The sequence below is a fragment of the Parambassis ranga genome, chromosome 7 (genome assembly GCF_900634625.1).
Source record: "Parambassis ranga chromosome 7, fParRan2.1, whole genome shotgun sequence".
NCBI classification, from domain to species: domain Eukaryota; kingdom Metazoa; phylum Chordata; class Actinopteri; family Ambassidae; genus Parambassis; species Parambassis ranga.
Window position 1 is genome coordinate 15663546 of NC_041028.1, and position 144179 is coordinate 15807724.

At 41.1% G+C, this 144179-nt stretch overlaps 3 protein-coding genes across 3 annotated transcripts; 2 read left to right on the forward strand and 1 right to left on the reverse strand.

Annotated features, from left to right (window-relative positions):
* Window positions 1-2465: 2465 nt before the first annotated feature.
* cfap74 (cilia and flagella associated protein 74) lies at window positions 2466-38511 on the reverse strand. Its single transcript, XM_028409492.1, has 39 exons — window positions 38425-38511; window positions 38060-38125; window positions 37901-37970; window positions 37523-37675; window positions 36742-36840; window positions 36556-36660; window positions 35577-35750; window positions 35283-35393; window positions 34635-34737; window positions 34021-34178; window positions 33528-33741; window positions 33289-33447; window positions 31615-31773; window positions 31377-31495; window positions 26611-26677; window positions 26340-26433; window positions 25703-25884; window positions 25378-25501; window positions 24496-24605; window positions 23540-23662; window positions 23295-23416; window positions 18347-18475; window positions 12669-12756; window positions 9938-10111; window positions 9421-9554; window positions 9036-9312; window positions 7384-7518; window positions 7148-7272; window positions 6792-6926; window positions 6337-6446; window positions 6195-6250; window positions 5706-5825; window positions 5400-5555; window positions 5188-5320; window positions 4341-4495; window positions 4049-4172; window positions 3291-3427; window positions 2840-2974; window positions 2466-2570 (listed from the first exon to the last, which is right to left on the reverse strand). The coding sequence occupies exons 2-39, from the start codon at window positions 38118-38120 to the stop codon at window positions 2466-2468; spliced, it is 4935 nt and encodes a 1644-aa protein (XP_028265293.1). The 5' UTR covers window positions 38121-38125; window positions 38425-38511.
* Window positions 38512-39916: 1405 nt separating this feature from the next.
* Window positions 39917-53898, forward strand: gabrd (gamma-aminobutyric acid type A receptor subunit delta). Its single transcript, XM_028409935.1, has 9 exons — window positions 39917-39984; window positions 48117-48232; window positions 50574-50641; window positions 50962-51182; window positions 51481-51563; window positions 51641-51778; window positions 52152-52307; window positions 52416-52627; window positions 53575-53898. The coding sequence occupies exons 1-9, from the start codon at window positions 39917-39919 to the stop codon at window positions 53896-53898; spliced, it is 1386 nt and encodes a 461-aa protein (XP_028265736.1).
* A 4373-nt stretch (window positions 53899-58271) lies between these two features.
* LOC114439180 (transmembrane protein 26) lies at window positions 58272-61728 on the forward strand. The gene is given in 4 exon segments (XM_075353412.1): window positions 58272-58465; window positions 60187-60331; window positions 61001-61693; window positions 61696-61728. Coding segments are annotated over 4 exon segments (1065 nt in total).
* The last annotated feature ends 82451 nt before the right edge of the window (window positions 61729-144179 follow it).

The window sequence follows — 144179 nt, forward strand, 5'->3', positions numbered from 1 at the left end:
AAAAAATCTTAAAAGAAAATCTAAGGCAGTCGGCAGCAACTCTGGGTTTTGGTTGTCATTTTCTCTTCCAACACGACATCGACCTAAAGCATGCATCTGACTGGCCTGCACAAAGTCCTGACTTAGATCCTGTTGCAAATCTGTGGAGCGTACTAAAGACCACAGTCCATGCCAGGAGACCATCAAATCTGGAGGAGCTTGAAAGATCTCACCAAAGAAGAACGAGCTAGGACTCCTCAGGAGACATGATTTACAATTGTTGAAAACCACACCAAGTGACTCCTGGCTGTTATCAGACAAAAAATAGAAAAAATTACAAATACATTTTAAAAAAAGAATTATTCGTATATATTATATTAATATTATGATATTTTCATATGTATTTTAAAGGCAGACTAACACAGCACAGTTTGTCAGGCAGTGTTCTGGGTGTGGATTTCCACCGGGACTCATCTGCCCAGGTTAATGCTGCTGAGATTTAGTTGCCCCTGGATACACCCTGCCTGTCTGCATACATGTGTTGTGAAGCTTCTTTAACAGAGCTCCAGAGCACCCGGGGGAGACAGCTTATTGTCTGCATTCAGCCTTGTGATGAGGTGAGTGAGAGAACAGTCTACACCTCCATGAGTCAAAGGAAAGTTGGTGATGATAAATGAGATAAACATGATTAATGCACAGGCCAGTCAAACATATTATATTGTTCACTAACTGTATAAAATGTGCTAATTATCCTCTGATGCAGGGCAACCTGAATTTCTGGACATACAACTTCAGGATACTTCACTAACATTATCATACTTATGCAGTGATTAAGTCACTCGTGAACTGTTCTGACACACAGCCATCACCCGGCAGCAGAGCAGGGAGCGTAAGTAGCACTATCTCAGAGTATTAGTGAGAGATCAGGGGAAAAATCAGATTATAAAAAGAGGCAAAATAGGAACACAAATATTGCCTAATATGATCTCATATATTTCATAAAACGAGTGACATTACATGAGGCTAAGCTCATAATGACCTTGCGTTTTATAGGCAGGTTGGGGTGCATAATCTGATTTAACATAATCTCCTACAATCTCTGATAAATGCTTACGGCATGTATCTCTCAGAGAGGTCAGATCCGATTGGTCCACTGTGAGGCATTACTGACATCTGCTGTTCACAAGTGCAGAGCCCAATTTTCACAGGGCAGTCTGTCAAAAGAGAGATTTTTGCATGACAGTGCAATATTGGAGAAAAATACAGAAAAGAACAATTAAATAATTATTAATTTGGAAAGAGCACACTTGTACCATTGTATTTTAGATACACATGTTTTGTAGAGGGTTAATCTGGAATCTACTAGGCACTGCTCAAAAGTAGAAATCTATGATCTATTTTTAGTATGTACAAATTGACCCACACACAAACAGCTTTAAGACGAGGAAAAGGAAGACATAATGTACTATGCGCCGAAAAAAATCCATCCTATTGTTGATTTTGTATAGTGTTTATTTTTTAATTTTTGTATTTTATCATTTTGTTTTTTCCATTACATAGACTTTTGTCATGTCCATATAAAATAAAGCTTACACATGTAGATAACTCAGTTTCACAATTTTAACTATCTACATACAAACACACTCTTTTCCATCCTAAGTATTAAGGAATCCCTTAACCACTGAGAGCACCAGTACGGATAGTGTGGGAGGATTTTTTTACTAAACAGCATCAATGTCTTCACTTCAGAGAGGCTGCTGAAACTATTAATAGACATTTAGAGACTTTCACTGCTGTTTTTTTATCATAACAAAATCTGAATTCTGGGGAAACATGCTACATTTTTACATTTTCTTCTGGGCACATGGAAACTACTATTTGGAAAGTAACAATAATGTCAATGTCTTTATTTTTGATCCATTAATACCACACCCTTAGGTCCTACAAACAGACCATCATGTCTTATTAACCAGTTTTTACCCACAAAGCTCTCCTTGTGTGACCCCAACATGAACTCTACCTCCTTTTACTGCATGCATACAGTACCAGCAGTGCTACAGTACATCAGCTGGCTTACATCAGCTGACACACCCTTCAACATGTTGGTTATGACACAGCTGTTCACTTGACATTACACACACACACCCCCTGGTGGTGGAATTATGTTTTACAGTCAGCAGCTTCACTAAATCACAACGTGAGAGAACAAGAGTTGTTTTGATAGGTTACTTCAGTTTTACACAAAAGAAACATGTTGGAGGAAATAGTGAAAATCCTTTTAGAGCTACTTAAGCTACTTAAACTATGTCAATCTGCTGCAATGGAAGTCTGCTCTGGAAATAAAATCATGTAGATCTGTAATTTAATGCTAGTGATAGTGATGCATGTGAAGGCATGTGTTTTTATAAACTTCATATGTACAGTATGTCATGTCTGTTTTTTTGTGAGCAGAATACACACTGGCCTGCAACCAGGTACTGTAGAGGTTAGCCAGCAGTCATGGAGACCAGAGCCATCAGGGTGACTTTGTAAACATGCATCTCATCACCCTTTACTGTAAGTGGCACGCACATCTGCACCACTTCATGGGGCTGAAACACACACAAACATATGAACCATCAGTCAGTGCACTGTGCTCCTCAATCCTAGAGCTAAAGTTCAAAAAATGACAGAGATTTACAGGATTGATGGCTGATATTTACACTGTTGTATATTTGATATATTTTTCATCACATTTATATGAGGAACTACATTCTGCAGTCAATAATGTTTTGATGACACTTAAATACATCAAACACACCTCTGGTAGTGTTTTACTGTATAAACACACTTATTTCCTCGCAAACCATCTCACCCTCACCTTGTATCCTTGATGGGGAACCCATGTGATCGTGATGGTGTGTCTGGTGCCAGCTTCAACACTGCCTTTGGTAGGCTCCACACTGAAGCCCAGCTGCTGCAGTGATGCCACGTTGTCCCAAGAAAACTCGCCATTCTGGAAAAAGTGAAATTCCGTCTATATGTAAGATTTTGCTAATGCTAATTGTATGTCACTAAGAATGAATTCCCTGACAATACTGTGGACTGATTCCTATGTAAAGGGAGGGATTTCCGTCAAAAAGTGAGGAGAAGGTTTGCATATGTTCGCTTAGGCTAAGCAGATAACGTTAGCTGGGTAGGTAAACACTATTGATTTCTTACATTTAGAGACTTTAATGCTAATACTCTAGTTCTGGATAGTGAAAGGTTTTCAGCCAATAAATGGAGTCAACCTGCTGCTTCTGTTGTTCAGGAAGTTTAAATGTCAGTACCTTCTTACTGGTCTGTGCAGAGCGGATGCAGCCCACCTGCAGCTCTCTGACTGCAGGTGTGAGAACCCCTGCGCTGTAGCTGGCCCGCAGGGTCAGCAGTAAAGGGATGCTAGGCCCCTCCATCTCTTCTGACTCTACTGGGTGGTGAGAAAGTGGAAGGTTTTAGCCCTATGACGACAGATTTTATTTACATCCAGGTTACCATCTGTAGGCCCAGCACAGATAGAAGTATTTTTACAACTATTGATTTCATAAAAAATGTTATATATCGATATTGTTATGTTCCATTTAGGATACGTTTATGTATTCAGATCAAAGCAAGAGTAAAGAAATTGGAATCCAGACCTTTTACACCTTCTTTTTCAGGCCTTCAGATCCAAATATCTTCACAGGAAAGCACTATTTTTTTCTGATTGTATTTTAAAACAGCATCACCACCTTGTTTGGAAGGTGTGTCTGTTTTCATAGATGGATTCAGTGTTGGAAAAATATGATCTGACTGCGGGTGACAGGCACATGCACTGTCACCTATGATTAGCATAAATTACCTCATCACACACGCTTCCCTTGCTATCATAAATCATCATATGCGTCTGTAAGATATTAGTCATCCTTATGCTGATGGGCTGAGAATTTCACATAGCCTAGGGATTTTGCTTCAACAGCAGTGAAGCATAGATGGTTTCCACACTGATTATATTCCATGAAATTACACAGTTAGACCCTGAAAAAAGAGACAAAGATGGAGACTTTGGTACCTGTGAGTGGAGGATGACTGGTTATAAGAAGGGATTCAATGGGCACTGTGAGTGGGTCTCCACCCAATAGATACGTGTTGTGTGAAGAGGCTGCACCTTTCAGATCCATCGCACACAATGTAGTCTGGGAGACAGACACAGAACAGGGTTTAGGTTGTTAATAAACAGGAGCAAAGTAAAGAGAAAACAACTGAAAGTTTATTTGTATGTATCTGCATGTGATCACTTTTACAGCCAGAAATAAAGGGCAGAGTGAGTAAATATAGGTGTGTGTGTCTTTTGTTCTGCTGACCTTATTTGTCAGCTCTATGGTGAGTTTGTCAGAATAGTATGCAGATGGGTGGTCAGGAAGAAAAGTGACAGTGATGTTTTGGCTCTGTCCTGGTGCAATGCTGCCATCTGCTGGGACCACACTGAACACACTCTGCCCATTGTAGTTCTGCGTTCCTGTAGAGGAAAGAATTATACTATTATACCAGCAGGCAGTCTGCTGCTAATACAACTACAACAACATCATAACTAGGCTTTTGTTATTGTTTTCATTTTTGCATTACTAGGAAAGATATTGAGCATTCAATAGTAAAATCATAAAGTCATTGTGCATGGCAACACAAACAGGGTGTTATGTGTGTGACACAGATTCAGGAAGTACAGTACAAACTATTATTTACATGCATTTACAGTGTAGCTAAAGGCAGTTTACTTAAAAAGAATGATTATTAGTAAATGAAACCATATGATAAATTATTATTAGTATGTACAAGAGTAATGACGGTTTCAGAGCAAGTCTCTCCAATTTAACTGAACGGAAACACCATGCTCGAGTATCATTCAAATCACTTCTAAACCCTCATTTTGTGCAGACATTTCTATTGGTTGTTCTTCCACTCATTCCCTGATATCAAACAGAATTCATGTGTCAATGTTTTTCTACTTCAACTCAACTCTGTGGAATAGACTGATTTAAAGGGTCCTCATTTCATTGGTTTGTCCACCTGCTTGAATGTCATATATTACATTCTGGTTTTAAGCCATGTCTTTATGGTCAAAAACAATGTTGGATTCTCTTACTTTCTGATCTCTTCTAGTTCAAGTTGTCACTTCTTTGGTGAATGATTAATGTAAATATTACATCTTACCCACGGTAGGCTGAGAGTCGGTGTATCTGTCCAGCAGGACAGCCACCTTATCAACTCCACCCTGAAGTTTGGAAGGAGAGACACTGGCCAGCAGCACACTGAATCCCACTGCCACCAGCGAGCTGTTCTGTAACTGCACGTAGAACAGGATTTAATGCCTCAAAAGCATCAACACACAGACAGATGTCTAATAATCATGACTGGTGACTGACCGTAACGACTTGTGAGGTGCTCTCCTTCTCTAACACCCAGCCAAAGTCAAGCAGACCTCCGGAGTGGGATGAGGTGACAGCAGGCTCGATGCCCTCCCCGCACAGAGTCACTTCCAGGGTCATTATCTGGCTGTGCAGCTGCAGCTTGTCACAGTACTACAGAACAGTAACATGAGTATGGGATTTATCAGTGTACTAACATGGATTACTGACTTACTACTGACTCACATACTTGTACAATGTGTGTAAAAGTATGCTCACTATGCCACAATAAAAACCACTATGATACATTCTGGGTCAACGCACCTTTTTGCCCTGAGTTGGACTGAAGGCCAAGAGCAGAGTGTGTGTTCCTCCAGGTCTTATGCTTCTGAGAGCATTCACAAGGGAAAAATGTCCCTGTATGTCCAACGCTGATGACCTCAGCTTTAAAACAGTCAAAGAAAAGCAGCAGCGAGCAGTCAGTATTATTATGCTACATCATCTGTAGCGGTCATGGATGTGAGGAGACACAATGAACAAGGTGTAGATTGTATGAACATTAAATCTGCAAGGAACCCTCACAGTGTAATGTTTCTAAGTACCGGTAAATAGGATGTTGGGATTAATTCATTTTAAACTGGCAAAAGCAAAACCTGTTAAGGAGGAAAGTGTCTCCGAAGTACACAGTAGTAGGTATAGTAGAAGAAAACAAATTGTGTAAAAATGACTGTGTTGTGTGGCAGTATCATACATTATTGTGAAATTATATTTTGAATAAAACAAGCAGGTCAATACATTCTGGTAAAAGGATACCTTCAAATATTCTTTTGAAATGTTCTGAACTGTCAGTTCTTTAATCACTTTGTTTCCTGCATAGAAAGACAAAAATACAACACAACATTATTTTAAAAAATGTGCATCTGATGAATAAACAATAAAAATAAATATGACTTACCCACTGCCACCTGGTGGAAGTCCATGACATTTTGTCTATTGTTGGATATAACCATTAGAGGGGGCTGGACAGCAGGACACCGCAGCTTCAGGTAGACTGTATTAAAGTGACTGAGGACATATAACAATTGTGTGTTACAACTCTTTTACAAGCTTTCTTCTGTTTTGAATATATACTGTATATATATTAAACAGTGCTGTACAGTGCTATCAGCAGCATTTTTTTGTGTGTGCCATTACAGAGGCATCATGAAAAGCAGTGCATCCGGGCAAATGTATTATTAACAGCTACATAGATGCTGCCTCTGAAGTCAAAGGAGATGCTGTGAGTTAATCTGGATTTATATTAGACATGCTGTCTGTAACAGATATCATTTGTAGTTATAAATAAATGCAATTGCTTCCATTTTAAGTGCTATAAAATTAATAAAACATCAATGTTGCAGAGGGAATTACCTCCATGCTGGCTGCAGATGCTTGTCTTCCTTTGTAAGGTCTCCATCTGACACAATGCAAGGAACGGTGTACTCTCTGTAGCACTGGCTGAAAGAGGACAGCAGAAAAGCTTTGGCCTCCTCATACTGCTCTGACCTTGAAATAAAAAAAAGGACAAGTCATTATCAGAGAAGTCACAATGATAATAAAATGAATCCATCACTGGAATGAAAGCATTAAATTTATATTTCATATTATATCTATTTTTGGAGTAGTACTCCGACTGTATAATGTGGCTACAGAACTTTTAAGTGAATATTTATTTCGCTGGCATTTCAGTGGTTGTGTGTTATTATATTTGAAGAAAGGAGGCCTACCCTGGCTGTATGTCAGCGGCATCTGGTGATTCAGGAAGTTTGTCTGTGTTTGGGTCATCTGGTTTTTTGTTGTCTTTTGAACTCGCCGATGTCCTTTTCCCTTTGCTGGACTCCACTCGGATAGCCTTTTTGAAAAGACAAATGAAATGTTCAGACACTGAGATCGGCCATGTCCTCTATACACATTGGTACAGCTAGTGAGAAGGAAGAGTATGGAGGTGGGCGTGCGGTCGTACCTCCTGTTTAGCCTGTATGTTCCTCTTCAGCTCCGCCTCCTGGAGTAACTTGGCCCTCTGGAGGCGACGCATCGCCTCTTCTTTGATGTCCTGATCACGCAGTCTGGGTCTGAACGTCACCTGCACTACACATCTCTATGACGAGAGAAGATCAGATCAGGACAATGTGTGGAGGAAACAGCAGCAACATTTGCTGCTCTTGTGTGTTTCTTTCAGATTACAGTGTTCTTACACTCAGGCAGGTTTTATTTTAAACTGGTTTTGGACAGCATCCTATTTTTTTGAGTTTCAATGGTGTGAAACATCTCAAGTGGTCTGAAGATGATAATAAGATAATGGATTTTTTTCCCCACTGGGCCTTTGTTTATGGATTAATTGTTTCTGTACACAGTGTGTGTATACCAGCCGGGCCATTATAATAAGCTGCTTTGATTTTAAAAATAACAATGCATGCAGTTGCTATGAAAATATAAATTAGAATCACATTTTTTATTTATTATGCGCTAAAATATATAATATAATATATAATATATAAATATAAATTGTTTGTTACTTCTATCATGTGTCCAGTAGAGGGCGTCAGTACACTGTAAAGATATCAATGGGTGGGGGGCAGCAGCAGACATGAAAGCTGCTCGTGTAACTGTAGAGCATAACTCACTGTATTTCTCCTCAGATCATGAGCTCTATGATGATTATGTTGTAAATGAGCATATTCGCTTTAAATGTACCTGCTTTGATTCTTACACTGCAAAATAGAAAGCTTGCGTTATGCAGGTTTTAGAGTTGGATTCGTTTTTTGCAGTGGTTGCTATGGTAATATTTTAGCTGTGAGTAAAATATTTAACACTAAATTATAATATATAGAATATAGAAAATTCTGAATTTACAGTCCATATTAAAGTGGCACTCCAGCAATTTAATATTGTACTTTTATGAAGAGAATAATGATGGACACATTCAAGAAGGTTGGTCAAAAATGATGATGATGCAAATTCTGACGTTTAGCCCCATATGTGGGCCATTTTCCCAGAATTTCAGCCTGCAAATCACAATCTCTTATCAACTCATCAACTGACAGTGCAGTTAGTCAGCATGATGCACAAAGACTGTGTCTCAATCCAGAGGCTGCAAGGTTACATTTCAAGATGATTGCATCACAGCAGCACAACACGACTGTCCCATTTTTAAGACTGCAGATGTTTTTTTCCCCTTCATGAATGTATCAGGACTTGCTGTTAACTAATTTTTTTATTTTTCTAAAAATAAAACTAGGTAGACACATTTGAGTATACTTTTAAATTAAGTATTTTAAATGTAATATAATTGTTTCCATCCACATTAGTTCTGTCCCATTTGCCTTGCTAGGCAACAAGAGCAGTGCTTCGTGTTGCAAGGGTAACAGTGGACACAGGAAATTCTGCATAGAGCAGACCATCTCCTTTAACAATGTTTGATTTTCTCTGTCTCCTTAGACGGATGAAAGCCTCCGAAAAGAGACACAGCCAGTCGTACATAAATATGTAGTCTCTAAGCTTCTTCAGAGTAAAAGAAGAAGATGTTTTCACACTTCCTCACTAGTAATCTGCTCTGAATGTGTAAAACCAGTGGAGCACCACTTTAACATAAACATAAGAGATTTTCTACTCCACCTCTCCAGGCAGAAGGTGCCCTGCAGAAGGACAAATGCTGATGTCTGCATCCTCTGGTGGGGCAAAGGAGAACCACCTGGGCACCACAGACACTGCAGGGTCTTTGACCGCTGGAGCAGCTGGTTGTTTGGACTGGTTACGGTCAGTCTTATGGTGGCTCAGGTAGAGTAGAGCAGTGGAGCAGTCACCCACTGCTGTGGCCCCAAACTGGACCACAGAATGAGAGAGCTTCAGTGGCGGGCAGACACCCACAGCTCGACAGGACAGCAGGAAATCTCTGATTACAACAGAAAATACACCAGACACAATGACACTGCCATTAATCTCAATCCTACCATTGAAATCAACAAATGTACCATGAATATATTTAATTTGCACAACACACCTGTTAATTCCAGACTTGCAAGTGAGTTGGAATTGGTACTCTTTAGTCACTTTGGCACTGAAAATCAGATCTATTTCCAGAGTTTCTTGAGGGAGCAGAGTACCGAAGCCATCATTAGGCTGGACCTCAACAAACTGTGGTTTAAAATAAAGACATTTTTTTTCTCAATATATACCAACATCTGGAATTTACAACAAAAAAACTCTGAAGATGTTCATGACACATAGCACACAGACTTTGATTATGATCAGTATTCAATGTGTGTCTGCCTTGTAGCTTCAATAGTTATTTATTTTCAGTAATGAAAGACTGATTACAGCCTCATTGTTCAATCTACTATTAATACACAGGACAGACCCTGTGTTAGAAACCAACAGTATAAGTTATTACTCAGTGATTTAAAATGAGCCCTCATACACCTGACACGTCTATCATAACTACTAACCTAATGGGTTACTCTTATCTGGACATAGGCAATACAATAACATTTAACACATTGGCAGCACTCATGCAGTACCTCTGGGACATTCATGAATCCAAATTCTTGAGGCAACATGGACAGATTGGTCAGACGAACGGTGCTCCTGACAGACTCGTGGATGGAACAGAAGCCAAAGTCCACCTTGGTCTGGTCAAACTGCAGGTCGGAGGAGGTGATGACTGCATGAACTGTGAAATGTACAGGCTGCACCTGCACAAACATGAAGTCACACAAGTGCATATTTATTTCCACATACAGTACAGCATTGCTTCCGATCTTCCATCGATATTTACTACCATAATAATGCTACCCCATCTCAGCATTGTACAATACATATTCAGTGGCTGTCCTGGAAACACATTTAAATCTTAATAATAGATCTTCAACTTCTGATTTAAGTGGGGAAATGAAAAAGAACATTTAAAACATAAGACTTCAACTCTTCAAATGTTCAACTGAAGTATTGATTGTATCTAATTCATGTTTAACTTGAGTCTTCCAAGCTGAAATGGAGCAACGCTTTTATGCATATAATCATGCTTCATCACTCTGTGTGTGCAATCCAAAACAGAGGCTCAAAAGAAGTTTTAGAAATAGAAATCTCAGCACCAGCCAAAGTAACCTTTCATCAGTGACACCCTCTTTTCTTCCTCTGCCTGGCATTATTCTGTTTTCCTTATTTCCACAAGAAAAGACCAAAACCAACAATATGTCCATCTGTCCCTGTTTTCCGAATCTTTATTTATATATAAAACCAGCTCTCATAGAATTTAGAGTAAATATTTTTAAGGCAGAAGTAAAAAAAAAAGGACATTTGTTTGGACTATTTTAAGCGGCGGATTAAAACAAGTTTCATGCTCCAGTTAATATATTTGTTGTGGAAGGATGATGTGTTCAAAATAAACGACTGTTAGTATGTTTGTGGTAATGAATCAGCACCATCTCAGCAGGTGCAACAGTGGGGTCCATCTGCATGATTCGGCCATCAATGGGGCTTTTGCAGGTTGAGCTATGGTGGGGGTCTTGTTGATAGCAGCCTATTTTTGTGAGCTGTGTTGTTTTTCTCTCAAGATGACATCCTCTTGAGTCACGTCCATGACCTTGTTTACTGGATCTCTGTGCCATAGCTTTCCAGGCTGCTGTGGTGTCTGGTGACCAAAAGGTGTGTGTGTGTGTTATTATGGTTTAATGCCAGGAGCAGGTCCTGGGGCTGGGGGGCAACAGCTTTGGTGCTTCACAGGAACATCCTGGCCAGCTTTTTGGCACCTCTTCAGAACCCCCCCCCCAAACCTCTCCTGTCCTTGTCTTGGTGGAGAAGAGAAAGAGGGACTGGTCAGGAAGGGGAGAGGAAGGTGACGGTTTGGCAAGAAGAGTGGCCAGATTTAGTCTTACTGAAAAAGCAATCTGGCAACATGAATGCATGAGCAGCTGCTGTGTTTTTTAATAAAGGCTGACGAGTTGAAGGACTTCAAGTTTTTCCACTTCAAGGACTTTCTTATCGACTGTTTGCATATTACCAAATTTAAGTTGAAACTAGAGAAAAGGACATTTACTGAGAGTCCTTGTAAGCAACTGCAGCACTGAAGACGAAACAACACATGTGTTAGCCCCAGACACCATGTACCTGTTTTTACTTCTAAAGGTGGGAAATCATAATGCTGTCAACCAATCAACTAATAGGCAAACAAATCAATCGATGTGTTCTGTAATACTGTAATACTGTCATATTTTGGACAAACCAGCAGAAAAATCCCCTGAAAATGTTCCTGTTTCCAGACTATCAGCTCTAACCTTACATTCATTGGCTAGTTGTTGCTGCTTTTATGTTATGTTCAACAGGAAGTAAAAGCTCACTTCCCAAATTGGTGTGGAAGAACTAGCCCGTCGTTACCTCAGTGCCATCTGATGCCGGCCCTTTTACCATTTATCAGACTTGACAAATGCTTAATGTGCTGGACAAGGACACTTGTACAGACCAATAGCTACAGGACATGTTTTAGGTGTGATGACATTGAAAAGGAATATAAATGTTTGATCAGACCATGACAGACAAATGGTCATACTGTTGCAGGAAAAATAAAGAACGCTCTTTGTCTGGCTTTAACTAAAGCACATATCAAGTTTCTACAAAAACTGAGGAACTATGAGATTATTCACACGGTCTCACTTGAATTATTCTGTTTAGTTAAAGTAATTGGTGGTAGAGGAGTCATCAGTAATAGTGACACTACATGTATTTCACCACAATATCAGTGAGTAGAAAGTTAAACAGGCGAGAAAAAAAACTGTCAATGGCATCGCTGTGACAATTACCTGTTTACACAAAAGCGTATCTGACATTTGGAAGCGTGAAGAAATGGAATGTCACTTATATGCTCCATACATGATGAGGGCAGTGTGACACTGCTTCTTTGACATTGTAAGGCATGAATATATAAAAATAAAAAATAATGAGTATATAAATAAAAATTTAGCTTATGATACAGAGTATGCAGTACAGCTGCTTCCTGCCTTCCCTTTCTGAGCTACTGCAGACATTTTCAGTAAAACAATACGGGATAACCTTTATGCTTGGCTTATTAGCGCCCATAGAGTAACTAGGCCTTGGGGCTGGGAGATAATTTTAGCTTTTTTTTTTTTTTTTTACCAGCAAAATAGGTTACAACCTTCAGTGGCTCTGCTTCTGTTTGGTACTAAGTAGGACACAAGTGCTGCGCTGCATGATAAGAACACATACACACAGCATATGATACTGTATAATACAAACCTGGCCTGCTACTTGCACTGTCATCGGAACCTCTAGGACTCCTGTATCACTGTCAAAAAGCTCCTTGGCATCATTGGAAAGGGAATGTCTATAAGAGAGCAAACATTGAGGTGCAGTGTGAGAACAAGACATTTATTAGAGGTTGAAAGCAAGTTATGATTTCATTTCTTTTTCAGCCAAAAAAACACAAGCTACTGTTAAAGATTCAGACCCTGAAGACCCATTACTTTACTTTAACCCAGCATTGTATGATCAGCTCACAAGGGAAAGCAGGAGAGAGATGTAGAGCGCGCCTCCACACTACTGTAGGTTGTAGCCATGGTGATGGGAGACGTAAGTATGATTCAAAGAGGACCAGTAGTCATGCACAGGCTTATGTAAAACTCCTGTCCTTCAATACCCCCCCCCCACCCAGTGTCAAGAGCTGCTCTAGTGATAAAAAACATATATGCTGCATATATTTATAATTCATTATAATTTACACAGTGGTCAAATATCAGATGCAGTTTGTGCCGTAGTTCCACCCACCATCACCCCCCCCCCCCTTCTCCCAACTCCCTCCTGTTTTCTTCCCTGCTCATGCACGCCTTGCCTTCCTCCTCTTCCTCTCACATCAACTGTCTTCTCTGTCTTTACGCTCTTAATTCTGGTTGAAGGCTTCAGAGCTAATGCTGCAAATATTAGTGGTTTTAAGACACTCCAGATGTCAGTGTGTTTTTTTTTCTTCTTCTCCAAAGCGCTACGATAAAGCCTCGCCTTCGACAAATCTGTCAGGTTCGAGGACAGGTTTGTGTTTCATGTGTCTCACACTGCTCAACTATACATCTTTCATGACTCAAAAGCAGAAAGGTCACTTCCTCACCCGTCAAAATTAAATCTCTGCATATACAAAGTACTTTTTTTTTTACCCTCTCCCCTCCTCCTCCTCCATATGCTGACCAATAAGAACAGAGGGTGTATTTAAGGAAGCACTCTTGTTCTGCCTGCTAATAGAATCACTGCTGGAGAGTCACTCTTGAATTAGCTTGGCAGGGCAGAGTGGAAAAGCCTGGTGGGGCGTCGCCAGGCCCATATGCTCGGGAGAGTTTTTTGTGGTTGGATGGGGTTTTCAGATATGTCAGAGTCCTACACAGATTTACTTGTGTACTCTTCCCCTTTGTAGCCAGATTATCCACAGTCCAAAAGAAATTCTCCTGCATAGTCTTCAATGGCACCTCTGAGATTCCGTAAAACTCTAGTGCTGTACACTGCCGAAATAACTGTACTGAACTTAATCTATTTATTCTTTAGAGAGTGTCCCTTCCTAAAAAGTACACAAGAGATGGTCATTGTGATAATCCATAATGACTTTCCGGTCTTACAATTTTATCAGAGCAAAAAATAAAACATTCAATATATATTCCTCTGTGGACTCTTGCTTGGATTTCACTTCACCATTAAAAAAGTGATTATGAAAAGGATTACAAAACGGATTAAGAGGCTTAAGGATTTTTCACTATTTGAAAATGGATGGGCAAAAACATTACAGTAAATCATCATAGATGAGATCTTAAAAAATTCATATCCTAACCAAGCAGGTTATTTAGTTTGTTTCTTCTTCCTTGCAACTCATTGCATCATTAAGGTTTATGATGCTGATAACTACTAGTAGAGCTGTGTAATCTGTAGTAAATCATCCTTTTAATCTCCCTTTTATCAGCCAGGACTGCCGCCGTTGTACCCGCTGCCAGAGATTACACCTAAAACCACTCAAGCTATCCTATCCTAAAGATCCTGTCATCAGGTTTACGCAGCAAAAAACAAGACCACAATTTTATTCCAGGTGTCTGAAATTCTATGAATATTCCATTAAATGAATGGTTTTAATAACCAAAAAGTGTTGTTTGTTGTTTTATATGCAGTTCCTCAAATGGCCACTTGAGGCTGGTGCAAAAAGTGAGTCAAAGCCTAAAGATGTACAGGTGAAAATGTCCAACAGAAAAGCAGAAACTTACATGTTTGCAGCATCATATAGTCTCTGTAATGACATAACAATTGTACAAGGGTGGACATATTGCTGTAAGTCCAGCTTATTTAGGGACTTTTTATGCAACACAAAACTGCAACAACGAATCCCAGATCATGAATCACACTAACTAAAGCATTCCTTTGAGGAGAGCAGACTCATTACGCATGTGTACCATTGCTTTTGATATTGTAGAGAGGGGCTATCCAGTAAGCAGCGTGTGGAACAATGCTGTGAATATGTGAGGGAAACGTGTGGGCTGGATGGTGACAAATAAAGGTGGAGGAAGACAGGCAGAGAGGGATGAAGCAAGGGAAAGACGCTGAATGATGTGGGCAGGTTGAGCGCAATCCTTCAGAGCAGGAAGCAAGAATGTGATCACCCTCTCCCAAAAAGCCTGGGGAGGGAAGGCAAGGAGCAGACACCTGTGCAAAGAATGAAAGCTATGAGTCATTTCAGAATCCAGATTTAACTGTGTGTGAGTGTTTGCGTGGATGAGACAGTGAGTGAAAGCGGTGCTGCTAATGAGGATATGAAAATCCAATCATAAGCTCCAGCTGGAAGAATTGGCAGTGCCATTTTAAATGACACACCACTGCTGCATAAAACAAAAGCAAAACCTACCAAAAATCAACAGACTGCAAGGCACGATCCAACCGTGGCACAGAGATGACACATGCAGGGACACAGCTCGCTGACAAGCTAGAAACACACTTATTTTTCATCCCCAGTCTGAATTGTATAGATTTCTGTGGTGGGTGAGGGCCTGAGGGCATCCTAAAAGGATAATTCTGTCCAGAGTTTCATAATTTAAGTTGTTTTGATAGCACTGTACTCAACCTACCACAGTTTGGCCTTGTTGGCAGCATTATCATTACACAAAAATATGGTAGCAACATGAGATTCAATTTATTGATTTCAAGGATTTAGAATTTGTGAACCAGACAATAGTTATATCCTATCTGTAACAGTAATTTATCGGGTCTGTTATTATAAAAGCAATATTGTTTGTCATCTCAAATTCCGTACTATTCCACTGAGAAAAACAGGACAGAGTGAAGTTTGTAAAGGAGAAAAGGGAGCAGGAGGAGGAGGAGGGGGAAGAGGAGGAAGAAGAAGAAGAAGCTGTGGTCAATCAGCTAACACTTCTGCTGTCACAGCAGTGGGTTTAGAGATATCAAGAGTTTGAGCAGATTATCAAAATGCAAATGGTGACAGACTGAAGAAATCACTTCAAACTTAGCTGAGCAGCTCAAAGATCCAGACAGAAGAAGAAGATGTTTGTCTATTGTTCCAACTTTACTTTAAAAACATTACTAAATGTTTTACAAGGTTACTGTCCGTGTAGTGAATGTATCTATAATATAATATAATGTATCTATATCTATAACACAGTGCTAACGGGGCAAACGTTAAGTCATTGTTGCAGTCTTGGCTTCTGCAGCAATGGCAGGCCACTGACCACTCAGCCTGTTAAGAGACTGCAGTATATGCTGTGTGCATGTGGTTTTCTTCATCAAGCACAAGTCTTTTTCCACATCTGCAGTTTTTTCTGGAAAAAAGACAAACATTCACATGATAAGACTGGAGAGCATTATCTAAATGTATAGGCTTGGGTCAAGTTCTTATTTACACTGTGGAAAAGTGTGGATTCTGGCAATTGCTTTATAAAGTTTATTTTTTGCCATGGCATCTAAATTGGTATGTAGAATGGTAGAATTTGTGCAAATGGTATCAAGTTCCAAATTTCTGGTGTTGTAACATCTCTCATTAGATATTGCCTTAAGTCTGAAATCTCTAATAACTAGAATGTCATGAAAGTCTGGTCTGTGGGACAGATCCAAAACTCCTACAAAAATCCTACTAATTGAATGCAAGACAAAAAAAAGCATATTTAGGTCAACAAGTTATTGCCAGACTTAGTTTTAATGATGTCACTGTGTTCTCTTATCTCTTGATAAGTTCAGTGTAATCCACAGAATTGATGGCCTAACTGTACAAAGTAAGATCCGGTGTATAATAAACGGAAATGGTCATAGAGTGACAACAGTTAACGTTATGTAAGCAGAATCAGGGCCAAGCATATAAGCAGCGGTAGATGGTGGATGCACAGAGGGATGAGTGGAGTTTGATAATAACAGAGAGAGGCAGAATGAATGTAGAGTTAGAGGGGATGTGAAGGAGCACAGAGAGAGAGGCACCCTAAGAGAAAGAAATATAGTTAAGCACAGAGGTCAGAGGCCAAGAAAAAGAAAAGTATGTGTGTGTGAGAGAGTGGGAGAGGAAAAGAGAAAAAGTGTGATACAGAGGGAGTAGGGAGGGGGTGGATGCTGTAGTTGTGTTAGTGCTTGTGAACGATGCACCATCTCAGCAGCAGCACAAGTAAAGCTGTACTCTAATCCTCGCATTAAAACCTCTGCTGATTCACTAAGGCAGATTACTGACATTTCCCACTCTCTTTCCTGTCCCCCTGCTGTATGATGACCAGTGCATGTCCCCAGCTTTCAACGTGCACTGAAACTGCCCTCTTGTAATTAATATTTCTCTCCAGCATACTTCTCAGCTATCAATACACAAAGTTCCTGAACTGTACAAAAAAAAGGAGGGGTGGGCAGAGGAATACCAGCGCCCACGCTGAGTTTTTTTACATACTGCACATTTCTCATATCTGCCCTGGGGGTCCCCGCTTTCCTGGATTTCAAACCACAGTTCAACTCCTGCCTCTCCATCTAAATATAGAGCCTGGATCATCACTCTTGAAAGAATTACCATGTCCTTCAAAGTCATTAGAAACCATTATCAGAAGCCTTCATGCCCTTGTGAGTGCAGGTGTGTTGGAGCGACTCTTTTACACCAGCTAGCTCTAAACTGACTGTAGATATTTGCGGGATTCATATGTAGTCATCAATTTAAACAAAGACAAGCAGCCACTCAACACTGACACATTTAAGTAGTGAGCAAGCCACTTCTGTCTTTAGCTAAAGTTATGATTGATACACCTACATTGCATTTTAATATTTGGAAGGTTAAATTTACATTTGTATTGTGTTGTGGTATGTGTTGCTCAAGTCATCCTTTTCTCTCTTCGGCCATTACATTTTAAGTTGTCTATAGTATTACCATGCATTTGAAAGACTCTTGGGAAACTGGTCAGCTATGTGGCACCACTGTCACATAATCAGTCTTTAAATGCATCCTTAAAAACACACAAATCCTGAATCAGAAATGAGAAGAATTGATGTCTGCAGCTGACCTTTGACCTCTTCAACATAATATCACATCATCACTTCATTAGATATCTTCAGTGTGTTGAGGAGAATGGCATAATAATGCCTCAGTGTCAGTAACAGTGACTGGATATAAAACCATCATTGACAGACACAATGGTCATAACAGTTACAATCGTCCTGACCAAGTTGCCCATAAACCAGAACTATCCCACGTGTAGTGTGACAGTCTACAGTAGATTTTACTCTATAGGAATTTCCTGGGTTTGTTGGCCAAGCACAGTCGCTATAGACCAGAATAAATACGTATGAGTCTCTTTTAAAAAGTGAAACAGTTTGCACTTTTACAGAGGGTGGATAGAGTCTCAACAAGCTTAGTGTGAAATAAGATTATCGCTGCTTCAGTGATTTCATTATCAGTGCATCCTCTGCGTGTCCTTCCTTACCTCGGAATGAACTTCAGTTGGGCATTAAAGCTTGACTGAGCCTGGATGAAGCCGGACTTTGGTAGGATCTCTATGTGCTTCCTCATTTCTGGGCACACCTTGAAGGTCAGTTTTAAAGCTGTGCTGGCTCTGTCAAGCGAGAGAAATGGCTTCATTAGCAAAAAGCTAACCAAATAAGTAAAGTTGTGTGGAATAAACCAATGAAACAAAAAGCACCAGAGAAAAAACCTATCATCCTTTTAGGCCTCAGTAAGGACAGATGAAAGACTTTTGCTTGTTCGGGTGACACTTTGAGAAATTTACTTGTATGGAGTAAAGTCCATATCATTCAAACAAGCCATTTTCCAGGGGCTTCAACAGATGTTTGTGCCTGTGGCATCAGTTTTAGCTGAGGCTTGCTATATAAATGGCTCTTTGCCTTGGGAATTCTCCATCACATCAAGCCACAGCCCAAACCTACCAAAAAACGATGACGGTACAAACAAGCTGTTTGCTGGAGGTGACATGCGTACGTAAGTGCTAACTAATTTATGTTGTTTCGGCTTTCATCTTCAAAGACACAAAGGTAAGCCATGAGCGAGCTGTGGCCAAAGAGACCGAGGGACCACTGGTTTTTTTTTTATTCTCCTCTCAAATAAAATGACCCACTTTGAAGAGTGAGGTCAAACAGATGGCTGTTTCCCCGAGGCAAGGACTCACAGGGACACTTGGGGTATATTAAGTCGCTATCTTTATTTCCAGCAAAATGATAACCTTCAAATCACTCTCGCAGGAATATTCATGGATACATAATCATTTAGGGTAATTAGGAATTTTAATTAACAGGGGCATTTAGCTGATCCTGTGATTTTTTTTACTGGCATACTATGAGGAGCTTCTGAGGCGGTGTTTAATGATTCAAAGGTGAGTTTACAGCAGTTAACACCATTTTCTTTTTTGAGTTAAAGGTCACTGTAAGTCCTGTCCCACTGCTCTCATATTTATGTCTCCTGGTGGTTTCTTATACATAAAGATGTGATGTTATGGCCGACAAACTTTTTTTTTTTTGCCTGGGGCCGGTTTTCATGCTTTAGGCTGTAGTTCAGTGTGAGGGATCTCAGAACCCCGACCACCAACCTATCAAATAATACCCTTCAGCAAGAATTGCTAAAGGTGAGCCAGACCGTCAAGTACATTAGTGGCTGGCCACACTATATGTTCAGGAGCAAAGCCCCTGCAGCCAGGCTGTAACATCTAATGGAAAGAACACCCAGAGGAGTGGAGGCTCTTTGTAGCGATGGTTTACTGCTTTTGGCTGTGAAATGGAGTATTCATTAAGTGTATTCTGATTGTGTTTAGCAGCCTTGTGGATGTGCATTAATACCTGTTACATTTTCCCAAAGATATTGTCTTGCAGCTGGATGTTAATCAATCAATCAAGTAAGAGAGAGATTCAGCTCTCAAGCAACATAGTTTTTTCATGTTCGTCCCCTGCAGATTTGACCACAGTCCTAAACCTTTGTAAGCATATTCACATGTGCTTGGTGGCCTATTATTTGGTTCCCTGTCTTACCCATTCAGCATCTGTAAAGTCTGATGAAGGCAGACTTGATGTCAGGTTCTTCCATGCTATATTGGGGGGAAGATCATTTCTTTCTCTTGTGAGTTTTTTTGTGCCATGACGAAACGGGAACACTCCAGGGACAATTTCTACTAGTTTGTCCTTAATATGTCAGTATACACTGATTAATCTCGGTCAATCAATGAAAAATGCACACAATATGCAGATTAGCTGGAGTTTTACAAAATTACATGCATGCACATAGTTTGCTGAGGAATGAAGCCAACACAGAAGGTCACTTGAGGCTGCTTCCAAGTTGTCAGACAATACCAGTAAAAACACTCATGTCAAGCTACATCATCAAGCTGAAAAGTAGTGCTCCGACACAGCACACAAACACCAGCCTTTCTACTACATCAACCAAATGGCTATTTATATTGTTTAGGAAGTGACCTCTACTGTTGTATATATGAGGATGCAAAGTTGCTGAAGCTTAGTCTGAGTGCTTGGGCTCTGCCTACAGCTACAGCAGTTCCTCTGCCCTTTCTTAAAAGGACCAGGTGGCTGCGCTTGCGTACTCCACATGTACACTAAAACCCCATGGGATACAAAGCCTTCATGGCAAGCGCTCTAGGCAACTGTCCCCATAATGCAGCACTGTCTGCTTTATACCACATAATATATTTCAAAATAACCAGCTGGAAGAACAGATTTTTCATTAACATCTACGATTTCTCTACTTTCTTTCGAAAAGTAAGGAGAATCGACTCCAACATCTACCAAACACAACTGTGGCTGCACAAAGACGAGGCACATAGGAAACACAGTAAACACAGAAAAATCAAGCACAGAAGGCTTTGGATGAGAAGAAAAAAAACAAACTGTGCCTGTGTTTTTGTGGCCTGAGTTTGGGCAGGAATACTCAACTCCCCAGCTGGTGACAGTGGAGGAGGGTTTGAAAGTCCACACTGAGTGTTTGAAATATATATATAAAAAAGGGAAAACAAAGTCTGCCAACTGTGTTTTGAACATTCCAATCACTGGCTCACAAGCAAAAGTCAAACGCTGCATTTTTTTAAAAGGACTCTAAACATTCTTTCAATTAGTAGGAACGATATTCACATCACTGGCTCACAGACAAGAAAGACATATTCAATTATGTTTTCTTAAAAATCTGTCACAAACTAAGGGAAGACTTGTGGGATATTTACAATCGACTCAAAGAAAGTGACAAAAACTGCGTGATAAAAGCAGCGGCTCTCTTATTGTTTACCCCCCACAAGCCTGCCAAGCTATTTTGTATTGAAATCATTGTCTCGAAAGCAGAGTGACACACTATATGGTTTGCTGGTGCAATCATTAGTTTTTTTTTTTCTTTAAAAGCTGCAGTTTACACTGATGCTGTCATCGTCATGTTGTCACATGTGCTGGTGTGCCAGCGCACCAGATGGCAGTTGTCACAAATCCTCCACCCCCACACATGCACTCCCTCCCCCCACATGATGTGACACAATGACTGGCTAGGTGATGGACCACACTCCTGCAAATGTTGCAGCCCCCGGTGTATTTTTAACCTCGTCTGTGCATCACAATGTATCACATCTATAATCAAAAAAGGATTTACTCCTGTTATGCTCTACTATATAGGCCGAAGAGGATTGTGAGCTTACTGTGTGATGCCTTGCATCATCTCCGTTTAAGGAAGTTTATCAGCTAATACATCTCTTATTTTATTATATCCCCGCATTTGTTGAATGTTTCAATGCGCTGCTCGGCTGCTGAGCGTAGTTAGGGCGGAGAGTTTTATGTTGGGCTGAAAAAGTAAGCAGGCCCTGTCAATTTTAAGGGATTTCCATGAGCCGTTTTTCTGTGAAAATGCCTGTTTTGGCAGAGACTGAGTATGTGAGGGAGTTTTAGTATTGCATTCAGCAGATAAGCCAGCATGCTACATCAGCAGTCCGTAGCACTTTCCAAACTCTATTTCAAGGATGTTTCCGAGCATGACAACAAATAAAATGGAAATACAACATGCGGCACTCTTTTCTGCAGTCATCTCATTGGGTTTAAAGTTTTTACACAGCCTGTTAAATAATAAAACTTTCAGATGTTATTTCATTAATTTCAAATAACACAGGCAACAGGCAACGCAATTGTCAAAGTAATGTTGTTCTCATAAACATGCTTTAATATACCATCCACTGCATCATGTTGACAAATTATTTACAAAACTTACCAAATTCTATAGTTGTCGGTGTCATTTTGTTTGTTTTGTGGTATACATACATTATATGTACCATCTGCTGACTACATAGTCTACAACATAGTGTGATCAGCACTTTGTAGCACTGTCCAAATGTATAATTACAATATACTGCAGTCAATACAGTCAATGTATCCTGCAATACATCATAAAAGTAGTATACAGCTGATGTCACTACATTAGCATTATGTACTCTCATCAATGTATTTTATTTAGCCGGCAGTGGTGAGGCATGTTTTAATCATACAACAGCAATGATGCAATTGTCGGTCTTTAGTGTCCAAAGACACCTGAAAATGTCATTATATATTATTTTTATATTGTCTTTATTCGTATATTGTTTTTATTTGACTATACATATGCCTTTCCTGTTACACATCTGTTGTGATGAACCATGTTGTGTCAGGCTTGTGTAAACAGAATGAGATGTTTAAGGTTAACTGTGTTAAGTATCAGGTACTGTCTCCTGTGTTTAGACAGAGGAAGGCCCATACAAGAGGCCAAGCTGTGCAGAGGACAGTTATACATTTCTTTTGAGTTTTGTCTGTAAAACTGCTCCTTCTCCTGTACAACTCCAGAGCATGCAGTGGTGCCTGGTTTATATGCTATATGCTATATAATATTTGTTATCCTCATTGGTATTATTTTTGTGTGAATTTCTTTTGTTCAATTTTTTTCCCACGTTCCTTCAAAACTATACAATAAACATTTTTTTTTGGTTACTCCCTCCCTACGTTTGCTACAGCCTACTGTAAGAACCAGGCCATACCGTTTAGACAGTATATGGTACATTTATTGTACCAAACCCATTCTATATTAGAAGCGTGGAAATTACCCCCATGAGGAGGACACCTGCCAGCACACATGAAATAAAGTGTCTGCCAAGCTTGCCCTCTCTAATAAACATCATAGATGGCCTACCTTTGCTTTCTTACTTCGTAATGTGAGATTGTAAAGCTTGCTGACTACAATATTGAGCCCAGTTACTGAGTTATTTGTGACTGAACACAACACCTATAATGGACTAATATTACTACAGTTAATTATTTATTTGCTTGCATTTAAAGCATTTAATTTATATATTTACTTAATTTACTACAGTCTTTAAAGACCAAACAATGAAAGCCCTGTCAGATTCTGGGACCTACCTGCTCTGGATGGTGACGGTATCTTGATAAAGGCGGTCAAACATGCAGATCTTCAGGTCAATGTTGGGCTGGACTACCCATACAGGTATGCTGACAGCCACGCCCTTTACCTGGATAGGTATCTGTTTGAAACAATGAAACAATATCAACACAAAATCTGACTCAATTATCAATATTAGCTCTGAAAATTATTGCCATTGGCTCTGGTTTGGCTCTAATAAGACTGTGAGTATGTTATAACTTACTGGTTTGCATCTTGTGTCAGAAAATTTGATGCAGAAGTCCAGTTTGCTCTCTCCTGGAATGGTTGGAGTAAATATAATCTCCAGTTTGATGCTTTCAAAAGGTCCGATCTCTCCGTCTCTCACCTGACAGAGAATAAGGGAGCGGCAGATTTGATTTTTTTTTAAATTTTATAGCTTTATATATCAAAGAACTATTCCAAAATCCTACAAGAAGTGCAAATATCCCAAACACACATATTTAAGCTGCAGTTTCTTAGTTTATTTATGAAATAGAACCATTTCTATCAATGTCTGCTGTGCAGGTAAATGCATGCAATCAAGTGCAGAGCATGCAGTGTGTTCTGAGAGCAATAATCAAAAAGCAGAGAGAGGAGTAAGCCACCGATGCAGCAAGTGACTCAATATTTCGGGACAATGATAGTTTGATGGATAATCTGCCATTTAAGACACCAGCCTTCAACCGCATGGTTTAAAAGTATCAGTCAAGATGACAAAGATTGAGCCGGGGGCATACAGGCACGTACACACAGTCATGATAAGCACAGAGGGAGAGGGACGCACCATTAGCCCCCCACTAGAGAGATGTAATGAACCCTGAACAACTCCAGAACTTCACATAGGCCACAAGGCACAAACAGAATCACTGCTGAAAACAAAACCGAGGCAGAGACTTCTACAGAGAGACTACGAATGACAACATCGCAGTGAAAATTTCTCATAACCAAATGGGCAGATCACAATGAGCTCTGTATAATATATATATATAATATATAATAATATAAACTTTAATAAGAACACTTATGCTTATTAAAGCATGTCGAGCCAACATGTCGATTCTGCCTCAAAACAATTCAACACTTGTACCACTATATACTGAAGTTTTTTTAATTACAATAACACCACAAAATCTGAAGATCACAGTGTTACACTAAATGATTAAAGAAGACAATACTTACATTTCCTAGTTGTATGTCACTGCAGTCAGAGGGGGTCTGGTCTATCTGGGTGTCTGTGGACAGGCAATCCTGAGGTTTATCTTCTGGACTTGTTACTGAAGCCTCTGACACTGATGGACACCCATAGAGACTCAGGTCATTTTTAATTTTCAGTGGTCAAGGAGCACTTAAGGATAATTTTAGTGAATTTTCTGCCCATGTGCAGACATTAGTTGATATTTCTTATTTTTGTGACTTTGAAAACATGCTGTGAAATGTGAATTATATTTCAAAAACCAGCGTTTGCTGCCTCAAAATATGTCCAACATCTGAGCCTTTCTCAACAAGAGCGGAAAAACATAAAGACACAAAGACAGACAGCTCCAACAGAGAATTTCCAAAGCCAGCGGAGCAGAGGCAGAAGACTGAACAGCTTATCAAAGCATCAGCGGAGAAAAGTGCTGAGTGCAGCGATGAGGACGTTAGATCTGAGGGAACATTACAAAGAAGAAGCTTCCCTGTCACCTGCTGTAAAAGCAAGGTGAACACTCTACTTCCTGTGTGTGTTCATTTAGTTTCGCTCCTACAAGGACCAAATGTCCTCACATCAAGGGACAGATGAGGAGATTCTGTTTGTCCTCACTTTCATTTTGCAGAGATTTGATAGATTGTTGGACTGTGATGTTGCATTTAGGCAAAGCAGCAGATTCCTAAACCCTGCATCCTTGTCAGTGGGGTTTTTGAATGGGTTTTAATATTCATTTGTGTAAATACCCCACTGAGAGTTTCAAGTGTCTTTAAAGACTACAAACATTGTCAGAGACATTAAGTAGCTTTTTGTCAGAGTAATGTGATGCTAATGCTTTGCAGGTCTAATGTTTTGCAATTTTCACCATGTTTTACCTAGTTGCTCTGTCTGTGATGCCTCAGAGAGCTCCTCACTTTGCTGCTTTGGTTGTATTTCCTCAGCCTCCATGGTAGCAGAGCTGGTATGGTTGTTAGACGTTGTATTTGGGCTGCTTGTCTCCTATTAGCAAAAAACGCACATATATTAACACATATAATAATTTAATTTTATGCATCAATATACACTAGAATATACACATATATAAAGTCTCAATAGTTACAGCACCAACAGTACAGGACTAGAATACTAAGCTATTGTTGGTGTGAAAATTGAAAGATCCTTAAAAACAGAATAGCTTTGATGTCCAGATCGATGTCTGACCGGGCATGTGTTGGCTGAGAGCCGGGATGGCATCTGGACATGGCTAGTTTCTGGACTGAGGCATGTGGACGTGTCCAGGCTGAAGAGGGTAGCCAGTGCACCCTTGTTGGTCAAGGTGATAGTCCGTGAAATAGTCTGGCCCACGACATGCGATCCAAAGTCAATGTACAGGCTGTCTACTTCTGGCTGGAGAGAGACATTAAAATTCACATACAGTAATTAGCATCAGCAGTGAAGAGCTGCCAGCTCGAGGATATAGTTTTACATACATTTATACATACATAAAGTAATTAGGACATAGTATAATTGGGACGTTATGAGGGGACCAGTGCCAGTCACTGCTCTTCTTCTGTGGTAGGATGATGTGATGTGTGACTAATTATGATTTTTATCCAATGATCATTGCTCCCTATTTATCTTATAATTACTACTGCTACATTATTCGTGGGCTAACCTATAAATATCAGAATTAGAATCAGAAATACTGTATTAATCCCAGGGGAAAATTGATTATAACTATGGCTAGTTTCTGGATTTAACAAGGAAGAAAAATAAAAGACAGAATAAAATGAGAAAATCAAAGCAAAGCAAACATGACACTAGTAGTCATTTGTACTATTTAGCCACACCTCTATACTCACATTACATTTCTTTGTGGTGCATCTGACGGGCACAGAAAAGGGACCCACAGCTGATGCAAACTGGATCTGACCTTCCAAATCCTCATTGATCTGCAGGGATTAGATAATAGAGAAATTTGATTCCAAAACAAAATAAGTCCAAATAACAAACTCTCTTTTAAAGGAATAGCTCTGATATGTTTGGAAATATACCACTCATTGGAGTGCACTGTGTAAGAGGATAAGACTAGAGGGATGAACTGTTGCAGTGTGAATGGTGTCACTAACCATAGGCTGAAAGATGACCTGCAGCTCACAGGACATCCCAGTAGACAGGGAACCAGGAGGCTCAAAGCTGGAACAAAATCAGAGTTAGATATTAATAATACATCTAACACTGTATATCACTGTGCATGGTTATTAGACATGCAGAAGGAGACAAATGTCTGTCTAGCAACACTGTGTAAAAGTAGTGTAGAAGCGTGCACGGCTTATGTTACAGCAATAATATAACACATTTTACAACACCACAGAATGCAACTGTCTCTGCCAGAGGAAACACAAAAGATCAGCAGCTCCAGATAAAACAGTGAAGTGTGATCATTCTCACAGGAGTGGAGCTGATAAGTGGAAGACAGAGCCGAGGTCAAAACTCAACCTGCACGTAGAAGCAGCAAAAGGTACACAACAATGCAATGCAATGACTTCACACTTGATTCTCATGATATCGCACAGAGAAACCAAGGAAATGTTGAGAATTAAGAGCTATTTCAAAGCAACATGTGTATCTCACAGCACATGCTCACACCACCCTCACGCTGCCCAGAGGAGCTGGATAACTTGCCGCCCTTCCAGAGCCACAAGAAGAGGGCAGATCAATATGAATATAGCAGGCAGGCAGCCAGAGGAGCAGGGAGGGTTCTCATATTTCAGTAAATAAACAAAAAGTTTGAAAATGTGAGCATCAGCTGCAGTTACAGAGTACATTATGGAAGCCAAGATGCCTTGTTGTTTTATAAATAGTCGCCAGGTTAAATTTGCTGTGTAAAATATAAATAGCGACAAAATGCAGATTTGAATGTCAATCTCTGTGAAAAAATACGACAAATGTTACAGTTTTGCCTTTTTTGATATACAGACACCGGAGAACTATAAATGCCACATGAATTCAAATCCTTTTTTAAGAAAAAAATGAGAAAAAGCGAAATCATAGTATAATCCGATTCATACAGCCATCAGCACCAGTGGTTTGGTTTGAGCCAGCTGTTTGAAGTCGTGGTGCTGCTGCTGCCAGCTCACCACTGTGTGTTGGAAATGTTCAGTTTCCACCTGCTTTGGGTACATTTTTTGTCACACAACACTTTAATTAATTAGATTTTTTTTTCTTTGGGGCAAATTTTCTTCTTTATTAGTGCTATTCTTATTTCCTAGTTTCAACACAGGTGGTAATGAAAAGACACATGAAGGAAAATAGAACAGATCACTTGGGATTAAATGCTGAGCGAGGCAGTGTTTGAAAAAGCTACAGCCCGATATAAACTGCTGCAAATGAGGCCATACTGTATGCTGTAACAGTGCAGAGGGGCTGAAGTGATGAAGCTGGTTGTACAGTAGCACTGCATGCTGAATTATACATTCCTACTGCTCCCCATTGGCTTCTTCTACAGTAAATCAATAAGGGCTCTCAGTTCAAAATTCATTTCAAGAGAACTACAACACACACATTCAGGCCACTTGTGAGAGCAATCTAAAGTGAAGCATCAAAGCTCTGTCTGATGTCTATATATATTACTTGAATAATCTTACTGTTACTGCATGTGTTTGTGACTTGTTTTACTTGGCATTTCTGAGGTCAAGCCTGAAACAAGTGTATCCAAACTCTAGATACAACTGCTTGTCTGTTTTATTTTTATGGTTTGTTTTGGCATTATAGCATTTATTCAGTTACAGGCAAAAACAAAATGAAACTGCTTGAAAACACGTTGGATTGCACTGCTGAAAGAAACATGAGCCTGTTTCACAGAAAACATCCAAGACAGTTTTTGTAAGTGTTTTTATGAACAGATGGAAGATTAATAAAACAACAAACTCAGTCACTGAAACAAACTGTGACAGATTTGATGCACTAGAGAATTTTAGAAGACCCCAGGTTTTAACAAGACACAAATATGTTATGCTGTCATGATTTCACATCATCCTTTAGACAAACTGAAAGGCTGACACTTAAAAGCTGGGTGGAATGGAACACTAGGACTTCTGATCCTTGCTGAAGTTTGCAAGACATACAAACATGAACCTGTGCAGTGCAATGTGTCACAACATGTGAATTGTGCTAGCAAATCTATGGAGGACCAAACGGTTCTCCGCACTGTGACTGTAACCCAGCGCAGACAGCGTTTTGCTAACACTGGCACTTATACAACAACGACCATGGAATTTACCATTTAAGCTGACATTTGCAAGTTGCAAAGTCCTTCGGTGTGCTACAGTTGACGGACTAATTAGGCTGATTAACATGCCAACTTATGTTAGAAGTGAACTGTTCACTGGTGGGTGTTTGTTTGATTGAGCTTATTCAGCATTTCGAGGTGCAACACGACGAGCCTGTGCCTCATCGTGCCAATTAGCCCCATGCACACATGAATAGGATGAAATAAAATAATCCTACAGCTCCTCTAGACATTGTGAAAATACACAGCGATCGTTTTGTTTCAGGTTGTTTTGGTCCTATTATATTGTATTTATATGTGTCAAAATATCCAAGTAAATCAAATCATAACAAGTACAAAATATGGAGTCTATGAAGTTCTTTGTGTCCTGTCTCTGTGTTTGTGTCTGTTTTTCAGGTTTAGGATGATCAAATCCCATGTACAATAAGTTTAAGTGTAAATTTATTTAATTTAAAACTTATTCCAGTTGAATGTGAAGGCTTCATTTTACTGTGTTTGCTCTTTTAACAGTTTTGTCATTAACAAACCTCCAAACGTTGGACCAAACTAAACAAAACCGTAGGTGTGATCACACCACGCTCTTCATTCTGGTGGTATTCTGTCGAGTACCACCATTACTACAGTATCTCACAGTTGAGCAAAAGGAACATACAGACCACAGAGGGGTGTCTTCCTCTCGCAAAAACACATCTTTGATATACAATGGCTTTTCACCAAAAATTGCAAGCATGGGCTGTTGTGGTTTTTGTCCCAGTAGTGTAAAAAAAATACAACAGAGCCCATTCTGGCATAAATGCACCTACGCTGGGCTGGGGGGGAAGGCCATTTTTAGAAATTCAGGGGGCGTACAGGGAACCATGGGCTGGTGTGAAAAAGCCCAGCATGTTTTACGTTTCTCTCTCTCTCTCTCTCTTTTTCTCTCTTTTTCTCTCTCCCCTGCTGTGCTTATGTATATGTGTGTGAGCCATGAAGACTCCACAGTTGTCATGACTGATCTCAATATTGTAGGTTTGAATGTGCAAATAAGCAGCTTCTTACAACTCAACAGGCATTGAGAAGTAGATTTGGGGTGTATAACAGGTGTGTAATCATGCTGAGATTTTTAAATCTGGCGACTCCCGACACAAAACTGTTTGATTCAGATGCAGTCGATGGTTACTCTGTACAGTATTAGTGCAGGAAATTATTCTAGGTAGTAATTACATGGAGAGTGTTGGGTGCAAGATGACAGAAGAGAGAGTTGTTTAACATCACCCATAGGTTTTTTAAAAAGTTGTTGTGAGTGCTGTTGCCGTATTGGTAGCGCAAACTCCCAGGTAGAGTATACAAGCCCCGTAAAAATGAACGTTAATGTCTATAAAACAAATCAAACATCTTTACCCTCCTTACAGTTGTCATAAAGAAACTTATCAATAGAGATGAAAACTGTTTTTGTACCGCGCTGTAAACATGTTCTGCCCTAAGAGGCCGTGGAAGGAACTGCAATTTTTGACAATTTGGCATTGGCTTCATTTCTCCCCTCTAAAGTTACCACTAGGGACGATCACAGAAAACACAGCAGGTCAGAGTAAAGATAGTAAAGTATCACTTATAAACCCCAGTTTGCACTTCACTTCGAAATGTAGAAGATGTGGAAAAGAATTCAACAAAGTGAAAATCTGGTCATGTTGACAACTAGCAGCTATGCTAATAGAGGGCTAGTATGTCAGACTATTCCTCAACGCTCTTTGACACTGTCTCACATGTCAATGTTTACAACAAACTGAGTTTTCTAAAATTATTATCATATATATTTGATTAGAATTATCTGTCCATAAGATTAATGTGGTTAAAACGTCACATTGAAGAGCGATACAAGAGAGGTGGTGGGTATAACATTCAGTGTACAGTATGTTCGCCTTCACCCATTCGGGATGAAGGTGCGTGTTTGCTACATGTGAGTTATAGGAATAGAGGACTAGAAGGTGATATGTTCAGACAAGTGGTCCAGCATGAAGGCTCAAGAACAGCATCAGTAGTTTCCAGCTGACCCTGCTGTAGCCTGCGAGACTCTTCACTCAGTCAGGCAGAAAGAAGAGAGATGAAGAAACCACATCAAGTCATGGGGGAGCTGATGGGAAAGTGATACACAGTGAGTGACCTGAAGAACAATACATCTCTGCTCGGCCCGTGGGCTGCTGGCAGGCTGAGAGAGAGAGAGGAGATAGAAGAGACATAGACTGACTCACTTAGCTGAGGCTCATATAAGAGGAGCTGTAAGCGTGGTGAACCAAGCTGGCGTCCGTATGTGGGAGGACAGGCTTTGCTTTCACGACCACTCCATGGTCTTTTAAAATGACAAGGAGTGTTTGTATTTCTAACTGAGGATACGTGAGCAGATGTTTCTGTGTGATAACTGAAGCTGTCCAACATTAATGGGACCTTAACACTGTTTGTGTATGTAAACATCTCTAGCTCCAGTGTTGTACTCTACCTACAGTGACACAGTATCAGAAGTTTGCATGTTTTTTTTTTGTTCTTGGGCACAGTCCTGGGTTTTTGGATTTAGTTGTATTAATGACTAGCGGCTTATTTTTGTTCACAGCCTGTGATGTGACAACTTACTTGACAGTGATGAAATCCTTAATCTGAGAGCAGACCCTGAGCAGCTTGCAGTGGTTAACGGTGTAACTGATGTTAGTCAGGACGACTTTCTTCTTATACGTTTTTCCCACTTCATAGTCCTAAAAAAGACAATTAAAATATTTCAATCTTTTCTGTGTCAAACCTGAATAATCAATTGTTATAAACAATCTTTATACTATTGCCATTCCTTTTTTTTCGAGGGGAGACACATTCTTACCTTGAAGAGAATGACATCTGGTTTACTGATGAATGCAGGCCCTTTCTTCTCTTTGAGGTGAACTTTTTTAGCAGTTGTATTGGGCTTTTCAGTGACCACATTGGCTTCTTTCTGCTTTGCATCTGTTTGCATCAGTGTAGTCTTCTCTCCCAGTGGCATCTGTAACCACACAAGAAAGCAGCTTATTATAAACAATAAACCTGAACAAAATGTAAATATTTTACCTACTTACTTACAATAATTTCTTCCAATATTCTACTATTACTTATGCTGAAACAAAGATGTAACTGAAGTGTTTTTTGTGTGGCTTGCTCATTCAGCGTTTTGTATTACTATCCCTATTATCCCTTTTGTATTGTAAATTACTTGAAGCGCTGACATTTATCATCGTTCTCCCCCTCATGAATCATAATCATCCCATTATCTTTGCTGCATCACTGTGCTCCTCTATCACGCTGACCATTACTGTGTGGAGTAGTAGGCTCTGATGAGGGCATCAGTCTGATCTGTATGCTAGGATAAGAGATCCCTTCCACTTCACTTGTCACTTTGCTGAGACCTCTGAGCTCTAACGCTGCGCTTCCTCCGAGGCCTCAGAAGCACCAGCACGATGAGAAGTGAAGCCTGTCGCCCCACATTTAAAGTGTGTGGGAGCATCCTACGAGACAGAGCCGACTCACCTCTATCACAGCGGAGAAATATTTTATCAGCAATTACATTAATATAGTCCGATGTAATAAAAGTTTGATTCGTTTTGTTGTACAACACTTGTAGCACTGGCGTACGATTAAATATGAATGTAACTTCAAACGATCTGAGTGGAGATGTGAAAAACATATAAATTAAGGGTGTCGTAATATCAGTATTAAAAATAACATGACATAAAATGTAGGTCATATAAAAATACACGTAATATCATGAAATAATCTAGTCCTTCTTACATCATCCGTGGTGGCAATGCACCTTAATAATAGGTGCCTCTGGTCATTTAACAGTAAGACAGCAAAATGCAATAACATGCTAGTTACACAGTTGCCAGATTTTACTGCAGTAGTCCATCCATCCATCCATCCATCCATTAACCTGCTTTGACCTGCAGTGTGCAGGTCACAGGGGGCTGGAGCCTATCCCAGCTAGCTTTGGGTGAGAGGCGGGGTACACCCTGGACAGGTCACCAGTCCATCGCAGGGCACTAGTCCAACAATGTTAAATGTTAGATTAAGGTATTACTTGTGTTGTTAAAGCCGAGTTACAGGGCACTCATGACTTGAGCCAAAAGAATGAAGGATGAACATATCCATCCATCACCTGGCCAGCTGATAACATCAACAGATTTTAAGAACCTCAGCCATCAGACACGTGCTTCTTCCTAATTCCTTCAGTACTGTTGACCGTTAGGCATACTTGTGCTTCTTTGCCTGACACATGATTTTTCTTTTCAACAGAAGTAAGTTTCACTTTGAACATGTGAAGTTTCATATTAGTTCCCTTTCATGTCCCACTACCTTAATGCACAAGCAACCCCCACCAGCTAGCAGCAGTCTCTAGTGCAATCCACAGAAGAAAAAAAAAATACCGATGTTCCTGCTGAATGGTACATGATTTATGGGTGTTTAAATTTAGAAGTGTGCATGGATTTGCTTTTGGTTGGCAGTGGCTGATGTTTTAGTGCACCTTGCAATTCTGGTCCCACAGCCCAGAGAATTCAGGCTCAGCCAGGCTGTCAGCGAGGCTTTGCTGGTCCACTTCCTGCTGCAGGGTGTCCTCCATTTCCTGCAGGTCCTCCAAATCAGAGGAAGCTGACGCCGAGCTGCTGTCAGTGAACTCTCTCAACTGCTGTAAGATACACATGCGTACTGTTAATAACTTCAATATACAGTCATTTCATAAATGGCTCTCAGATGTTAGGAAGCCCTCACAATTGTGCGCTCTTCAGAGGGTGTTGGGGGGATGGGATCCAGGTAGAAGAGAAGCTTCTCTCTTGCCTTCTGTAGAGACAGGAACCTGTCAGTAGCTGAAGGTTTGGGGAGAAGTGCCTGACTCCTTCTGCTCTTTAACAGCTGTTCCTCCTGAAGGAGTTTGGCCACAATCTCCAGCTTCTTTGACTTCTGGCTTTCCTCAAATTCCCTGAGAAAGGTAAATCAACAACGCTGCATTATGCTGAAATGGGGTCATGTATTCCTCAGCACAGAGCGAGAAAAAACACCCACACGTTGCTGCATGGAGTGGGAGTGGAGGACATGCACGTGGGAGAGGAGAGGAGAGGAGAGGAGAGGAGAGGAGAGGAGAGGAGAGGGGAGAGGAGAGGAGAGGAGAGGAGAGGAGAGGAGAGGAGAGGAGAGGAGAGGGGAGAGGAGAGGAGAGGAGAGGAGAGGAGAGGAGAGGAGAGGAGAGGAGAGGACGTACTCTTGCTTTTGTTTCATCTCCTCTTGTTGTTTCTGCTGGTACATATGTCGGAAACTGTTGATGCCTTGGGCCTGCAGGGATTCTCTTAGCTGTTTTTGTTGTTGTTCTTTCTTCTGGGCATTTGCTTTGGCTCTGCTTTGTTGGATCTGTAGACTTTCCTTTAAAAAAACAAAAAAAAACAACAACAAGCATATTAATAAGGCTATATTTGACCACATGGCACCTTAGGCATTATATTGATCGTATGGACTGGAAACAAGAAATGGGTGTCCATCCCACATCCACACATAACGCTGAACGACACATAAAGTAGCGCCAACAAAAACATTACATTTAACGAGGAAAAACACACAAGATTCCACAAATAAGAACTTAAATAATTGTTTCTGCCAGTTAAAGGAGAGTAACTTTTGAGATATCCTATTAACACCCAAATAAAGCATACTTGCTTCTCGGTCACACAACAACATACATTCAATCTATTTATAGCCTTAACAACAGCAACACAGATTGCTCTTCAAAGGTAGGCACTTGCACATTATAATATAGTAGACAAACATGCATTTTATCATATGTAATGTACATTATCAGTGTGACGAGCTTCTTTTTCTTACTTGAGTGGCTGCTATGTTAGATTTCAGTGACTTGACAGCCTGCGTCCTCTTTTCCATTACCTCCCTGTTCTGTCTCTCCTTCTCAGCCTGCTGCTGTTGCATCCTGAATAATACAGGAACGAAAATATAAGTACAAATGAAATATACCTGAGTATTAGCAGAAAACACTCATATATATGTGAAGTGCTGCTGTAAGTCACGTTGTGCATCGTTGTCATGCCAGGCTCTGAATGTAAATCTTATAAGGCAGGGTTAGGGTTAAGCCTGCATTATCTATGGGTTAATTTAAAGCTGTTTAATGACTGTTTCTGTAGTTTATAGTACACTTTAAATATCTTGAAAAATAGACCATGTTAGGATAACACAGGGCTATGAAACCCTCAACAAAACAACAGTTTTCTGATGCCATTATTTGCCGTTTTTCATATTTTTTTTTCTAGTATTGTTTCTTCATTTTAAGCTTTCAGGTTGATCACCGGTGAATGAATGTGATCTCCTTCAAGTGTCATGTCGACCCTGCGTGTAATACACATTTTGTCCGTATGAGTGAATGATCAATAGGACATGTCAAGTCCTGAATGAGTCCTCTGGGGTAATTCACACCTTTGTTCTCCTCTGATACCGTTTATTGGCTTAAAGGCTGATTACCATTTAATGGTCTGTTTCAAGAACTTGGCAGTGATCTTGCGGCTTCTTTGGGCCTCGTCAATATTCTTCTGACGTTCAGTCTCCTCTTCCTTTAGCATGGTTAACTGTTTACTTTTAGAACACAAACAAAGAGAATTATAGAAACATTTTACATGGTTATTCTTGATTCTGCTTAAAAGCCTGTACATGATATTTATATTAAATGCAATATTTACTTGCTCATACAATAAGTTAAATAATTTATATAGAATAGAGCAATGCACTGTGGATGATAACAATGGTTGAATTCCCTACTCCCTGAGATGCTTCATCATCAGTTGTCGGTTCTGGCTGACTTTCCTCTCCTGCTGCAGCCTTGTTGCTGCCTTCTGAGCCTTACGGACCTGGAAGAGCTTCTCCTCTCTCTGTACCTCCTGTCGGAGTGGGGAGAACTTGCCAAGCTCCACTTCCAACTCACTCAGCTCTAATCTGACAAGTAAAAACACATGTAAAGCATAAGATACAACAAAACATGATGCATGACAGAACCAAACACTAAAGATGCTAACTGACATGCAGCATTATGAACATGAAAAGTGGCCCAACAGACAGAATACACTGCATACATGTAGGACAATATGTACCCTACATATTCAAATCATGAATTAGCCTAAAGAGGAACTGTATTTTTTGTTTGTTCTCTGAGTGTATGAGGATCAAGAATGTTGTTCTACAAAGTACTAAACTACTTGTTGTATTACACTCAAGATGTCACTTACCTCTTACTTGTACTGCAATCAAACAAAGTATCCAACAGTTAAAATTGCATTGCATTGTAAAAAAGCATGTTTTAATATGCCATACAGGATACCCTTTAGGTCAATCAAGTGCAAGGAAGACAAGATATTAACCATATAAAAGGACATAGCCAATCAGGACCATTTAGAAACTAAGCTGTTAAGAACAACCAGTGAGAGCCAATGATCACTGAGTAGCAGTGATCATTGGCTCTCACTGGCAGTGATACAACCGAGATGCTGAAAACATAGTACTGGAAGTCTCATTAATTTTGCCATGACAACTCTAAGTTAATCTGTAGAAATTGTAAGTATCTCAGGGTGTGTACTCACTTGTCATCAATTTTGACAACAATTTAGGCAGGATAATGATGCATGAATCACCACATGCCCTCTGTGTTTACTCGCCTGGTAAAGCTGTTCACTGCCCTTTTCAAACAGACTAATGCTTGTCAGAACGAGACCCTAATGTCAAACCATCCTCCAGTTGGACTTACTCTTGTTGCTTCAGCTCAGTGTTGACGTGGCCCTCCAGCTCCTCTTCAGTGTGCAGCTGTTTACACAGTAGCTTGTGCTGGGCTCGCATTCGAAACACTGCCACACTGCATGATAAAATAAGAAAAAAATAAATAAATCAGCAACATCTCGCATATGAATATAAAATACAGACTGGTCAAAGTTACCTGTTGTTTGCTGCTTTCTGTTGCTCTATCTCTCTCTCCAAATTCTCCCTCTGCTCCAACAAACTCTCAATATTCTCACGACAGATTCTCAGCTTTTCTCTGTGGACACAGAAAAACACAATATAGAGACAAGGTGCAGTGCTGACACGTAGAAACACACCACATCATGAGCATTTTCAAGGCCCATAAAAAAAGAATGTGTTCAGAGCATCGGACTAATGGATTTCCTTGTGGCTATTGCAACAACAGAGAGGCAATTCTGCTGGTTAACAAGGTAATATAATAAACATACCAAAAAGGATGGACACAAACACTTCGAATTGCACCATGTTTCTTTCTGCGGTCTAATGGTGTGCAACATAACAATCTGTGACGGGGCCAGAGGGGTCATAAAAAAGAACATTGTGGCACATTGGTACTAAAAGAGCTGCAGATTGGTTAAAAGCCAGGTGTGCTTCAGTTCCATTAAACTCCAGTTTAATCAGAACGCAGTGCAGCTCCACACTGACCACTCATGCTTTGTGCTAAAGGAAGATAGCAGACATTTTTTTTCTGCATCACAGTTCATCAGGTGCTTAATGGGTCGCAGTGCAGACAAATAAAAAGAGGGAAGAAAAGTGGAGAGGGAGGACATTAAGAAGAATGTTCTCTGTTCAGATGAAATGATTTTCTGCAGAATCAGTTGGTATAGGGCAAGTTTTCTTTTATGTGTTAAGTCTTGAGAGGCGCACAGGATTATAGCTTGCTTCTATAGCTCTGGAGGTTGATGCCAAACCCAGACCTGGCTTTCTGCACGTCATGCTCCTTCTGTCGGTGAAAGCAGTCCAGCTGGTCCAGGTTTCGTCTCAGCTTGAACATCCGTGCTGTCTCGGCATAAGTCCTCTTCTCCACACTGTCAGCCGCAACCGCAAGGTCACCATCAACATCGTCACCCCTAGGGGCAGATGCAGAATGGCATTTAAGAAAGGCTGCGTGTTTAATGCAAAACATATCACATTTATGGCCGATTGTCTGTTTTGTGTACGATGAGATCTGAAAACATGATTAATCAGACTATTATTATTACCCACTGAGCCATAGCGACACTACAACAGATACTGACAACAGGAATGATGATTAATACATTCGTGTTTCATTTTCTAAATATAATAATACCTACTCAGACAGTTCTTCTAACCACTCAAAATCAGGAGGAAGGGAAAGCTCTTCATCCTCAAGTGAACCGTCATCTGAAATACAAAGACAATAAATGAGAATAAAACATATTTAACACTCCTTTTTTATGTCAAACCAAGCAACGACAGGAGATATTACTCACCGTCAGTGTCTTCCAGGTGTCCACGCCTGTCTGACGACACGCCAGGACGGTCTCTGCCCATTTTGCCTTATCAATAAAAAACACACACATTACTACTGGCATAACCAGCGTTACAGTTTCTACTTAATCACGAGAATAATTCAAAGTGGGCATCTTAATGTTGAGCTTGTGTTGTTTAAAAAGTTGATATTTTACTTTAAACGGCTTCTTAGTGAATTTAGATAGAGACCGCGGCGTTTACTCAACTCAAGCTAGCTTAACTTGGAAAGCTAAAATTACGCGAACTAATTACGGTAGTTTAGATTAGTTTAGCCTGTGCAACATTTAACAAAGTGATTCAGACTGCTCTTTCATATAAATCTTACCTCTCTAAGCTGCAGCGTGGTTTCCTTCGCTCAGTTTTAAATCCCCTGTCTTAAAATTACTCCTTCACAGTGAAAGTTGTGACGCCATCTTTGTTACTGTTTCCAAGGAGACGACGCACAGGACCTGGTCACGCCCCCCCCCCTCCAGAGCCAGAAGTCGGCCGCTTGAGGCTGGTTCCAGGTCAGTCCCCAAAGAGGTTCAGGTTAAAATGTTCATCTTCGCAGCAGAAATCACAAAAGTGTTTCTACAGATATTTTCTTTTAATGGAAACTGAAGTAAAGTATTTTTTCTAACTCGCTGTTGTTAAAGTTATGCATTATGTGAAGTCCAACTCCACCTGCTCCACCACTTTGTGGTGTTTTTTGGATTTGTATAGCTTATTACTGTCTTCTTGTAAAATATTTTTTTTGTATTTCAATTATTTTTATTCAGAGCTTAAGTACAAAAAAGCTGTTGTGATATTTTGTGCTAGAATTATAACAGTCTGGCTTCGAATGGGTATAAGTGAAGTGAGTCTTTTTTTCCGCTGCAGGAACTTATAATGTTTGACTGCTATGCCATATTTGGGCATCGCTGAGGAAATGACACACAAATCCAAGTTCAACATAACTACTCTCTGGACGGATTTAATGCAACAGCTGGTAACATGGCCAGCACCACATTTATTAAAGCACACCACGTGTTTAGATGAGCACTGCCCAGAAGTCTCATGATTCAGCAAAACAAACACTTTCTTCCTGCAATATTTTTTTTAGCAAACTGTGTGTGTGTGTGTGTGTGTGTTTTGTACAAAGGTTCTTTATAGTGATTAATCACTTTGCTGAAATGAAATCTCAGTGAAAACTCTTCTGATGGGAGGACGTCCTCTAGTTGCACACTCTGGGCCCTTGTTGGGCGCATCATGGCACACAGAGAAATACAACTTATATTAAAGGCAATAATTATCTAATGGAGATGATTCATATGTGTCAAACATTACATAATGTAGGTATAATAAAGAGATATCGTGATATGCCTTCCTACCGCCCCCCCACCTTCCGTGGCCAGATTGAATCTGACGTTTAGAGGCCAGGCAACGGAGGGATCGACAGATTAGACTCTCTCCCCCTCTCTCTCTCTCTCTCTCCCTCCCTCTCTCTCTCTCTCTCTGTTGCTGGATGACAGGCGGCAGCAGCGGCTGTGGATCGTCTCCTTGTTGCGGTCGCACCGGGAGTTTTTCCTTATTCTTACGCGCGCTCTGTGCCGTTGCGCTCCTGGACACGGCGGACTTTTGGGGGCTCATCATGGGGTCATCATCCCCATCACCTACAGCAGCAGCGGCAGCGGCAGCGGCACCATCAGCACCACCACACTTTGCTTTCCTCAGCGCAGCGCCGGATCACGATGGGAGCGCACTAAAATAAATCAAAACTCTGTGGGCTTTGTCGTCGATTTCTATCGTGGGGAAACTTTTATTTATATATATTGATTATTTATTTCACAACGTGTGGAATGGAGGTCCCAACTTTCCTGCTGTCGAGTCTCGCTCTGCTCTTTGTTGGGGGAGATATTTTCACCAGGTGAGTTTCAGCTTTTGTTGGAGATGTTTCATTACCTCAATGCACTAGAAAGTCTCAAAGATGGTTACAACGCGCCAGTTTAGTCAGTTTGCTTCTTCTGTGCGTCTCCTCTTGCGACTTTATCACTGTTAATGTGCGTCTCTTTCTACGGTGCGCTTGCTTTACCTCTACATGCTTACATAAAAACACTTTGACGCACACCCACCACCTGAAGTCAGCCTCTTCTCTCCCTGCAGCGCATAGACCTGATGGCACTATTTGCATACTAATGCATATGCATAGAAATAAGAGGCGATAGTCTTCTTTTTCTTTTGAGTTGAGTGGGTGTGTGGCAGATAATGTCACCCACCTCCAGGCCTCTTCAATAGAGGTCAGATACCTCAGATGGTGCCATGATGCACGTGGATTATAGAGGGGAAATTTACACCTACCCAGTTTAGAGGAACTATCTTTAAAAAATGAACCAATCATACTAAAGATCATGTTGAAATCTTCAGTAGATCATAAATGACCTTCTTAAAAACAACACGCTCTGTGTGGAAACTACAGTTAAAGTGCTTTATGTTTTCAGCAGAGGCCCATGCTCATGCTCTCGTCCATCCAATCCGTCGACCACAGATTTCCTACCAATTTCCTAAAGCTCACATGCTGCCAAATGCTTCCACTGAAAAGGGCAAAGGGTGAAGCTACTTAAGCTTTGGCTGAAATTCGGACAAATCACTGCTATTGTCCCTCTTGGCTTGTTCACCAGTAGAGGGAGTAATAGCTATTGTAATTGGATTTTCCTGCCTCTAGTCACTGCTGTTATTATTATTTTGTTCTCAGCACAATGCAGAGTGTAGGCTTTTTCTTGCACCTCATTATGTGTCAGCTCTCTCTCTCTCTCTCTCTCTCTCTCTCTCTCTCTCTCTCTCTTGTTCACACACACACACACACACACACAGACATTTCTGTTCTGTGTTAGTTGTGGTAGTTGAAAGTTGCAAACTGCAGCTCACTCATCACCCCCCCCCCCCCCCCCCCACACACACACTACACACACTTTGAATAGAATTACTCTGATTCTCTTTTTAGCTCCTCGTTTATCTATTTCACATAAAGTTGCTTAGCTAAGTCATGCCTTGTCACCTTTGGTGTTGCATGAATTTCACAGCTTTTTCCTTTCAGCTGAAGAGAACTCACTTAACCGTCACTTTATCCAACACAGTCTGCATCCAATCATGATGTTTTGTCTATTAAAAGCAGAGAATAGAATGATCTTCTAGTTCTCACTTGGCCAGGATTGACAACAAATCTATATGCACAGTCCTGCAACATTCTATCACAACTTTAGAAAGGGAGTCTTTTTTTTTATTCTTCCTTCAGAGGATAAACAAAAAGCACCGCCCTAAACTACAGTTCATAGACCAACACACATCAGAAGAGCAGTTTGTGCCTAGTATGGAAATCATCCAACAACCAACCTGGTTGATGATCTGCTGGATAAGTCACATGGTTTGTACGGGTTTTGGGGCCCATTGTAGAGAGCAGTCATGTATGGTTTCATGATTTATCCTCATTTGATAAAGGCAGCCTGATTTTCTAAATAATGCAGTTCAGTTGGAAGTGTCTTTAACACGCTGTTTTTCTGTGAAATAGTCTCTCAATTATTTCATGCAGACTGACACACACATGCACTAATAAATTGACCATGTCAAAAAGATGGATGGATCATGTTGATAGGCAACAACAATAAATTATATTATGTGACTACTTGACATGATGGGATGAGGCTGCATTGGATTTTGTGCTGCATTTTTGCTCACAGTTGCAGCTCTGTGCACTAACACTAACAGTGGTAGCCGGTGTGTTAGAAGTCACCTCAGTGCTCATGGTGGAGCAGTTGATCAACTCTGCGTGTCATATTTCTGCCTTTTACGATGATGTAGTTGTTGTGCAGTTCCTCACTTCTCATTTCTGCACTGATATATTTAAAGTAAACACAAGTGTGTGTGCACAGCACATCCTTATAAAAGCAGCGTCAGTATCTCAGGGTTTTTTTTGCAGAAACAGCAGCAGCTTCATTCTAGATAAATGTTTTATATGCTTTTATGAAATAATGTTGCTTCAAGAAACAGACTCACACTCAGGCGGTGTTGGAAATCAACACAGGGAATAGTGCACGGCAAATAAACTCCATAGAGAGACTGTTAACAAAGAACAGTGTACCTGCCATTGTCACACTTTAATGTGTAAATAAGGAACAAGCAAAGAAAAGCAAAAAAAGGGACCAACACTGAAAACTTGAGCCTGTTGACTTCATGCACCTTCCTGTAGCTGCACAACATTAGACACGTTCCAGTGGTTGACTTTGGCTTTTATTGTGAAGCAGCTGTATGAAGTGTTGAGTCTGCAGCGTTGATATAATTACACCTGATTCAGCTGTGATCGCAGCAGATAAGTCAACAGCGAGCGAGGCTGCTGTCTGCTCACAGGAATAGGAGCACAAATCAGAACTCTAACTATAGCAGATTAAACACGGTTCTACCTGCACAGGTTTTGCAGATATTGGTGAGACCATCAGGATAAGCAGATCCTTACATACCGTGGATCAGTGTGGGCACCACCTGCTGACTGGAAGTGGAAGAAGCTGGTGTAGTTTATGACTGCAGGCAGGAAGCATACGGTAGCACCAGGAAAGAGGAACGTGTCAGCATGAGGTCTGAAAGAATGAAAATAATTACACAGTTAATTCATTTTAAATAAGAATGGAATTATATAATTTCAACTTCATGCTGGATTACCAGCAGGACAAAGCTGATCCCTTTGGGTCCAAAAGCTTCATTTCCTGGTTCACCCCGACATTCAGGTGGCCCAAGGCTGCCAATTAATGTTATAATAAAGTACACACAGTGCAGGAGGAATATAGGGTCGACACTACCTACAACACTATTGCCCCACGGCAAGTAAATCCGGCCCTGCCAAGGACTTCTTATATGCTAATAATATAGCGTGAGAGGTTCAGTTGTGTCAGAAGGACACTCAGAGGAGGACACGCTTTGTTTTCACGTGGACCACCAAGGTGTGATGATTGTAATCGCAGCATTTCTCTGATCCCTGTCAACCTGTGAAGCTTGTCCTTAGAGCTGCACTCAGGTGACAGTTCTCCAGACTAATCTGTGTGAGAGGCTGAGTCAGCGGATAAATCCCTCCCACTGTCCGGAGAGAACATTCCCCAATAACACACTGATTTGATCATGTTCTTCCGGCTGCAGACTCTAAAGCTTGGCTCAGCTCTGAATGCAGGGGACACTTCAGGGGCTGCGCTAAAAGCCTCTTACTCAATATTTACCATGGAGTGTCGCATGTAAACAGGAAAGAGACATTTATGTTATTTGCGTTGTTTATTAAACGTGCTGAAAAATGATAATGATTAGATGATTAGACAGTAATGATGATTAGATAGGCCCCATATTTTGTCTGGGGAAGCTCTGTGTCTGTGGAAGCTCTGTGTCTGTGGGCCCTTTGAAATAACACAGGATCTTCACTGACCTGAACACCAGCCCGTCAGCGTCTCCCTGTGAAGCCCCAGCAGCTCTGTGCAGAATGATCACACAACACGCCATTTTATGTAGAAGAGATAGAGACCTTGTGTTTAGAGACACCTCTCTATTACAGGAGGATGAAGACTCAGATATTCACACTGCTTAAGTGTCCTTGAGCAAGATGTAGAGCTTCTTCCAGCTGTTCCAGCTGAGCTCTGACCTCCGTGCAGAGAGAAAGGATTAAAAACCGAAGCTCTTTCTTTACTTTTTAAACTATCCAACATGTTTAAGTTCGTATCAGATGGTTTATACATAAAAGCAGATTTTTGTTCTGTTGTGAAAGAAAAGATCAGACTCATTGCATTGTGAGAGGAGGCTGTTCATACACTGTTAAAGTATATGTAGCCTCAGAGAATCAAGAAAAGCTGCATGATCAGAAACCAAAAAGGAGCAGCCAGGCTGGACTGTTTTCCAGGTGTTACTTTTTTCACATGTTAGGCAAAAAAAAAATTGACTGGAGTGATCTATATGTAACAGTTTAGGGCCTTAAATTATGTCAATAAATCATATTTTGGGGGCTTTTTAAACTGTGAAATGTATATTTTCTGTGCAGGTATAATATTTCATTTAAAAATTTCTCGGCTTACAAAATATTTTCTCTTATTTTGGCCAAAATGTCCAAATTAGGTTTAATTCCAAGCATGACGAGCCCTCACAGTGTACAGGATTTGGTTTGTGTATGTGGTGACATTTCTGTGTTGGTGCACTGTTGGTGCACAGCATAGCTAAAGAGGGGCGTAGTAGTGATGGAGACAAAGTGGGTATACACTATAGAAACAAACATTGTAGTGGAGCGTCTTGTGGACAAGATAAGTCAATAAAAAATATAGAGATATAAGATAACAACACGAAATAAAGATTATATTAAATACTAAATTATACTGTTTTAAAAGATATATGGGGGTATGTTTGAGGAAGGAAAGAGATGGTGGTTAAATATATCTATCTATCTATCTATCTATCTATCTATCTATATATATATATATATATATATATATATCATGAATAGTGAATAAAGTGATGTCTGTGTCTGCCTTTGGTCCATTAGTCCATGTTAGCAAGCTAGCTGACCTTGTTTGTTGTTTTGAGTAGATAGGTAACATTACCTGATGCCTCTTAAAATATATATATATATTTTTTTGTCCAATTTAGGTTTTTTGTGTTTGGTACTTAATTTCAGAGCCAGAGGAGGAAGAAGAATCTTCCATTTTGTAGATTTAAAGACACATGATTAAGTTTTTCCTTTTTGTAAATAGACAATTGACTGAGTATGGGAGGCACTGCAGAGTAATTCTTCTGTCTGAATCATGTGCGCAGGGAACATTTAAAACTGCCTGGTAACACAGTATAGAACCTTTCCTGTAGGCCTGTTTTTGTACCCATGTTTATGTTACCTTAACATTAAGCATAAGAGTCAAATTCCTTTTAAAGCCAGTAAAAGTAAAATATGGGGGCAAAATTAAATATTCATTCATTCTCTGAATGAATAGAATAATATATGCATTTACTGGGATGATGATGATGATGATGATGATGATTTTTTTTTAACACGTCAGATAAAGATTTAGTGACATATGATGCTTTTGGGATTCCATAATGTGTGGAACATTATTAGAGTATAATGTAGTCAATAAAAAATGTGTGCAGGAACACAGCAGCACAGACAGTCATAAATATGAAGCAGCTGCTTTTTGATTGGGCTATTTGTTTATTGTTTTATTCTGATTTATTGAATTGAACTGTGAATCAGCTCTCCTCCAGCCTGCTGCCAATAGGGTGCTCTGCTCCTGTTCAGGTAACTATAGCAGTGTCAGTATATAAAACTAATTAGGCTTGTTAGTGCGCGCTGCACATTACATTCACAAAAAGACGCCATAAATTTGAGCGAGGCTGCCGGTCTCCACCGTGTGCTCTCCGTCTCTCCTCTCCCCATCTGTTTAATGGCAGCTCATAAACAGGCGGCAGATCTCGGGGGGGCCCCCGGGAGACATTTAATGAAAGTAAAACATAGAAGGAAAAGCAGCGCGCTCACTCTGCTGTTTGTCATGGATGGAGGGGTGCGGGAAATGAAGAGGTTCAAATGTTCCAAACACTAAACATGTTTCAAATGTTTAGTGAATCTCTTCAGAAAGCAAACAAATGTTCAGACCTGTGGTTTCAGCTTCAGGAAGACACTTCACACCTGACAGCAGGATTCAGTCAAAACAATAATCTGTTGAAATAAATGGTATACACATAGCACACAAACAGAGAAAAATCATAAAACACAACAAAATTCTGAGCCTCTTCTGTCATGAGAGTAATTACTGAAAACGTTTCATTACATTCAGTCTTTAGGATTTGTTCCTTTCATTGTCTGGTTTCCTCCATGCACAGAGGCCCGTTTTGACCTTGCTGTGTTAACGAATTTCTTGAAGGAAAAGCTCCTTATTTCCAATTTTAGAAAACTGCCAATTAGTGTGAACAAATCCAGGAGTAGCATAGTGATTAATTAATTCACTCAGTGCTCCCATTTTTCAGACATGACAGTGATTGCCAGGCTAAAAACAGAACAGATTCATAGAGGGAAATGAAAAAACAGATGTATTTTATGTTTTGTTGTTGTTGTTGTTTTGGTGATCAGCTTTTTCCCCCTGATGTGGCTGTGCAGTGCGATGCTTTGCTACAAATGTCAGCTTTTTTTTTTCAAAAATAACCAAAATGGCCCAGTCTATAAGAACACCTCTGACCATGCCCACATGTGATCCACTCCCCCTGTCAATGCCCCCCAAATATCAGCCTCTGAATGTCAGTGAAACCTTTCCTTCCAATTACCGTATTCACTTTTTATTGATTTACTGCTTTTTTATTTACTGCTCAGTCTTGATTCCTTTTGACATTGTTTATCTTATAAAAATATACCTCTGTTTAGTGAGAACATTATTGTTGAAAACAGGTACCTGTGTGAACAGGCTCGTTGTTTTAGAATACAAAACTGCCACCTGGTGGTTTGTGAGCTGTGCTGCTGCTGCTGAGTTCCTTTAAACTCAGATGAGTTATTTTGGCTGCTATTCCTGACACAAACAAACACATTCCTATTTTAATTTTCACTGTGATATGTTTGGAAGAGTTTGGTCAATAAAGTTTTAAGAAGATATTCACTTTATCTATCAAGAATAAATTAAATTGTCACAATCATTTAATGAGAGCAGGTAAAAAAAAATGTAGTCTTATATTTATATTATTTTGGGCAGCAGTGGCTCAGTGGTAGAGCAGGGTTGTCCAATAACCGGAAGGTTGGTGGTTCGATCCCAACTCCTCCCTAGTCATTGTTGTGTGTCCTTGTCCTTGGGCATGACACTTTACCCGCACTGCCTCCAGTGTACTCACTGGTGTGGTGCGCCTTACTGGTCATTGTATGACACTGCTTGGCAGCAGCCTTAAAAACAATTTCCCTCTGGGATTATTAAAGTATGTAAAATAAAAAAATAAAAATAAAATATATTAAGTCTCAAGTAAATGCAGGTCTGTAGTTTAATACAAACTGATTTTCCATCACAACACATCTGACTGGAGGTTGGTAGAGTGAGATACAGCATGTAATTCAGTCTGGGCAGAATCCATCCATCCAGGTCACCAGTCCATCGCAGGGCAACATACAGACAGACAACCATTCCACGCACATCTTTAGAATGTGGGAGGAAGCCGGAGCACCTGGAGAAAACACATGCGTGCAAACTCCACACAGACAGTGACAGTGCTACCAATTGTAATGTTGTCAGGGTACCGTAGGTTAGGGTACTTGGACTTTCCTTACATCAACAAATTCTTTTGAGGTCAAGAGGCTCATTGTAATTTCTGCATTCAATAACAATTCAAAAGATGAGAGTTATTTTTTAAAAAAAAGATAATTTATAGTATGAAAACATGAAAGTGCCAAGAATAAATAAGAAAAGTTCATTTGTTTACTACTACTCTTTTAGCTCTCTCTGCTGCTCAATGACTAAACAAAGTTGGTGCAATGCTACACCAGTATACACCATGTATGTATTAAATACTGGTGTTAATGAGGAATCTCCTATTAAAACTCCCTTGTTTTCTTTTCACTCAGCTCCTGTGGCTCTGTGTCTGTGCTATCTCACAATTCACTGTGTACAAAGGGCTAATATGTGATGGACATACTACAAGTACACTAGAAAGCTTTTGATAAATTGACTGATGTGATTTTTAATCCAAATCTAATCTAATCTCATGTTGCTTCCTGTCTGTTGATATTTTAAAAACAATGTTCTAACATGTTTATGAAATTATATTATATATAATTTTGTTTCCAGGTTCCTCTGCTGCCCCCAAGTGGTTAAAGCAAAAGTGCAGATCCTTAAGCTTAATTCACCTCTTTTATTTACTGATTGATTGATTGATTTTTACATAAAATGTTTTTGTCCCCCTGCATTGTTTACAGATGTGTCTTAACTGTATCTGGGGGCCCTCACAGGTTTTTCCTCTGGACACATGGTGTGGTTAAGATGACTGCTGAAGGCTGCTGTGTTTGCTGTTTGTCTCCTTTAGGGCCATGCTGAGTGACATTGGGGACTATGTAGGTACAGACATTGAAATATCCTGGTTACCTAATCTGGATGATTTAATGAAGGGCTATGCCAGAAATTTTCGCCCTGGGATAGGAGGTGAGTATGAGATCTACGGCTTGTGGCGTTGGGTTGCATTTCACCCCCTCACATTTACGGCCATCCTTAGCATAACCCGATCCAAGAACAAGAACATGAATGTTTAAATTTAATTTTTCAATTCCATTATCCCGACAGGTGTTTTTTATTCTTTATTTTTCTAAAAATTTTCTTGTCTTTTTCCTCGTACATTAGAACAAAGCTGTATTTATCTTCTGCAAATACCTGCTTTGACCTTTACCGGTAGGACAAATTGTTTGTTAAGGGCACACAAATAAAACATTCAGTTGAAGAGAAGCTTTGTAGAAGGGATTAAAAAGGAGGGAGACCTTGAAGGACATGCTGGAGAGGAGGGGTGGTACAGACTGAGTGCACCCCCTCCTCAGACTTTGCTAAGAATGGCTGCTAAATGTGAAACATCCAACGACCACAGCGATAGATTTCTCAATCTCACAGCTTAACTCAGCTGAGCAAAGGTGAAAATGTGGGGCAACAACTGCTGCTATCACTGCACACACACCATCAAAGAGCTTCATGTGCTATACATTCCTATTGATGTGACATTTAAACAAACATGAAAGCTAAAAGAAAGAGCTGTTGTGACCATTGGGGAATCATGTCTGTGTTTTTTTTTTGGGTTAATTCCCTTCATTCAACAACTCTCCCATAACTCATACAAACTTATATTTGTGCCACAAGCAAGAAGTTAAAGGTTCTAAATGTAAGAATCACAAAACTCTTGTTAAGAGTTACACATGTGGCGATAAGTGAACTGCAGTCAGCATCCTGTTGTGCATGTCCACTTCCACTTCATATGCATGTGAGCTCGATCATTTCTACAGTTACCATGCACTGTTGCTGTTCCACTGTGAGAGATAAGAGGCTAATACAGTCTGATGACAACAATCCTTGACCAGATCCATGCAGTGTGGCTACGTTACAGCTAGCACCAACACTCTTGTCTAATATGGTAAACATTAGCTTTAGATCCCAGCATATCTGGCCTAATATTTCACAAGCATACAGCTCTAACGTCCTCTTTTCCAAGTAATAGGTATGGAATAGCATCAGCTAACAAGCAGCTCAGCTTTGATGCATGGATCGGGTATATTTACTTCACAGCATGAGCTGATAAAGTAAATTTCATATGCCGAAAGATAGCCGAATTAGCAGCGAGCTCATCCTCAGGAAACGAGATATTATCCATTCAGACAGTCATCAGGCAAACACTTAGATTAGAATTTCAAATTTTAACATAATGGAACCTTCCTAATGATGCAAAAGTGCAAAAATGTATTTGCGTTCTTATTATTTAGATACAATATTTGTGGATTTTGCTATCGTCTTTGCTGCAACACTGCAAAAACCATGTACATTATGTGTATAGTGTGTATCAATTGATGATTCTTTTGTGAATCACATTGCGTTTTGGAAAACATGCTAACACGTTGTTACACTGCATGTCAATCCCTTGATGCTTTTTCTCCACAGTGGCTTATATTCCACCCCCATACACAGCACAAATGTTAAATGTCATTAGAAATGAGAGGATCATCCATTCATAATGGATGGAGAGCATGATGACTGCTTCACAGTGTTTTTTTTCTTAGGGTTAGGGTTAGGGTTACTTTCAAATTTAACAGAATTAGATCTGATATATTTTAGTTATTTATTTGAAATATTAGGAAACAAATCTTTGGTTATGCTAAGATAATACAGTTCAATATAAACAACTAGACATACACTTACAAACAGTATATTTATAATAGATATATTCTACTGTAAATGGGAGACTGTGAAATCTCGCCTGTTTACCTTGTACACACATGCCTCACACTATACATAGCCTATAGCACTTGTTAGAAGTGGGTATGGGAAGGTGTTGAATGATGGGGAATAGCGTCTGTGCGTGATTCCTTAATGTTCAGCATAAATAGCCTTTCTGTTCTGCATCAGTGAGCTCCCCTGTAGTTTCTACCCTGTAGCATCACTGAGACGCACTCCATGCTAATCATATGGCAAACTGTTGCGGCGTATGTGTGCGCGTATCTGTGTGTGTGTTTGTGTGTGGATGTTGGCAGAAGCTCACTCTGTGCGAGTCCATGAAAGCCCAGTGCTGTTTATGAATGCCCACAGTGTGATGTGCCACTTAGCATGGTTAAACTGGATAATGCTTAATCTCTATGCACCGTAGGAGTGTTTGAGACGTGGGAGGACAGCGGGTGGGAGGGAAACAGATGGGCGATGGAGTGAAGATGGGAGGGACTGGTAGAAAGGTGTGTGTGTGGGTGTGGCTGTGTGTGTGTGGGTCTGCCCTGTTTTCTCACTTCTTCCTCTGCAGGTCCACCAGTGAATGTGGCCATGGCTATTGAAGTGGCCAGTATTGACCACATCTCTGAAGCCAACATGGTAAAGTACACAGTGACTCTCTTCTTCTTCGTCTGCACTCATCATCTCTCAGTTTCACTGGTGCAGCAAAGATCAAAGATTTGCTATTTGCATAATCCTGATTTATCCTACTTGAGGGTTTGAAAGTCCTCACTGTGAACATGTGTGACACATGGGCTGAGTTGTTAGATAATTTGATACTTTCATGGATTTTGTACTGTAAGAACCAAAATCTAGTGGGACAATGAATGCACATTTATATGTGTGTTGCTTCAAACCAATATTTTTATTGTTGCTTTAACTTCTTAAAAACATTGAAAGTCCACCTCCTTTTCTGACAGGAATACACCATGACCGTGTTCTTGCGGCAGAGCTGGCACGATGACCGCTTGTCCTACAATCACACCAACAAGACTCTTGGATTGGACAGTCGCTTCGTGGACAAGCTTTGGCTTCCGGACACTTTCATCGTGAATGCCAAATCTGCCTGGTTCCATGACGTGACCGTGGAGAACAAGCTGATCCGCCTGCAGCCCAACGGAGTCATCCTATACAGCAGCAGGTATGAACAAACACATTATTGTCTTGTCTCTGCCTACAGACCAAGATCGCCTGTAGATTCACCATTTTCATAGCAGCCTTGTTGATGAGTGCACATTTTTACATGGACATGACCACATGAGGTAACATTTCACAGCCACTTCCACTGGGTACAAAGCCTATGGCAGGCTTTATGTGATGATTTGCTTTGTTCAAAGCAAGCTAACCACATCATCCACTGCACCTTGTTTGGCATGTCTTTTGCTGATACCATGCCATGATCACATGCCCTGTTTCTGTGTCTGTCTTTTTGCTCCTAGAATCACTTCCACAGTGGCGTGCGACATGGACCTAACTAAGTATCCCATGGATGAACAGGAGTGTATGCTGGACCTGGAAAGCTGTTAGTACAGTTTTTAAATATGAATTGATTCCTCACTGGAGGGTAAAAATGTTGAAATTTGACATTTTTTGTTCCAGATGGTTACTCCTCAGAAGACATTGTGTATCACTGGTCAGAGAGTCAGAGACACATCCACGGTCTGGACAAATTAGAGCTATCCCAGTTCACCATCACAGACTACCGCTTTGTCACAGAGATGATGAACTTCAAATCAGGTGAGCATCTCGTTTTTTTATTCTTTCGTGTTGTTTTCACTCTCAGGACTCGGCTTGCCTTCTGTGTTGCAGAACTTTACACATTCTTTTTGAAGCAGGGTTTTTTTTCAGATGTGGTTATATTCTATGCATAGACGGAGTGGATCAAGACAGGCATGCTGCTGAGCCAGGCAGGAGGTTCAGTACATGACAGCAGTTGCTGCTGGGAAGATAGACTTTCCAACATGTCTTACATCTTAAAGTTTTGCCACTAGGGGCACAAGCGAGCATATAGAAAACCCTTCAATGTCAGCCTCCCAAAAAAAAACAAAAGATGCTTTTATGATTTATTTTTTGCTTCTTCTGCTACACAATTGTCTTTTTTTTTTTTCAGCGGGGCGATTTCCACGGCTCAGTCTTCGTTTCCAGCTGAGGCGTAATCGAGGAGTCTACATCATCCAGTCGTATATGCCTTCGATTTTACTGGTCGCCATGTCCTGGGTGTCCTTCTGGATCAGCCAATCAGCAGTCCCGGCTCGTGTATCCTTAGGTTAGTATTTGTTGATTGCTTCTTTTTTTTTTATTTTAATGATGATTAATGATCTTCATCTCTAGATGAGTGTTTCTCCTTCTATATTTTGCTGCTCTTCTTCCACAGGAATCACAACAGTCCTCACCATGACTACGCTGATGGTCAGCGCCCGCTCCTCCCTCCCGCGAGCCTCAGCCATCAAAGCATTAGATGTCTACTTCTGGATCTGTTATGTTTTTGTGTTCGCGGCCCTCATCGAGTACGCCTTTGCTCACTACAACGCTGACTACCGGCTCAAAGAGAAGGCCAAGGTGAAGGCCAACAAGCTGAGCTCGGAGGTGAGGAAATCACTGCCATCATGTGCTCCCATCTGCAGATAACAATGTGAGGGGTTTGTTGTGAGTAATGAGCATGCCTTTTGAAACACAGACCAGGGCCAGGCTTCAAGCCTCTGCGTTGACAAGCATCCATCCCACTGACCTTCAGCAGGACAGGGGGGATCTCTATAGAGCATAATAGATGGTATCAGTAGAGGGAGCAACAGTAATACAGTCTGCTTCTTTTGATACTGCAGAATAGTATACTCTCAATCCTGATTACCTGCCAGATTATATAAGATAAGGAATCATGATGAGGGAAGTGATTAAAATGGAATAGGTGTGACAACTGTGCAGTTTAACATAGAGCTATTGTGAAAATCTACAATCTCAGCAGTTACTTGGTAAGAGAGACAGCTGGAACCAATGATTTGAGATTAAAACAAGACACTTTTTCCTACCATTACCTTTTATATCTGATTATAGTGCATTAAAAGTAGGGATGCACAATAATATCAGCTAATAGCTACTTCAAAGCAAAATATCACCAATTGGACTGATATCGGATATTGGTATTTGACACTGAGCGATATTCGCTGTGTCCTTACTGTGAACAAAAATAACCCCATTACTGTAAAGATTGTAAAAGAGGGACAAGTATATTTGTTTTTTTTAGACCAAGATGAGTCATTATTTACAATAATAATATTTGGTCATGTAACAAGGAGCCAAATTGCACTCATTCAGTAGGACAAATTAAATTAACCAACCTAATTTGTTATTTACAGTACAGGGGATGCTGCATATTCTCTGCACTACTGTGGAAAAAGATGATATTGGCATAAAAAAATGGGCCAAAAAAACATTTTGGCATATTGATCTTCATCTAAAACTGAATATTGTGCATGCCTAATTGAACGAGGTGATCAGGTGTTGATATAGTTCTCTCTCTCTTTCTCTCCCTACAGTCTATTGTAAAGAACGGCAAACAGGCCATGGTTCTGTTTTCCCTCTCGGTCACCGGCATGAATCAGGGTGTGGTCATTTCTAACCGGCATGGACGGGCCCAGCGCTCCGGCAGCGAGATCCCGGGGGAGGTTGGGACGGAGGAGGCCGAGCCGAGGAGGAGAAGGTCCCGGCAGACGGAGGAGAGTGAGGAAGAGAAGAAGTGCTGCTCTAAGTGCGTCTGCAAGCCTATTGACGCAGACACCATTGACATCTACGCCAGGGCTGTGTTCCCTTTCACTTTCGCCGTGGTGAACGTGATCTACTGGGTGGCGTACACCATGTGAGGGCGAGGCAGCAGATCTGTGCAAATGGCTGCCATCCAGAGCTGTATATAAGAAACTCCTGGAGATTTGCCACTTTGATGCTGGCGGAATGGTGCAGCTGAAATATACTGCAGGCCTCAGTATATATAAATAAAAACTTCAGAAGAACTGAAGCACATAATAATGGCCTGTGAATTATGGAAATATGGTAATTAATGGAAGTAGTTATGAGTTTAAAAAGTGTTAAGAGGACTTAAATATTATTAAACAATGTTGTATAAAGGCAAAAGACTCTGTTGCCTGTAGGAGGTTCACACAGACACACACACAGTGAATACACACGTCATCCAGCTATGTAAACAACAAACTCAGCACAGGACAGCGCCAGTAATCATCTCACTTAGATTGAGCAGAAGCTCTCTTTTAGCAAAGCCGGAGACTTCAGTGAGCCGCCTGTTATCTGAAAATGCAAAACCACCACCCAAAACAAGAGGATAACAAGATGAGGTGTACTGCTATTCTGCATGGCTGATAACTCATTCACCCCCCCAAAATCCTCCCCCTTCCCTCCTTTGGTCTCCCACCCATTTTTTTTTTCAGTTCATTTTCACTTTTAGGACACCGTCTGGAGTGTCTTATCTCCCTCTGCCAGTTCTGCCTGTTTCCTCACCATTAAAGAACTTCCTCCACTACCTGCGTGTTACTGTGTGTGTATTTGTGCATGTGTGTGTGTGTGTTTCCTTGCTACAAATGATCACTTAAATGTTCATGCTTGTTAGTGCACTGAAAATGCACAATTTTACCAATCACTGATTAAAATGTCAGACAAAATGGTACATCAAATCTTAGGATTAGTGATTTGTTTTGTTTTTTTTTCTATAAGGCTGATGCTGATTTTTTTAAATAAAGAAGTCATTTGTAAGAGTTTTGGAATCATGAAGCAGCCAACAGGAAAGCAGATGTGTGGATGCTGCAGCATCTGCATCCTCATCCTGATAGTTAGATGAAAAAATGGTTGAATTCTGTTGTTTTTACCTTTTGTTGCAGTGTTTAGCGTCCACTTTAATTAACAGTGCTGGAATCTAAAATTTGTTGAGCACCAAGAAAGCCGAAATCACAGAGTTACAACACAGTACAACCAGAAATGAGGATTTTACACATTAACACTAAAAGACCTGCAAGCTTTGTTTTCCTTGTGTCATGAAGAAGAATGGTGCATGTTCACAACACAAGGATTGTAACTGTGCTGTTTAACAGGAGGACAGTGAAAAAATGTGTCTGAAAGGTCAGCTAGTTGATATATTTCACGGACACTATGTGGCAACATTCAGTAAAACACCAGGAAGACATGTTACGAGTAAGTGAGCCCTAAAGAGTTCCCATGTCTAAATCAGCTTACACCATATCACCATATTAGTTCTATCTGGCAACAAGCTGCAACATTTTCAACAGCCGTGGTGGCAGCTGAAGTTAGAGAAGATGTTAAAGAAATCCATTCTTGCAGATGCAACCTTGTACAAGCATGATCTAATGCAAGAAGCCCCATTAAATCTTTTATACTCATGTCTGTTTTTCTGACCCGGGAAATTGATTTCTAGAGGTTCATTGATGAGAAAGCACAACTGCTCTCACTACATCCTCAGATAACAGTCTTGTTTATACACACATTTCAACAGCACAACACCATCCTGGTTAAATTAAAACAACAGATTATCAGTGTGTGGACATTATCCAGCCTGGCTGCCTTTTTTTTATCAGCATAAACCACTGCTCTGATTTGCCCCTCTGACTGGCTTTTCCATGGCAACGGCAGCTGAAGCTCCTGGATACAACTGGAGTCCAGTGTTTCTATGTTCAGTATCACTGACGACATCATAAAATTGAAACAGTGAAAACACAGAAGCAGCAGTGAGAGAAAAGAACTCAAGGACATGATTCGTCCTCATGGGAAAAGGGAAGGGCTGTGCAAATCCTTTACTTTAAAATGTATTATTTCATGTGTCCAAGGGGACAAAAACACAACAACACAATATTATGATATTATTATATCATCTATTGATGGTTCAGAACTGAAGCCTGTGTGGAAGTATTAACAATTGCAGTTCACATCACATCCTCTAGGGGCAGGCTCCAAAAGTGGGTCAATCCCCATAGACCCCCCCAAAATAAACATGTTTACAGCCTGGTACAAAAACAGTTCAGGTCTCTACTGGCTTTAAATGTATTATGTAATAATATGTAATATTTATGTAAGAAATTTCACATAAATATGGGTGTGACCACCTTGCTAGCTTTTCCCTTTCTGCCTGCCTTTGTGCCAGTTGACTAAAGTGATGTCATGGACACTTAACACACATACTGTCTGTACATAGGCATCATATATGTGGGGACACAACACTAAAGATTATCACTAAGCTCAGAAGTCATTACACTCTTGTGTCTTTCAGCTTATTGTTTTGGTTCTAATCTTTCTTACCTCTTCATTGTTTTTGAGAATGATAAACTTAGTTTATTTAACCTAATCAGCACCAACAAACTGGCTAAGCTACTAGCTGGTGAATGTCAGATGAGCACAGGTACTTTAAAGCACCAGTGGAGCTTTAAGTAATTATTCTTTCATGTTGCATAAATTCAGTACATTGTTCACGGACAAAAGATTTTTTACACACTGACCAAATAATGAAAAAAACAACTCCTGTCAGTCTCGTGTCTTTGCTCCACTTTAGTGGATTGACGTTCCTGAACAGCATCGACCCACGCTGCTTTCTCATTCTGCTCATTCTGATGCAACAGTGGTAACATACCCACACACTCCTTCAGTGATTGCTCAGGGGGCCATAAGCACCACCTCTCCATCTTCTCGCTCTGTGTTTCTGTGTGCACCGAGGCCAGGGAGCGAGGCTGTTATCAGGGCCAGCAGTGCAGAGGCAGAGCAGGCCTGGGTGGGAGCAGGGCAGGGCTGGCTGCTCTCTGAACAGGGAGCGCAGCAGGCTGCTTTCTCCCAGGGAGATAACTTTGTTCTGGACCATGAAAGATGACATCATGACGGATGGCAATGAAGATGTGGGCGCAAGGGCCAGGAAGCGTTATCTCCCTCCGATGGCACCAAGCAGACACACAAACACACACACACACGTGCAAACTTATACGGTCGTGGACCTCTCACTGATAGTCCAGTAGACGTGAACTGCAGTCACTCCCCAATGAACACACACACACACAGGAATACACATGTCTCACATGTCTACTCTTCAAGTGGGTCCAGGAGGTGGCTGTCATTTAAAAAGGCAAAATCGGACAGATAGAGGCCAGGTCACTGTGTGTGACTGCGGCGGGGTTGTCACTTTTCAGTGCACAGCATCGGAAAGCTGCTGGGAGACACAGTGAAGCCTCTGATCTCAGCGAGGGGTCCGGCCTGTACTGTAGGTTTGTATTGCATGAATTCTGTTCAAAGTCTATTCATATGCATCATAAGACAGCAGACTCTGATTGTAATGCAAGAGATGGCAGCTATAAGGAGGCACAGAAGTCTAATTCAATTAAATGTGAGATAAAAAGTTTCTGTATGTTACATGGGTTTATTTATGTGTACATGATGTTAACAGTTTTGGGTTGCCAGGCTATGAAAAATCCCACTATTTTAGTTTTGAGTTAAGAAAGACTAAGAACTCCCAAACCAAATATTATAAAGTTTCTATGGAGAAGTGGAGTCATTTGGCAGTTTGACATTATTTAATATAAAGAAAGAATACTGACAAAGAGTACTGGCAGTGAGAGAGAGAGAGAGAGAGAGAGAGAGCTTGGCCAGAATCAAATCATGTGTTAAGTGTGCCCCCACTTTGACACTACTTTCAAGTCATCTCAATAATCCACAGACAGTCAGGGATCAAATTCAAGCAAAACCTCTGGGAGTCCTTTAGTATTGACTGCGGCTCAGTTTGTCTAACTCTTGCTTACTAATCACTGCTTGCTTTGAAATCCCCCCAGAAGCTTTTATCCTGCTGACTTAATTGACAGCGAGGACTGTTTGCACAATGATACATCATGTAATACTTATTGGTAATGAAGGCTGAACTGGGTTTTGAAGAGTAATGATACAGAGTTTTTTTTAAGTAATTATTTCTGTTTGTTTTTTGGCAGTCACACACTGACTCTTCCCTCTTTAAAATCTAAATTTACTGCAAATTAAACTGATTTCAGTCTGTTTCTGTTAATGTTTACAGCGATCAATCACTTACAAATCTAATTGTGGACATTTTACTACACACTGTTCACTAAATCTTAAACTTCATGTTTCTATTTGTATTTCAAACATGTTTGTCCATCAAAACTGTCACAGTGATTCTTGTGAGCTCTAATGATTCATTATATTCTGTGCAGGTTTTCAGCGAACGATGTGTCTTCTCCTAAACATGCTGCTGGCTCTACTAAGTCGCTTCCTGTTTGCGGTCCATGGCGTGGTGACAGTGTGGCGCGTGGTGTCCGTTAAAGGAGAGCCACTCTATTGGCTGCTGTTGACGGGCGTGGCCTTGTTGGGCGTGGAGATGGCTGTCACTCTGAAATGCACCCGTAACGCAGAGTGGAAATGGTAAAATGAAGCACACACATTCAGTGACATTTAGCATGACTTTATGCTACTAGATCAAAATGACTATGGGTCATAACAGAAGGAAGGAAAATCTGGATAACCTATGAACAGATTGGGTCATATTTTCATCATAGTGTGAGAAAAACACAAGCCGTCCTCTGTGAACAGTTGAATCGATCACAATGGAGAGTATCTGTTCCATCAGATGAGACAGACATCTGCCGTCTGCGTACACACAACTTTATGAAGCGGAAACTAAACAGTAAATTACTGTGTAAGGTTTCATGTATGATCAAAACATTGATCTTATATAATGAGAAACCCAGCAGTATCATAATCCCAACGGCAGCTGAATACATAAATACAAAAGACCATTGCCAATCAATCTGTTAAAGAGCCTGAGTGTACAACTTAATGCCATCTACTGGTGAGATTGCAGATAGCAGCAAAAAGCACCAGCTAACAAACTGTAACTTGTTTTCGGTCAGCTTCACCCATCCGTCAGTCAGTGTTACTGTGACAAAACGAAGCTATATTATCCATGCAATATCATCATATGTGTATTTATACCATGAGATTGAAATGTCATGATACTTGTATATTGTAGCTTAGCATTACAGGAGCTTAGTCAAAAACAAAGCATTGATCTATACTGACAGCTGTCATTGCAGGAACTGGTCATGTTAGACACTCACTAAAGCCAATTACACCCACAACCACAGGACCTCAGCAAGGCTGGTGCTATATTAAAGAGGGAATATATATAATGCATTTTTAAGCCTTGACTTTACTAGAAATGTATGTCAAATAATGTGAAATACAACTTGTTGGAGTGTCCCTTTTAATAGTTACACAACAATGTGTTGGTGGGATAAATGAGCATTATAAGCCAGATGCTCTGTCATATTTTTTTTCTCTTCTGACATGAGGGCTGAGATGTTGTAGACAGACTTTGTAAACATGTTTTGTTTGGGGAGTGAATAAATCCTGCATCCAGTAACTGTGGGAAAACTTTACAACCCATCTGCCCGGGGGGGCCCGTGAGAGGCAACCTGTGCGAGGCCTGTAATATTCTCTGTTATCCTCGGTAGCTCATTGCCTCTCTTTCACTGTCTATCAAAAACAAATCTATTCCTCTGCTGTGTTATTGCTCTGTCTTTCACCGCGGCTGATACTGTGGACCTGCCATCACATCTCTGTCACAGCCTCTCCCCACCCAGTCACGGTGAAAATGACTCCTGCTGGCTTAAGCCATTTCTGACCAGCTAGCTGTTTTTTTTTTTATTATAAAAATCGACTTGAGTAAACATAAACTGACGCCAACCTTTATTACGCCAGCGCCAGATGGATGTGAGCATTTACTGTCACACCTCATCCGACACCAATCTGAAGTGTGTCTCATTCAAATAGCTGCAGCTCTCCAGCACACACGGACTGAACATTCTCTCAAACACAAGCTTTCTTCAGGCCCCTCTCTTTCTCACCGAGTCTTACTTTGAAGTTCTCTCCTCATGGAGAAGGCTTTGCACTGTCAAGTGGGATTTGCATATATGATGAGAATAATTGCCTGTCTGAAATTCGATGCTTCTTTTTTTGGGGGGAGAAAAGGGACTTTCTTTCTCTAGCGGATGGCAAAAAAAAAAAAAACATGTCTAAAATAACACACCCCCCCTCATCTTTCCCTTCCCCTCCATCCCTCTCCTTTGGTGGTCCTCTTTTAGGTTCTCCCCCATGGTTTTCCTCTACCTCAGTACTGTCATCCCGTCCATTTGGTTTTTGGAGCTGAGCCTGCTGCAGTCCAAGCTGCCCGTCAACAATTCCGCAGGCCATGAGCTTCATTTGCTGGCTCACATCCCTGTCACAGCAGTAAGTGTCCTTCCCAAGCTGCCCTCCCTACCTCACCCTCCACGCAGCCACATTAAAGGAACACCTGATCGCTGATAAGATTTAAATCTAGCGAGGGGGGGGGGGATAAACTGTTAGTTGCAGGAAATGTGTAATAGACACATTGAGATGAAGTCCAGATAGGCTCCTGCTTGAAAAACTCTCAGATCTCTCCTCCTCCTGGGACGGTTTTATTGCAGTTTCTTTCATGTAGGATTTGGGAGTGTTTTTTGCCCCTTGGCTGTACTTGAAGCTGGGTGGCAGCTTTTAAAACTTTAAGATGTAATGTTTCGTGAATGTTGTCAAATGTCAAGAGGTGCTGTCAGGATAAACTCAATGAACCCAGACGCAGTGAGGAAGCACGGACAGTAGTAACCTTGCTGTGCAGATTACCAGTGAGATTTATTGATATTCACTAGAAGTAGAAAAGTATGTGGAAACTCAGCCACCATATGTGTTTGCTGGCCTCCATTTTTTCTGGTTTCCTGTCCAGGCCATTGGGCATTTATAAAGTCTAATGAATTTTAATACAATGTTAGATACAACGCATCTAAACACTTAAAATATGTTCTGTATTGTGTACTGAAATATGTTAACTCAAAAAGAAATTAGTTAGAATTTGTGTGACTAGAGTGTATTTTCTCCACCCAGGGCATTGTGGACTTGGACCCAGAGAACTGGGTTGCCGGCCTGGAGCAGACCATGCTCATTGTGCTGGTTCTAGGTCGCTGGCTGATGCCAAAGGGAGACATGTCACGTGACCAGCTCTCACAGCTTCTTATGGTCTATGTGGGACTGGGCGCAGACATCCTGGACATCTTCGACACCTTCAAGGAACCCGAGGTCAAAACCAACCGTGCGGTCGTCATCATCGGGTTGGCCCTCTTCTCATGGGCGCTCATGCAGTTTCCCCTGGTTCTCACTCAGACACGACCCTCTAAGGGAGGTCCCTCCCCTGAAGCCACGCCCTCGCTCACCTCCTGCTGCTCCAGCGAAGTGTGGAGCCTGCTGCTCACAGTGGGACTCCAAGACGGCCCGTTCCTGCTTTACCGGATCTACCTCATGGTTCAAGAGCGAGTCCTCAATCAGCTTATGATTTTTTTCACCTGCAAGAACATCCTCATTGTCCTTTTGGAGCTTTACAGAATCTTTGTGGTGCAGTGCGAGCAGCAGCTTTGGGAATCACAGCCAAAAAGGTGTGCTGCTTTGGTGCTCCGGTGTCAAACCCAGAAGGGCAGCGAGGAAGAAGAGGAAGTGGAGGGCAAAGAGGAGTGTTATGAGGAGCAGAGCTGTCATATTGACATGGAGACAGAGAGGGAGGAAGATCAGAGAGGTGTCCAGGTTAAAAAAAAAGAGGCTCAAAATGCCGTGAGGCATGACTCGGGCCCTCGGGAGGGAACGGCTCTCGCACAACAAGAAAAAAGTTGAACCCATCTTCCATCTCTTGCATCTCAGCCTGTTTCAGAGACAGAGTCTCCACTCTCTGGAGGTTCAGTGACTAGAAATAGACCACAAGAGAAGAGAGAAGGTCCCCAATGAAAAGATCAGAAGGGAATTTATTCAGCCCCCCTTTGATAAAAAACTTTTTTTTAAAAAAAAATCATTGTGTTTGATTCACAAGAGCAAGTTCAATATGTTTAATATGATCTGTTAGCTGAAAACAGATCTACAGTTCAACACATTTGTTTTAATTAGCAGCAGCATGGGATAGTGTGATTATGTGATTATGCTGCGTGCATGCATGTTTAATGAAATGAGGTGGCGATGATGGCACCGACGTAAGACATCATTACACGAATGACTTTTAGCAGGTGATCACGTCTGTCTTAATAAACCTTTTCTAATAAAGATGTTTCAGAAAATCAGAGTGCTGTTTGTTGTTACACTGATCTCCATGAGATGGCAGTGTTGCCAAGTCAACCAAGCCTAGACACATATGACTGTAGCATGTGAGACGGCGCCGTCTGAAAGCCTCCTCTACCTACTTCTTCTGTGAGATCTGAGAGTGAACTGCGGTGGCAGGGATACACGTGATGAGTGAATTTGGAAGGTTTAGTTACCTTCAGGCAGTGACGATGTAATTAACAGTCAAATACAGTCAATCTACAGACCCCTCATACAGTATCATAAGGAGGAGAGGTTTGCTTCACCTTTCAAGGCTCATTTTCCTCCTGAGCACAATCAAGCCTGTTTGAGAGCTCACTGCATTTTTATTATGTCTGAAAATGCAGACTCGTGATCATGTGGGAGTTGTTTAAGTTCAACATGATTTGCTCTCTCTGTTCTCTCTTTTTTTTCTCTTTTGAGAGATGGAAGGTGCTTTTGAGATATTCTTTCACAGCCCACAAAAGAAAGAGAGCTTACTGAGAGCCTACAAGGACAGAGAAACGTTTGAGCCGAAGCCCGGAGACTCAAGGTTTTTGAGCCACTTCACGGTGGGGACAAACAGAACACCTCACAACCCCTACCTCACCTCACAACCCCCCCGACCCCCCCCCCCCCCCCCTTCATCCCGACAATACCTCTCCTGTGAAACGAGGGCCGGGATGCAGCCCTCCTGCATTTATGGATGACCCTCTCACATCTCTGCGTCTCTTACACTGTTGTTGGACAAGCTGGGGAATGAAGAGCTGCAATTCAATCAGAGACATTTTTAGCACTCCCCTGCAGCTGTGTTCATCATCAATTGCTGCACTTCACCTGGTCTGAAAGATGATGATAGGAGCTGAAGCTCCAAATGAGCTGGGACACTTTGTTTTCAAAGAGCTCTCCATGACAGATCGACAGGAACATGAAGAGCCAGAGAGAGGAGACAAAGAGAGCACCTGTGTGTTTTCCTCCCTCTTTTAAAAATCTAGACATTATGAGCAAGATTTCCTGAAACCATGACTGTAGACTACCTGTTAGGGATTCGCTGGAGAGCACTACTGTACTCTGTGGCAGCACTTTGGGTCTCAATCATTGCTGGTGAAGCCAACAGTCAGAGAATAATAATGGGAGAGTCCCTACTGAGATGTTAATTCATCTAGCAACACAATGGCGTCTCCTGGAGGGCTCAGGAAAACGACATCCACAGGGGGGCGCCGCTCGTTCGACGAGAACCTGACTTTTTAAGGGAGAATCCGACATTTGTGCAACAATGTGATGTGGGCAATACAATAGGGTGATGAAAGCAGCGCTTGCTTGCGAAGAGAGTCCTTTTCCTCTTCAGATTAACTGCATGCTTTAACAAGATTGTGTGGGTATGTGGGAGGATGGGGATGTCAGCTGATCCATGGGCTGCCCTACATAGATAGTGAGAGAGGGGAAGAGAGCGTGGAAACTCAAAGCCTGCACATGGATATATGAAAAAAAAACATATCTGTTCACACACATGGGAAAGAGTGATGTTGCAGGTCCATCAGGTGCTGCTTCAGATCCTGCCCTTCCTCTATGATTACATCGGGCCATTTAGCAGAAAGCTAGCTTTTAGTTTGTGATACAATGTCTCACTCAATGTCTCAAACTTGTGACCATGTTACTGAGGACAAAGTGGATCACTGACAACATATCATTTGGTTGAGTGATGAGAGCGTTAGTCATGCCGAAGGTACTTAACCAGCTTCATTGCTGCTCTTCCAAGCGTAACATACAACCATGTATAATGAATAAAACCAGGGATGGGTAGCAAACTTGATGCTTTAAATGGTACTGACTCACACTGGAAGTACTGTTGATTCAAGTCGGTGTCACATCTGAGAACATTGAAAAATGATCCCGCTGATGTGGTATGTGTGAATCAATGGGAGCTCACAAAGAAAATCTGAACTTTGCCTTCATATAAATACATGCATACATAGAGATTTCATCTTTTCTCACATGTAGTACGTGTTGTCGGATTTTAACATACATCTCACAGGAGTGAAGATGTTCAGAATATGTTCAGTTGCTTACTAATGAATTCAACAGGTAAGCCAGGTGAGAGTATGCTTTATGATGCCAGTGTCCCCTTGCAAAAAAAAAAATGTTTTATGGTCTCTCACTCATGTGAAAACTGAGTGTACTGAGTACTGATTTGCTATGAATTTGAGTCCAGTCCAGTTCCATACCTCTCCCACAGGTGTGTGCTTCCATTGTTGTTATTTCCTTTGTGCCTACCTGACCCTGAAGTACATCAACAAAATAAAAAAAAGCTTATTTTCAGTAAAAAAAAACGATTTAACTAAAGTTTCCCAGGATCAGGATATATATTTCTACCGCCTCTAAGGGACAGAAAGTTGATCAGTAACATCAGAGCCATTCTGAAAAATTTACTGCTCAACTATATAATAAAAAAATTAGCCATATATATGTCATATACATATTCAGTGTAACATGGAGTCTCTTTAGCAATCCAGCTTCTAATTGATTCCTGAAAGAGGATTATAGTTGTTGTTGATTTAACCACTTAATGTGCCTTTTAGAGGTAAACTTGGTATTGATATTTCTAACACAGCATAAAGGGCTGCAGAAAAGAGACAGAAATTCACACAATCCAAGCAGGTGCATTTCCTGTGACAGCATGGAGCATCTTCACCACATGCCACAATTTCCCTATTTTCGTGTCAACTAATCAGGAAGTCCAAACACGCCAAGGTGCGCCTCATCAGCCTCCTATCCTACAGATAAACCCGTCAACATGCCACTGAAATGTTACAGCAAGAGAGGAAGAGTGAAAACAAAAGCAAACTTCAAATGAACTCCACAACTTTCTGACAGGCAGCTGAAGAGCCGGTTCACACCGCCTCACGTACGCCGCCGCGGATGGAAGCTAATGAGCCTCATACTTCACTGGTTACGGATCAGGGAGGCTGTATGGATGCTGTCTTGTTTTTTCACATGGTGAAGAACTTGTGATATTTTATGTAGTATTGGTCTAACATACAGAAAAGAACAGCATATTTAAAATCTATAGATCTAAAAAATCTAAGCAGCTTCCTCCAAACAGGTCAGATTCCCCCCATGTTGGAAGCGGTTATGGATAATTAAACCAAATGATGCATACATATCATGGCCACTGTCGTTACTGTCACGTGGTCATGGTCTCTATTTCCTGTTTAGACAATAACAAATGGGTGGCACATCACATGGATGTTCTTGTTATTAGCTTTGGTAATCGTGCCTACACACTCTGTTGCGCTAAACTGATTAGCCAAATGATCATAAGCACTGATAGATGAAGTGAGTAACACTGATTATCTGGTTACCATGGTACCTGCCAGTGGATGGGATATATTAGGCAGCAAGTGAACATTTTGTCCTCAAAGTTGATGTGTTAAGCCGGCTACACACTATAAGATTTGATATGTTGACCAAAATGAAAACAAAACGTGGGAGATTACAGACAAGGGATGATTTTAACAGATTTTTGATTCTATAATCCTCAAACACACACATACTAGATGATTCTGCCAGACCGTGGGACGACACACTTGCAGAAAAACAAACATGGAAGATGACTGACATGTTGGCTGCTCTGGCATGCATTTTGGTCTGCAGTGGAAAAAAAAAGTTGTGATATGTCTTGCATGAGACACTGTAAAGATACTTGTGTTGTTGCCATAAGTCCGCAAGTTGCTTTTCGTTTCAAGCCCTTAGTCTTTGTGTGTGTGTGTTGTGCGGCTGCCAACATGAACTGTAAATGTATGTAATATCCAGTTGGTAATGCTACCTGGTCTGCTTGCTGTCATTTTTGATATATCAGGGAGGCTCTAACTTGATTACAATCAGTCGATTTGAGCACTTTGACAAATGAAATTTCATCAATTGATGTTAATCACATATTAGGTCAGATGTGAGGTCACAGTGACCTTCGACCACCAAGATATGACGACAAAAAAAAATCGGTTAATGCATTCTGATCACATTGCATCCACATGAATGTGCAAATGACCCTCATATAATGGTAACCCAATGCATCACAAAGTCATGATTCTAACAGAAGTTTAGTCTGTTTAACTTCCTGTTAATTAAATTCCAAAGACAAAGCAAAGTTGGAGAAATCCATTAGCTCTTTGGGTATGCGATAACTTTGACTTGCTTTCTCTATGCATTATTTATATTCATTTTTCCCCTCCAATGTTAATTGCCTCTGTACAGAATGCAAAAGGTGAGCAATGAGTATGAAATCCCCTTCCAAAGAGAGCATTCAGCATTCTGACCCACATGGCAGTTTTGCAGATAACGGCTCTGACAGCTAGCAGTTTAGTAAGTCAATCTCAGGCCACAGAGAATGTATTGTTGAAATATTAATTGGCCGCCTCCTTTGCCATCCCCCAGTCCCTCTGAGCTGGGAGATCTGCCACTTTACCCGTTTCCAATCTACAACATGGCCTCTGGTCATGGAGGCTACGTCGGGACACTACTTCTAATAAGAAAATATTGTCTGACTGGACGACATAATTAGGACAGTTGAGAGCACTCGACAAACAAACACATTTTTGAATTCAGCTGGTGTTGTTTGAGCCATATGCCTTGTGATGTCCCCACATTGTGATGCTGATGTCCTAATTCTGTCCTCCATAAACGGGGACTGGATACTACTGACTCATTTGCTCTGTATTTTACTAATGCAGCCTACGACTCGCTGTCGGTATGAGACTGGTGCCTTCATGTGGGTGTCTGCTGTAAAAGAGCATGATGTGAAGCAGTCATTCTCAGATGAACAACAGAAGTTCACTGGAAATGGTTTCCTCGCACAGCAGTTGGATTCTTGCAGGATTTGTTCAAAGTTCACAAAATCATGCAAATCCATCTTTGCCTCTTCAAGCTACAGTGAGTCCCACTGCGCCACAGATGGTTAGGATTTACTAGCCTCCTGAATGGACATGCTGGCAGCTATGGTCCCTAGTTGTGGCCCCGATGTTCTATGGAGATGTGTGGTCACGGTAGCAGTACAGCCGTACGATTTCCTTTGCACTTAAGTGTGGAAATGGATTAACATGTAGTTTGCGCAGTATTTGTACAACTCGTCCTGACTCTTTCTCTAGTGCTGAGGAGAGTTTTGTGTTTATGTAACATTTTACTGTGCCTCTGCAGGAGGAAGGATCCTGATATGGCTCCCAGGGTCTGATGTGGCACTGACATCAGGGCCTCTTTGACTCTGTGACCAGAGCAGATTCACCATGTTCCCATCATGCTGGGTGGAAATACAGTATGTTGATCTGTGGAGGATGCTCATTATGTCCTTCTTTAATATCGTCAACAGTCCTATAAACTATGGTTTATGTGTATTAAAGGCTCACTGTTATATGTATTGCTTATTTATGTGTTTGTACTACATAATATGATTTCAACTATATTTTTGGATTGTGATTCTACAAGTCTACTGTACCATCAAGTTTCTTTATAGTGTTAGCCAGTGCAACAAGTTGATGATCTCGAAGGAGATGGCACAAACATAAACTGTATAGATGCAGGAGACATGGCTCTACCCATACCCTTTGCACATAAACAAGGGGGGAAAAAAATCTTGCTTATGACCTATACTGCAGCCAGCCACCAGGGGGTGATCTACATGTTTTGGGGCCTTGGGGAGCTGTCATGTCGTCCATCTTTATATACAGTATCTGGGTATGAAAAACAAAGCCAGTGTCAGTGTGATACAAAGCTTAAAGCTGATACTATAAAAAACACCACTCCTATCTGTTCATGAATCAGAGCATTCATTCCATCTTTCTAGTTTCTAATAACATCATGTTGAAGGAACAAAACAGCATTGCACACAGTCCTACAGACAATATTAATGTCTCTGTCTTTCAAACATTTGGTCGCAGTTTGGATTTATTCGTTTAATAACATTTTGAAAAGTTGTTGTAAAATAACTCCACTCTGATACTGTAGCTTAAAGGCCTTGTACACTCCCCCTGATGTTTTTAGTTATATTGGCTATACATGAAGTCTGGCTTCCTTTGGACTAATTTGGTGCAACAGTGCTACAGTAACAAGAGAGTTAGGGCGTCTGTCAATCAAAATGTCTGTGCACAGAGAGGTCTAATATGCACACAAAATCACCTGTGCATACCTATGCCTACATCCCAAGGCCTTTAACTGCAGGCTTTTATATTTCAATCCATTGGACTAATAATGTGAATGAATTCAATGAAAATCCTGCCCCCTTTACTACATTCATGGAGATCCAGGTTCCTTCTGTGTAGAGTTTGGAGTCTTAGATCTTCAAAGGCGTCATCACTGTCGAAATTATGCTCTTTCATGTTAAGGAAAATGTAGTAATTTGATGCTGGATCAGATCAGGTCAATGGTGTAGGTGAGTTCAAATCCTTATTCCTGAATGGCAGTCATCACCATTGTGTAACTGTGGGTTGCAGTATTGGAAAGGTTTTTCTTGACAGCTTCCCACCCTGAATCATCTTAATTTTAACAGTATAACCTTTTCCATGTAGTCACAAACAGCACACTCTTTGCATCCATGAAAAAAAAACAGAGGCCATTACATTGATGCAGACTTCGCATGTCTGTCTGGGGACTCAATCCCATTTTCAGGGAGGGTCAAATTTGATAATGTGTGTCCGAGGGCCAGCAGTTCCCTATGACACTATATTAAACAATAAAAGATGTGTATGCTGTTATTTAATTATTTCATTTCACATAGCAAAGTAACAACATTAAAACATTCAGATACAAAGATGAACATAAAAGTTATCTGAATTTACAGCATAAATTTACAACATTTAGAAACTGCGTGTTATTGACACTACTGTGAATGTGAGATCTGATCATATGTGGCAGGTCTGGTTTAGGAGCAGCAATAAAGAATGTTAACAAAGACACACTGTTCATTACGACACCAATAAAACATCACAGTTTATAACAGACGGTCTGCTTTTTTTTTTTTAATGTTCACATTTCTGGAAAGCTGCTTTTATCCAGCTGCCGGTAAAAAGGCAGAGAACTTCACTTGTACAGCACAGACACTCTCTGACAGCAGGCTGTATGCATAAGCATGTTTAGTCTGAATTGTGTCGAAGTGCTGATCCGGTGTTGTGCACCTTCAGAGACCTCTGCGTTGCCGTAACCAACGTCCAACGCTCTACGGCTGTGACGACACAGACAGCATGAGCTGACAATGGTCTGCTCAGAACATCATGTAAACCCAGATATATAAAATTCGACCCGCGGGCCGCAATTGGCTGGACTTTGGACACCCCAGATCTATGGGCTCTTGTAGTAGTAGATCTTGTAGAGTCCAAGGTAGAGAGTGAGTGCACAAAGGCACATGTTCACTTTTGAATAGACTGAACTGATGTGCCATCATGAATTACCAAAACAAAAAGAGCTGAACTGTACTTAGATCTGTAGAACTTATCTTCTACCTTAGGCCACAAATATATCAATCACACTTCAGACATGCTCTGTTAAAACTGAAGTAACATTTAGCCTCTGAGAAGCTAATCCGGTTAACCTTCTGAAAACTGTGGGCACTATAGAAACTATCATCATGAATTACGATGTGCTTCAGTATTATCGTTTAGAGTCTCCCCATCTCGTATAAAAAAACCAAAGAGGAAGCGAGGCTTTGGCACGATCTGTTACACGAACATGGAACGTGTCAAAAAAAGGGCTCAGTAGTGAGAAAATGCTTTCACTTCACTTTATCTCTGTCTTTACTGACCTGACAGGCTTAACTGAGGAAAATGCCCCTGGCTTTAATGGCACCAATGAGCTATGATGGTGAGGTTTTAGGTGTATGTGTGTGTGAGAGAGAGATCTAGCATGCAACAATTAAAAAAAAGAGAAGAAAACGAGTGCTGTTCTTGCAGATTGAACCACATTGTTACTACACAAGTGGTCCCAAAGTGACTCAATATAATCAATGGAGGAGAAGAGCCTGTTCTTTTTAATGGCTGGACCAATGAGACGTGCTGCAGCACAGATAAGACATGCAAGGCTCTTCACCCTAAACCACCACATTATGCTCCTTTTAATCCTCAATCCGCATTTAGACTGAACTGAAATGAGTGACGGATGAAACATCTATGGGGCAACTGCGCTGCTCGGACTGCAGAACATCAGTGGGATGTGTGCGTGTGTGATAATATTGGAGTCCACTGCCTACCACAGAACGATGAGCAAGAGTTTCAGGGGGCATTTCATGAAGAATGTTTCAGTTGATTGGTCAGAAAATAGTTGTTGTTTTAGTGTCAGAGATGGAATTTAAAGACTGTTGTATCCTTTTTAAAAAAAGACATTTTGATGTGTGCTATTGAAGCCCTCACCCTCAGCACAGTCAACCACGACCTCTGTAACATTCCTAGCCCTCTCAATGATTATCTGCAATTGATTGCGTGGTAGATTGTGTGGTGTGCGGATTATTTTTCTTGGTTTGGTTTACATAATTACATTATGTAGGACATGGGCAGCCAGAAGCGCTTTTTCTCTTTGGAACACTTCAGAGAGTGAATGGAGCGGATCTATTTCAGGAAGTGGGTTAGTGGTGAGGGGAAGAGGTTTGATTCAGAGAATAAACACATATTTTACACATTAAGATATTTGTTATTGTACCATGCAACCCCACTGGTGTCTCCGAGCCCTTCAGATGGTGAGATACAGAAGCTGTATCGGACACATCTCAGCCTGGATAAGAGCATTACACTGCCCACACTGTATGTTTACTGTTGTAATGTATATGTTGCACTGTAGGCTTAACATGATTAGCTTAGCATAAATACGGGAAATATTGTGCTAATTTACATATGTAAAAAAAACCCGTCCTACTCATGCCCTATTATATCACTGGACTGCTGCATTATTAATACTGATGCATCAATGCACAAATATCATTTTACTAATACAACTACTTTGTATTCAATTCATCCAGTAGCTCACAGCTAAGGGTGACCCCCCCCCCCCCCCCCCCCCCCCCCCCCCCCCCCGCCCCCAAAGGGATACAGATAAATCTGGGTGAGTGAGATGATTTATGAATGAAGAAAGAAGAAGAAAAATACACTTGTTATTTTAGATCACAAAAACTTTGCAGTTCCATAAGTAGCTAAACAGGACAAGAACACAGCCAGTTAACTAAATATTAGCATTCACCACAAGCAGTTCTGACAATGTATGCAAAGATACCGATCAACAGCAACACCTATCAACCTGTAGCAGGAGGCTGAAGTCACACATGGTGTCCATTTACTTTTGGGTGTATCAGTAATTCCTACTTTTGGGTTGCTTGTGTATATCCCATCATTGCAATCATGTATTTTCCTCTCCGTTGCCAGTGTCTAAATCTCACCTGTTTATGTATATTGTCGGCTCTGATATCGTTGTCTGCACCGATGATGACTTATATCTGAAACACATTTGTGTTTGTGCCCCACTATAAACAAGAAGATTGCACACCTGGGAGTGCCGGTATTGTCTTCAGATTGTTCTGCCTGTGCCCCAGATACTTTGTTTAAGATTTGGAGCTGTGCAATACTGCTTCTCTACTTTATCTTGAACAAGACATTGCATTTTATATAAGCTTGTGTTTTTATGTAAATGAAACCACCAGCTATGCCTGGAAATGAAATGTAGTGTTTTTATTCTGAGCTGTTGTCAAAGTATAAGGTATGGTATAAAATGGAAAACATATATTTTTTAATTTTATGTAAACGTAATCAGCTCATTTGTAGCCATGTGACACAAACATGTTATATAAATGTGATGCGTTCAGAGGCTTTAGTAGACGTATATGTCTTCCATTTGACTTCATGGTTAAACCAGGAATAAAACTAATGCAAAGAAATTAGATCACTATTGATCTTTAACCCACATGCTTTTCCAAAAAATTGTGTTTCTCCAAACTATTCTCTCTATATCTAGTCCATCCACCCCCCCCCCCCCCCCACTGTGATTTAATCAAGACAAGCAGCCATCAAAGTGAACCGAAATTGTGTTGAGATTGAAGTCCTTGTCATGTAAAACCCAAATAATCTGTCTGCATTAATTCAGTCATACCATTCTTAATGTGCCGCTGAAGTATTATTGGACTTGTCCTTGAAACCCACTTACTGTGAATTGATAAAGCCTATTCTTTTTTATGCCCCACTCAGAGAGCCTCCCCATGCAGTTGGAGAGTGGGCTAAGACCTGATTTCCATTTTCCATCGCATGATAACAGCCTCACTCTCGCCGAACGACAGACGAGCATAAAAGCCAAATCAAAGCCCGTCAAAAACAATTTGACAAGCTAATGGAACTGAGGCACTCACGTTTTAATGCCCAGATTTCTTTAAACATGACAGCAACGTGTATCAGGACACAGATCCACCAGCCAGGCCAGCGGCGTGGCGTTCAGCACCGGTTAACTCTTACTAATATGTTACTTCAATTATAACTGATGGACCTACTTTGATGTAAGCAGCTCTGCAGGTACATGCTAAACAAAATCCTTTGAAGACAGATTCTCCAACATTCCCCCAGTGTGTTCGCCAGGAGCACAAACACAGAGGAAGGCAGCCGTGTAGCTACATCACAGACTTAGTAATATGGCTCATCTCCCATCTACCCCGGCTCTAGCTAAAAAATCCAGGCCTCATATGTCACTGTCAGCGCTGGCCCACATGAATCCAAATACGTACAGAAATGAGAGACTTTGTTCAAACAGATTATTTGGCATTGGATAACAAGCGGAGAAAGCCCAAAGAGCATCTGTATGTGAATGTGTCACTGCTCCTCTGTGCAGGGAATAAACCCGCACAGCACAATATATTCAGAAGAACGCCTGAAGCTTCACTTACTGTGGAATGGAGTTCTTCTTCTTCTTTTTTTTTTTTTTAGGACAGGCTTTGATATGTGACCCACAGCACACTTAAAAATTGTTTAATCCAGGACAGAATCATTTTTGCTGATCCTTTGTTTTTGAACAAATAATTGTATTCTCCTACCTCCCTGCCTCAGGGAGGGAAGGAAGACAGGAAGACGGAGAAGTGCGGGAGCAGCATCAATATAAACGGGGACTGTAATAAAAGGGATGGAGCAAAATCAGCAGCGAGGCTGCTTTTTGTCCCCGCCAGACTTATAATCAGTTACAAGGCGGTGGATGAGTTGTGTCCTGCTCAGTAGCAAAGATGACTGAAAAAGCGGAACCCTGTATGTGGGCCTGTGCATCAAAGTGGGGCCTAATCATCCCTAATGCATAAGCGGGCATCAATTAATGTGCTCTTTAGCTCGCCTGCACTCTCTCATAGAGATACTAATGTCATGAGGTGCTTACTTTCTAATTTGTTGAAATAATTTTGAAGTGTGTGATATGATTATTATACTGCTGCTGATTCATCCCTCCTAGTCTTGAATCCTGGTTGTTACCACAATTCTTTGCCATAGCCAAAAAAACAAGGAGACCAGGCACCAACCAGATGCTACATGCTTTTACAACCAAATTATACATTTGCAATCGCCATGACAGGTGCCTGTGTGTGTGGTATCATGGTCTGGGCTGGATTGTCTAATGTGTGCATTTCTAAGGTGCAGGTTGGACATGTGACTGGAGCTAATTGAGTGCAGTGTTGAACAGAGTAAAGTGTTAATAACTCCCCTGAAAATATGCTTCTACCTTTGCTGATTTCTCACCTGCTCTCATGTTGTCTCTGCTAATTGGAGCCTGTTCAGCTGCTGCTAATTGCATGGCCAGGTGCACAGCTCCCTGTTGTTGCTGTTTGCCAACTATTAGTTAGACAGACGCAGAAGGAAGAGTTTCAACAATGTACACAACAACAGACTGTAAAGATCTGTGTCTTTTACATGTGTTTAATTCATAAATATAACACTGTAGGTTTATAGGGTTCTATGTACCTGTTTTAAGGTAGTACAGTAGATCTACAGTAAATTTCCTTAGGATGCATGATATTGAATTTTTGCTGATGTCTCATGCCATTATTGTTCAGCTCTCGATGCAATAACATCATTTTTGTACAAGAGCATTAGTCAGTGTCAGCATATCTGCTGATATCATTTACAGCTGACATCTGCCAATAATGATGCAAATATCATCATCATGCAACTCTAGATTATTGTGTGACTTTCCGCCCATGTAGGTGCAGAAAGTATTCAGACACTCTTTGTTATATTGCAGCCATTTACTAAAATCATTTAATTTTTCCTCATTCATGTACACACAGCACCCCATATTGACAGAAAAACACAGAATTGTTGACATCTTTGCAGTATGTATTAAAAAAGAAAAGTGAAATATGACATGGTCCTAAGTATCAGAGCCTTTGCTGTGACTCTCATATATTGAACTCAGGTGCGTCCATTTCTTCTGATCATCCTTCAGATGGTTCTACACCTTCATCTGAGTCCAGCTGTGTTTGATGATACTGATTGGACTTGATGAGGAAAGACACACACCTGTCTGTATAAGACCTCACAGCTCACAGTGCATGTTAGAGCACATGAGGATCATGAGGTCAAAGGTCAAAGGTTCAGATCTGGCCCAAGGTTACAAGGTTTCATGTTAGCCAGCCTGTTTTTTGGCTACAGACTGTAGATGTGAAAAAAAACGACTAAACTCTGTGACACAATCTTGCAATATTTAGGCTGTGGAAATAATATATGTCAGTGCTGTAGGCATTATTACCACCTGGCTAAGTGTTGGACAAAGAAGAGAAGATTACATATAGTTGTGAATTAAGCTAAGAACAAGAGAATCACTGCAGAGACAAAGCTGCAAGTGACCACCTGAACCCCCTTCTCCAGGCTTCTGCAGGGAAAGTTCAAAGAGTTCTGTTCAGAGAAACAGCATGAACAGTATGGGCAGTTTGACATTACATTAACATCAGTCTCATGCGGCCTCTGTGGTTTGAGTTGATTGACAGTCCATTAAAGTGTGAGTGCCAGGGTCCAGAGCAGCCGAAAGAGGAAAAAACATGGAGGTATTTGCTTTGTTTGTTTGTATCCTCCATTCAGCCCTCCATACACTTTATTGTTGTTTTTACAAGGCTCAGGATGCTTTCACCCCCTCACACATATATATCACAGCCTTTACTTATCCACCCATTCAAATTGAAAGTGTCAATTAGGCCTCTAAAGTAAAGCTGCTGTATTAATGTATAATACCAGCGAAATATTACAGGACACTTTGGAGGCAGAGAGGTTTCTCAGTGCTAGGTCACAGGACAGTACATCAAAGTTAGACAAGAGATTTGTTTCCGATGCACTTCTCAGGCTGTGGCTCCGGGTTTTTGTGTCGCTCCAGCGCGCATGGTGCAGCTCCCTTAGTGGATGATCTAGTGCTACACTTAAAAGTCGGCCGACTGGTTTTATAACCACATTAATCACTGCGGCTCCCGTTCGCCCCGGCCCTCAGCCACTTGTGGAAAGGGAAGAAGTCACCGAGGCTTTTCATGAATTAAGACCCCGGCAGACCAGAGGCCGGCCAAAGGCGCATCCCGCCGCCTCTCATCATTTCCCCTCTGCCATCTTGCTACAGGGTTTTGCCCTGCGGAATGACACGAGAGTGTCTCACCAGTCCTCTCAGTTTGCAGGGTACTTTTGTTACTCGAATTACTGCTAAAGAGACATACCATGGATGCACAGGAAATCCATGCACACACTTTGCATGTAGAGACAAAGGAAGTTGAGGAGAGATATCAGTGTCTCCACATGAGACAGCACTGCAGAGACGAGTCTTGTCTGGAATGCTGTCCTGTGTTTACATCCAAGTACAAGTATGTTGGATCAGACTCACCGTGTGAACACCGCTGTCCCCATTTCACAGAACTGATACTGAAACAGGTAAAATGGATGTTCATACAGTATTTATGAAGTTTTATTATACAATTTTAATGTTAAATGGAACTCATTGCTGTTCCTGATGCAGTTGCTATGTGCACAACATTGCAGCGTACAGATGTGTCACACGGCTGTGAATCAGATATGTATCTGCATTTGGACCACGAGCTGAAGTGACTCAAGTCTGATTCAAAAATTGGTATTGATGATCAGATTTGTGTGTCCACACAGACCTGAGAAATTAGATTTGGGTCACATCACTGGGCAAAATCAGATCTGAGTTGCATCAGAGTTGCAGTCTGAACGCAGCCTATGGCTGTGTCCAAAATCACTACAGCCCACTCCTACTACAGTTGAAGACTGTATTATTAGCTCCCCTATGAAAATGTCATTCTTTCTCAGATATTTTCAACATTCGGTTTCATATTTCAAAACTTGTTTTTTTTTAATTAGGAGGATTCAATTATTTTATCTTGCACAGAGAAACCCTCGAAAAATGTGGTCACTATTATGAGCCCTTCCTCTTTGTTTTATAACAGCCTGGAGACATTTGGTGTAGCTTTCAACAAGTCTGAGACATGTCTCCTGAGGACTCCTTAGTGAAGTTCCTCCAGATCTCCTGGTGTGTGGACCCTGGTTTTTAGAGTGCACCCCCCCCACAGCATCATACTGCCATGTATGTGGGTTTGCATGCTTTGAGTTATACTCCTCTTCTTTCTTCCTCCAAATAAAGGCAGCATCTTTGTGACGAAAGACTTTTAGTTTTGTTACATCTGATCAAATGTCACACTTCCAATACGCAGAAGTGAAGTTTTCAGGTCTGCAACAGTCACAGTCCGTTCCTGTGCAGGACTCTAGTGACTGTCTTCTCTGACACTTCAACTCCAGACTCAGCTAAATCATTTACTAGTGTCTTGGCAGTTGCTCTAGTCTCTTTACACATATCTTTGACAGGGTTTCTTTTTCAGAGGCTTTATTATTATTTTTTTATTTTTTAGCTTCCTACCTTCAGTCAGTCACTTTCTATGTTTGATATAAAGGGTTTCTTAATATCTATCTCCTGCTTTGTACGCATCACCATTAAAGAAATGAAAACATCACTTTTACACATTTCATTGCTTTCTTTTGTGTTAATCTCATTCTATCACACATTAAAATTAAAAAATGCCACATTAATGCTGATGATGGTACATAATGCTAATCCAGTGACCATCAGTTGTATACTACTTTTTACTGACTTTACTGTATAGGGTGTAATGATTCTCACGATGCAGTCAGACAGCACTAGAGGAGAGTTCCTCCACCAGGACAACCTACAATTCCACCCTCAGACCACTGAATCTTCCCTAAATGAAAAAAAAGTAATTGTAATTTCAGCAGTGATGATAATGCCATTTGTCTTTCGAACCACCTAAGGCCACAAACATACTAATAACACTTCACAGAGCAGCAGCACAGGAAGCTAATTGTGTCATTGCTTTGATGCACAGTCTAGCTGCTTGTTGATAGCCCTTACTTTCCCACAATTTCCTTCTCTTTTCAACCCTCTTCTCTCTGTTTTGTGATCCTCTTAACCTGAAAATAACCAGATACCCAAATCCCTGCCTGCAACAACTGCGAGCGCATCTGTTTGTTGCTCCCACAATGCATTAAGTGTGAAGTGAATCCCCCTGCCTGCCTCCAACAAGATTTCACCATACCCAGCTTGCAGACAGAGCCACTCATTGTGCTCTGCAACAGAGTCAAAACCCTAACTGTCTGATTGGCACCTCATTTATTCAGCCTAATGGAAGGAGGTGGGCCCTTGGGTAAGAGGAGGCACGCAGATGCACAGTGTGACTGACAGGCCTGCTGCATTGTTAGAGACGGTCCCCTGGCCTTGACTTTGTTGTACAGCAGACGCCTGCTCATACAAGGTGGAATTGAAAAGAATGAGAAGAAACAGCTTCTGAGCTGGGTGGAGTTACTTTATATGAGGTGTCATGCTGCCCTTCTTCTGTTGTTTAGCACCAGGCTCTTTGAAAGTGGGTCAAAGAGTAGGTTAAATGAAACAAATCTACAGGGAGTTGTTAAAGATGTGAGCTGAAATGTTAAAAAGTGTCTGCAGCTCCCATCCTGGAATTAATCTAGAACAGAAGATTGTAAATATTGCAGCTCCACCTGTGGAACATCTTCCTTTTTTCACAGAAGCTAAAAGGAAAAGTCATCAGAAGGCAGTTTGCTCTGAAAGAAGGAGAAGTACTTTGTCTTGTTAGTGCACTAGAAACTTTGACCCGTCGACAAACACAACAGACAGCTTGTATAACAAAGTTCAGCTGTGACCAATTAGAGAGGGAGAGTTGTCACGAAGAAGCAAACATGGAGCTATCTGTTGTTCAGCTAAATTACTACAAAAAAAAACCCAACCATCCGCACATGCTGACAGACGTGGCGGTCTATTTACACACACACACACATGCACACACAAAGACGCTGTTTCCTGGCTGAAAGTGTGAAAGAGAAAGACTTTTTCGTTTCATTGATCTTTGCTGTATTAGAGGGCTCACCTCTTCATCTCCTAAAACTACAGCTGCTCCTGTAAGTGCAGGAGAGGATAGCCAAGATGAAAGCATTTTATCAGTACACCTAATAATTAATTTTTGAAGGATGATGTTACACATTTTGATTTCAACTTTATCAGTAGCCTGCTATTTGTACCAATGTGGAACACAGACACACTACTATACCCACAGTGACTTTAACTTGTAATTTTTATCATATGTTTAATAGATTATGTATTTTAGTAACAGGGATTATGTAACAATTAATGAGGTGCAGGAAACTATGACTGCAGCTCCTGTGATGACATTGTTTTGAGTCCCTGTGGGAGGCTCAGACTGAATATGCTAGTAGCATCATATTCCACCTAAACTCCAAGTTAATCCAAATACAGGTGAAGAAGTGAAGCTGTGGTAGGCGGGCAGTCGCAAAAAGCAGGAAGCTTGCTTAATTTAAATAAATGATTATTCTAACAATTCACACCATAGACAGTTGTAAAAAGTGAACCTATAATTTTTTGTACTGGCTGTAAACATGTTTATTTCTGATGTATAGGTGGACGTTTTAACATGGGGGTCTATAGGGATTGACTCACTTTTAGAACCAGCACCCACAAGACACAGGGGTACCTGTCTAAATAGTCGCGTGGTGCGTCAGGTTAGTGAAGGCTGTCATTACCACCACCATACCTTCATCCAGGCTTGCATCCCATCTTAGACTACCTTCATTTATTCCATTGTTATTAATTAATTAAGTCATTAGGTAATAAAACTACTTGCATAGGTTGTCAAACAGATCTTACAATTTCTAATCCCCGATTTTCTTGGTTACCATGGTGACTATTCCATTGTCAACACAACAGCACAGATAAATCAACCTGAATCAATCATATTTATCTGCAGTTATGTACAATTAGTCATCATGGCAGTTCTGTTGTGTTGCCATTTGTAAAAGTTGTCAAAGAAAGTCTCTGTTACAATACAGGGGATGTGTCATTTCACAAACGCTCACTGCTGAAGAGTTAAAAAGCTTTTCTGACAGTTCATGCTTTATGTTCAAATTACCTTTTTTTGCTTTCATCCCCTCCTGTGTAATTTCAATTCTGTGGCTTCCTTCCTGCTTGTGTGCTGCCCACACACACATTTGCACAGACACAATTTATGTATTTATTCATTTCCTCCGCAGCTTGTTCAAAGCGATGTACACATCACACCCTCTTGACGTGTGAAGCTCAGGTTTTTAATTATTCATTTGGCAATATCTAAAGCAGATATATTCCAGCACTTTTCTGCTGACAACCTGGGCTAAAAGTGGAGTAAAACGGAGGACAGTTGGAGTGTGCAAACAATCTCCTGCAGGGTAGTAATATCATTTCAGCACCCTCCTCTCTTCATCATGCTTTTGAGCCTTCTTTGACATGGTGGAATAAATCACTTTGCTACAAGATGAACTCATTTTGACCAAATTCAGCCAGCTCGTGGGTGGTAAGTTTGTTTCACACGGCAGAGATACGCCTCCACAGCTCCCCCCTTGTGCATTGTGATAATGTGAGAGTGTGTGGCGCGCTGCAGATCAGCTGGATTTAGGAACTGAGGTCAAAGTCTCCCCGGGCTGAGTTACGTATACAGTCTACAGTGGGGTAACACTTTACTGCCTCTCTGGTCACTAATGGTCTGGAGCCTTTTAGCTCACAGCCATTACTTTGCATTCGCCTGCAGTCCTTCAGCATGGAGCGATAAACAACAAGCAAACAAGACACATTTTTAGCTAGAGAGCTGCTAAAAGCTAAACACAGGCTGTTACATTGCTAAATAATGTGAGTGACATACTCGAGGGCCCCAGCCCGGCCCACTTTATGAATAACCATTTTTATTGCAAGCCCCCCATCAACAGTGATACATCTAGTTTTTAAGGGTCAGTTCAGGGAAACAATATTGTTTTTGACAATGTTATTACACAACTGTGGAGTGGAAATTTTTTGAAATGTTTTTCTCACTAAATCATCTAAAATGCTAAACATGTAATGTATTATTATATTTAAAAAAACACCAAACAAAACCAACCATCCATCCAGGCCACAGACTAGAGAAAGCCATCTTTAAGAGAGCGCTGCTTATATGGACAGCTTGAAAACAATCACTCAGCGAGGAAGGGAGGAGCCAAGACCAGAGAAGCTAAGAGCAGCCAAAAGAAGTTCCAGGCCTAGGGCCACCACCCTACTCCTAGGCCAACAAGAGAGAAGGCAGACAGGAAGTGAAAAGGGAAAGAAGATGCAATGGTCTAAGGGATGCAATAATGGCAGAATGATTTGGCAATTGACCGCTCATGTTTCAGATGAGAAACCACAGTCTGCTGCCAAAACAAGAAACTGAATGAAAGTAGATCAAAATCCAGAATGAAAGTAAATACTGGTGCTGCTTTCTACCAATTAGTAGCATGTTCAATGCATAACATGTACCATGCACAGCATAGCTTTTAGCATAGTATAAGCTCTACTATAACCTCTCCTTCTTCCTCGGCTTCCTTCATCCAGTGTGGGTCTTTTCACCATGTTAGGTCATACATTAACAAGAAAGGACATGTTGTAGTGTAAAGAAAAACTATTTTACAATCCACACTGGCATGGTAAGAAGGCGAGAACTATTTGGATAAATAATAAAACTGTAATTTAGAATGTACATAGTCTAACAGGGATTGACAGTGATTGGATGTAAAGAGAAGCACACAAGCTGTGTTCGGTGAGTGGATACTTGGTGGTGGAAGTGCAGGGAGTGTAAGAAACATTTTTTTTCTGATTTTATGGGGAAATAACTTATTATTGTGATTCCAATTGCCACTGATGTACTGATTTTGGCTGTTTTCCCATGGGATAGTATGATTTTAGCACCATCTCTAGAGCCCATGAAGTGCCATAGCTACCCCAGAGGTTAATACCCAGCAAGACTTGACAATCTCTACAGCGAGGTCCACCTCACAACAAAATTCAGTTACCTCCTCCGCTGATCTTTTCAAGGACCACCAAGAAGACTACTCCATAAAAACCAGGAAGACATCGGCATTGCTACCAGAGGCAGTTCAGAAGAAATTCCAATCATCCGCTGGGATGAGATGTTTAGAGACTACCAAGGAATGGATTTTGGTAGTAGTACCTCCTTAGCTGATCTTTTCAACAACATTGAAGATAATTCTATAATAAAACCAGAGGTGAAAAACCATGAGGACATCGGCGTTGCTACAACGAGAGGCAGTTCAGAAGAAATTCCATACCCAAACTCATAATTAGGTTTATTTCTAGTCAGGCTTCATATTGAAGCACATTTAGAGGCTCTTGCTTGAACATCAGCTCTTTTTCACATTTATAGCAAATGTTGGTAAACATGTAGATTGGATGTGCTAGAGATGCCCAACAATTTCCACTATGTGATTAAAGGATAGATGCATGAAAATTGCAATATCCATTCTCATTCACTGTGCAAACAGCTGATCAGAAATATTGTATTTTTTTTAAAAAAATATGTAGTGCATGTTATCAGTTTTAAAGGGAAGTTTGTTTTTCTCTGTTTGATTTTGTTTACTTTTGCTGGTTTAGATGAAGTGAAGAGAAAAGTTTAGAAACATATTTACATCATGGTTAATATTGGGGCTTATTGCTACACTGGCTGTGGCACATATCATCACTTCTTATTTATATGATATGTTTCACTTCCGTCACTTGTCTCTATCTTAAATGGTCATTAAAATTGCACCCTAATAAATGGTCTAAAAGAAAAAGAAAAATCTGTACATTCAGCCCTCTCCTGGACACAAGCTGTATGTTATATCAGTTGCCAAGAAACCGGACAATAATACAGAGGAATTCCAGAAGGAAGCTGGTAAAGTCTCAGCGGCAGCTAGCTTCTTTCTCCATTGTGGAAGCACCGCAAAGAGAAGCTGTTGTGCTGCAGCATTGTTACTGATGATGGTGATGACAATGATGATGGCAACTCCTCTCTCCACTGTGATGATTGTGACAGCGCCAACATTTCCAGGCAGCATTTCAAGACAGGAAAGTGGACGGTAAACAAGATAAGCGCACCATGACGGCAGAGGATACTGTCAACAGTGAGAATGTGTATTTTCATACAGGTGAAAGCAGCATAGATTGTTGAACTTTTAAAGCACAGCAGAGTTTGGTTAAAAAAAAGTTCTGATTAAAATAGAAGGTAAAATAACAGAGGGGACGGATGGCCTTGTGTATTTTCCTGCCCTGGGCCCTGTAAACACGGTTCCTGCTTCTGGCCGTGCTGCATCCTGCACTTCTCTGCTTGAGGCACAGCGCGTTTTTGGAAAAGTGCCTTGAGCTACCTGAGTTGAAACATATTCAACTCATTGTTTTTCTTTTCTTCTCTATTCAGCAGAGGTATTAATGCAGAGATGGGCATTCTAAGCAGGGGGGGGGGGGCTACAAGCAGATAGAAGGCAAGCAGCAGTTTTTTTGTTCTCCTGTTTTATATAACAGTTGTGTAGCCAACTTAGACCAACTCAACACAATAAACAACAGCTGGCCGTGTGACTGACAGACAGCACATCGTCAGCTTTTCTGTAGTCGCCTGGCAACGGTGAAATAAAAATGATGCTGGGTGTTTTTTTTGTGTGTGTAGGCTTCTTTCAGAGATTCAAAATAGTAATGTGTTTTATTTCTGACAAAAAAAAAATGCAGTGCGGCTGCCCGATTGTTTTATCAGACCTTTAGTTGTGTGTCTGGGTCTGTAAGACCTGTTTACACTGCGAGAGGTGATTAGAGCATGGACAATTAATTACAGATTTTTTTTTTTTTTACCAGACGTTTTATTGGTAATCACACTAATTCTGTCATTAATAAAATATGATGAGTCATTGTTAATTAAACATGAATACATTACTATTCATTTCATCTGCTGTATAAAACTCCATTGTTTTTTTGCTTAATTCATTGTGTAAACTTCATACGGCTTAGAGCCATATCCAGTCCACTCATTAACTGTGAGATTGTCATATAAGTGGACACTTAAGCCATTGTGAATATTTATAAGATGAAGAATTATGAATATTATATGGTGTGCATATGAGCTTAACTGCTGTCTATATAGGCTACATTTCACAGTATGAAGACATTATAGTATCTGTTTGTTCAGACACAGATGTAACATCAATATGTCATGTTTATTTACTTATTTAGTTTCATTCCGCTGCAGTAGCAGGGATTATTCTTAAAGAGGAAAAAAAAAACGACAGACATATTTGTTGTCTTTTGTGTTGTGTGTGCCTTTGTGTCATTGTGTCATCGAGGCTTGTTCAAACAGTTGAATGAAAAAGGGCAGATTTACTAAATGATGACCAGGGTTGAGCAAGGAAGCCAGTGAAAACTGCAGTTCCCTCTGTGGCCTCTAGGGGGCAGACTACAAAAGTTTGTCAATAAAGGCAGGACCTTTAGGCTATGGTTAGACTGCAGGGATGGGTGCAGAAACTTTTTAGTACAGTCAACTTTAGGACTTAGAGGGGGCTCAGAGGGGGTCTTGAGTAATTCAATGTAGAACCGCCTCTGCTCTGTGCAGGAATACGACATCCTAAAATTTTACGACACAGCCCTACTATATCTGACAGGAGCTTGATTAGTAATGAATTGTGATTTATAATCGCATTAGCCCCTCATGTGGTCAGTCTCAGTGCAGCTTTGACTTGATTAATCTGAATGTATTGATTTGGGCTAATGTTTGGAGATTAGCAGCAACAACATCACAGTAACATCACTGGAGGCCATTGTTTCTCCACGTGAAGCAGTTTAACAGATTTTGTGCTGTCTCCCAGTGAAGCCACAAAATGCTTTATATGACTTTTTCATATACACAGCATGCTCTGCAGGACCTGTAAACATGCTTTAATGTGTCAAATTGGTGGAGTTCCCCCTTTAAACTATGAAGGATTGGCTTATTTTACTGCTGCACATCTCTCAGAGCTCCCTCCTATGTTGAGATCTTTACATATAATATGTATAAATTGGTTATATGATTTAGAAAAAAAGAAATAAGAAACACTCTCCCAGAGAAACACCTGATCTAAACAACCTCCCTCTGTGGGCTTCAGAGACTTCTCCTGTCTTTTAAAACTCCACACCCCAGTGATCAGCCTCCCCTGTGCTGTCATATTGTTTTGCAGCATGAGGAACAGATGTGCAGAAATTATGAAACTTCTGCGATGAACAAAACAAAACAGTGCAGGGAACAGTCAGCGTTTCTCCAGCATATTGTGCCCTAGAGCAAAAGAAAGTGAACACCACACCAAGACTGTACATTGTATCAATTATTTTTTTTTTATGACGCAAAGACATTTAGTATTATGTACTGAGTCATTCAGCAGAGAGAGGATTATGTTGTCCCTCTGCTGCCATGGGGCTGAGCAACAGTGAGCCCTGCAGCAATCAGTTCAGGATGCTTTAGCATCAGCCTTCCCCTAAACTCAAGATGTCCTGGACTTTTCTCCTGGTGCCACACACAGTGTACACACATCGGGCCTGTGCTGTGCTATGACGGTAATCCTTCAAGGATTTACAGTGGGAGCATCACACCATTCGTACACACTGCTGCGGCCTTCAGCTTTTATTCACTGCCTGAGACTGGCACAAACTGTTTTTTAACCGGGAAAAAGACAGTTTAAAGCAACCTGAAAAGACCTCATGTGGCAGCGTGAATAACGTCGGCTGTCTGGAAAAAGAAAAAGTGGATCTTCTGTTTATTGTCCTTTATGAACTTTTGTACAACACAATTAAAGACAGAACTAAAAAAGCGTGATTCTCCACAGCACGTAGATCCTTGTAGTGACAGAGCACAGATCCTTAAACGGCCTGGTGGTTACACCTGAAAAGTCCCATAGTAAAACTAATCTGTGCGTTTTGCTGGACATTTACTTCTTAAGGGTTGTGACACACCAAGCTGACACCAATGTCAGGCTTTAGAAGTGAGAATCTGCGGCCCTTGTTTTTTGTCTGTTGGCACCCTCGCCAGTGGTTTTTCTCCTGGCAGAGTCCGATCACTCTGATTGGCTGTTCAGTGGAGTGAACCAGTGTGTGACAAGAAAAATTATTTTAAAAAAAACAGGGTTCAGACAGGAGGCCTCTGTCATTTTTCATCTTCATTTTCAAATATTTTCTCAACAAGCTGAGATACTAAGATATAAATATAAGATATAGATACATATCTGCAGTATACAGACTGATGTTCTAATTGGTTGCTGACTGTATCACTGTCCCCTATATGCTTGTTTTCTGAAGAGTGACTAAGAGCTCTTAGACTATGTCTAATGCCTGGTTCACTGAAATGCTTTTAGGTAGCTGCTGCTGGTGAATATAGGGAGCCTTTTGATAAAACTCTGCAGGAGATTTATATTAGAGACAATTGGACACATTGTGAAGTGCAGGTTCTGCTAATAAAGTTAACATTAGCGCCCTGGTAAACCAGAACAGTGTGACAGCAGAGAAGCACGCACGATGTCAGGATCCTGAAACTGCAGCAGATAAATGAAATTTAGACACCTGCATACACCTTGATCAGGAAACTGATCGAACTGATGGACGCCAGGTATCCAGTTTTATTTGACAATAAGGATGCAATAACATGTTAACTAAAGAGTAGTCCATTGACCTAATGTTTTACCTTCCACACCTCCAGAAATAGGATTCTGTTTAAATGGCAGAGATAAGTCCATTTATAGAAACATCATTTCTTTGACTAACAGGAAGAGGCACAAACAACATGCTCTAACTAAAGGAATAGGACAATTATCTCTCTTCACAATACAGGTCTCAGTGCAACCTTCTGTTCTATAATAGCACTCATGGAACTCATGTGTTCCATATTCATACATTCAGCATTCATGTCTGCACAAACACCCTTTGAGTCAGGCTGTATGTAATGTTTTGGCACCTGTCCTCATGAAACTATTGGCACATTGGTCGATAAAACAGCTTCCAGACGAGAGACATGCTAACAGAACATATGATGTCACTCAATCATGGCACCGATACAGTTGAAAAAAAAATCCACATTAGGAGTTAGACAGGGGATGGTAAGTGGTACAGGGAGCATGGCAGATCTTGGAGTCCAGGGTTTGCGCACTCACATGATGGTTTCATGTTGGTAAACTACTGGTTAATTTTAAACCATTAACAGGATAAGGGATTAGAATAAGACCACAATTTGCTTGACAACCTGCACATACCATTACCCATATCATACAGGTCACCATTTTCTGCTACCATAGCAACAGATCCCACCCCCATAAACACATATAGATGTGACTTCAGAAATAAACGCATGTTCTGTTTTAAAGGAACGTTACGCCTCTTGTGTTATAACTAGCCAACACACCGATCAGTCATAACATTACAACCGCCTGCCTAGTATTGTGTTGGTCCCCCTTTTGCTGCCAAAACAGCCCTGACACTTCGAAGCATGGACTCCACTAGACCCCTGAAGGTGTGTTGTATCTGGCACTAAGATGATAGCTGCAGTCCAGTACATTCCACAGATGCTTGATTGGATTAAGATCTGGGGAATTTGGAGGCCAACACCTCAAACTCATTGTTGTTGTTGTTTTTTTTTTCCTTTCTGGCACGATGCATTATCCTGCTGGGAGAGGCCACACACATCAGGGAAAACTGTTTCCATGAAAAGGTGTGCATGGTCTGCAACAATGCCCAGTTAGGCACTGTTAAAGTAACATCCACATGGATGGCAGGACTCAAGGTTTCTCAGCAGAACATTGCCCAAAGCATCACGCTGCCTTTGCCAGCTTTCCTTTTTGCCATAGTGCATCCTGGTGCTGTGTGTTGCCCAGGACAGTGAACCTTGGCTGCCAATGACATTGTTGCTGGTCCATCACTGTTCCTTCCTTTTGATAGATACTGACCATTGCAGAGTGGGAACACCCTGCAAGAGCTGCAGTCTGGGACCTCCCATCCACCCCATATAAATATATAGACACCTGCTATATATCCCAGCCAGTAACAGGTGCTATGATGAAGAGATAATCAACGTTATTCTCCTGTCAATGGCCATAATGTGAATCTGATCGGTGTAATCTACCCTTATTCCTCATTTGTATTAGTTATGTTTATGTGCTCATATCTCTCTCATTTTATCGTGTGCTCCTAAGTTTTCAGACTCCGTTTTTACTTCTTGTTTGTACATTTTTTTTTTGGTTTGTACTGTTTTGTTATTTCTGACTGTGTTTTTGTGATGTTTGACCCTGACTGACTTTTGTATTAAAGATCAGAAGAATCAGAATTTTGGACTTGGCCTTAGAATCAATTTGTTGTCAGGAGTATTACACAGCAGGCTGCCAGGTTGCAGTGATAGTTAAAACTGTGTATTGATTTTAAGCCAAAAGGTACCAACAAAGCACAGAATCAGTGGTAAGATCTTGGAGTAGGTTTTAAAAAGCACCTGTCTAGTGCTGTATCATTTAAAATGGATGAGATACTGCCATTCATTTAAATGTTACCCCCTCTGTGCTGATCTGTGTGGACAGGTTTAGTAACCGTCTATAGTAACCATCCTACGAGTTGATCAGGACATTTTCCTTTTACTGTATAACAAGGCACCTCTTAATGGCACACTGGCTGGGTTTCATTAGTGTGTCTTTGGCCCGATCAATCTTAATCAATTGAGGACTGTAACGGACAGATTCATCTCAGGTAATGAAGACACTTAACAATGTTTTTTCTGATTCTGAAGCGCCCCAAGAAGCAGTCGGAAAAATACTGCTTGTCTGGTAACTTATCTAATTGCCGCAGGGCATCACCTCCGCGTTAGATTTCCTTTATTAGTTTTTCCAGCCCAAACGAGGCTCATTAGCCGACTCGCTCTAATTAGAGGACATATATCAGAACACTCTAGGGTTTCTCACAGTGCATGCTGGGAAAAATGAAATGCCATTAATCAATCTGGCTTTCCTGTTTAATGTTCTGGACAGTGGAAACAAAGGAAATGCTGATTGAGTCGATGGTGCAGAAATAAAGTTTGTTCAATGCACAAAAATAAAAAAAAATAATAAAAAAAACATAAAGAGAAAGCGGTGAAGCAATGCTATTTTGGAAAAGTTCTTTAAGGTCGACTGAAGTCGGGCATAATTTTTACATCAACGCTGGAATAAATGGGACTTTTCTTACATTGGTTAATTAGCTTACTGAGCGTAATTTAAATATTTCCTGATATTTAGAACATTAGCCTCAAACAAAACTGTTTCAGACTATTAGGGGGGACACACTTTCTATTTCTGTGTGTTTTTAATTGCCTCAGAAGAGCTGGGCAAAGTCTCAACTTACCACGTAGGAAAGGCAAATACAGTTGGCTGCCTGTAACCTGGAGAGATTCCAGTTCAATAAAGAGAGAGAGCCGAACACTGAGGAGACCATTGTGTGCTTTCAGATATATTGTGACAACTTCACATTTTGCACAGCGCCGAGCTTGACGTGTCATTTCTGTTTCCAAAATGACACTGCTTTTGTCTCAGCCAGAGTTGGAGACGCTCATGCATTTTAACGGCTTTCATGTCATTTTCTAAGTGATTCTCAACCCCGAGGGATATTTTCTGATGTTTTAGTACGTCTAAAAAAAAAAAAAATTCTCTTTAATCTCTCTCTTTAATAAGTGCTCGTCATATGTTTTAATTAAAAGGCCAATTTCTTTGTAGATTTGTAGATAAATATTTTTCCACTTTCAAATTATGCGTTTTGATTTTTTACATCAAGTGTTGAGTGTGTTTTGCCGCAGGGAATCAATGTGTCAGTTGCCATTCATGGGCAGCATCACAGAAAGTTTATAAAAAGTTGATAAAAAGCTTTTTTTTCAGAACAGAAATGTTTTTAAAAAATTATATTCGTGTCTATATGAATGTGTAATCTCAGCACAACTGTGACATTTCCTGCCCTGTTTTATTTTGGTTTCTATGACGACCAAGAGGTCACTGAAATGTAAGACATTACATTTACCCAGCTAGCAGCTACATTTAGCATCATATTGTAATTTTTGATTTTTGTATCTGAAAAAAAGATGTGTGGTTTCTGACAAGTAGGTCAGTATTTAATTTGGTGAGTATAGGCCGACAGAATTGTTCAGAATCTAGTATCGGGTATTATTAAACATTCAGCAACATCACCCCATGTATGTGTGAAAGACATCGTCCCCCTATGCAAAATTGAAAGCGTGTGTTCATTATCCAAACATTTTTATGGTTGGACATTTTAATATGAACTACTGTAATGGAAGACCAACATGCCCCCAGAGGTTTTGGGAGGAACTGCAAGTTTTCCCAGCTGTGTAAGTATGTAGAATTATTTCACACTCTAATAGGCTGCAGTGTATTGAAAAAGTTAAATGATGGTGCGTAATAAGTCATTATTACACATGAATCACTAAAACATGTGGTGTCAGTGATATATCTTAATAAACAATAACTAATATTAATGTTCTGTGTGGCTGACTCTTCTTGATGAATTTTAATGTTTTATCTGTCATTTATTTTTGTAGAGCCATGGGAGCCCTCATTGCAGAGCCACTGGTCACTGGTGCAGCTCTGGGAGAGACCCCTCTAAGCCTTTTTTGCAACCTCTAATGCACTGAAGCTATTGAACAGGCAGTGCAAGAGGGGCTGTATTGACTTTGATCTGAATTGAGCGACTTTCATGGTCAATTTTACACGGGCTGCTAGCTCCGCGCATCAGTTCACCCCGAGCCTTTTAGCCGCGAGGAAATGAGATTCTTTCTTCACTTGAGGATCTACTGCGGTGCGGGGACCAGATACACACACTCGCTCACTCTCACACGACATGATATTGTCTCTGAGGACACACACTTACACATCATGAAGTTGACCTTGTATTGTATTTGTGAAAACCTTCGGTTCCCTTATGATGTTCCCAGCAAAACCTCCCACCCACGTTCTAATACTGAACCTAATAACTTCCATTCATTTCAGAAACAGGATTATGTAACGAGGGTTGTTCTGTGCGTGACTTTGGAGTTTGTGACAAGGTTGACAATTACGTGAGCAAACCAACTTTTAATTTCATGGATTAGAAAATAAACACACGCACACAGATTTGCAGAACAGGGTTCATTCCTTAGGCCTGCTGTAGTAAATGTATTAACTACATCACATGCCACTACACCCTGCTGTCAGGCTGTCAAAGGGTCAGAATCAATTTTTCAAAATGTCTTTTTATCTTTTTTGAACTCCTCATTATCTGTGACACTAGCAGTTTTTGGCAGTTTGACAGATGATTCGGTCCCTGCTCTGTTTTTGCAGTGATGACATGGGGGGGATGATTCTGACTTGGCTTCAGTCATCAGGGAGTCATTTCCTCTAAAGTGCTATAAGAAAGTTTTGAAATTAACTGTAAAAATATACTAATTTAAAATTTGATACAAAAACCCAAATACAAAGACATTCCTTTACGTGTGTGTATCTGTGTGTGACTTGTTTTAATGTAAATTATGTAAACTGTGAAGGCCTCATGTCATGTGACCAAAAGTAAATGGACATATGTGTTGGGTTTTCCTAACGAGAGGACCCAGAAGCAGAACAGAGGCAGAGGGTTGCTTAAGTTCAGTTTAATGAGAAAAGAAATAACAAAAGGCGAATCCAAAATGGATCAGTTCACAAAAGGCTATGCTGTTCGGCGTGGCTGGCTAGGAGCTGGCTGGAGGAGCAGTCAAACAGGTTGGTTTCCTGGCAAAGAGAAAAGAGGGAAACAGTCACTGAAAAAGGCTGAGAATGCTCAGATCCACGATGAGGAGAATTAGTTCTCAGGATAAGCTGTAACTGACGAGTTACCAACTACGTAGGCAATCCAGCGTCGAAGCAGAGAAGAGCTCCGGTATAAGTAGAGAGCAGAGATGAAACGAGGTGCAGGTGTGCCAACCTCCAGCCAGCAGGTAACCACGCCCAGCACTTCTGAGGAGAGACATGCCTCCAAGAGGAGGGAGAAAAACAGAAGTCAGCACAATCATGACAACAAATCAGGCCCAATCCCCATATCATAACAGTACCCCCCCCTTAACGAACGCCTCCTGGCGTCCGACCAGGCTTGTCAGGATGCTTAGCATAAAAAGCCCTCAATAGTGCAGGACTGAGGATGAGCTTGCGGGAGATCCAGGAACGCTCCTCTGGACCATACCCCTCCCAATCAACAAGGTACTGGAAGCCCCTACCACGGCGTCGAACATCCAGAATCTCTTTGACCGAGTAGGCAGGGTGTCCATCGATCAGCCGAGGGGGAGGGGGAGGGGGATCAGAGGGAGGGCAGAGTTCACTAGAGTAGAAGGGTTTGAGCAGGGAGACGTGGAAGGTGGGGTGGACCCGGAGGGAGGGGGGCAACTTAAGGCGAACAGAAGTGGGATTGATGACTTTGTCAATGACATACGGTCCAATGAAGCGTGGAGCCAGCTTGCGTGACGCCACCTGGAGGGGCAGGTCGCGGGAAGAGAGCCAAACCTTCTGACCCGGCTGGTAATCCGGGGCTGGCTGCCGAGACTGATTGGCTCTTAACTGGCTACGGGTGGAAGCACGGAGCAGAGCAGCTCTAGCGGTGCGCCAGACTCCTCGACAGCGGCGAACATGGGCCCGGACAGAGGGCACAGCCGTGTCCTCCTCCTGAGCGGGGAAAAGGGGAGGTTGGAAACCATTAGACACCATGAAAGGTGACATACCTGTTGAGGAGTTGGTGAGTGAGTTATGGGCGTACTCCACCCACGCTAACTGAGAGCTCCAGGAGGCCGGATTGCGGGCAGTGACGCAGCGCAGGGCTGTCTCCAGGCTCTGATTGGCCCGCTCCGTCTGGCCATTAGACTGGGGGTGGTAACCAGAGGAGAGGCTGGGGGTAGCGCCAATCTGTTTGCAGAAGGCTGTCCATACCTGGGAGGCAAATTGAGGACCCCGGTCTGAAACAATGTCCACAGGCAACCCATGAAGGCGGAAAACGTGTTGAGTGAGCAGGTTGACAGTCTCCAGGGCCGAAGGGAGCTTAGGAAGGGGAATAAAATGGACACACTTAGAGAAACGATCCACAACAGTTAGTATAGTGGTGTTACCGTCAGAAGGGGGCAATCCAGTGACGAAATCCAAGGCTATGTGAGACCAGGGGCGGCGAGGTATGGACAGGGGATGGAGAAGACCAGAAGGTGCATGATGGGAAGGTTTGCTGCGGGCACAGACAGAGCAGGCATTAATAAACTCACGGATCTCTTGGGACATCTTCGGCCACCAGAAGCGTTGCTGGATGAAGTGGAGGGTCCGGCGAACTCCAGGATGACAGCTTAATTTAGAGGAGTGTCCCCACAGAAGCACTTGGGAACGCAGGTGGTTGGGGACGAAGAGCCGTTTAGGGGGGCAATCGTGAGGAGGAGGATGGCCGACCAGAGAATCCTTGACAGTAGTCTCTATGTCCAGAGTAGCAGCACCGACAATGCAGGAAGGGGGGAGGATGCACGGCACCTCAGGGTTGGGAGGGTCTGGTGAGAACTGCCTGGAGAGAGCATCAGCCTTAGTGTTTTGTGAACCAGGGCGGTAGGTCAGGGTAAAGTTGAACCGACTGAGGAATAGAGCCCATCGAGCCTGGCGGGAATTGAGGCGCTTAGCAGAGCGGATGTAGGAAAGGTTCTTGTGGTCAGTCCAAATCAAAAAGGGAACCTCAGCTCCCTCCAGCCAGTGGCGCCACTCCTGGAGAGCTAGGACCACCGCCAACAGCTCCCTGTTACCCATGTCGTAATTCTTTTCAGCAGGGGACAGGCGACGGGAAAAATAGGCGCAGGGATGAACCTTGTGATCCTCTGAACTCCGCTGGGAGAGGACCGCGCCTACTCCGGTCTCAGAAGCATCAACCTCGACAATAAACTGGCGAGAAGAGTCGGGGTGGATGAGAATGGGTGCAGTAGAAAACAGAGTCTTCAGGTTAGAAAAGGCCGTCTGGGCCTCCTCTGTCCAGAGGAAGGGCTTAGCCGGGGAGGTTAGGCTGGTGAGGGGAGCTGCCACTCTACTATAATTTCTAATAAACCTTCTGTAGAAGTTGGCAAAGCCCAGGAATTGTTGTAGCTTCTTCCGGGTTTGGGGAATAGGCCACTCCACGACAGCTTTAATCTTGGCAGGATCAGGGATGAGTTGGCCTGTGGCGATGATGAAACCTAGGAAAGAGATCTTGGGCACGTGAAACTCACATTTCTCCCCCTTAACAAACAGTCTGTTCTCAAGGAGGCGTTGGAGAACCTGGCGAACATGGAGGACATGTTCAGACAGAGAGGGGGAGAAAATCAATATGTCATCCAGGTAGACAAAAACACAGCGGTTAAGCTTGTCTCTGAGAATGTCATTAATGAGGGCCTGGAAAACAGCAGGGGCATTAGTCAATCCAAATGGCATGACGAGATATTCAAAATGTCCTAGAGGAGTGTTGAATGCTGTCTTCCATTCGTCTCCCTCCTTAATGCGAACCAGGTGGTAGGCTGACCTGAGGTCGAGTTTGCTAAAGATCTTAGCATCATGGAATGGCTCAAAGGAGGGATCTATGAGGGGAAGAGGATATTTATTCTTCACAGTGATATTGTTCAACTCACGATAATCGATGCAGGGTCGGAGGGATCCGTCCTTCTTTCCCACGAAGAAGAAGCCAGCACCGACAGGGGAGGAGGAAGGTCGGATGAGGCCTGCAGCCAAGGATTCCGTGATGTACCTCTCCATGGAGTCTCTCTCTGGCCTAGAGAGTTTATAGAGCTTGCTTGAAGGTAGGGTGGCTCCAGGTAGAAGGTCGATCGGGCAATCATAGGGTCGATGAGGGGGGAGCGAGGTAGCCTTAGCCTTACAGAACACTGGGGCGAGGTCGTGGTATTCAGGGGGCACCGAGGATAGGTCAGGCGGTTCAGAGACAGCAGGGGGAGGAGAATGAGCGGGAGGGCTTGCAGCTTGGAGACAGTTAGCCAGACAGAAGGGGCTCCAGTTTAGAATAGTACGGCTGAGCCAATCAATATGAGGGTTGTGAGTGACTAACCAGGGAAGGCCCAGAACTATAGGAAAAGCAGGAGAGCTAATAACGAGGAAGGAGAGCATCTCACGGTGATTACCCGACAGTAGTAGAGTAACAGGGGAGGTACGGTGGGTAACTGAGGCTAGCAACCTGCCATCTAAGGCATTAACTACCTTAGGGGAGACTAGAGGTTTAGTAGGTAGATTGACTTGGAGGGCAAAAGCTGAGTCTATAAAGTTGTCATCGGAACCAGAATCTACAAAAGCTGAAAGAGGCAGAGTTACATGGGGGAGGATTAAGGAACCAGCTAGCGTAAACTGAGTGAGGGAGGTTGGAGAAGGGGAATGGAAAGGTGTATGGCTCACCAGGACTCCCTCGTCTACTGGTGAGCCGGCACTTTTGGGCAGGAAGGCAGGAGATGACCAGGCTCACCACAATAAAGGCAGAGGTTCTCCTGTCTCCTCCTGAGCCGCTCACCAGGGGACAATTTGGATCTGCCTAACTGCATAGGCTCCTCTGGAGGAGGGGAGGAAACAGTAGGTGGTGGGAGAGCAGGTAAAGAAGACACGGAGGAGGCAGGAAGCCTGGGGTTAGGAGGAGAAGCTAGCCTAGGAGGGGCGAAGCCCTTCTCTCTCTGTCTCTCCTTCAGCCTAGCATCTATCTTAATAGCCAGAGAAATAAGAGAATCTAAGGGGCCAGGGTCCTCCCTGAGGGAGAGTTCGTCTTTAATTTTGTCAGATAGACCCTTGTAAAATATTCCCTTAAGAGCCAATTCATCCCACCCAGACTCAACAGCTAGGACGCGAAAATCTACGGAGTAGGCCGCAACTGAACGTGAACCCTGACGGAGATCGAGCAGGCGTATAACTGCCTCTTGGCCCTGCAAAGGGTGGTCAAAAATCTTACGCATCTCTGCCAGGAAAGAGGGGAAAGAGCGAAGGACAGGTGAATCACTCTGCCAGAGGGCAGTAGCCCATTGACTAGCCTTGCCCCGCAGTAAATTAACCATATAGGCCACCTTAGCCTCATCTGAAACATAGGAAGATGGTCGCTGACTAAAAACCATAGAGCACTGAAATAGGAATTGGTTACACGACCCTACATCACCAGCATAAGGCTCAGGGGGAGGAACAGATGGCTCACGTGTAGTAGGTAAGGCAGGCTCAGCAACCGAAGGAGGGTTAGCAGGTGGTGTTTGCTCCTCACGGTCTCTCACGCGTCCTGAAAGCAGGTTTAGCTGGGTTAGCATGGAACTCACGCTGGCTGACAGGCTGCGGAGGTTGTCCGAGACGTCCTGAATTTGGGCCTCATGTCTTCTTAACACGGCTTCCTGAGCGCTGAGAGCTTGAGCGAATGACTCCGAGTCTGCTGGGTCCATGCTGGCTGGATTGTTCTGTTGGGTTTTCCTAACGAGAGGACCCAGAAGCAGAACAGAGGCAGAGGGTTGCTTAAGTTCAGTTTAATGAGAAAAGAAATAACAAAAGGCGAATCCAAAAGGGATCAGTTCACAAAAGGCTATGCTGTTCGGCGTGGCTGGCTAGGAGCTGGCTGGAGGAGCAGTCAAACAGGTTGGTTTCCTGGCAAAGAGAAAAGAGGGAAACAGTCACTGAAAAAGGCTGAGAATGCTCAGATCCACGATGAGGAGAATTAGTTCTCAGGATAAGCTGTAACTGACGAGTTACCAACTACGTAGGCAATCCAGCGTCGAAGCAGAGAAGAGCTCCGGTATAAGTAGAGAGCAGAGATGAAACGAGGTGCAGGTGTGCCAACCTCCAGCCAGCAGGTAACCACGCCCAGCACTTCTGAGGAGAGACATGCCTCCAAGAGGAGGGAGAAAAACAGAAGTCAGCACAATCATGACAACAAATCAGGCCCAATCCCCATATCATAACAATATGTCTGTTTTAATTTGATACCCTAATGATACAAGCTATTAGATCTGCAGCTGATGATTGCTTGCATTATTGATTGATTGTCCATGATTAATCAATCAGTGTATTCTGGCATTTAATGGACATATCCTGAAAATGTTCCTGTTTCCAGACTAGCACTTCCAAACTTATGCAATTTGACCTTTGACCTTATCGCACTTCATTCAACTCTACAAATGCCTAACGGGCTGGACAGGGATCCAGAAAACAGGGGGCCAACAAACACACATGGTGGCTAGGTGTCCACATACTTTTGTCCATATAGCCTAACACTGTAAGTATGCGTTTCCATAAATGATAAATACAAAAACGAACTGCACAATGGAAACATTGGATACAAACTATATCTCCACTGTCACATCTTATAAATTCAGCCGGATTGCATGGACGCACCTTTGAAACTGAAATCCCTGCTGCAGAAGGGGAAAAAATGGTATAAATAACCTTAAGGATGCCATATAGGCAAAGCAATGTGACTGATGTGGATGCTTAAGTTTTAAATGAGGCCAACTGGAAAGTAAGAAATCAATCTGAAAAACCTACAGCACGCTTTGGAAGATTATCCAAAAAGTCTGTGACCAAACAGTTAAAAATATGCTGCCAACAAAAATAGACCATGAGGAGGAGAAAATACATGCTCTGTAGAAAAAAAAAATGTCTTTATCTCTTAACTGGTAAATAAACAGAGCTGTATTTTTCTAGAGGGAATAATGTGCCTTTTGATGCTTTGAATAAATACATCTGCGGCAGTGAACATATTCACATTTCATAACTAAACGGCTAAAACATGGTAATATTTAAATATTTTTAAACTTGTATGTCCTATATGTACATTTTTAATATATGAATGCATATGTACAAATTCTTTTTGTATTCTTTAAAGCAGGACTGACACTTTTTTCCCTTTTTGTGAAGGTTTTTTAGCCCATAAAGAATAAAACAACACACACACAAACACATAAATGCCCACACACATTTACTACACACACGCCACTGACTATATATGGTTCCAGTTAAAAGGGACTGTGTCATCTTCCAGCTTTTTCAGGAGCCATGCGAAGCAGAGCATCTCTCCCAGTGGTTCTCTGCTAAAGAGCTTTGGCAACTGGGAGATGTGGTGGTGGTGTCGGTGGGGGGTGGGAGGGGTAGAACTGTAAGGATGAAATTAATTAAAAATGCAGGAGAACATGAGAAGGCGCTCTCACGCTCTCTTCTGGTATGTGTCATATAAAGTCCATTATAAATAATGTGCATCACAGCTGTCTCACAGCACGACAAAAGCTGACCACACTGGCCGCAGTCCGGTTCTGTTCTGAAGCTGGAAGGGGAGCGTCTCACAAACACATAGTACTTATTTTGTAGGACTGGTAACACAACTTTATGGTATACTTCTCTGGTGAGTGCTGAGCTCCAGTGTGGATTACTCAATCGTCACCCAGAGGAATGGAAAATTCAAAAGACATGACTGAGCTTTTAACGTCACTTTGAGCTTTTATCTGTTTTCCTCTTAAACTTCTTAAATTGAGCTCCTGAGAAAAAAAAAGAAAAAACTCTCCTGACTCACACTTGACTTTTTGTGTCACTCCTGGGAAGATCTAAAAATAACCTTATTGACTAATAATGAATTTACACAGTATCCTAAAACTTGATTAGTCATCAACCTCAAGCATATAAGCATATAAGCATATAATGGAGCCTATAATTTGCAGTAGGTGGTCTACATATGGAAAATGCCACTAATTGTATGTGTGGGAGGATCTGAGTGTTACCAAGATGGCAGCATCACCGTCTGCCTAAACTCCAAATACAGGCAAGTAAGCTGTGAGCTGGCACATGATTATGGCCACGCCCATAATCATGCTTTAAGTCCACATCAGTTACAAAAGTATGTAAAATAATAGATTGCTTGATGTGGATTTTTTTTCAAAATAGGTTTAGCACTTAAACCAAAGAATCACATATCAAGTGTTGCCATAAAACTGTTTCCATCCACAGAGGTGATGTGAGAAGACGCTGGTGGAATAATACACAGAGCAGTGCTCTTACTGCAGCTTTGAATTCGATCATTCCAAATGTGATTAACAACAGACTCTGTGTTGACCTCGGAGATTAACTTTAGTTTAATATTTCATCAACCCCTATCAGAAGAAGGTGAGGCCGGTATCACCCATGGAGAGACGTGTGAGTCAGCTTTTGGTCATGCAGCATCGTTTGCTGTGCCCTTTTTCTTGTCAATATCCAAAAGACCAGTGGCCTGATTGTTCACATAACCATGTAAAAAACAGAGCAAGGTTGGTTTGTTACAGTAGTCTAAAATCTAATCCTGATGGATTTTTTTCTTTCTTTTTCTTGTCTATGTAAGCCTCACAGACCATAAAATCAGAGACTTCATTGCTAGGCAACTAGTCTCTGCACAGAGATGGGGAGGGTGTTCTGTGTTTACTGTCAGAGATCTGCAGCTAGTGGGTGTGCAGCCTTTCCAAAAGAGAATAGATAAAGCAGATAGCAGCCATTTCTGCAGACTTTAAACAATTCCAAATAATTGCAGTATCCCACAGGAACATGTATGCCTTGTTCATATTAGAGGTCTGTAGTAGCTGGTGTCATTCAGAGACGCTTCAAATGCCGTCTATTAAAAGTCCTGATGTGCGGGGCGGCCTCTGGATTGCCATGCTGTAAATTTACTGGGCAGAGTACAGAGGGAGAAGAAGCTCTCTGGAGAATGGAAATGATGAGGTAATCATTCACCCTGATCTGAATTAATAAGGCCTCATTAGGCAGTCGGAGACACACTGCAGCGCTGAAAAGAACCACAGTGTGGATTTACCCCATCATTCTCCCCTGGTTTGGATTTGGCTTCTGCAGCCCGCCGGTGCACGCTGCGTTCGTTAAAGAGCTCCACGTTTCGTCCATGCTCGTACACATGCTGGTACAACATGCATGGGAATTATATATTATGTCGACTGTAGGAATAGACTTGTGTTACATGCTGTATAACATAATATGGTTATAGGTGTCTTCTTTCAGTGGAGGATGCAGGATCGTTGGACTCACCAGCTCAGTAGATTTTGCTGCGGATTACACACATATTGCAGCACTGTCCATCCTATTTGAACACTCCACCATATGAGTAAGTCTTTATTATTTTTGGTCCTGAAACACAAGCACTGTGTTCTGGGTCAGCGTGAGAAGGCCTAAAGCCCCCCAAATGCCCAAAAGGCAACTTGTGACTAGTCTTATTCCCATCAACTGAGTTTTGCACCCCTGTGAAGTAAACCTAAATGCGCAGACAGCCCCATAGAAAAACACACAGGGGGCTGATTAAATGGCCAAAGACTTCACCACAATCTAGATTTCATTAGCCGGAATAAACATGTTGCATCATGGCCTGAGCTTTTGTCTCCCTGCCAGTCTGTTTTGAAATTCAATAGATTGTAGTGGCAGATCTCTGAGGAGTGGCAGAGAGAATTGTTTCATGAAGTGGAAGCCTGTGGTTTTGGTTTTATTCCCAGGGAGTGCTTGTCCGAGCAGACTGAAGGGCACTTTGGTTCAGAAGGCACCCCACCTCACCTCACTCTAAGTGGATGTGACAGGTAGCCATGAAAAAAAAAGAATGCAACAAAGACACAACAGTGAGATTACTGACATGAAAACCCTCTGCCTGTCCAAACCTCTCTCTCTCTCTCCCTCTCTCCACACTTTACATGTGATGGCATTTGAAACACAACCAACCAGAAAGAAACGTAATGGGAACAGTTCCAGTTTGATACCTCTTGTTTATTTCCTTTTGCCTCAACCTTGAGAGTCAGATACAGGAGCATTTAAAAAAACATTTAGAGGACTTTAAAAAAGTGAATTATAATTAGAAACAAAAACAGCTACGAATGCACGGCCTATGATTGCCTGTGTACTGTGTTGCAAAAATACCCATTGAAGTAAGCACGACTTTGTAGTAGGAGTGTAATAAGTAGATTTTTCATCCAGGTTTGCATCCTCCTCATGGCATTAACCCTTTATTGTGGTGCTTCCTTTCTGTCACAAAAACGTGGCTATACCATCTGATTTGTTGTTGTTGGGGTTAGGCATTAAAACACAACTGGTTAAAATTAGGTGTTAAAAACAGTGTAAGGTTATACTGCTGCAAAAAATGCATTAATTATGCCCTTAACAGAGAATACGCGCTGCGGGCGTTAAACACCAATAAAATCTATGTTTGAAATTTGTGCCATGTAGTTTGAAAAAAAGGGAAAATTGTGTCACAAAACTTTAAAAAATGATGTAACTCTTTCACATCATGGGATGATTCCATCATAGTGTCTGATGTGAGAGGTTACATAGCATCCTTATGTTTCCTGGAATAAATACAATCACACAATCCCAGCAGATGGTTAGAGTTTAGAAACTGATGCAATTTCGACACCTCAGAGAGCTGTTGTTCTGGGATGAGGCTCACCATGGTGGCTAATGCGTTTACAGTTTGGTGCTTATGTTTCATCAATGGTGGAGTAGTGGATTTACTCCACAGGTCAGGTTTCTACCTAAAATGTGTAGTTTTCCTCATAGTTTCCTTTTAAATCTGTAATAACAAATATGTGTGTTTTGAGTATAATTTACTCTTTTTTTCTTCAAAGAGTTGTCATGAGCGAGTAGACAGAAACTTTAGGGTAAATTATTGACGACTTAGTCATTAACCTACTTCTGCTGTTTAGACGGAATTAGCCACAACTAAGAATAAAGCAAGAAATTAGGGCCAGACACTTGGAGACATGACAAAAAGCAGCACATTGTGTGAAACTTTTTCAGTTACATAAATGCGCACACGCAGACATGCAATATGATCTAGTGTGACAATAGCAGCACTTCCCATGATCCTTCTTACAATTGTAACACGCTAATGTTCCTGAATGTGTAAGGTCCTTACAGGACAGATGTACTGCTGTGAAAAGAAGACGCAATTCCCAGAGGAGAGGTCATTTATAGGACAGAGCCGCACTGTCTGTCAGGGCATCACTCCACACACACACACACACACATATACAGAAGATGAAAGCACAGCCACAGAGAAGCCAAAAGTGAATCTCTTTAAGATCGAACTCAGATGCAGCAAATGTGTCGTGAAATGGAGACGAAAGCATCAGCGGTTAGGATGAAGAGCAGGAGAAGTACTGCAATAATGTTGGCTTTATATTGTGTTGGTGTAAAGATGAAGGTGTTTTAATGCACATAATCACATATTGATCCATGAGACATCATGTTAGAAAGTGCCTGAATCCTTTTTAACCTACACTACTCCTCTGTGCAATAAATATTGACAGACTTCTTATTGTGTGAGCCTGTAGGTCATGTTGAGATGTATTACACATGAATGAAGGTAATTATGATCTAATTCCTTTTCATGCTGCAAGAAATGATTTTGTTTTTTATTTCTTTAACAGTTTAAGAAATAAAATCTTCACTTGCTTAGAAAAGATGATGCTATTGTTTTTTGTCTATTATATCTTAGTTCAGCTTAGCACAAAAGTTGGAAACATGGGAAAACTGCCTGCCCCTGGCTCAGATGAATGGGGGGATATGTGCCTAAGATCCTCCCTGAGACTAGTCACAGCCTGGAGTCCACACTGGTTAACTGGCAACTGCTGTTGGTAATGAAAAAGTTTAAAGTAAAAAAAAAAATGTGCTTGATTCATTTCAGTGTTGAAGCAATAATAAATGGAGCACAGATACCCAGGCGGTCTCCAGCAACCTGAGCCACAGCTTGCTCCCAGGCTGAGACCAGGGTCAACACTGAGGTCTCTGCCCAGGTGCTTGTGTGTGGTAGACCTCTTAAGAGATGCACACAAGAGACACTCTAACCATGAGAGTAAACCACAGTGGAGCTGCCTCTCACTTGAATTCATGACCAAAGGTGAGGGTAGGGATGTGAACTAATAGGAAAACTTCAAAGCTTTGTCTGATGGGTTGGTTTCCACCAGTAGTGAGCAAGATCCTGAAGTAGGCACAGCCCTGTTAATTGGAAGGAACATGGCATGTTTTTCTGTGAAGGAACCACGTCCATGATATGGAGTCATAGTCACAGTATGAGCTGTTCAAGTGAGCAGTGAAGACACCCCTCTATGTGAGTGTGCCATGCACCTAGTGGACAAGACTTACAAGCATGAGTGCTTCATACAGTGGTCGATTGAATGAGCCTTTCAATTTGTGCGAAACAAATCCAAAAATTATCATCTAAATGGAATCGTGACAAATTAAAAGGCTTTTTTTTAAAAAGATATTCCCATCTTGGGAATAATTTTCATACCATCAAACTATCAAGCAAACCTCTGTCTCCCTGTGTGGGAGAACTACAGTATGTTATCTTTCTCCAAGCTATTCATGTTTTTTGTTGTGATTTGTCACCAATCATTTCCACAGAGGGCTCTGTCCCAGCTCAGAGGACCTGAGCAGGGCTTCTCAGCAGAAGAGAAGAGAAAATGATACAATCATTGAATAAATGCCCTAATCTACCACAGTGTTTCTTAACTATAATGAGCAAGCTGTGCATCATCACCTAGGCCCATCCATAAGAGACAGCGGTGGCAGGTTTGGTGTAGAGGTGTAGGTGCAGGCACAGATGTTATCAATGAATTCTGGAAGTGAACTGGCTGTACACTGAATCAACAACAGAGAGCTGGGCTTTGTTCCAGAAGTAAGCCTCATTTTAAATCCCATTCACCAGGAGCGCTGCTCGACATAAAGCTCTACTGGGGCACAGGTATCCCATTACTCAAATCACACTGTTTATTTCTAGGTTGCTGTGTGTGTGTGTGTTGTGGTATACAATAGGCTATAGAAGTTGCTGTGCTCACCCATTATTGCTCCCACTGAAACAAAACTAGTGAGTGAAAAATATGATATATAATAATTTGTATGTCAATGCTCACACACTCTCTCTCTCCCTCTTGGTGACGTCTACTGAAAACATAAAAGCCAAACAGGATTTATAGCCTCATCTATAAATGCATATAAATTGATCCACACCAACCTTATTTTTAATTGAATGCTGTTGCTATTGCCAATGCAATTAATGTATGTCATTTTGATCTCAATTTTGCATCTGAGCTTGACAAGTATTCATTTATTTCTTTGGGAAACATAAATAATAAATATTTCTTTTTTAAATTCTTGTTTGTTTTTGATGGTCACGCATTCCAAAAATGAAATATTTGGTCTTCTTTGTATGATTACATGACTTTATGCATCATGTGCACACAGATAACACCAACAAAAAGCTCCAATGTGTCAGTGAAACCACATAAAACTTCAAAAGTGCGGTTGATAGCTCGTCAGCTGGCAAGCGTACAGTCACGTCGGACATATTCTTTGACACTACTTGCACCGTATCGATTTCAATTCAAAAGAAATCATATATGTTTTTAAGAATAGGCCCATTATGTTCTCAAATATTTTTTTTTAATTGTATGCTTAGACAGAAGCAGCATACACACCACTGTGCACAGACATGTGCATTATGCACTAACCAGTCCAGTTGGACCCACAGTGTACAATGTAAAAGCTCGAATGGGAGATTTGATTGGGGCATTGCGGATCAATACTAAGTGCATGTGCACTCATAAATGGGGTCTAGGGACCCAGATGGCATTCACATTTATGACTGTGTTAATAAATAAAGCCTTTACAGAGCCTTTCCCAGCAGCATGTCAGTTGTATGTGCTTCACTTTATTTTCAGGGCATGGAAATCTGATTAAATACACAAAGTTTCCATCCATCCATCTTCTGAACACACTTTGTCCTGTAGTACAGGGTCATGGGGGAAGCTATCTACAGGCGAGAGATGAGGTACACACACAAAAGTTTCATGTTCTTATATCAAATGGCAGTTTGTGTCTTACACCTGCACAACTTCTGTGTCTCTAGTTGATACCATTCTGACTCAGTGCTGGTCCGGAGGACGGAAATTGCTGCTGCTGTGTCACTGACAGTGATGAACATTTCTTTCAAACCTCGAAGGGAGCCGTCCACACTGCTCCTTAAATAACCACGCGTAAGTATGCATGATGCTGCAGCAGCCATGGCATATAGCGCGAACGCTGAAAGGTCACAGGAAGACAAGGCGTGTGGACGTGCATTGATACAGAGCCATTAGCCAGGATTCTCTTGAGAATTCTTACTTAAATATAAAGCAGCAATTGTGACAAGCGACCTCAACGGCATGACCCCCCCCCCTTTAAAGCTGATGTGTCTCCTGTGACACACATCGCCCACAGCCTCTTAGCAGAATGTGGGGGAAACAGCAGGTCCTATTGGTTCTTGCAATTTGCCCTAATGGTTTTACATATACTTCATTCAGTGAGACAGTCACTTTGATTTACCTGAGCGGAGCAGGCAGCTGGGAGGACATTCAGATTCCAGTGCATGGGTGCCGTGTACAGCGGCGATAAATAATCCAGAGGGTGTGTTTAACAGATAAATGGCATTTTGCTTAAGTGCCATCCCCCTTCCCTGCGTAGACTGCGTGGGCCCGGAAGGGCTGCTGTGATGCGGTCCTGCTCTGTATGCTGTTTATTCTCACCGCCTGCAGCTGTAATGCTCAGCTGCTTTGCTTTCTTATTCCTCTCTTGAGACTGCTCAAGTACATACTAAAGAAAAGTCTAACCTGCCAGTGCAACACACACACACACACACACGTAGTTAATAAAGGTTTAAACACTTGCTGTTCCCACCACTCGGTGGCTAACTGTGTTTTGACAAAATGTAGTTTTTGCTCAAAGTGCTTCTCTCCTGGGATGTCTTCTCATTTTCACACCAGAAAATAAATTACTTATTAATGGTAGTTATTTCCTGTTTTTTTTTTCAAATATATACAAAAAAGTAAAGAAGTAAAAACAACACAGAAGAAGGAGGAGGTGTAATAACAGAGGAGGTGGTGTATACAAACAACAGAGAAGGTGTAGTAACAACACAAGAAGTAATAACAGACGATAGATAAAGAGCAACAATCAACATGTATTCTAAAAGGCTCGGTAAATGCAGTCTATTAGCCTGGTTATGCACTGCAGATTCCATGGCAGATAATTCTGTCTTGCTTTTACTAGACACAAAATGACAAATGTATCTGCGGTAAACTGGAATTTTGGGCCTGCTGTAGGAATCAGAGATGCAATTTAGTTCACTGGTGTCAGTACGGAAAGATGGGTAATGGAGTCTGTCAGACTTTCAAATGCGGAACAGTCAAGTCATTATGCATGTATAAGATTAGGCAAAATAAAATGGGAGCAAAGCTAAAACTCCCAACTGAGGACACCAAAGACACATCTTGTGTTTTATTTATGAGGATTTGAGTTTTTACCAAACGGAGCAGCTTTAGACTTTTTCACTTTACAATTAAAAGTTCTGTATGCATGACTTTCACTTTCCACAGCATGAGAGATAATACTGATGAATGTGGAATGTGTTCGCCAGCTTGGCACATATGCCTTTGCTTCACCTGAATATCTGCTTTTATTCTAAAACAATGACTAAAGAGTGTAGGCTCACATAGTTATTTTAAGTGCAGGCTGGCATCCAAAATGGTTTAAGTATAGAGAGGAAACTGAAATGAGTTGCTCCTGCAGGATGTCAGCTACTGAAACTTTTGCTCTGTGTAACGGCAAACCTTCAGAGTCAAAGCACAAACAGAACATAAAATGTGCACTAAATAGTTCTTTTGGTGGAGCCTGCCTTCAGCTGCACAGTGCCATATTGATCTCCATCAGAAGGGTGGAGGTTTCAGAATTCACTTAAAGTCCTAAGCAGTGCTTTCTCGTGTGTGTGTTGGGGGGTGGCAGCTACATGTCCTCTGTTCAGGAAGAGGAAGAGGAGGAGGAGGACTCACTCTGTGGGTTTCATTTACAAAAATCACCTGAGTCTGTTGCTCAGCTTCAATGACCCCCTTTCAGCCTACCACCCATCAGGCATCAACCTGGACTCCTATTCTTCACCTTGCAGGTTGCCCCACATGACCCCCTCCACACTGGACCTTGATGCTCTGGTTAGAATTAACCCTTTTAAGAGGCACAGCCATCTTGGTAGAGACCTTCTGGAGGGATTAAATCTGCCCTGTGGCATGCAGGAAGTTGGAGACAGGGAAGTCTCCTGTGACCCTAATAGATTAAGTGGTTTGAAGAATGGATGGATAAGCATCCATTAAATAGTTAGCATTTAAATGAGATATTTATATGTCTGACAAAGCTAAGCTAGCAGCACCATCCCACTGAACCTGCATCTGAAGGCCAGCAATTTTACATGTAAGGTTTTTACATCTTACACGGCCTCATTATGAAATGACTCCATCCAGATATTCACAGTCAAGCACCATCCTCCCCTGGACTGCCTCCTACGCCATTAGCATATCCTGCCTGCCCACTTTCTCCTTCAAGTTTCTATTAATGGTGGAATGATGTTCAGTGAACCTGCATATTAAAAAGTCTCCCTGTCATTAATTACTATGCAGGGGGAGATCAATCCAAACGGCAGTCAAAGTTTGAGTGATTGTTGGTTGACCTGTTGTAAAACAAATTTACTTTGGACTGGCCTCAACAGTCACTTACTGATGAGAGCTGCTTGCTTTCATGCAGGAGTGGTCGACCTTGTTATAAGTGCTCGGGGAGGTGCTGGGTTTGTGTTTCACTGCCTCACTATCATGCACCCATCAACAACCCAGAGTCCCACTGCGTTACAGCTGCACATCCTCATAAACCATCTTCCGGGGAAAGCCGTCTTCTCCATTCTGTTTGCAAAAATCTGTTTTTTTTTTTTTTTTTGCTCTGGTCACAGAATAGGAATAAACAGATTCATCTGTATTCTCTTTACTCATGTTTGATGGCCACAGGCTGCCTCTACTTCCTTTTCTGTAATAAGAAAAAAAAGCTTTGCAGCATCACCCCAATAAGTATGAATGGGATAAGATGGAAAAGGTTACTGTAAGAGCACTGTAGGAGATAATGGGTCCATTTTCTCAGCAGGATCAGTTATCTCTATAAAATAAAGCTTATTTGTTGTAAACACAAAAACAGAAGAGGAAATAATAATAAAAAAACAATAGTTTGATAAATCAACACAGCCCAGCCAGGGTCTGTGGTGCAGCTCCAGGTTGCACACATGGAGAGATTAAGGCTTAGTGTGATGTCTGGCTGCAGGCGGAGGTTTCTCCTGTTTGATTGCTGTTCCATTTCATTTTTTTTGCAGCAGTTAACAGCTGATAAGATAAACACAAGTTTGCTCACTGATCTGAGCAATAACTAGGTTGGAACTATCTCCGTGGGAAAAAGGAGGGAAAACAATCACTTGAGGAAGGCCAAACGCTTTGATGGAGAAGCCGCGTCTCTCTCTCTCCTTGATTAATATGTAAAGCTCATGTAAATGCAGATCTGTCATTTGTCACTTGAGGGGAAGCAGGAGCAGCAACAGAGGGGACTTTCTGCATCTGCAGGCGCTCCTCTCCTTCCGTTCAGGATTAACTTGGAGGAAATCAGACAGACAGACGTTTTTTTATTAGCTGGCAGTGATCATTTTTTTTTATTCCTCTCATTTAATTCCTACCCACCCACACACTGTGGGAAGGATAAGATCCACGCATGTAAAGCACAAACGGGTTCACAAAATCAGCTGAAATGTGAGAACTCATAATTATTATTATTATTATTATTTTTCCACTGAGGTGTTTTCCTCCTGGCGATGCAACACATGAACACGCTCAGTTTTCCATCCAAAGCCTCCAGCTGCAGATCAGATCAGAACAGAGCACAGCACCACTGGTGAAACCCAAGCAGATATATATCGGAGCCAGCCGTGATGCTCCAGCATCAATTGTCTCTTCCAGCTCTTTTTTTTTTTTTACCCAAACAACACCTGTCATTGTGTAACACTCAGCTTCACACCATCACTTTCAGTCCCAAAGTCAGAAAGTGATGGTGTCTCATCAAAATGTGCTGCTAAAGATGTTTGTAAAGATAAAGCTTGAACTCTATATGTTTTATCTTCAGCAGCTGATGAACTGAGCCTATTTGACCAAATGTCTACAACATGGCGAGAATGTTGTTGTTGGACTGAGGCTAAATGGCTGAGGATGTGATGGGATGGAAAACAGACCAAAGGGCCATACACATATGTAGGTAGTGATGGTTTCTACAATTTTCTCCCATCTCCTGACTTCATCTCTGGAGCTCAGCCACAGTGATCTTTGGGTTCTTCTTTACCTCTCTCACCAAGGCTCTTCTCCCCCGATAGCTCAGTTTGGCCTGACAGCCAGCCCTAGTAAGGGTTCTGGTCGTCCCAAACATCTTCCATTCAAAGATTATGGAGGCCACTGTGCTCTTAGGAACCTTAAGTGCAGTAGAATGTGTTGGTAACCTTGGCCAGATCTGTGCCTTGCCACAATTCTGTCTCTGAGCTCTTTGACCTTTGACCTCATGATCCTCATGTGCTCTAACATGCACTGTGAGCTGTGAGGTCTTCTATAGACAGGTGTGTGTCTTTCCTCATCAAGTCCAATCAGTATCATCAAACACAGCTGGACTCAGATGAAGGTGTAGAACCATCTCAAGGATGATCAGAAGAAATGAACGCGTTCAATATATGAGTCACAGCAAAGGCTCTGATACTTAGGACCATGTCATATTTCACTTTTTCTTTTTTAATACATACTGCAAACATGTCAACAATTCTGTGTTTTTCTGTCAGTATGGGGTGCTGTGTGTACATGAATGAGGAAAAAATGAACTTGACATTTTAGCAAATGGCTGCAATATAACAGAGTAAAAAAATTAAGGGGGTCTGAATACTCCCTGTACCCACTGTATCTATATATAAATGTGTATGACCTTCTGCCATTGATGTTAATAATGAGAGCTCCACATGGCACATCATACATTCTCACTGTGTGTATTTATTCTCTAACATATCGCATTCCTAGTTTCTATATGTTCATGAGGCCAACAGGTCATGATTAGCTAGGTAAAAAGGAAAACATTAACTGTCTATGTAAGGATGGAGCTCCAGTATCTTCTTTGTTCGACCACATTTGCACAATTATAGGCTTACAGGATGTAATTACCACCAGGGTACAATCAATAGTCTGTATATCAAAATTGAACAATAATACACAACCTGAAGTTTGCTGTTTTATGTCACTCAAGTGTGTTTCTAAGAACACAGTGCTAGATTTATCATTCTGGTCACATTAGTCCACATTAGTGGTTTTGTAGTTGGTGAATATGGATCCATTGGGGCACTGACTTTTGGAACATGCTCTTTTTATTTCCTCTCACAGATGGTGACTTTTAAAATTAGAATTTACCATTATGCATGACATGTCCCTCAATCAAGCACAATCAGTGTTAACTTGAAAGCCAGCCGGGGAAAGTTTTCAAATATGTAATTTTGTATTATATTCAGAACCACTGATTACATGCCCCTCAGTAATATTTGACCAGAGACTCAAAAAGTTGACTCTAAATCACTTAATGATCTGAAAGACTTTAAAGGTAAAATGAAAATGAGTCACCAGAGAAATCTTAACACCTGAGAAGCTGCTCAGAATAATGGATGAATGGCTCCTCCTTTATTTCCTGTCATGTCAAAGTTTGACTTCTGTGAAGAGGTTTGCAGAGTCATTCTCTGATGTTAACGCCGTAATGGTCACGATGAGAAATGGATTGTTAAACACAGAATAGAGAGGTACTGTGATAAATCCTGAGCCGCAATTCAGCTGGGATCCTTTCACCTCTGTGTAACCTGCACCTAAGTGGGGAACATTGATTTGCTGTAAAGGGAATAACCTAGTCTGTCTGATTCCTTTTTCCTGCTGACCAGACTGCAACATGTGTAAGAGATTCTTTTTTTTTTAGGTTCACCTGACACATTCACTGATGTTTGACGGAGTCAGTGTGCTTTCTTTTCCCGACAGGAGCAGGCGGGTTTTTATCATTTTTTTAGGACGTCAGTCTACATTTGGACTAGTTTTGGACATGTGAAACAACACCTTGATCTCTTTAAAGAACACCCCTATTCTAATGACTTTACAGAAGACGAGCCCCTAATTCATGTTGACCTTATGACCCATTTTGACCCCCCCACCACCAATATGGTTGGCATAACTCATGTTCTCACATTTAGCTGACAAGCAAATGTTCAACATATCCTCATGAATAAATGACATCTTTGGAGGATAATTACAAATGCCTTGATAATAGACTCATAGCTATTTTTGTGCTGGATGGGTGGAATACAGCATATGGACGTATCACTCAATCTGATCATTGGACACATATTGAGGCAAAAGTCCACAGTACGAAGTTGGATGGTTGGACAGTACATCTAATCATATTTAGCTGCTAATGAACATTGCAAACTTCCTCTTCCTTTTCACTCACAGTGGGTGTTAAGCAGTAAAAACTCATGGTTGAGGTTTGGCATTACAAAAACAGGGTTTGGTTTAAACACGTGCGTCCATAACATTGAGCATATTACAAGGAGAAACCTTCGTGCCAGCATTTTCAGCTACCATGCCGTGTCCATGTGTTGACATGTTGGGCAGTGGTTGATTCTGAGGCCTGTGCATATCCACCTCATGCTACGTTTTCCCTGGTGATGATGGGTTGCAGCAGTTAGCAAGCTAGTGGTGAAACGTAGTGAATATTGCACACTTTTATACAACCATAGGATTGACTTCAGCATTCAACTTAGCACACTGCTGTGCCTAGGTGCAGCCTTGCATAGCTTCTTTGCGTGTTGTGCTCATAAGCACATGATAGTGTGTGTTGGGCTGTTAGCAGTGCCCATGCTGTGCCTGAATGAGTCCAGTGTGAACACTATAGCTGCAGATATGCTGCCTTTGCCTGCTGCTTTTATTTTTTGCTTCCTAAAAATCACATTATAAAAACAAAGTCTGTTCCTCATTGACTGTCGTGGTGCGAGTGATGATAAGATTGACTCTAAGCGCATCTGAGTCTCTTTTGGATTTGCGCACTGCAAGTTTTAATTCAATGACTTCCTCAGTGCCAAGAAAAATCCCCTCCAGTTTTCATATCTGATACCAACATAATAATCATAATGAGGAAAATCTACAACATCTAAATTGGGAAAATGAGATCCTCTCAGTTTCACTTCACTTCGGCTGCAGCCTGGGGCTCCTGCAGGATGAAAGTGGTGGAAGAAATGAATTTCTAACAAAGAAAAAAAAACTGTTTTGTTTCAATATGCAGAATGAAAACAAGAAAAGTTTAACAATCTCCCATCAAAAAGAGCATTTCAAATATTTAATGGCTGAAAAGCAATTTGAGATGAACAAGCAGAAATATTAGTTCCAGACAAGGCATTGTGTTTTTATGCATTTGTGCAGATATTATGCTTATAAAACCCCCGGATATAGAGGGTCACATTTAAGCTGTGTTTGCATTAAAAAATAAAAAAAATCCAATACATAAAGTGCGCAATTAAATTTAAGCATTTAATTGTGTGTTAAATAATGTAGTTAAACTGCAGCCCTCTACTTCGCCGGCTAACATAACCCCTCCACTGTGGATAAAGTGATTCGTTCAATTCTTTATGAGCAATGGGAAGGGGGAAGCAATGCTGCTGGAGACTATAGGCTTATGATAAATGAAATAAGCTGAATGCATTTTCCATTTAGAGCAGACAGAGATTCAAACAGACAATTCAATTCAATAGAAAAAAAGTGACCATTGGAGGCTGCTTTTCAGAAGAAACAGAGCCACCATTTATAGGAGAGGTTAACGTCCTTGAAGCAATTATAAGGAAACACAATCGCAAACGGTCGTACCTGAGAATCTTAAAGTGATAAGGAGATGTGGCATATGCTGATGTGATGAAAAAAAAGAAAAAAAAACATTTTCAAGGTTACTGGAGAGCCCGAGGAGACGAGCGAAGAGCGAGTGGACTTCAAAAGAATCAAAGATTATCAAGGTGAATCCCTGAGCGGGGAGAGACGCATGATATAATTGCTTGTCATTAAAAATACTTTCAAGAAATAAGCATTGATGATAAGCATTGTGGTGCCCCCGTTTCATGCATCCTGTGGCACTAAATAACAAAAAAAAATGTGTTGTTCATGAAGAATTAATTACCACCCACAGCTGAGAAGGCTACATTAGAGAAGGGTAAGAAAAAAAACGCTGAAAAACTGCCTTTTGTTGGCTGGAAAGTGTTTAAGGGGTTTTAACAGACTCACACTTTTTAGCAGCAGTTTCCTTTATCTGGAGTCACTTCATTAGTAACTGCCCTATACACACAGAGAGGAAGAAAGAAGATCCTCAGCTGTACTTTGGTGAGAAGCAATAATTTAAAGGCAAACTGACGAAAGTGTGGTTTTCTTAAAAAAGCTTCTCTGATGGTATAAAATATTGTCAGTGTATTTACCCATGTTGCTGCTGATCTTTGTATTTGAGGCAGTTTTCAGCAGAGAATCTGTCTCTTCATAAAGAATATGATGACTTTAGTCAGCAAATAATGATCAAAATGTATTTACAAATGAAAGTGCACAGTGCCTATGATTCAAACCACAGCATTACATGATTAATACTGCGGCCATAATAAAAACACATTCTAATCTACAAAAGGACTCATTGTAACCAGAATCAGGATCTGTTCCTGCTGCTGCTGCTGCTGCTAAAGGGTCAGTAAATCAGGATAAGTCGTCTGCTTGTCAAATCATAGTCTTCTGTTTTTACACATTAATAATATGTTAATCTCTAATGATTCACGGTTCAAACATGTACCCGGCCTTGTTTGTTGTTATGTAGCTTCTCGGTTGAGCCCATGCTTTAAATCTAAGCAGCAATCCCAGGGGCTAAAAAAGATAGAAAGAAAGAAACTGCACTTCCCTCTGTGGCCTCTAGGGGATGGATGTAAAAGACTAAATGTTACAATTTTCATCTTGACATCACAAAAATAAACATGTTTACAGACTGGTAAAAAATAACAACAACTGTTTTTGTCTATTGATTAGTTGCTTTTTCTATGATGACTGTACAGGGGTGATTTTATATATATAAGTCATGTTTCTACTACTGATTGGTGAAATTCAGCAACATTACAAAACCTCTGAAATAAATAAAATATAAATAAATAAACAAATAAATAAACTTTGGCCTAGAGCCAAACTTTGAGAACTGCCTACAATCTTCTTCTTGAATACGATGCCAAACATTTATTTGCACCAGTTTACACGCAGCTGAAGTGGACCGTGATGTGTTGTACACATTATGTACACAGCGAGCTTACAAAGCAGCTGAAAAACAAGGACATCGCAAGCACAGAGGGCGAATTCCTCCACAGTTGGCTGTGCCATGGCTCAGGGCTCAGGCAAACATCTGTTGAATGTATTAAGATCTAAAACCGAGCCAATTATCAGAGAGAAACACAGCCTCTGGTCAGTCTGTCCTCGGCCCATTTCTGGTTAGCTGTTGATGACTGCGGCTTGCTTCCATCTTCCTCTCTCTCCTGCAGGCGTGATTGGCTGAGTCTAGTCCAAGGACGGGGATGTAGAGAGCTGCAGCGGCAATAAAAAGCCAACCTGACTGACTCATGTTGTTTATAAAGGAACCCATGCAGGAGTGGGTGTGAGGAGGTGGACCTCTTTGTTTATGTGTGTGTGTGTGTGTGTGTGTGCTTTGTGTTTAATCTCTTGCAGCTATTTAACATCAGTATATTCATACTCAGTTATGTGCCTCCAACCGCTGGGGTGTTTTAAGGCCATTTTCCCTATATAGGTGGCTCGATCAGGAAGGAGGAGGCAATTATTTTTGATTGGACACAGATAAAAGGCTTTACTAAACGGGTACGTGCCAGGTCTGTTCTGCACCGCAGCTCCTTGATGAGTGTCTTTAACCCTGAATTAAAACGACAGCAGGACTTTAGATAACAGACCTGTTTTATAGGTGACAAATATGTAAATATCAAATATGTGTGTGACATGATTCAACCAAGTGACAACAACAGAGGCTCAGACGCAGCGTCATATCCTAATGCCCTGTGTGTCAAAATGAGCCTATCACTTGCAAATCTTATGGGTGACATGAGAGTCAGATACAATCTTTTCCACGACTCATAAAAAGCTATGCATTTATCGTACTTTTAATATTCAGTTTTTTTGCTTATTCCTTTTCTTTTCCCACTGTAAGGCCGCTATTATGTTCAAAAACAGGATATTTAATAGACCGACGGGAACTCAGTGAGCACATTCTGGCTGCAAAGAGGAGAAACTACTTCAATTTTGGATGTGAATGATAGTTCTGGCTTCATATTCTGGCCAGAAAAAGAAAGAAATTTGCTGTAGACAGTTATGCTTACAGCTTTGTAACCTCTTCTTGCTTCCCATGTGTGTCTGCTCTTGCTTAGAGCTGTCTGTCTCTTCAGCTTTCATGTTATCATTGTTCTGTAGTATTGCATATAGTGACTGATGAAATATAACCTGACCACAGATAGGGTCTGTATTCTTGCCACAGACAGTTTGTAACTATGAAGTGACTCACTGTTGTAGCCACCCCCAGAGGCCACACGGGGAACTGCAGTTTTTGACAATTCTGCATAGGCTTCATTTCTCAGCCCTGGAGTTGCTGGAGAGCTGCTTGGTATTTAACATGCGGCATGTCTGAATGTTGTTATTACAGAATTCAGGCTTAATGTGTGTTAAGATCAGCAGCAAAATAAACATAACAGTGGTGGAATTTATGCCACTTGCACTCTCTGCAATCTCCACAAACTACATCCATCTCCATCCAAGCAGCTCTCACATGGGATTGAGCAGCACTGAGCTTTAAGAACAGGTTACAGGAGTCACAGGACTCCGTGCTGTTTAACCCTGTATTCTGGGACAATTTAGCAGCAGCAGGAGTGACAGTAAATGACTTTTTTTGTGGTGGATGTTGTTGCATTTGCTGCCAAAAGAATTTCCCCTAGGGGATAAATGAATGAATTCTGATTCTGATATGTGGTTATTTGTGTAAAATATATAATAAATCATCTAATCTACTTCATACTTTGCTGGGATGATTGCTGGAGACCTGAATAAGTGCAGCAGTGACATTTAATTTCCATATTTTTGGCTAAATGCATCTTGCCTCAATATCTCCAGTGATGCTTCCATACTGAGCAGGTAACCAGGTACTACTTATGTTATCAATATTTTTATGTTTGTATGTTAATATTCCAGCTCAATAATAACAACACTTATGCTTCAGGCACAGGTTTTTACACTACATTTCACTGGACCTGGGGCTATTTAAAGGTGTCAGAGGATAGACAGCATTGTAAATGTAGCCCACATTTGGCCACCTGGACCGGGTGTTTGATTAGCAGCTCAGTGTTCGCCCTTCTAAGTTAATGTTGCAGCAGCACCAAATCTTCATACTAGCCCAGCAGACGTCCAGGTGTCTTCCCATCGGTGCTGTGCTCTATTTCAGTCTCCATTATTCAGACAGTGGAGTTCTATACCCTATCATGGGGATTCACCAGCACCACATGTTTCCACTGTCTTTACTGTATGTCCCAGAGGGCTAAAAAAGGAATCCTACACATGTTTTACTGGCTCACCAGTAATACGTGCTTGTATCCAGTATAACCTTGTAACACGTAATACTTTCAGTGGCTCTTTTCTTTACACAAGATCTTTACAAGGCTGTATTTTAAATTCCAATAACACTTGACAAGGCCCTGAGCTTGGGGAGCTTTGAAAGCAAGAAAATACCTGCTGGCAAAATCATTTTTAATGTACATATCCCTCCTTTGCTCAACGAAGGCTGCAGGAAATCTTCCTGTAAGCAGGAAGTCTTACTCTGTTTATTAGCCTTTGGCCGTTTTCAGTGAAATGGTGACCTGAGTCAGTGCTGCAGGTCAAGTGCTCCCCCTATAATACAGTGCAAATAAGAGTTAAAGCAGCAATTCAAGTCAAATGTGGTTTACATAGAGGTCATATGTGGCAAAGGTCAGCATGCTTGTGCTGATCTTAACCATCTACACATGCAAGTCAGACAGGCTTACACACAAAACACTTTGTACACAAAAGGTGCAATCAAATATTTATGGCTGCCCTGACTGGACTGCCTTGTTTTGCTTCTACACAGCATCCACCCTCTTCACCTTTGCTCTTAAATCCACTGACATTTCTTTGTTTATGTTGAGCCACCATCGCACCGCGCACCAACTTTTCTGTCAACCATATCAAACTCTGTTGTTCCCTGCACAAGTCAGATACTTTATTCCTCCACTGAAAAAGTAATTTCACACCAATTAAAAGCTGCAAACACATCCCGTACTGCAGACCCCTTCTATCCCGCCTGCAGCCCTGACAATGTGATACAATGAGGTCAGTCGTAAGCTGAGCGTGATCATCATAATGGCTCTGTTTCTCTCTCTCTCTCTCACTCTCTCAAAATAAGAAGCGACATTAAGAAAATCCACACAGCATGCCAGCAGGTTGTCTGTTGGGGGAAAAAAAGTGTTTGGGGAGGCAGGTTTCTAGAGAATAAAGATCATTCCTTTAAGAGAAATAAACACACAGCAGCTGTTGAAGGCTATCGTTGAGATAATTAAAACACACTGAGTACTACCTATCTCTGCCCCATTGGGTTTTATAGCAAATGTTAAACCGCCAGATTATATTTAATGGAAATTAGGTTGTCACTGCATCCTGAAGAGGTGAGAAATAAATTTAGCATGGGTTACCAATTTACCTCATTGGTACTCTTGTCCAGTGGCGGTTCTACATTGAATTACTTCATGGGCAAGACCCCCCTTAACTACACATTGAAAATGTGTAGGTAAATTACATTCTCAGTCCAAACCTCTTTAAAATGTATTCATAACCAGTTATGAGCGACTAAAAAAGAAAAGTGAAGAGAGAGGCTGGTAAACGAATGATAATAAAATAATTCCCTATTCCTATTTTAACCATGTATTTTAACTGATAAATCTAGCTGACAGCAAAGTACTCTTACTTTAGTGTTAATCAGCCTGTCATTGATGGATGGACTTATGTTAGCAGACAGTAGCGAACAAGTCATGACTGAGGGACGTTATAAAAACACAGCGCTCAGAGTAGCACATTCATCTTCATCCACATCCAGAGTCTGAACTCAGTCCAGTCAGTATTGGCCTGTAGCATTCAGCTGGCACCGGTTTGTAGCCACAAAAAAAAAAAAATCTTGTATTAATCCTTCATGTTACTACATACATACACAAACATGCAATGATGCAGGTGATCAGAAGAAAGAGTGAGATCTCTGTGTTATAAAAGATCTTTGCAGCACTGTGAGGATAGATGACAGACGAACATAAGAAAATGTCCTGAATGGCACCCCCTTCTTACACCGCTTCTGTGTACACCACCTTCTCAGCAAGCAGGAATTTTCCAATTCCCCACACAGTGATATGATAGATAATAACCGCTTAGCAATGCAGATGATTTTTTTTTCAAGTGCTCGTGCCGCCTCCCATGTGATGCCGCCCTAGGCCGCCCCGTTCGCCCATGCCAAAACCTGCCACTGCTTTCGTCATTAAAACTGTCATTAAAAAAACAAAGAAGTGCAAAATAAGAAGGGTTAGCTCCTCTGCACCCATCATGGACCCGTTGGGCTCCAACCATTCTTTTATAATGTTTTTGCCAGTGGGACATGGCCTCATATAAAATCTCTCATCCCATTGGACCTGTTATGAGGGATTTTCTCTGTGGGAATCGCATTATTGATGGTTTTCTCATTTGAATAATTTTGCAATAACGAGAAAATGAATTTCCTCTGTCCCTCGCCTGGTAGCATTCGTGCATCTAAAAAAAAAAGAGTGTATGAGTGTTTTAATAGCTTGCCTGTGGTTGTTGTCGGGCCACTTTGAACACACAGCACAGGAAACTTTTTCAATGTTGTCTGCTTGAAGATAATCTTCAGCTAATATTTGCCTGTCACAATGGTTTTATTTGCTCATTATTAAACGCATACTTTTTGAAACACGTGCCCTCTTTTGCTGGTAGAATTCTAGTTTGCTTTTCTCTTTGATGGGATTTAAAGCAGAAAATAAAGCAGCCACTGAACTCCAATTGATTTTATTGATGCATTAACAAGCAGCATTTTGCAGCTATTTAGCACAGTGCCAGTATTTAAATTTCCAGCAACCATGTCTTTTAAAGGTTCCATTTGTGAGAATATGTGTATGTGTGTGTGTGTAGATTCTTTTTCTTTTTTTTCTAACAACAGAATACACTAGACTTCAGAAACAGATCTCTAATGGCCAAAGAGGAACATCTTTATCAACTCCAGGTTGCTAGGTGACGGGAGCAGTGCATCCTGGTAAATAGGAAGTCTTCCACAGACAGGTCCCATTGCATTGTTACACCTGCAGTCTCAGAAACACACACCACTGTAGACCACATCCTTTGAAGGATGCTGCTCCCGAATTCAGACACATGCTATGGAATAACTGCAGATCACCTAATTCCCACAGGTGTCGCTAAAGTTAAACATCTTTACTCTTATACATTCTCATTCGTGTCATTCGGTGGAGATAAAAAGAGGTTAACCTTGTTTCCCCTCTAACACACCACAAAGTTTTTAGAAACAAACATTTTGTCTTCTAACTTTGCAAACAAGCTGCATTCAATTAGCGTCATTGTACCTGGAGCCCTGTCTGATGTCGTTCCTTCTCTGCGTTACTATGTCAACTGATCTTGGTTAGTTGAGATTATTTGAACAGAAAACAAATTTCCCTAATTAACCAGACAAGAAACATGCACTTCAGAGAGCTGCGCTGTCTTTGTTTGATCAGTCTTGTTCTTTTAGAAGCAGGTACTACAGCGTGAATGCACTCGCTGTGGAGTTGTATTGGCTAATTAGATTCCCCCCTCCCCCCTAACGCCACCCCCCCCCCCCCTTCTGAAACACAGGGGCATTGTTAGAACACGCACAGGCTGTTGTCACAGACATTCTATATTGTTGATAACAAAAGAGAGAACTCATCTAAACAAACGGGAAGAGACTGGAAATTTGACAAAAGTAATTTCAGGACCTGTCAAAGAGGAGACTTGCAGAAAACAACGGATATCAAGTCAGCAGAAAATGAGGGATAAGACAGTGAGGTGTGTTATCATGACCTTCTGACCGGTGTGTTTTCGAGTGAACACAGAGATTTGTTGTTTTTTTTTTGTTTTTTTTTTCACGTGGACCATCGACATGACGGAGGTGTCCATTAAAAAAAACACCTCAGGCCATTATTGAAAGAGTCAAATAATTTGTCTTTCTGATGTGAAAACAGGACAAAATCAATGCGGGCAGAATGGCCAACATCGATAAGCCAGGGGAATTGCGAAAGCTACACGATGGCGAGGGCCGACAGCCTGTCCTTACAAATAATTCTGAAGAAAAAGGTTTTTAACTTTTCACACATTAGAAGGAAGAGCAGAAGTTCGTTCAGATAGTGACAAGGAAACTTCTTTTCTATGCCAGTCAGACACTCAGGGAAAATACTCCATCTGCTCCACAGAGACGTTATAATCAATTCACTATCATTGGACTTCGTAAGTTTTATTAGTGTTATATAAGCTATTTAGAGGTATTTTACACAAGGGATTGTTTATTTTCACTCCGTTTCATCCCATTTAACTTGTGTGTGTTCATATTACATGCAAACACTGCAAAAAGAAATTACCTCCATGCTCATGAATATTCCAAGCAGGGTTAGTTGGAGTTTTTTGGAGCTATCTTCCTCCAGATCTGACTGTTTCTCATCAAGTCGCAATCGGCAAAGATTATACGCAACATCAGTCAGCGCGGAACAAAGAAGACAAAGGCAGACTTCAGAGAGTTGTTACAATTTTTCTGTCAGCGAAGGATATCAACAATGTATGATAAAATGTCCAATAGCTTTCTGTACTCGCTCTGCTAAATGCACAGACGTCTTTTCATTGGCAGAACACAAAAAAAAGAAATCCCTGCTGAAGGCACTTCAAAAGTGGACTGACAGAGTTCTGACAAGAATCTGATAAAATTACTATCTTTTGTTGATTTAAACATGTGTAAACATCTCAGAAGCTTTTGGATTGGAACACCAAACACAAAGGCACTGACACAGCCTGCTATTAAATGATTTGTGTTATTTCACCAACCATAAATAAATCGTAGTAACCCTAAAAATTGCATGCAGTTCCATGTATTTAACTTAATATTAGGAGAGAAAAATATAATTTCACTTTCTATTTAAAAAGTGTGCTGCTGGTAATAGTTTTCTTCAGCCGTCCCCTGACAGGCAGTGTAAACTGGAATTGTTATGGAGGATTGGTGAGAGGTGAGACCCAACTGTCTGCAGAGTCTGCTGTGAATTTTCCTTTGATTTAGTGCTGTGGGTAACTCTCCTGCAATACTCACTCAAGGGAAAGTCATTCAGTGTCTATATCTTGTTTATTTCCATCCATCATTAAACTTCTTGCATTCTGTTGCATTAGTTTGAGACTCAATCCTGACATCCATTGATGAAAATACTGGCTCATTCTGTATATATTTAGGAGGTCAGCTGACCTCATAGCGTTGGTGAAACTACACCTGACCAATCGACCTCACATGACAACACCACCACTATGGGCTGCTATGACATGCACTAGGCATGATGGGTACACCTTTTAATAATGCGTCGGACAGTTCTTAACCAAACGTAATCAGGAGAGACTCGAGTGACTGAATTAAAGTGAATTCATTGCTATACAAGAACTGGAATGTGCTTTGGTGTTTTAGACCCTGACGCAATGACCACATCCAAAAGGGGGAAGGAGTAGGAGGAGAGGCCGCTAGAATCAGAAGTTCCCCTGGGTCTAGACCTGGTGGTGGTGGTGGAAAATGCTGGAGAGCCGAAGAGAGGAGGGCTTGAACTGGCGTGAAACTGCAGCTAGAGACTTTTTAAATTGTCCTGCTAAGCTGTGATTGGGCAGGTGAGGGACAGACCGACAGCTGATTGGTGAGGGAGTTGCTCGCTATTAATCACCTGGCCAGAGTGGGAGGTTAAAGAGAGGGAGAGAGAGAGAAGGGTGGAGAGGGAGAGATCAGGGAGCTGGATAGAGATAGCTGGAGACCAATGTGTCATTTATAAGTATGTGTGGATGTTTTGTGTCAACATTTGGTTTAAAGTTGCAACTTTAGTGCTGGGAGTGTGGACTAATCAATGCAGGATGGTGTTTTTTATATAAAAAGTTCCTTATGAAAACTTTCTTTCAAAGTTTTAGTAGAAATGCAGATGTAGATTTCAGACAGAACGTGACAAAGGTGCTGCTGCTCTCTGAAACCCATTATTTCCAATGACTTGTGGCTAAACACGGTTGGCTTTACGCTACAAATACTAAAGCATGCACGCATGCAGCATCAGTCTGGGTTTTACAAGGCACATGGTGACAAATGCCCACGTGGCCAATAGAAATGAGACATCCAGACAGGCATGGAAGGCAAAATGGAGGAAAAACTGATACAGTCAGTGTCTCATCTCATTATTAAACTTATATTTAGAGTTGTATCAACACCTCAGAAGAAGAGCACACGTCATGGTGCAGCACTTCAAAACAACAACAAAAATAGCTTAAGAATATTGTTGTTCTGCCAGATGTTTTCAAAACTCCATCTAGTTTGCTGTTGAATCAAGCTTGGGCAGCTATGGCACCCCCTACTGGTAGGTGGCTTCAAACTGTAAAATAATAATAAAAAAATCTGAAGTTGTACAGTGTGGATGTATTTATGTATAATGTGAACAGTATGTAAAACATGGTTGTCTGTCCAACGATCAAGGCACCTGGTTTTTGTCTAAAACAGAATCTTTTAAAAGTTAATAATGGACCCAAAGTCTTTTGGAAGTACTAATGTAACGTGAGATTTATTTTGTCAATTTATTTATTTTATTTTCAAAAGAAAAAGGAACTATTTTTGTTATCTAACATGGCGTAAGCACAAATTAGGAGGTTACACGCCACCTGTTGGGCTGTTGGCAAATGTAGAAGCAAGCTATCAAGAAGCCCCCCCCCCTTGTCTCTCTTCTGACCCATGAGTGAGGACAGGTTAGTTTGAAAAACCAAGTCATTGCACTAAGATATCAAATTAGTGTCAAAGTTTGGCCAATAAAATTAATACAACATTTTTTTGCATGTAATTTCTATTTGATGTAGATCACCAGAAATTGGCTCCTACCTCATTTTAACCTTTTATCACAACATTCACTGTTTTTAAAACTGTTTAATAGAACAGACAGGAATTAACAGGGACTCCTCTTTCTTTCTGCACCTGAGTCACCATTCATACTGTTGGATGTGCATTGTTGGCACAGCTTTGACAAGAATCTGTCCATGCTATGTTTGTAATACAGTGTGTGTGACTCAGTGCTGGTAAAGTTATTATTAAAATAGTCACATAGTTAGGAACATTTACACAAAAAAAGGCAGCAATTTCCTGCACAGCTGTGAGACCTAGATGCCAAAATGCTGATGGCCATTTCTGTGTAGCCCATGCAGACATGGGCATTCAATTAAACAAGTGTCACTTCATATAGTATTATGCTACAGTTCAGCGTGTCCAAGAATAGCCCAATTCATGCTGGTGGCCACGGCGAGTCTCATTATTCTGTCCTGATTTCTGCACAAAGCTCTGAGACAAGAAAGTCAGCGTCCCATAAAGATTTATTTTTAAGCGTGGTGGCATTTATGCTGCATAAAAGCATCAAAGCTGAAGAACAACGTTGTTGTTTGTGACTCAGAGGAGACAGGCAGCAGTGTTGGCAGAGTTTCTTAAGGTGTGGGAATATCCAGCTGCTCTGATCTGAAACCTAAAGTTTCAATGAGGCTGAACGTTTCCTTCCAAGCTGCTGAGCTCTCACTGCCGCACTGCCAGCATACAGACGGCGTGCCAAATAGTCCCACCTGAGACGAGGCAACTCTTACGCTGATGACACAGGTGATTGATTATTGAACCAAGCTGACGGCGCACACCCCGCTAGTCTGTGGGTCATACATTTCCAGCCGATGGCTTTAACCTCAGTGTCAGCAGATAAGTAAGAAAACCAGATATAGATAAATAGAGACATGGACTGACGAGGGAAGGAGGTGAGTGATTATCGCATATATGGATGAGAGTTAAATGTGCTGTGGTGCTGACAGTGAAAGTGAGCGCGGTAAATCTCACGGCCCCTTGTCGCAGTAAAATATCTGGTGACGACGCCACAGGTGATTTGCGGCACCGCATTGTCAAGGCGAATTGTCTGTATTTTAAAATCTGCACGCATGCGGATCAAGGGTAAATAATGAATTATTTGTACTGTTTATTTTTTGCCCAACTGTGGGTCGGAGGACACACACAAGCCATTTGCACCGAGAGTGCAACGTTTTGAAAGCTCCATCAAATGCATTGATGAACGTGTCCTTCTCTTTCCTCTTATGAATGCTTTGCAGCCAAACATATCCCAGGATTCATTGTACATTGTACAAACTGAGCTCTAAAGGTCTAAAAGTGTAAACTTTTGAATGTCAATATTAACTGCAGGTTGCCAGGCAACAAGTAAGGAAGTAACAGGAAGTCTTCTACAAACCAGAACCATTCCACAACTGCTGGCAGATGCCACCGTAGCATAAGCATCTTCAGAGATACAATGCATTCATTCATGTAGACATTGCGATAACAGACTGTGTGACTATGTAATAAAGAAAAAACCCAGGACACTGTGACAGGCCAGTTACCTGCTTTTAGTGCACATGATGTTTGATTCCAGTCCAGTTCAGTTAATTGAAGCTGCTGGGTGGAATTAAAGCATTTTCAGCTGTAGACAAGGATCTCTTCCTCTCTGTCTTCATTTAAAATTGAATCCACACTCAAAACTGACAATGTGAAAAAACTCACTTCTGTATTCTGTGTTCATCTGCTTCTGTAGGGAAGAAAGCATATCCAATTAAAGCTAAACACAGACGACAAGCGCATGACTGAAAGTAAATGAACTAGCGTGCATAAAAAGCAGCTGGTAAGTGTAGCAGCAGTCCAGCCCGTTCTTGTTGAGCCCGGCGGCTCGCTTCCTCAAGAATGCCGACCATTACTTAAAAGGTTGACACCGGCAGAGCGCTCTTCTAATATGATTTTGATCCTGTGCCCCTTAAGAAAGTCTTTACAATTCTAAAAGTGGCCAAATTGTGATGTCTGTCCTCCTCTTAATGAGCACGCCGCAGACATAATTCTCTTATGAATATTGCTCTCGGCTGTCTGACCTGTGCAAAATAACGTCGGGCTACTCAGTCGTACGGTGAGTGGTAATGAGCGATTTTAATCACAGCTTTCGGCCTCTCATGAAACACGTGAACTAAATTTTAAAATGAGCCATTACCACAGCCCTGAAGGAGGCATGAGGACTTTAAGTGGTATACCACAACAGTGAAGTAAACAGAAATCATATTCTGATGGCCTCTGGATGCCCAATCAGTGTTTGTAAGCATAACTCCAACAACATCCCCAGAGCCAGAAAATATAGAAAAAACCCCTCATGGTAATGTACAGTCCAGTGCTGCTCAGCAAACAATGAACAGATTTGCATATTAAAAGCTAAAGAAGTCATTGCTTTCTGGTGTTAGTCGCCAGTTTATGCAAATGTACCTCTACATTCTTGAAGGCTAACTTATTGCATTCAGTGGGTTATAATCCTCTTAGACAGATCGCCGACACAGGAAAGCAGGATCACACACCTGACTCGACTGTCTTTGACTTAACAGCAGGCCACCAGCCCCTTCCTAAAATAAGAGGTCACCATAAATCTTACATACATATCTATAAGTATTATAGACTGTATATAGATATGGACAAACTGTCTGTGGTGCACCCATATGTTTCTTCATAATTTGATTGATAATCCATCCACCTTTACGTTCCAGAGGAGGACACAAAATCGTGACCAAAGTCACAGCCAGACGATTTACAGCAGGGGTCTTAAACTCTACTTACCCGGAGGGCCGCTGGGGGTAGAGTCTGGGTGAGGCTGGGCCGCATTAAGGCCGCATTAAAAAAAAGGGTTTCAAATATTCCAAAAAAGTACAACTGGTTCAATTGTCTAAATAACAGGTCGGAATAGGGATGCAAATTATCGATTAATTCATTTGTTAGTTGAATGGCCTTATCGATCGATTAACGATTAATTGATAAGCGGCGATTTTCCTAGGCCTGAATTTTGCTCAGTTTCACTAAGACTGAGAGCTAAATATTGTTTACTGAAAAACTGCATGTCTTATTCCTTAATGAGTGATTTGCTGTACCTTTGGAGATACAGTACAGACAATGACATTTATGTAGGCTAGAATAACAATATCAATATAATATAGAAATAGGAATAGAAATTAAATAAAATATGTCAAGCCGCTTTAACATGAAAATAAGTTGTTCACCGGCGCTTGTTTACAGTGAGGGCAGCTACTGAGAACACGTGTTATATTCAACTATCATCCTGATTAAAAAGAAAGAAAGAAATTCCAAGTACTTCATGTGACCTGCGTATTCACAGCGAGCACAAATGTAAATGCTGATTAACACGCGGCAACCTCCTACTTTGATCCATTCTGGGACTATATTCTGACGGAGCACTGCTACATGATCACGCAGCACCTGAAAACAAACACCGTCAACATACCAGCATGGCTAGGCTGCAGCGGAGAAATGCGCAAGCATGCAGAGACAGAATAATAAAAATAAAACGCACAGGGCAAGCCTCAGCAAATAAGCGTGTGTGAGAAAAATGTGCGGGCCGCACTAACACTAAACTTTGATGTCAAGTGGGGGGGCCACAAAATATCGGCTCCGAACTGCTAGTTTGAGACTCCTGATGTACAGTCTTCACTTTGCTATCTAATCTGTCACAAGAAAACAGTTATTCAATCAGACAAAGGTATCTGCAACACTAGATAGGATCTGGGTCAAAAAAAATAAAAAAATAAAAAATGAACTAATCTCACTGGGAAACGACTTGAAGCCATGATACAAAGACAAACTGGCACAGAGGGAAGCGAACACAGACTATATAAAGGTAGAATAATAGGACACAGGTAAAACACGAGGGGGGGGGGGGGTAGGCATCACAGAGGTGGGTGGTAGAAAGTACAGTACAGCTGTCTGAATGTACAGAAGCAGGAAGCTCAGACAGTTCGGTTTTCTGTATGTGGTGGGAGGTTCCCAAGCTGACAAAGCAACAAAACATAAAAAATAAAAATGAAAGAGCAACAAACCACATGACAATGTCTGGAGAAGATGGACAGGATGCCAAGACAGACAAACTAACGAGGGCAAAGGAGAAGCATGTGGTTTAAATGCACACAGGGGAGGGTAACAAGACACAGGTGAAAATGATTAAGTTACAGTAGGATCAGCAAAACAGAGAAGCTGCATAATCCTTTTAAAAAACTAAATGTAACAACTTTTCAATTTCAATATTTAGAACAGAATAGAACAGAATAGTCTCAGGTGTGCGTGCTAATAATGCCACCGAATCACACTGCGACGATGTTTCTGTTGAAAAAAATATGCAGCCTCACACTTGCACTGAAGAAGAAGAAGAAGACGAGGAGACTTTATCATACCTCATAATTACAAGATCTGTATGGAAGATGCAGTAATTATAAAATCAGCTGACTGTCTAATCAATGTAATTGCAAGATAAGGATCTCGTAATTATGTGCAAATTTTTTCCTTATAATTATGAGCCTGGAAATATGATACTCTTACTCATTCATTTCATATTTTCATGTTGCTAAGTTTAAATGACACGTTATGAATGGCAGGACTGTGAGATGAGGTGTCTCATTTGGTCCAGCTTGGTGGAAGCAGGGAGCTTCCCAGTAGTCACATGGCCCTTAAAGTCACACATAGAGTTATAAACAAGCAAGCTCGGGTGCTTTTTTGTTAATTGGACCTTAAATCAAAAGGCCTTATAGTGAATAAAACTACATATCTAGATGGTGGATGAAATAAAACGATTCAACAGCCGACAATAAATAGACGCTGTAAAAGTGGCAGAAAAGCACAAGGCTGCAGCCAATTTGAATGATGGGAGCGACATGAGAAAAAAAAAGGGACAGAGAGCAGGCTGCACCGCTTCACACTTATTTTGCTTCAGTGTGTTGTATTTCAGGATCATTTCCACCTCCCTCCCTCCCCTTCAGCCCATCAGCACAATTTGCATATCTTATTGGAAAAAAAAAAGTTTGGCAGGCGCTGACAGCCTCCTGATTCTGCTGTGAAACATCTCTGTCTGTATCCAATGTGTTCTCTCCACACCGAGGCCTGGCACAAAACACTCTGTAAGTGGGAGACTCACTCTTATATCACCAAACAACACTGACATTGACTCATAATACGCAGGATGATCAATAGAAGCGTTCTGATTTCAAACACAATGGCGATTTATTGAATACAGTGCACAAAGCAGGTGGTCGATAGATGAGCTTGTCCTCATTATGTGAGCAGATTAGAATAAAAAGAGCTGGTTTGTTCGGATAAAGGTTGATGCAATAAATGCAGGACATTTTCTGATGTTTTATCTCAGGACATTTCTTCTTGTAATTAGTGCTATTGATGTGTTTTAAAGATTTAGACTGTCTGAATAGTCGTAGCTCTATTGAAAGCATCCGTTAAGTGTTATTATAAGAACTTCAGACTAAAGACAAAGTTTACTTTAACTGCAGTAGTCACAAGTTGACTTTGCTTTGGTGACTTTAGAAAATGTCTGAGATGTCATATGTGTGATTTCTTGGCAGTTCAGGCATATGATTTATAATTAGATAATTGGATCTGCAGATGATGATCGTTTGCATTATTTATTGATAGTCTGTGATTAATGAATCAGTGTATGATTTTATGGAGAACCCATTGGAAAATGAGATGATGTCGCAACAGTACAGTGAGGGCTTGACCAGAGCAGTAACGTAGTCCGAGCTTGGATTCCAGGAGCCAGAAGACAGTGATGAGTTTGTGTGTTTGTCATCTTCCTGTGATGATGTCACAAAAAAGCTCAAATAAGTGATCCTCCCACTCTGCTAGAAGAACGTGCCTATCCTGAACACAAGGCTGCCCAACAAAATGGAGGCCTCCTGGTACTTTTTGCACACTGCATACTATTCAAAGACTTTGAAGTTCTCTTCTAACATGTAACTTTTTAAAATGCAAAATCATCTAGACTTTCAGGCACAGCAAATGAAAGTAAAACCCTAAATCAATGAATGGGCACACATGCTGTTTTGCCTTTTGATGCACCCTACAAAGGGTTATTTCTGCTGAAAAGCCATTTTAACATAAAAATCTATGGTGCGTGATTCACTTTTGGAGCCAGCCTCAAGGAACTGCAGTTTTTGATACTAGTGGTACATGTCCAGAGTATCCATGGAATGCATTCTGGTAGTGTCATGATTTAAAGGGTGTGACATGATTAAACTAATGCCATGGATTTAACATAATTCAGACGGCATATTTCTCTCAGACCTAGTATTCATTTTGTTTTGTCATTTATTGGCCTAAAGGGTTGTTGCTTATTTTTTATGTGCTTTTTCCCCCCTAAATATTGCCTTATACTGGGCTTTCTTAAAACAAGTATGGTTTTTGGTTGTAGCCTTTTTCCACACATTTTCAACCAGTGTACAATTAATCCCATTTGTATGGAATCAGCCGGGCACTTGTTGCCTGCGTTGCTTGGTTGGTTATCCAGGTCTGTGTGGGCGAAATTAAATTCCAGTGACTGATAGCAGGTCATGCTGCACTTCAGTGTGCTTTATGTGCTTACAGTGTGCATGTTCTCTGGTGTCACAAACAGCTCATGAAATAATACGAGCCTCATATATCATGAGCAGTTACTGTGTGGGTTCGCTCACTTTGAATATGGAACACATGAGGTGCAACATGAGGTCAACAAACCTCTGGGTGAACTTTCTTTAGAAGCAACATGTCAGTGCTGATGTGCGTATGTGGTAAATGGATGCTTTATCAGGAGAAAAGTTCAGCATCCAACAGTCCTGCAGCTTTTCTTCACACCACAAACAAACAGGACTGAGGCGGGAGCGTCTTGGTCTGCTTGTTTGATTGACAGTTTCCACAGCAGACCTGCTCTAAAAGGGCAAACGCACCAGAGTTTGTTTAACCTGCAGAATCCCAAAGAAACCCACGTCTCACATCTTCACCCCTGACTCGACAAACCGAAACATATACACACATGTGAAAAAAAATGAAGCTGATTAACTGTATGCTGTGTGTGGTTTCATGGTCTGCTCTGCATCACTTAACCGCTCACACCTCCTGCAGGAAATCCCACTCTACTGTAAATGTGCCTCATTTGAATATGAAGTAACAATGAAAAATGTTTGTGTGTTATGAAGGATTTTTGTAAAGGATCTGGTGAACTGCATGGACTCACACAAAATGTGTCTGCTGTGTTGACTAATTATGTAAATGAAGTTTTTAGTTCATCAGAAGTTCAGTGTGAGTTGGCGGATGGGAGATAATCTGAGAAATCACTCATTTACTTTTTTAGCTCTCAGGGATTCCAACACAGTCCATCCATTTCTCCTGTCACTGCAAAAAAATCTAATTTATCCAGAATTCAGTGATGAATTCTCCCATGTATCTTTGCATCTGTTTGTTTTTACAAAGCCAAATATCGCCAAATAATCCACAAGTATGTCCAAGTATAATTTATATATGTGCTTTTAAACCTATTTTTCTTCTAAAAAAATAACAAAACATAAAGTTTCTACATACAGTATAGGTGTGATATGTTATAATCCAGACAGTTATTGCAGTTTGACCATAATTATGATGGATTGTCCCGAAGAGAAACAGCATCATTCACAGAGGCTAACATGTTTATGGTCGCTTTGTTTCGGTCCACACAATCACACAATTCATTCATAAAGTACACATCTGCGGTCACGCCAGTTGACTTGAGATTTAAGCTCAATGCTGCCGTGTAATTTTAACAAATGGTGCAAAGTGCCATCAGCTAAGCATCATGGGGGCTTAAAACGTCGTGTTTGCTCTAATATTTCACTTTTCTGCTGCACTCGATCAACCCCCGCGTGAGCGCTGTGGGAGAACCAGTGAGTGAGAAAATTGAAGGCAAAGGCTGTTTTTCTGTAAGAATCCCGACACCGTGTCTTCTGATTTATTTCATTTGCTCTCCCCTGACTCTTTCCCCTTTGCTTACCTCTCCTTTCCTTACCGCTCCCTCTCTAAACGTCTTCCTCGCTCTCCCTTCACAATTATCTCTTACAGCCTGCGAGGTGATTAATGGATTTCATTTGACGTCCTCTCCTACCCTTCGCAGAGCACCAACAAATAAAACCAGGGCCCACAACACACAAATTGTCCCTCAGAAGAGCAGTAAAACAGGGCAAAATACGGGGGCTGCTAAGACAATGAAGCAGAGAGATCCGGCCTTTGGAAAGAAAAACATTTGCAGAGGAACGGCCTGGAACGATTTCCTCTGTAGCCTCCCTCCCCAGAGAAATCCCCCTACTGCTAATCTACAGTTATTGCTATTGCCAACGGCAGTCTCCAAATTAAAGAAGGGGAGGGGGATAAAACACTTAGACCATATCGTCTCTTTACTACTTGTTCTTACAAAAAACACTCTTAGTCTGTTTTGGAGCATGTGGCATTATTTGGCACGTTTATTGGTCTAATTCTGAATGAAGAAAATTGTAGATCCAATGACTTTGTTTACATCTCTGATTCCTGGATGCACACTTACACACTTACAGCCGCCTCAGCACTGTTTTGACACATATATGTGTGAATTACATTACAAGGACTCCATACATCAGTCACTGCCTGGGACAATGCCAAGATCCTGACCCTTTAATTCATCACTGAGCACTTTACGTTAAGCAGTAGATGGGAAATGGCACATCGGCACTCTGGCTTATTTTAAATTTAACACAAACAAGAATAGAAATATACATTACAAGTAGCTTATTTGTAGGCTTGCCAGTTTTTTTTCTCTCTGAGCATCTCATGCTAATCATCAGAGCTAACATTTGGATGGATGATCTATCCTCTAATTTGTGACTAAAACATCTCATCACTGCAGAAAAGACACAAGTTAGAAATCAGCCAGGCCCATCTACATTGTTATGCCTCTCATACAGACCTCAGATTATATCCTATTCTTTATATTGTTTACATGCATATGACTGTTGAGTTATACAGACCATCCTAAGTAGTGGTCAGAATGTGTGCCTATCAGGTTCCTATAAAAATTAGGTTTTAGTCCACATTAGATTGTTCCTGTCTCAAAAATGCCCAAAACAATAGCATGTGATGCATTTAATGTTATGAAAGTGTCTGTTTGATTGCAGCCTGCTCTCTGTCCCTGTTTCAATCAATGACAAATTCCAAAAACACCATTTTGGGAAAAGATAATAATCGCTGTGTTCAGAGGAATTGTTAGAGCTGCAATAGAAAAGATTGCACTGTCACCTCTATATGCAGAAATAACTCTGCTGTCGATCGTCTACGTCAGTTACTGAAAGGTAACGGTAGGTAAAACCAGATCATCAGGATTGATGCATTAAATTACAGCAACCATTTGGATCCCCTGCCATACACCCTCCAAGTGTGAAGGAGATCAGATAAGAGCTGACACACATACACAGATTCTTTGCTTTACTAGTGAGACACATCAGTGCCTGATGTAATTAAGTATGCGATCAGAACCTTAGGCCTTTCCTTTGCATGCACATTGATAGAAAGAGATGGGCCTCTCCTTTCGGCTCGGGGCCATATTCTAGCAGTCTTATCCATGAGGCATGGTGGGAAATGCCAGCCAATGACATTCAGCTCTGCAAAGGGTACATCATTCCATCTGCTTAGCAGTTCGCAGCTGTCTGACCACTTACCAAACCCTGTCTGGGCATCATTACCGTATGTTCGCCGTCCTTCTGACAAGCGGACCCTATGTGAGACAAATATAAAGGGAGCCCTGAGGTCATCCAGGAGCGTATGTACCAGAGAGGGAAAAGGACAGAGCTAACGTGTGTATGTGTACTAGTGTTTACTGCCATTGCTCTACTGTGGTGCCCTGAAATGCCATTATATCATCACTACATACATGACATTTAAATCACTAACTAAAGGCCGTCCAAACATCCATGTATGGATGATCATTAAAACAGGATGAAACCTCCTCAAAGTGGCAGCTCCCAATATTCAACTTCTGTGCTTGTGCCTTTTTTTTTTTACATACAGCTATTCAGATGCCAATTAACAAATGGTAAAATATAACCCACACACCCAGCACAGCAAAGGTATTCAGCAGAAGTGGCTCTCCAATCAGCAAATTGCCACAGTGCACCAGAGTGTTTTACATTAACAAGGAAACTAAAGCAATGTGGCAGTAAGGGAAGATATAAATCATTCAAATCACCCATGTTGAAACCTTGAAGGAATTTATCGCCGGCTGTGGGACAGGAAGGCGTTGGGGTTGCGGGTTTTTTTTTTCTTTGAGCTTTACAAGCCTCTCGATAAACATATGAATAATTTGGAGAGAGTTGTCAGGAGCGGCACTCACTCTTGAGTTTAAAATCGATGCATTGATGATAAATTAAATGGCACAGAGAGAGGGGGAGTGGTGACTGAGGATAAATTACAATGTGATTAAAAAACAGTCTAAACTGGAGGAAAAAAGAAGATTCCAACACCTTGATAAGCAGTAAAGTGCATATTGCTTCTCTGCATGCATACAAGCTGTCGTGAAACACTGTCCCTGCTCTGTCTGGACTCTGATGCTCCATATTGAGAGGAAGTACGTTTGGCTCCTGCTTTACACCGGATTAAACTAATCTGATTTGAGCCTTTGATGAATCTTATTGGATTTGTGACCCTCATTTCTTCAGCAGTGGCGCTGAGGAGGAAAACAGGTGCACAGATTGTGGGTGGAGAGGGAGCCGAGATCAAACAAATATCCTTAAATGCCCTACGAAATCTAGAATGTCTGAATGTGTGGAAAAAAAATCTGGATTTACCCAGAGGACAGGATGGAGGGCATTAGGACAGGAAAAACGGCAAATTATGTTGTTTGTACAGCAAAAAAAAATCCTTTGAATTGCACATGAAAGCAAGTAAAACCTATTAACTGCCTCATAATAAGCTAGTGGCACACAAGCTCTTATCAAAACACACTATTACTCAGCCCCTTGGCAGACAATGGCAGTGGTGTAGTATGGCCGGATATGTTACAAGGATGATTGCTGTTTTTGCTTCAAGGGTCCTGTTATTTCCAAATGTCATATTTGCGTAGCTTGAGAAGAGAAAAAGAAAAGTTCATACCCAGAGTGTCTTTAATCCATTCCGTGACATTTTTTTTTTATTGCTCAGCAGCAAAGTGATTTATACCGTCCCAGCAGTGCAGCCCCAGGAATAATACCATCAATTTGCCCTAATTCAGTTTCAGTGACAAACCTCTCACACTGGGTAAACCCATTCCCTCTGATCACCTCGCTGCTTAAGTGGCCAGCAGTTAAAAGTTTGCAGCACAAAGAGTCCCTTTCCCCTGGTGTCAGGGCAGCAATTTTTAAAGTCAGATTAGTGTCACAACCCAAACTGTTCCGACAACAAGCAGGTAAGACAATTGTTGGCCCCAAAGTGGCTTCATCGCACAGCCATCAGTAAACCTGTTTAATGCCTGAGCTCTGCAGTGAATACAGAGAAAACCATCAAACTATGAGATCAGTTTAGTGGATGTTTCTAAACTTTTGATTGAAACGATACAAAATTCCTGTCAGCAACACTGAACCAACTACCATCTGCTGAACGGGGAGACCATATAACATGATAGAAAGCTCTGGAAAAGCTGCAGAGTTTGTTTGAACTCATCATATGTGGATGTTCGGTCAAGTCCCCCCTGACATCACATTGTGACAGAGAGCTCCTTCAGCATCAAAACCGGACTTCAGGAGGCCGCAAGCAAACTTTCTGGCAACAAATCCAATTTTTTTTACATAGGAACAGATGTGTCACCATGGCAACAGAGAAAAAGGAGGAGCTTTTTTTCTAAATCCTCCTGAAATAAACCTTCATTGCAGACAGGTAAAGTAGGTACTCAATGCATTATAGTATAAAACCAAAATGGAAGTATTGTAGTTTCTCATGTGGCCACTTGCGGCTCCAAAAGTGAAAATCCCCATGGTATCATTTGGACCAGGTTAATCCAAATACAGTAAAGAGGTGGAGCAGGAGTGGAGCTGACATGGGCGGGTAGTCACAAGAACACTCAAACAGCCAGACTTATTTGAAACTTTACAACTTAACAAAAGTGAATAAAAAAGTGAGTTATATTAAAATTCTCCCTAATCACTCTTACAAAAAGGTAACTTAATACAACTGGTTTTGTATCAGAGGTAAACATGTTTATTGCTTCTGTAAAGATGGCCATTTTAACATGGAAGTCTATTTGGATTGACTCACTTTTGTAGCCATCCCCCAGAGGCCACAGGGGAAACTGCAGTTTTTTTTCTACCAAGAGCATTGGCCCAATACGGCTTCAACACTTCAGACATCATGGAAGGTGTGCAACAAGCTTCTACATCATTTTTTCTTAGCCACCATGAACAGTATTCCTACAATCACAGGAGGGCACCTAGCATAAGTGCTGATCGCTAGTATCTGTGCAGCTTACAGTAAAACACAGTGTGTAATTGTTTTTGCAAGAAAGCTTCAACAGCTGTAAATGTATTTTTCTTAATGGAGAACATGTTTTTCTATAGTCTGAACCACGTCCTGTGAGTCACTCAGTCCTTTATCTCCTAGAACACCAACGACTGGGACCCTCTCTCTGTCCACACACATCCCATCCTACTTAATACTAAAGCCACCCATGTGTGATATTGGCTCTGCTGGCTTTACACTGTCCACAACCCACCCAATGCACTTTGGCGCTGTGCTTCACCAGTAGAGTCAGAAAACTGTGGTTACTCCGGCTAAAATTTTTCCTCACAAGAGGACAGCGTTTTTCTAGGTGACGAGGTGCAGAAGTGACCTGAAATAAATCAAATTACCCTGGTGGTCACGCCGGTCATCATGCTCTGTTTCTCAAATGGAGGTGAGGGGCTCGTCTCTCTGACCTGTTTTCTGCTTCGACAAATTGTCCAGAAAAAAAAAAAACATGAAGATGTCTGTCAATGCTGCTCCACTTAAAGAAAGCAGATGGGTCTTTTGGTATTTAGTTAAGTTTTTATTTTCTCAACGCGATGCAATAAAGAGAGATGCTTAGAAATATTTCCATATCCCGTCAATCAAATAATAGGCCCGCAGATGCCTGGCCTGAATTTGCTTAAAAACTCTTACATGAAGCTGCTGTGCAGACACTGTTTCTCCCCTGCAGGCTTTTTTTTATCACCGCCTCATGTATAACGCTGCTACCATTTGTTACAACAAGCTTTTACTGCCTAAACATGAGGAAAAATGTGCTACACGTGTGTGACCTGGGAAAATGGAACACGGCATTTCTGCACTTCCGTCAGCGCTATCGACCAATCAATTAGAGCATTCTTCGCTCAGCGGTGCAGTTTTTTGCTGTATGTTATGCCCTGTGTGCATGTGTGTGTGTGTGTGTGTGTGTGTGTGCGCCTTTTTTCTGGCAGTGTTATGCTTGTTTCCATAGCGATGACTCCAGTGCTCCCACACGCTCTACTTCCAGGTAGGCACTGCCCGGGTGACAGTGCTTCACTGAAGAATTTCTCATCATTACAGCTTCTCTGCTACACTAAAGAGAGATATTCCAGCAGCAAGTCAATTGTCCTTGAGTGTGCTCCAATAAATTTCCATTGATACCGTGTTCAGGTGTTAATGTTCAACATATAAAAGTGGCTCTATACCTGCCTGTATACTTTAATGTGGTAAACTCAATAAAAGGGAAGGGATGCTTGTTAAATATAGAAGAAAGATCTAATCCGATGATATAATTGCTTCTGTTTTATTTTGTAATTAAAAAAAATATTATACTGTGCCAATGGATGTTTTGGAATCCTGTGGGCTCAGAGAATTACACTGCTTAACCAGATTTTAGCCCCTACCGCTAACACAAATTGAACATTTCCTCAAGGTCAGCTCCCCACATTTCACATCACTGCACCCCCCACCCTTCCCACTGGCTCTGCTGACGCTGCTCAAATTCTGATTTATCTCGGCGCCTTTGTATGATTCAACAAAATGACAAAAAAGTAGGAGAGGCGTGCACAGAGCTGCGGAGCCGGAGAGACGTGTGTACGTGCTGCAATGTATAACAGCCTCTGCATTATAACAATAAACTGTTGATATCGTGTGTGCGAGCTTGAGCTTGGGGGAGGTCCATTTTTTTTTTTTTTGGACAGTCATTTTCACTTATGCATGGCAAAATGCTTGCAGCCAGAGCACACAGGGATAAAGGGTCTTGCAGCTGTCAGTTAATCGAGCATGATTTAATGTTTCCGCCGCCATCTAATCATGTAAAACACTCCAGCTCTATGGTGATTTATGATGTGCCAATCTTTCCCACTTCTGGAAAGGGCCACACAGGAGGTTAAAATGGATAGAGTCACTTTGTTTCTGTACTTATTCTACACATACGGCTATACGGACAAAAATATGTGGACGCCCAGCTGTCGTATGTGTTGTGCTGTAAAATGATGAGCTGGTACTAAACTGGAAAGATTTTCCAGTTTCCAATTTCCAATTTCTGAGCTTTTTTTGTACCATGTTTTAAACAGGAAGCCAAAAAAACACCAAAACTTATCATCTAAATCCTCATCATATGCTATAAAGCTGCAGCAATTAGTCCTGTTTTTCAGGACACTTTCACTGATTTGTCCATAAAATGTCTGCATTGATTTATTAATCAAGGACAATCAATCAATAATGAAACCGATCATCAGATCTAGTGGACTGCAGCATTACTATTAGGAAATAAACTACCACAAACACCCAGCAGTGCACATGGTGTCCATTTACTTTTGGCTCCTTTTCCTCTTGTTTTTGGATCCAGTCAAAAGTTTAGTTCGAATTTCCTAAATTTTGGTTGTATCAAAAGTTGCAACTTGAAGGTGTGAACTTGTTATCTTTCAGTCTGTCAGTAAAAAAAAACAAATCTGTGTGAAAGCAAGTGCTGAAAATAGTGAAACAAGCAGATGCAAGTTGCTACAGACAGACACTGAATAGGTACATTATGTAAGTGTGCAATCCCTCCTCCTCCTCCTGTGCAGAAGGATACATAAACAATCTGTTCCCCTTCTGTACAGTACACACACGCTTTGTTTCCACACTGCACGTAAATGTGAAGGTTAAATTTTAGCTGAGACGTCGAAGGGGGGGAAAAAAAATCTTCGGCTTGGTTTTATGGGGTTTAGAAGACTTTTCCATGAAAAGAGAGTTGTGTGACCCTGGGCGGCAGTGTGCTGACAGGGCGTCTCTGTCTCTGTGTGTGTGTGGGCCCATATTTAATTAGAGACAAAATAAGTGAATGTCCAGCTTGACACTGGAGTGTGTGTGTGTGTGGGGGGGGGGGGGGGGGGGCAGTATCACAGTTCTCTGTATGGCAGGAGATCAATGGAGTTGGCTCATCCTCAGGCTCAGACAGCCACCATGCTCGCACTTACTCATACTTTTATCTCCTTTACACTCAGACCCTGTCAGCAGGATGTCACAGAAATGATGTCAACCCTCAATCACATTAAAGAAAAAAAGACAGTCAGAAAGATATAAGAAGAAATATATTATAATTTCATTTGATGTTTGAAATCTTTCCTGTGATAAGCAGATCATTCACGTAATCAAAAGTTTTGTTCTTACATTTTGTGACACACACATATATATATATATATATATATATATTATATAGCTCACTTGTTTTGATTATATTAGGATTTAACACTTCCAATACAGTATCTACAAAAAGCTCTAGGTGACAACACAGGTGCGTCATACATACAAGTCTATGACTCGGATCAGTCAGCAGGTGAATTTCACTGAGGATAACGAGAAGCGATCTGATTGGTTGAAGATGAATGAGTTTTTTTTGAAAGTCCCAATTTTTAAGAATCTGTGGTACATTCATCTGATATACACATAAATACACTCAACATAGTGGGTTATATATACATAGTTGTGCTTAATGAAATACAGTGGGTACGGAAAGTATTCAGACCCCCTTACATGTTTCACGCTTTGTTATATTGCAGCCATTTGCTAAAATCATTTATGTTCATTTTTTCCCTTATTAATGTACACACAGCACCCCATACTGACAGAAAAACACAGAATTGTTGATATTTTTGCAGATTTATTAAAAAAGAAAAAGTGAAATATCACAATGAGCTGTGAGGTCTTCTATAGACAGGTGTGTGTCTTTCCTCATCAAGTCCAATCAGTATCATCAAACACAGCTGGACTCAGATGAAGGTGTAGAACCATCTGAAGGATGATCAGAAGAAATGGACGCACCTGAGTTCAATATATGAGTCACAGCAAAGGCTCTGATACTTAGGACCATGTCATATTTCACTTTTTCGGTTTTAATACATCTGCAAACATGTCAACAATTCTGTGTTTTTCTGTCAACATGGGGTGCTGTGTGTACATGAATGAGGAAAAAAAATGATTTAAGCAAATGGCTGTAATATAACAAAGAGTGAAACATTTAAGGGGGGTCTGAATACTTTCACTGTATATGCATTAAAAGCAGCCAAGAGGAGCTGCTGAGATGAAGCATTACAATAAAAATGTAGTCTGACTAAAGTGTAAGTGTGCTCCATTTGGGTTAGACCACTGAGTGGGCACTAGAGTGGGCAGTTAATGCTTCCTGCCATTTGAAGTAAAGGTAAAAGTCCTGCTCAATCCATATAAACCTATTTTATAAGTGTTCCCACAGACTCCTTGGATTAAAAAGTGGACAGACCCTTCCCATCCACTCAGTCAAAACTCAAATCTACTCAGAAGTTAATGCCCCATCAACAGCCAAGAGATGAAGCAATATGATCACCTCTGTGCATCCCTTTACTATTCCTATAGCCATAGATACATCAAAACATCATCAACAATGTAGTTTGAATTTCTAACTTTTCTCTGTAAATTTCATGCCTTGAAAAAAAAATCCCTGGAAAGTTAAGTTGTTAATCCCAGCTGCCACTAAAATGTTCATCCAAATGACGTTGCCATAGTAACACATCAGCTTCAGTCTCCATCAGTCTCATATTTTTTCACCCATGAGATGTAATCATTGCCACCGTGAGTTTCCATAGCAGAGATCCATATGACATACAGTGTATTACCAGTGTGTCAGTTTTAGTTAAAAACCAGAATGCAAACTGTGCCTGCTTATCATCCATCGTTCTGCACTGAAGCTGAAGGTGCGACTCAGCACAGATCAATATGTGGCCATCTTGGCGTGACACCTTCTACAGAACAATACAGTAAATTACATCTAATAGAAACCTAGAAAGGTCAACTGTTGTACTAGCTTTTTTTTTTTCTCTTGATGTATTCGGAGTAATTGATCGGTTCACACCAGGCACCCATAAAAGCATTTCAGCTTTCACTCCAAAGCGTATTTGTAGGAAGAGGATATCTTTGGTCTCACACTGGCAATTTGTCATGAAAAATATCTGTACAACTATGATGAAAAAATATTGCTGGGAGAAATGCACGCACTCCCATGATAGTAATGATTGTCCTCACATTCTCATGGGCTTCAGGGAGAGTGCTTTGACCGGCACTACTTTGCCCAGAAGCACGGAGAGGAAACTAAAATGTGATCAAATTGCAGTTTTTTGCAAAATATCAATGTTTGTGAGTTCAGTTTGAAATCTCTACTTGTGATGCCTTTTAAAGGTGAAAAACTGAGAATACATTTTCTAAGTGCTTCATAACTTTCCACCCATCACCAGGTGGGAAACATATTTCAGGAAGTTGTGAGAGGACACGTTGGTTATGCTTCTTATACTTTATATGTAAATATCTTTCATTACTTATTTATAGACTTGCCATCTGAGTTAAACCCAATGAAGCTAAGCTAATGTGACAGTATAAAGTGAATGTAAGTGTAAAAATGACTGTATTAATTGCTTGTCAAATGCAGCTTTAACATGCAAAAACCTAGTTGACCCCTGAATAATAGCACAAAGAAAACAGTGAGAAGTTGCCAAAACACTGGATTAAGTAATAAAAACATATGGAGAGACCTGTTGCCCATTGACTTAACAGCATGACAGCATGAAATCTGAAAATCCCTCACCGCTCAAGGTTAAAAAAAGAAATAAAATCTTAAGGAAATGTATAATTATACACCATTTATAACGTTGTACATTTATATAGAACTTTTTCTTTACCTACTCAAAGCACCTGTGAGCAATTTAGGGTTAAGTGTCTTGCCCAGGGTGGGGGGATCGAACCACCAACCACAATTACATACAATTATAGTAATGATACGTAAAAGTCCTTATGTTTACAATGTCATAACACGTTATGCTACAAATTAGCTGTGGGAGACAGATCACAGAGCTGTTTGCCTTATGTTTAAACACAATGTGTGATTAGTCTTAATGGTCTTAACACTGCATCCATTTAGCCGTAGCCTCCTAAAATGACTTCTTTCTTCTATCACAGACTTGCCAACATTACAGCTGAAACCTTCCAACGTCAATAGTAATAACATCAAGTACTGCAATGTTTTCTTTGTTCATTTAACTTGCTGTTGATAAAATAAATAAAAAGTTGTCACAAGGAGAGAGAAAGATAACAAAAGAATAAGCAGAGGAGACAGCAAGAACTGATGCACTGATATAGTTTTGTATTAATACACTGTTGCCCATAAAGTTGAAATCAATTTTTTTTTTCATTTCTTCTCATGAAACGGTTCTGACAATGTGATTTATTTTCGATAGATAAAAGTGTATATCTTCTATAAACTTCATTGATCAATCTCTTCTAAACATGTCGCAGTGAAACTTAAAATAGGAATGAAAAGAGGAATGTGTTAAAATGATTCCGACTCTATGGGCAACAGTGTATAATAGAACAAATGTCAATGTTAAATATGATAGACATCAGTTCCCTTTTATTCATGTTTAAGCCTTGGTTTGCATTGTACTGTCACAGAATATCATGATAGAAAATGTAGGTAATAATTGTACAACTGAGAATTACAACTAAATTCCGGAGTGACACATATTTAGACGATATAACACGTTACGTTTTGACAAAATTTGATACCATGGACAATTCACTGTGAGCTATGCACTGACAATAAGTTGTTGGCTGCCACTGTGTTATACTAAGTTACTCATGCATCTCATATCTCCACATCATTACCATGCATTCCTTCATGCAGAAATGTGGATAATAAAAAAAGGTACATATGTTGCCGAGTATCCTTATATTTGACCATGCACAGAAACAACAAAGGTCTTTATCTCCATTAATGTTGTCCCCGTAACATTAATGTTAAATTATGGCAGTTAACCCCAAAAATCTAACCCTTTTCCTGTAGTGATTTCTGCCTTTTATAATTTACACAGTGCTAATACATAAATAAATTAATTTTTCATTTTCATTAGTCTCATAAAATTAAATGAGGAGGTCATGTTTCTACACAAGCTAAGTTTTTCTCAGTCAGACATCACAGCCATCAAAACTCACATCAAAGCAGATTAAATCACTTTTTTGGGGGTAAAATGTCCGTTTAAACACCATTTAAACCATGATCAACAATCATTTTCTTTAAAATATCTTTGCAGTACACTGTGATATTTTGCTCTATTAAATGATTCTATTGACTAGAAACCATGACGAGATAATTCTAATAGAGGTTTACATGCTCATACTGCATGTTTACAGTGTTTTAACTATTACCTTGAATAGAGTTGAGGTTTGTATTTTCTCCATCTACAAAGACAGCTGGGTTTGAAGACTGGCAGGAAGGACAGCTTCACATCAGACTCTGACCTTTTGCTCCATGCAGCCATATGAAGTGAGTTATCTCTGTCTGTAACCCCTGCATGACCACAGCAACTGTAAACCCACTCCGCAGCATCCAATTCACCCACTACTGCTGTTTCAGAGTGACACAATCCAGCCCAGCAGATACACAGCAATACTCAAACCCCTCTTCCTTTTAATTCGCACTCTCGTGGCGGGGTGTTAATGGCTTACACAACAGATGTTTAGTATGCCGCGTTTGGGTCCATGTGAGCCGAAGGCACCCGCAGTCCTTGACATACATGACAACCTGTGACTCTATCTCCGAGGTCTGAGTAGCTCGTTCACACTCTTATCGTGCGTACGTCTGTTGTATGAACAAAAGCAAAAAAAAAAAACAAAAAAAAACATGTGAGCACGGACGCAACAACCTGAAACATGGGAAGACAACATGCAAAACACTGAGTGTGAGAGATGAGGGGTGTGAATGATGCGGCAAGAGATGGAGGCTGTGACGGAGAAAGAGAGAGTGATGACAGCTTCCATCTGCTGGTTTCCACAGACAGAGAGATATCCACTTGGATCAGTATGTATGTATCCACAATGATGCAGTAATGAGGGTATTTGACAGGAGTGTGCTTTATAGCAACAATTAGTGGGGGAGGAAAGTTGCCTCATCATGTATAGAGCAGTCAGTTTTATAAGTAGCTGCAATTTATCTGATTGGCAAATGAGTGACTACATTCATAATGCTGATCAGGAGAGCTGCAGATCCAGGGGCGAAGAGAAGCTTGTTTTTTTTTGTCCACACTCAGATATGTTGTGCACAAAGTAAGTCCAAACGGTAAGAGAGGTCACAGAAAACAGGTGTGATGTGTTCATCGCTTTGACACTTTGACCCTAAGGTGAAGAAGAAAGGCCGCCACATCTCTCTCTCTCTTCCTCACGCAAGAGTTGATCTTGTCGTAGGTAATATTTTCAGCTGCTATCTCGCCGTGCGGTCACATCCCTATGATGATTCTAATGTAATTGGATTTTGCCTACCGCTGACATCTTGTAGTACAGGTGTACAAAAAGCCTCCAGGATGACAGTTTAATGCTGTATTCATGTTATATGAGAAACATGGTGGATATAAGCCCCCTCTGCTTTCGCCTCAGCTTTCAGCCTGGAGAGTTATCACCACTGTGAAGTGCGAGGGTGATGTGATTGATCCTGATGTTCATAAGACTTCCTGAATAAACCATTCTCATTCAACAAAAACAGCAATATAAAGCACTTTTTATATACATGAGAATTGGCCTTAGAGTGACCACTCTGGTAGTGATCCGATGGTGATGTTTACCAAGAACTAAAGTACATGGATCATCAGGCAAGAAGATTAAATTGTGAAAAGGATTCTAGTCTAAACACCGTATTGTTCCAAATATATAAGATTTTTTTTTGTTCTTGGGAACGCATCTTAAAATTGGGGACGTCATATTCAGGATCTACATGTTTGTGTGTCAATAATAGGCGGCCCAAATCTTTGCTGATAATATTGTGCCGATACTCTTCAACCCCTTTTGGCTGGTTGCTAATACCGATATTTTCCCATGTAATTGCATAGAACAGTAATGGAATT

Excerpts from the sequence above, each read along its gene's own strand:
- cfap74 (XM_028409492.1), bottom strand. The coding sequence starts at position 38,120 with ATGGGCAGAGACCGTCCTGGCGTGTCGTCAGACAGGCGTGGACACCTG. Across the intron at positions 9,555-9,937 it reads GATTCATGAATGTCCCAGAG|TTTGTTGAGGTCCAGCCTAA; the intron begins GTACTGCATGAG and ends TTTAAACCACAG. Across the intron at positions 5,321-5,399 it reads GCACCTCACAAGTCGTTACG|TTACAGAACAGCTCGCTGGT; the intron begins GTCAGTCACCAG and ends TTCTACGTGCAG.
- gabrd (XM_028409935.1), top strand. The coding sequence starts at position 39,917 with ATGGAGGTCCCAACTTTCCTGCTGTCGAGTCTCGCTCTGCTCTTTGTT. Across the intron at positions 51,183-51,480 it reads GTCATCCTATACAGCAGCAG|AATCACTTCCACAGTGGCGT; the intron begins GTATGAACAAAC and ends TTTTGCTCCTAG. Across the intron at positions 51,564-51,640 it reads TATGCTGGACCTGGAAAGCT|ATGGTTACTCCTCAGAAGAC; the intron begins GTTAGTACAGTT and ends TTTTTGTTCCAG.